The sequence below is a fragment of the Spinacia oleracea genome, chromosome 6 (assembly GCF_020520425.1).
Source record: "Spinacia oleracea cultivar Varoflay chromosome 6, BTI_SOV_V1, whole genome shotgun sequence".
Classification (NCBI taxonomy): domain Eukaryota; kingdom Viridiplantae; phylum Streptophyta; class Magnoliopsida; order Caryophyllales; family Amaranthaceae; genus Spinacia; species Spinacia oleracea.
The window spans coordinates 33,837,819-33,981,997 of record NC_079492.1 but is presented as its reverse complement, the minus strand read 5'-3'; the positions used below and the strand labels follow the sequence as shown (position 1 = coordinate 33,981,997).

General features: G+C 39.0%; 5 protein-coding genes and 1 non-coding gene across 12 annotated transcripts; 4 read left to right on the top strand and 2 right to left on the bottom strand.

Annotated features, from left to right (window-relative positions):
* Positions 1-4,192: 4,192 nt before the first annotated feature.
* LOC130463805 (histone deacetylase complex subunit SAP18-like) lies at positions 4,193-4,660 on the top strand. Its single transcript, XM_056833057.1, has 2 exons — positions 4,193-4,304; positions 4,417-4,660. The coding sequence occupies exons 1-2, from the start codon at positions 4,272-4,274 to the stop codon at positions 4,627-4,629; spliced, it is 246 nt and encodes an 81-aa protein (XP_056689035.1). The 5' UTR covers positions 4,193-4,271; the 3' UTR covers positions 4,630-4,660.
* Positions 4,661-6,983: 2,323 nt separating this feature from the next.
* Positions 6,984-8,136, top strand: LOC130463058 (glycine-rich protein 5-like). Its single transcript, XM_056832080.1, has 3 exons — positions 6,984-7,116; positions 7,803-7,955; positions 8,000-8,136. The coding sequence occupies exons 1-3, from the start codon at positions 6,984-6,986 to the stop codon at positions 8,134-8,136; spliced, it is 423 nt and encodes a 140-aa protein (XP_056688058.1).
* Positions 8,137-40,514: 32,378 nt separating this feature from the next.
* Positions 40,515-41,270, top strand: LOC110805653 (dof zinc finger protein PBF-like). The gene has a single exon (XM_022011277.2). It carries the CDS (start codon positions 40,515-40,517, stop codon positions 41,268-41,270), a length of 756 nt encoding a protein of 251 aa, XP_021866969.2.
* Positions 41,271-55,986: 14,716 nt separating this feature from the next.
* On the top strand, positions 55,987-60,897 carry LOC110802913 (uncharacterized). Of its 5 annotated transcripts, none has more exons than XM_056831809.1 (6): positions 55,987-56,452; positions 56,703-56,729; positions 57,756-57,826; positions 57,976-58,074; positions 59,745-59,954; positions 60,081-60,897. In XM_056831809.1, the coding sequence occupies exons 4-6, from the start codon at positions 58,061-58,063 to the stop codon at positions 60,361-60,363; spliced, it is 507 nt and encodes a 168-aa protein (XP_056687787.1). In that variant the 5' UTR covers positions 55,987-56,452; positions 56,703-56,729; positions 57,756-57,826; positions 57,976-58,060; the 3' UTR covers positions 60,364-60,897. The 5 variants fall into 5 exon arrangements, 3 of the variants coding, with proteins under 3 accessions (XP_056687787.1, XP_056687785.1, XP_056687784.1); XM_056831807.1 differs by having other exon boundaries at positions 56,703-56,757; XM_056831806.1 differs by lacking the exon at positions 56,703-56,729.
* Positions 60,898-74,309: 13,412 nt separating this feature from the next.
* Positions 74,310-103,169, bottom strand: LOC110805647 (uncharacterized). 3 transcript variants are annotated; one of them, XM_022011270.2, is made up of 10 exons: positions 103,013-103,169; positions 102,839-102,908; positions 101,032-101,099; positions 100,285-100,346; positions 99,906-99,987; positions 99,544-99,777; positions 89,275-89,403; positions 89,129-89,190; positions 88,139-88,253; positions 74,310-74,645 (listed from the first exon to the last, which is right to left on the bottom strand). In XM_022011270.2, the coding sequence occupies exons 1-10, from the start codon at positions 103,061-103,063 to the stop codon at positions 74,640-74,642; spliced, it is 879 nt and encodes a 292-aa protein (XP_021866962.1). In that variant the 5' UTR covers positions 103,064-103,169; the 3' UTR covers positions 74,310-74,639. The 3 variants fall into 3 exon arrangements, with proteins under 3 accessions (XP_021866962.1, XP_056686719.1, XP_021866961.1); XM_056830741.1 differs by having other exon boundaries at positions 74,310-74,642; XM_022011269.2 differs by having other exon boundaries at positions 74,310-74,639.
* Positions 103,170-111,548: 8,379 nt separating this feature from the next.
* Positions 111,549-111,655, bottom strand: LOC130464574 (small nucleolar RNA R71). Its single transcript, XR_008924966.1, has one exon. It is a non-coding gene; the product is annotated as a small nucleolar RNA R71 (small nucleolar RNA).
* Positions 111,656-144,179: the final 32,524 nt, after the last annotated feature.

The following is a 144,179-nucleotide window of genomic DNA, read 5'->3' as shown; positions in this document are numbered from 1 at the left end:
AGGTTTTCATAACTTTTTAACCACATTATACATGTAATGCATCTGAAATATGCCCATGTTCAATCGAACAAGTTGATAGGCTTGAAGGTATTTTACTTGTCCTGTTGAGATTCTGATTCATTCTCTTTAATTAATGCAGTGATATATCCTTCTAAAAAGGGATTACAGGTTCACTTCCAACGACTATAGGAAAACTGTCAAAGCTTACAACCTTGTAATAAACCTTCAGTAGTTCTCTGAGTAAATTCTCATGCATTCACACACAATTCCACTGCTGTTCTCTGCTAACTACACCCAATTTTCTGTTGGGATATTTTACGGGGGAAATGGTTTGACATAATTACAGTTTAGCTTTTGGTCTCTACCTTAAGCACCTTGTATTCATGTAACGACTAACCTTACAATGATTGTTAAATGCGGCATTTGAACATGTTGGTCACATTAATAACTCATGGAATAAATGTGTACATGTTGAATTATTAAAAAAGCTATGGGTTTGATGTTGCACAAAGTAGGAATTAAATGATACACATGAAGTACAATATACACACTTCATGAAATCTCTTCTTATCTTTTCTCCATTTTATCTGCAAGAATTCTTCTTGGTTGTGGCTTTTCCGGGAGCATTCCTAATTCAATGGGATCGCTCAAGAAGCTTGTATATTTGTAAGAATGCTATTCATGGTTATGCTTCTTTTAGTTCTATTAAAGCGTGTCTACAACTGTACTGTACTTTTCTCTACTTTCTTTCTTATCCTATCTTTGAATCTTGCAGATCTCTAAATTTGAAACCGATTCACTGGAGAAGTGCCAGCTTTTATTGGTTGCTTGAAACAGCTTTATTGGCTGGATTTGTCTGACAATCAGCTCACCGGGAGCATTCCTGTTTCTGATGGAAGCAAACCTGGAATCGATTTGCTAGTTAATACAAAGCACTTGTATGTACTATTCCTTAACCTTGATGTAGTGGTTATTTTTGTCTAACTCTTAATATCCACATTTTTTTTATTAATGTTGGACTAGTGTTAAACCTTTGCAGTCACTTTGGAAGAATTAGCTCTCTGGAGAAATCCCGCGTAATCTTTTCAGTTCTAACATGACTCTGATACATGTGTAAGTGTTGTTATAAGCCCCTTATAAGTATTTTTGTATGAGTGCATTTGTATCCCATTTTGTAGGCAACAACACAATGACGATAATGGTAAGAAGTTTCAAATAAAGTAACTTTGCCGGGAAGTGACATGATAACGCTTCACCTTCAAGTATTTGCTTTCGCTTCTGTTACCACTCATTACCACTGTCGTAGGTATGAGTGGTAATGAAAATTTCTTGAAAAAAAATACTTATTTGGGTTCAGTAAAAATACGCAAAGACCAATCCGATTGTCAAGTTCAGTCATTGAGGATTGTGTACCATGTACAGTACCAAATTCATCTTTCTATGTTCTGACATTTTTTAAGCATATACACTAAACCGGCCACTTTGTTTATGTGATGCTATTTGTACCATTAAGTTATAATTAATGCATAATGCTTAGTGGGCCATTCACAAATAGGATTTATAGTTGAAAAACTCTAATTAGCCTTAGTCTTCACACTAACTACTTTACTAGGTTATCACTTGAAAGTGTGAACCAATTTACTGTGGTCATTTTTTAATAACAGATAAGTTGACAACCTTTGATCATTGTTTTACATTTGTTCTGTTCAGACTTCAGAGTGTTCCTTAATTAGTTTTCTTGAGATAAAAAGTGAATGAGGAGGTTGCTTGAGTTTGACCTTGGTCATTTAGACTGTAATTTTGTTTAGAAAATTTCAGGTGAGTGCTGCTTTATTAAGAGTGTAATTTTGTTTAGAAAACTTAGCTAGTGGTCTTTTCTTTCAACTTACTTAGCCGTATTGTCAAGAATTTAGCTTGCATTTATGAGTCAAATGAAGATTTGGAAGCTCATCATTGATTCTGCTTGGTCTTTTTTTGGTATCAATGCTGATTTTGTTTTGCTGGAAACTAATTTCACATTTTTGGGAACTCTACAATTGAAATTGGGAAAAAACTGAACTGAAACTTACAGTGAGATTCAGCAGGCTCTTGAATTGTTTCAGTTTTGAGTTGAAAATGGATCTAACTCAGAGTTCAGCCTCCAAAAGATGATGGCCATATTTGATTCTTCATTCTTGATCTCTTTTTTTCTTTTCTGGTTGAATTCTTGATCTTTTTATTGTACCAGTGTTGTTGATATTGGTGCTTGATATTACTTCGTAGATAGCCTTAGTTATAGGCTTAAGAAATATAAATATGAAGCATTAGGTCACGTGTAATTTAGTTGAGAGTCCTAGTGGTGGATATTTTCCAGAGGATATCTCCACAAGAAAAGTTGTTTGTTTGATTCTCTTATTGAGCATTATTTAAACTTTCTAGCTCGCTTCTTTAATTGTATTTTTCTGATTTAGTGTCTTAGGAGGGTTCACTATCCCTTTTCTGTATTCAGTCTGTGAAAATTTGATTTGGATTTGAACAGATATTTGTCTGTCTAAACCTGGTTCGTTGGCTGATCACTGACCTGCTCCCTGTTCCCAAAATGCAACACTCTGTCTCACTGTTGGTCTGGATGCCTGGTATTGATTTCTTGGCTCCTTTCTTGCCTTGGCCTGCAAGAAAAAACATATTTTTGAGGAAATAGATAAAATACAGATCTAGCTGCTACTCTCGCAATTGACTAAATTTTGTTAGTTTTTGTTTCTTCGTTGATAAATGTGGTTGGTGAATTTAATTTAGTGATGGGTTTTACTTGAAATTGCAAATAAAAATCAAGGTAAAAGTCTTAGGAACTATTGTGTTTATGCAGGTCGTCATAGCAGATGAGTCGCATTATTTGAAGAATGCTCAAGCAAAGAGGACATTTGCCTCTCTTCCGGTTATAGAGGTCCTCTCTATCTCTCTGAGCTGCATCTTTTCTCCCTGGGTGTGTTCTCTTTCTACAGTTTTTGACCTATAAAACTTCTCCGTGCAATTTCAGAAAGCGCAGTATGCAATTGAGATTCGTATTAACATGAATCTGGCGCAAAGCGTATGAAGATAATTAGAGTGATGGGCCTGAAGACTTGACAGGTCATTCTCGGTTTGGAGTCAGCTTGATCACCTCTTGCTGCTTGCAGTATAGTACAACTTTGATTGGTATGCTTTCTACTGTAATCGGCTTTAAAGTACGAGTAGACTGCTTTTGAAGTTTGCTAAAGATTAACTGGAGAACTTTGTTATTAAATCATTGTATTGGCTACAAAATCTCCAAAAAGAAATACACTCTGAAGAAGCAGGTTTGTATATCCCATAGCAGTTGAATGTGATTCTATGGAATAAATATAAGAGAACCTGATTAATTGTGAGTGTCTGCCTTGTCATTCTCAGTGTGTTCATTAGAAAAATATTAAGCAACTTTGAGCATTGCATTTCTCCTCCTTTTCACAGATAAAGAAGTTGAAGTGCTCATACGTCTTGTAGTAGGAGAGTTGAGAGATCTCCAGAACTTTGGTTGACTTACTGGTGTTGAGGTATACTCATGGTCTCTTGTTTTTTTTCCTGAAAGCTCTTGTTTTTTTGGTGTCTCTCTTGCTGTAGCTCCTCTGTTGTCGATTCTGCCATGTTTTTCGATTCTTCTATCCTCTTTAGTTCTTCTAGCTTCAGTTCTCCAATTTTTCTCTCCACTAGTGCAGTTTTTATGTTGATCTCTCTCTCACTGGCTTTTAATGCTTCTACCCATGCATGAGCTGCTGACACTTTCTTGTCAGCAATCTCTCGAGCTCCGGCCGCACATCCAGTTAAATAATCATACTCCAATTTTGATTTCGCCTTTTCCTCAGAAGCATTCTGTTACTGATTCTCTTTTAGCTCAAGATGTTTTTGAGAAAGCACATTTGCTGAATAACTTATGGTTAGCCTGTGAGCATTTTAGCTTTTTAGATTGCCATGATTCTCATAAGGTTCCTATCCGTTTGCGCGCTAGCAGATCAAACTACAGTCTTTTCGCTTATTTAGTGACCATTTCTTTAATGCTTTAAAATATGTTGGTGCTGTCATTATGAGATGATAATGGCTTTGTAATGATTCTGTATCTAGTATGCATTTCCTGGTTTGTCAAACAGGTTTATTTTGCAGATTGGCTGAATTTAAATTTAATTTCCTCATCTTCTTTAGATTGGAGGTCACCATACCCAAGAAGATTTTTCAGTGAGAGGCAAGGAGAACCCAAGGACAAGGTTCAAATTTATACCTGGATGGATGCTACACTTAGAGAGATGACTGATCTCGTATGTTTGCAAACCTGAACTCCGCATTATTATTCATCATTTTTATCTCCTGTCTTCCCTCACTCGTATCCACAGGTTTCATGTGTGTGATATTGGTTGTTATTACCTTCAGGTGAAAGAAGTATCTCCAGCTGCCAGAAGACGAGATGCAAAATTGTCATTTGCAGTTGTATATCCTGATAAAAATGGGCGTATGCAAGTAAAGAAGGTATATTCTAAATACCCTAAGCCAGATCATCATAATAGTCTGTCTTTGCTTCCAGACTTCCCATTTCTCAATTTAGATCAGTCAGCACAAAGTGGGACTGTCGTTATTTTTTCATAATCACAAACAAAGCAGCATGAATCTCAATGCTGACTGTTAGATTCTCATACTCAGCAAAGATCCCCTACCATAAACATATCATTATCACACCAAAAACAAAAAAAAAGTTAAATGAGGGAGAAAACAATCAGCACTTACTGTGCATGCTATTCTAGGATAATTTTTTCATTCATTATACCTGAAGATTGAGGTCTTCATACAGAGATTTCACAACACCAACATTTGCTGGATCTGTTTTCCCGTAGTACCATCATTTGCTAAAATGACATTTTCCTTACTTTTGATTCGTATTCTAGACTGTTAGGACATTGTCATTAGTTGTTTGAATGTTAAAATGTGACATTTAATTTGCATTTAATCTAATGCTTAATTTTTATTTTTATTTTTGTAAAGGTATATACTCCGAGGAATGCCCCTTATGCTAGTGAGGAAATTGATGTGGTTCATGAGCAATGGGCTAAGTTTTTTACCAGCAAGTATTTGTTATTGGCATGAGCGCTTGATCGAGTTGGTTTAGATGTTATAGAACAATCTTTTATATTAAAATGTATGCGTTCGTTGAAATTGGAACATACATATATTTAATTGTATGTGGTACGTACACTTTGGTTTTGGGATATATACAAAACTCCAGTTGTTGTTTTTATATTTGTTATACAGGTTGCGTTATTCTATTATTGTTTTGACAGGTTTCTATATTTGGTGCAAGGCACTCTAGGTATCCCTAAACAAAATTAGAATTTTCCCGCCAAAAGTGCTTTGTTGCAGCGTACATATATATTGTACGCTGCAACAAGGGAAAAAAATTTCGCAAAATTCCAGACTTGTTACAGCGTACAAATAAATGTACGCTGCAAAAAGTTGAGTCTTTTGCAGCGTACATATATATGTACGCTGCAACAAGTCCAAATTTTTGCCAATTTTTTGGCACTTGTTGCAGCGTACATACATATGTACGCTGCAAAAAACCACTTTTAGCAGCGAACATTATACGCTGCAACAAGTTCAGACTTGTTGCAGGCCCCCCAGTCGCAGCATACGATGTACGCTGCAACAGGGGTCTAAAAGCCCGCTGCAATAAGGGTTTTTTCTACTAGTGAATTATCTTTTTTAAGCGTGATTAGAACTTGTAGATTGTTGATTTAGCATGTTGGGTGATGAAAGAAATAACAAATAAAGCAAGCATCACAATAGAAAATAAAGGTGCATAATTAGTAAAGTTTATACATCACCACCTAAAAAAAGGACTAGGTGTAAATCAAATTTCCTAGAAGGACAAGGCTTGCAAAATAGAATGAATAGTAAGTGAAGACTTGAAAGGTGCGAAATTTAAAGGTGTTGAATTGAAATGAGCAATAAATTAAGCAATGAAGTATTGAAATTGCATGATAGAAATGGCATAACTAATATTGAAAATCCGATTGAGAATCACTTGCTCAAAAGTGATTTGGCTCCTCCCGAATCCAATTGTGTAAATAATATCACTTTAAAATGAGTTGCTCATTAAAAATTATCATCTATTTTGTATATGAACAATGAAATAAAGCATGGATATATATTGGACTTGAATATTGAATATTGAACATTGAATTTGAAATTAGGAGGTCACACTCTTAAAGATTAAGACTTTTATGTGCAAAGACTTCACCTTTAATAAGCTCATTTACTTGAAATTGATTCTAGTTTAAAGGGAATGATTACCACTTAAACATCATTGAATATTGAACATGGAATTTGTTTTTGTACATGAGACTTTAGTAGTTCATGTGTTCTAGCTTGAAGAAGGGGTTTCCCTTCTTCAAGCATTGTAGAACTTGCCTAAAGTTAAAGGTTTTTTAAGATTTGTATCATGGTTGTTGGAAGGAATACTTTCAAGGGTGAAATCTTCACTTACTAACCAAGTTTTATTGAAAACAAAGCATAAAGATTGAAGATCATTTTAGGGGGGTTTCAAGTGTGAAATCCCTTCAAAGATTACTCCTTTAAATCATTTCCTTGTTCAAGTGAGCATGAAAATCACATGAACATCATATTATTAGTAAACTTGAAATAAGAAAGGTTTAAAAATAGATTTAAAGAGTCCTCGGAAATTTACCAAGATTTAGGTGTTGATTAATTTCCAGGTTTGGACTCCCAAATTGCTTAGGACATTAGAACATTGACCTTATATTTGAGTAGTGTTTGCATGAGTGTATTTTGTAGAGATTTTAGGTTGAATATTGAAGGATTTGAAGATTGAATATGGAAGAGTTTCGAAATATGCAGAGCTTCGCTGCTCGGAATCGGTTGATTCTGCCTCTGTTTGTTCATGTAAAAAGGGGGGTTTATATAGGAAAAATTTCTCAGAATAAAGCATGTCTACACCAGGTGCTGGACTTGCGCCAAACGCAGGTTCAGCTGGTACAGGACCATTGTTTATGTCCTTTTGCGCGTTTTGGCGGTTTTGCAAAGATGCTCTTTGTACCTTCTTCGTCCTTTTTCTTCGAGGTTAAGGCATGGATTTTTATGTATTTGAAAGTGAAATTATTGGGAAGTTTCTTGGGATTTATTATTTATAGGGTTTGGCTCGGTTTTATGGGTCGGCGCCAGAATGCTCGATTTTGGGGCCGGCGCCCGAAATTGACTTGCCCCTAGCTACAACTTACTCTTGATTGAACCCGTAGGATCACACAAGTAGTACGTGAACGGATCAAATATTTAGGTGAATATTTTATTCAGTAAATAATCTAATTATGAATATTCAAAAATGATGGATGTTGGTTTCAGTGGGAGCTAAACAAACTGTCAAAAGGAAAAGGAAGAATATTTGCCGGAAATGAAGATATTACCGGAAACAGAAATATGGTTCATAAGGGAAATGTAAATATTATCAAAGTCGCAGATATTGCCGGAAACGGAAATATGGTTTGTATCGGAAACATTACAAGAAAGGGCATGATTTAGGGAGTTGTGTCGATGCTCACAAAATTCCAACAAGAGATAAAGATAATTTGACGGGGTCCTGTAGGAGTGAAGCTAATTTGGAGGGTCCCTTGTATGTGATTTGGTTGCTCAGGTATGTATGTTTTCCTTGGTGTATTATTATTTGATATTAGTAATAATTTTGTCTTTGATATAATATAATGGTTGTAGTGTTGATATTGTATTCAAATGTTCAAACTCCAATTAGATAGGTACATTGACAGCGGATATCGTGTCGTCCTTGCATCGTGGTCTTGATTATGGAGGGAGAGGTTCTGGTTTTGGTGCTGGTGGACGTTTTGGTTTTGATGCTGGTGGTTCTTGTTCTTATGATGAGGGTTTTGGTTTAGGTTCAGTAGGCGTTGGTTGCTTAGGTTCACGGGTAGAATTGAAGGTGGGTTAAGGTAAGGGGTATCACAAAATATTGGTGGTGTTGGTGGTGGTAGTAGAATAGGTGGTGGTGGTGGTGCAAATGTTGTGGGTGGTGCTGGTGGAAGTGTTGTACGTAATAGTGGTGGTGGTGGTGGTGGTGGTGTAGAAGTGTAGGTGGTTCAAGAGGTAATAGTGGACAGGGTGGGGTGCGGGGATAGGGTTTTGGATATGATGGTGGGTTGGAATCAAGAGTTGGGATAGGCAAGGGTGAACAAATTTTTAAGGTGATTTTTGACAAATTTCTCTAAATAATACTATTATTCAAATATCTCAAAGGCATTGGCAACATTTTCCATGTAGTACTGATGAAAAGTAATTGATATAAATAATTGAAGATCGGAGTAGTGTATGTAAGCATAACATGTGATAATTTGATTTCGTCGTAATAAAACAAGGCACTTATAATAGTAACATGTATTCGTCGATCTATAGACTATAGCCGATGCATAATTTGGGATTTGGAATATTTATTTGGATTATGTCATGAAAAAGGATAGATTGACCAATTTCACATAATGTAGCCTCAATCAATCAAACGAATATATAAATAATATAGAGACAATTAGTTCTTTCATTCCATGATGCCGCCATTACCAAAATCATGTACTACGTTAGTAGTATTACTCACTAGTAGAAAAAACCCTTATTGCAGCGGGCTTTTAGACCCCTGTTGCAGCGTACATCGTATGCTGCAACTGGGGGGCCTGCAACAAGTCTGAACTTGTTGCAGCGTACAATGTTCGCTGCAAAAAGTGATTTGTTGCAGCGGGCTTTTAGATGTACGCTGCAACAAGTGCCAAAAAATTGGCAAAATTTTGGACTTGTTGCAGCGTACATATATATGTACGCTGCAAAAGACTCAACTTTTTGCAGCGTACATTTATTTGTACGCTGCAACAAGTCTGAATTACTCAATTTTTTGCAGCGTACATTTATTTGTACGCTGCAACAAGTCTGAATTTTTGCGAAATTTTTTTCCCTTGTTGCAGCGTACAACATATATGTACGCTGCAAAAAAGCACTTTTGGCGGGAAAATTCTAATTTTGTTTAGGGATACCTAGAGTGCCTTGCACCAAATATAGAAACCTGTCAAAACAATAATAGAATAACGCAACCTGTATAACAATTATAAAAACAACAACTGGAGTTTTGTATACTATATATCCCAAAACCAAAGTGCACATATTACATTTAAATATAAGTTCCAATTTCAACATAAACATACATTTTAATATAAAATTTATTCTATAACAACTAAACCAACTCGATCAAGCGCGCTAAAGCCAATAATAAATACTTGTTGGTAAAAAACTTAGCCCATTGCTCACGAACCACATCAAATTCCTCGCATAAGGCGCAATCCTCGGAGTGTAGACCTTTACAAAAACAGAAATTTAAATTAAACATTAGATTAAATACAAATTAAATATCACATTTTAACATTCAAGAAACTAATGACAATGTCCTAATAGTCTAAAATGAGTCCTTAGGTTCTTTAGTTCAAAGTTGGGAGCGAAAATGTCATTTTAGCCTAAATATGACCTATAACGACCCAATGAGCCTATAGGTGCATAAATAGATTGGAACGAGTCTTAGATCGTTAAAATTATGCATATTAAACATGTAATAAGTTTTAAATGAGTCCTTAGGTTCTTTATTTTAAAGTTGGGAGCGAAAATAATTATACTAGGAACCATTTAGATCAAGAAATTGCAAGAACGTTTCACAGATGGGGGTTGTCATTGTATGCAGTTGTTGTTAGCCATAATTTAGGTGGTCACATCCCTGGTTAAAATAAATCATGAATGACATTACTCTAACAAGAAAAGGCTGATGTGGAGAGGGTAACACGACAACTTATATTAACTGGAAAGAAAAAGGAGATGATAATTGTGGATGGTTGGAGTGATCATGACACTTTATTCCACATGGCTACGTCAAGGCTAGGTGACGAGTCAAAACATCATGGATCACTATAACTTCTACAAGTCTGAACTTAAGCCCATCATAGAGTAACCTCCCAAGCCCCAAAATATTTAATACTCAAATTTGAATTAGAAGAATGAAACAGCTATGATTAAATATTGCTTAAACTTCATACACCCAAGCATGAAAAACACTATCCCCAACTAGGAAGAATATTTCAAGCGAGAGTAGTTTTCCAAAAGCTTGTATAGAAGAAAAAGCGAGTCTAAAGAGGCCTAACTCCTAAGCGATTGGATATGCAACATAGATATGATGGTTTAACAGAAGAACAAAAAGAAATGATCGACCCTCTACAGCTCTTGTTACTATCATGTTTAGTGAAACATAAGTTGAACAACGTACCAATTAATGCAGCACGGGAAGAATAGTGAAGAGATTCAAGTTATGTGCATGGACCTCAAATATCTCATGGAGGCAGAGAATGAGAGAGAAAAGCAATTGAAGTGACGCAGGCTAGTGACCTATCCCATCTCATGTAAAGTTGCACACCTTTCATTCACCTTTCATCTATGGGATTTTATCCTTTTTCTTTTGTAAGTAATAAGAAATTATCTTACATTAAAATAGGTCACAACACTCCATTTAAAATACAAATTGTTATAAGTTTCTTATTTTCATTACTATTTTTATTATTCTACGGGAATTTTATTAAATAAGAAACAGTATCTAACTATATTTATCATTTGCTCTTTTATAAAAGTAGTGTTTTGAGTACGCAAAGCACTTTGCAGGCCACACTCCCTCCTAAAGCTGTATTGTTGGAAAATGAAGGAATAATAAAAGAGTTCATTTATAGGCATAAAATTTTCCATAATAGTGTCAAGTGTGTGTCCTGTCATGACTCATGAGGACGCAATTAAAAAGTTCCTCTTTAAGTGAAATTGGAAAATTGAAACACGAAGTAGAAACAGAGATGGAAACCCAGAACCAAAGGACACAAAACTTCAATACAAGCATTATCATACCTGAACTATGAAATCCCCTTCTTCGAGCTTCTGAACACCACCAATTTTAATAAGATCTGCAACATTATCCTATCACAGAAACCTAATGAGCTGATTTTGATTAAACTTATAAAAAAAAAACACAAGCGTACTAAATAGCAGATAAATTATCTACCATTTCCCAACTATACCTCATTGTCTGCAAGACCATATAAAGCAAATGCAGCATTGTGCTGTAGAGGACCATTTTTTGAATCAAGAAGTTTTAACAATGGCACGATACCGCCACATTGAACTATACCAGCTTGATTGTGTGAATCCTTCAAAACAAATAAGAGTAAGATTCTTTTTAGTCCAAAAGCATCATAGATTATGGATCACTGTGACCAAATAAGAAATATCACAAACAGCGTACAGGCCCACCACTGGAGAGAAAAGACTACTATTACAAAGAGAAACGAATGTAAAGCATAAGAACAACAGAAGCAGCATACCTGAGCCAACCTTCCAAGAGCAAAAGCTGACATTTCTCGAAGCTGTGCATCTGGCGACTGAAGCATCACAATCAAAGGTGGGACAGCACCTCGCTGGACTATGTGTACCTGCATAATTATCATTGGTGACAGCATCATGATAATTTTATCCATAAAAGCTAAGCAATCTAATGTGCAGAAAGTATCATTTCCAATTGCAACTAGAGAACAAACCTTGGAATCTGAATCAGCCGAGGCAAACTGCCCAAGGAGTAAAGCTGCTTCTCTTTGGCTCTCAGAACAGCAGGAGCTGTATCAAGTAGACAAGATGAAACAGATGATAAGATGCTCAGGAAGGGTATAGTAAACTTTGAACAGAAAACTCAATTCACATACTTGAGCAGCCCAATGACAGGTTGCAAGGCACCAGCTAGGAGAACATCTTTCTTTATGCTAGGAGATGAGTGGACCAAATTCCCAATAACACCAACCTGCAAAGCTTGACACACCGGCGCAAGTGATGAAGTGAACAACCAACGACAATCTATACATAGAATTAATCACAGCTTCACAGCTTATTCTGCAGAACAGTAAAGCACTAACCGCTTCATAGTGAATAGCTGGATCCTCGGAACGAAGCATTAATATTAGGGTAGGCAAAGCATTGCATACATCTTCTTGATGCTACTCAAGTTCCCTATTTCATGAGGTATCGACCCAGAAAACTGTTTTGCCCCAACATCCATTGCCGTAATGTTATTCAATAAGCCAATTTCTTTCAAAATAATCCCAATCAGATGATTCCCATGAAGAATTCTGAAGAAAAAAAAAATAGTTAATCCCATCAGTTTAAACTCACCAAAACCAAATTCACTAATTATACAAACATACAATTCTTGTAAATTGGTCAGTAAACCCAATTCAGGAGCAATAAATCCCTTCAGAGATGAACCAAGAATATTGAACACATTGAACCCTAATCTGAAAACGAAAACATATGCTTGAATATAATTTTACTAATAAACAGAAAGAAAATTATCTTACACAGTTGTAGCTGCAACACAATATTTAACTTAAGATCAGCATGTGTTGTCCATTTTTCATACCTTTAAAAAAAATGCATGATGATTTACTTCCATACTTTGGATCTTGAAACCAAAGATTTCATATCACAGACGATTACAAATCACTTGCAGGATATTCCTATATAAATACTTCCAGTATGCTCAAACATTGACCTAGAGTGTCATCTAGGTTCATGACAATCATGTCTATGTGCTGAAGTACCAGAATTTGATCATGCACATTCAGTCACTGATTTCAAGATAATCCTACAACTAGGATACGCATTTTTAACTAAGAGAAACCTACAACAGAATATCAATTTCCTTACTCAAGTATGCACTTCAGTATAAAGAGGAGCAGAATATAAGATTGATTGGATAATGAATTACAATTTTAACTTTTCACAACCCATTGCTTGTCTTGACCATGATTTGCAAAAAACTTTAGGTCTAATTGTTCGACTTAGCTTCAGAAAATAAGTGTACAACCATTCGACTAATCCATTATAAAGTTCAGTATATTTCTGCAGTTCTGCCTTTCAGGACTCATGCACTAACCAATTTGGACAGGTGGTTCAATGACTCACAATTTCAACAGAACTACTAAAGCCACGAGAGTATATTTCTGGTAAGGGACCTAGTAACATAGTAAAACGCATAACCAAGATCATACTCTGTATAAACAAAATTTACTGACTCACTTTTCTTGGCGGTGGAAAAAGGCATAGGTGTATATCTAACATGGTAAGCAATTTCATTACTAAAGGGTCTTTTGCAATACAGTGGGATTCTAGAGATCAGCTTATGCTCAAATAAGTAAGTAGAGTACACATCAGTGGCAGGATCAAATAGCTGAACTAAACAGTAGTTCATAGAGTGCATCCCATATGAAGAGATCTAAAGTAGCATAGCACCATTTACAGAGTGTTTTTTCAAAAAAAAAAAATCACAGAAGTAAAGCCAGCCAATTATCCGTCATCTTAATTTCATTGAAATCAGACATTAGAATCAATCACTTACTCCACTAGTTTTCAGCTCATTCAATGAAAGGAAAACTAAAAACTCCATTTAAACTCAAAGAACAAAACAAAACAAAACAAAAAAAACACTCCACTTAAACTCAATGCATTTGATTTGACAATAGCAAACCTGTCAATCTCGTAATGATCTAACATATGGAGAAGACTCATTGTGATTTGTGACTCACATTGGAGTTGGTATCAACTTTCACATCGGTGGTAATATTCTTGTTTGTCAACTTAGTGCTGACATCAGCCAAAAACAACTCGCCCTTCTTTGTCCCAGTAGAAGTGATAGCCTGCAAGAAAACAAGTTTACATTAACTTTAGAAAATTAATCATGCCATACATGTCTGATTGACTTATTCTCTACATATAAATTAAGAAGTCAACAACAACCTTTAATGCAAACATACATCTTAACTTAATTTCTTTAATCGTGACTCACAACCCTAAATCTTCAGGACACAATGCAGTTCCTAATCAAATTACATTGTTATCTCGACTAAACCCACGGAATACATTAAGCACACAGATTCTAATTCGTAACGCTGATGCTGGCAAATGAAAGAGGAGTTGTCCAGTTCACAAGACATTCCACAAACCCCATAAATGAGAATCACAACCCAGGAACACAAAACCTTCCCTTTTATAACAAGCGCAGGACAGCAAAACGAGTTTAATCTCCATAGCAACATACAAAGAAGTCAACAACTCACACAAACTATACTCAAACACAATCACCTTCTTATAATCTTGTAGAGCCCTCATTTGACCACTCAAAACTTCTCCATCATTTCACAAGCGTAAACAACAAAAACATCCAAAATTCCAATACTATTCTTAAACTAAACCCTAAATATCCAACATTTCGCACAAATCAAGATTTTGTATGAAGTAATGAATGATTAAAAACCCATAAACATCATTTGAACAAACCCTAAGAAACCCATAAATCATCGAACTCAAAACTATGTGATTTTGTCAATCATAAACCTAAAATTGAACCCTAATCTGAAAACGAAAATCAAAAACTAAAATTGAACCCTAATCTGAAAACGAAAATAAAAAACGAAAATAGAAATTGAACACACCATACCGAAACCACCGGAACCACGACGCCGAGCAACCACCGGAACCACGACGCGACGGGGAGATGCTGAACCACGGAACCAAGACAGCGACGCAGGGCTGAACCACGGAACCACGGAACCAAGACAGCGACGCAGGGCTGAACCACGACGCGACAGGGAGATGAGCAACCAACGGAACCAAGACAGCGACGCAGGGCTGAGCAACTCTTGGGTTCGACGGCGACGCAGGGCTGAGTTCGACGGCGACCTTGGATATTTGTTTAAGGGAAAAGGCTTGGAGCTATAGCAGAGAAGGAACAACGTACGTACGTTTCTCGTTTGAGCGCGGTTTGTACGTTGCAACTAGGAAAGTAAAAATTTTAATTTGAAACGCGGACTTGTTGCAGCGGGCATTAACATGTACGCTGCAATAACTTCGGGTTGTTGCTGCGGGCTTTTATTTTGTACGCTGCAACAAACGCATTTGTTGCGAACAACTAAAATGTACGCTGCGATAACCCTTTAAAGGGTTTGACCCGCGTTGACCGACTGGTTGTTGAAGCGTATTTATACTTGTACGCTGCAACAAGGGGGCTGCAACAGGGGTTTTTTCTACTAGTGACTACTGCGTATAAAGTTATATATCCAGTATACATGAACAAGTATATGTTGGATACAAATCAAAGAATGAGTTTTAATTCTACCATTTTGTGAAAACGGGTTTTGTCCCACATTGGTAGAAATGAAAAGTGGGGATTTCAAGTGTAGCATTTAACAGAAAATGGTTTCTCCCACATTGAAAGGAAAAATGATGTTTCCCTTGTTTGAATATAGGGAAGTGTTGTTTATAATTTGAAGTACTTCCCCTAGTGGTTTGGGCTAGAAGGGGACATCCTCACGCGCGTGTCGCCGTCGTCGTGTCGTATTCGTGACACGTGCTCACTCCACACTCTTAATGAAAGAATCGTAATTGTCGAAAACGCTCCCTTAATAACGTATTCGTTTTGATTATGAAATCGATTTCTGATTCTTCGGTTACAAACATTTTTATTGTGCAATTGATGTATGGCTTCGGTTACAAATGTTGTTGCCTGATGATCAGCTTTTAGGAGCTCATTTGTTTTTACACCGAAAAGATTTATACTCTCCTGTTCCTTTTCCGAACCCATTATTCTGAGAATATTGTGAGTTCCTAAGTTCGTCTTATTTGATTGCACATTAGGACAAATTGTTGTATAAAATCTTGGGGGGGCAACGCCTATACCGATGATTACACCATAGTCTGGGCGAATTTTGCTTCTAAGGCAGTGTTCTATAACACGTCGCAGCTTCACATATATACATCAAATATTCGGTCAACATTTCCTTAATCATTTAGGATTTTACAGTACTACTTCTTATAATTTAGAAGCAAAATTTTCAACTGTGAAATCTGATTATGGATTTACCTCTTATTAAAACACTTCCTGATCTCTCAAAATTGGAACCTCTCGACGGTACCAACTACAAACGATGGGCTCAAAAATTGATGATCGTTTTTTGGCATTTGGAGGTTGATTACGTCCTTGTTCAAGATTTTCCTCAACGTCCAATCACCGAGACATGAGATGTTGTCGCTGCTACACCAAATGTTGATGAACAGATCACCAAGTATGAGAAGCATAACAAGTTTTCTAGAGGTCATCTTCTTAGTCACATGGGTAACTCTCTCTTTGATCTCTTCATCAATAACAAATCTGCTAAATCGGTTTGGGAGACCTTGGAAAAGAAATATGGAACATATGATGCTGGAAAGAAGAAATATGCTACTGGAAAGCGGCTTTAGTTCAAAATCGTTGATGACAAAAGGATAAAGTCCATGAGTACGAGAATCGGGTGGCTGACATTCTGGAAAAAGGTATGAAGATGTGTGAGGTGCTGCAAGCTAATGTCTTGGTCGAGAAGCTTATTGATTCATGGTCCAATTACCGCAATCATTTGAAGCACAAGAAGAAATATACTCTCTCCGTCTCAGATTAGTTGTTACACTTTTTTTTTCGTCCGTCCCATATTATTTGTTACACTTCTAAATTGGAAATGACCCCACAATTATTATATTGTCTCTCTCTTCCCACTAAATTTCTTTTTGTCCCCACACCCTCTCTCATTCAATTAAAAAAATACCCTACTAACTCCTATCACATCTACTTTTTCAATAAAATAACAATTGATAACCAAACAACCACTTATCACCTAAAACTTTGTGCAAAGGTAAGTGTAACAACTAATCTGGGACGGAGGGAGTATGTCACTTGAAGAATTGGTCAGCCACATGAAGATCGAAGAAGCCAACAGATTAAAGGATAAGGCCGGATTCTTCTCCTTATGAAATTTCTGTTAAAGCTAACATTGTGGAATCTCCTTTTTCCAAAATCTGAAAGGTTTAATAAACAAAACAAGAATACTGGAAATTTAAAGAAGAAGAATCAGAATACCAAACAACTTGGTGTTCAAGGAAAAAAAGATGGAGACTTCAAGAAAAATGGGAATTCCGACAAAAGATCTTGTGGTTGTTATGTTTGTGGTAAGTCGGGCCATAAGGCTTGGCAATGCTACAACCGCAAAGATGTTCTAAATAATGGCCAAAAACTGGATCAAACCAAGAGTCAGGCTCATATTGCTAAAGACTAATGAAATTATTGTTGTACGTTGTAATTTCTTATATTAATTTAGTTGATAATAAAACTGAATGGATTGTTGATACAGGTGTAACTAAGCACTTCTATTCAGATAAGGAACTGTTTGCAGATTTCAAAGAAGCTATGGGAGGTGAATAGGTTTTTATGGGAAATTCAAGTAGTTCTAAGGTGCTTGGCAAAGGAAAAATTCTCCTAAAGCTGAATTCTGGAAAATCTTTATCTTTGCAAAATGTATTGTATGTCCCTTCTCTTCGTAGGAACTTAATTTCTAGTGCTCTCCTTAACAAAGTTGGTGTGAAACTTGTTTTTGAGGGGGATAAGCTTGTTTTATCTCGTAATGGGGAATTTGTGGGGAAGGGATATTTGTCTGGTGGCTTATTTATTTTAGAGACTATATATGTTGCTGAGTTTATGAATAAGATTTCTTCTTCTGCTAATTACTTGCTTGAGTCTGTTGATCTTTGGCATGGTAGATTAGAACATGTCAATTATTGCTCTTTGAAACGTTTCCAAACAATATCTTTAATTCCTAATTTGAATAGTAACGGTCAAAGTAAGTGTGAAATTTGTGTTGAGGCTAAGCACTCTAGAACTCACTTTAAACAAGTTACTTCTAGACAAAATGAATTGCTTAAATTAATTCACTCGGACTTAGCTGACTTTAAGAATACCGAAAGCAGAGGCGGCAAACAGTATTATATCACTTTTGTAGATGACCATTCTAGATATACCAAAGTGTATCTTTTAAGAACCAAAGATGAGATAGAACAAAATTTCTTAATTTATAAGGCAGAAGTTGAAAATCAATTCGACTGTAAGATTAAAAGGGTTAGGTCTAATAGAGGTGGTGAGTATGGTCTAACCTTTTTAAAGGAACTTTGTGAGCAAAATAGAATTAGTCATGAATTTAGTGCTCCTATAATACCCAACAAAATGGCATTGATGGTAGGAAAAATAGAACCCTTAAGGAAATGATGAATGCAATGTTAATTAGTTCTGGCTTACCTGATAATATGGGGGGGGGGGGAGAGAGGCCGTACTTTCTGCTAATTATGCGTTGAACAAAGTACCCCATAAGAAGTTAGACAAAACCCTTTATGAGTTGTGGAAAGGGCATGGACTCAACCTAAAATACTTGAAAGTGTGGGGTGTTTAGCTAAAGGTTTACCTTCTGTTAAGCGGGAAAACAATGGCCAAAAGACCTTTGATGTTCTGTTTGTTGGCTATGCTAAAAAAAGTACATGCAGGTTATAGGTTTATGTGCTTGAATGATAGATCAACGTGTGAATCTAGAGATGTTGATTTTTTTGAGCATATTTTCCCTTTAAAGAATAATGTTGTTCCACATGATAAGTCCCTTTATACTTCACGTTATGCATGTACTTATATTCCCTCTTCTGAAGAAAATAATGTCCTTGGTCCAAGTATGCATTTAATATTAAGTCTAATAAATGCGGTTCAGTATTAATTAACAAGTTAATAATTCAGTGAGATCAAGTGAGCTGAATGCCTAGCTAGAGGCCGCTTCAGTTCAAGTGGAATTAATGATATTAATCCACAGCTTACTCTTGACTAAACCTGTAGGGTCACACAAATAGTACGTAAACGGATCAAGTATTTAATGGCATTAAATACTCTATCTATGGATATTCGGAATCGACGGATCTTGGTTTCAATGGGAGCTGAGATCGTCAAAGGCAAGTAAATGAATACTCTGGAAATGATGATATTGCCGGAAACGGAAATATGGATCGTATCGGAAATATAAATATTATCCAAGTCGTAGATGTTGCCGGAAACGGATACATGGTACGTATCGGAAAATATTATTGGAAATGGAAATATTACCGGAATCCGAAAAATTGCCGAAAACGGAAATATTGTCAGAATCGGAAATATTATCGGAATCGGAAAATAATTCCGGAAACGGAAATATTAAATATTTGTTCGAAACGGAAATTTATTCCGGAATCGGAAATGTTAAATATTGTTCGTATCGGAAATGAATTCCGAAATCGGGAATTTAATCGGAAGCGCATCGTACGAATTAGCATCGGACGAGACTTGCTAGACGAAGGCCCAGCACGAAGCCAGGCCCGCGTCCAGCAAGCTATGCGCATCAACATAACGCAGCAAAGCCTCGCCAAGCCCAGCGCAAGGCCAGGCCTAGCAAGGCCATGGTGCGCGCGCGAGCTCGTGGGCTGCGGGTTGTGCTGCTCGCGTGGGCCGCAAGGCTTGCGCGGGCTGTGCGGCTCGTGCTCGTACTCGTGCAACGCTTGTGTTCAATACAAATCCTAAAGCTAATGGAATTTGTTCTATGATTAAATCCCAATCCTAATAAAGATAGAATTTGTTTAGTAGAGTTTTAATAAGATTCAAATTAAACAAATTGGTATCCTAATAGGATTCTAAATCCTTTTCCATGACTCTAAAAATATGTGCCTAGGTTCACAAATTTATATACAAGTTTTTCAAGTAATCAAAGCTAGGATTTTTAAGCAGAAAAATCAGCCATAACTCTTGCCTATTTTAGCCGAAAATAAGTAGTACCTTAAGGGCGATTCTAGTTGGTCAATCTTAAGGCGGATCCGGATGTGCTGTGGACTTTCTACGGAGGGACGACACTTGGAGTCCTAAAGACTTGTTCTTGTTCGGTTCCGGCGCAGCTAGGGAGGCACGCTACAAAGTGTATGCATCCTAGACTAATTATATGATTATGTGCAATTAATATGATTCCTGGCATTAAGGTTTTTCCACATGATTTATGTTGTTCATATGTATCATAACCTAACAGTGGTATCACGAGCCTCTTATTATTTACATAATCTATAAATTGCTTAAACATGGTTAAATTTTACAAATTTGCAAAGACTTAAAAAGGGGTGATTAATTTTCGTAATTGTTAATTAATTTGCAAATTGCGTTTATTTAATTATATGTACGCAGTTTTTCGGCAGTTTCTTCGTTACTCAACCAAATCGAGTGATTTTTGTGTCAATTCCGCATGTAAAAGACATTCGAAAATTCGAAGCCTAACTATGACTTTTCGGAGGTTTTAGTTTTTCGAACGCAAAAGTTTGTAAATTTAAGATGTTAAATTGAATATTTGCGATTCTTGTTGATAAATCTTGAATTTTTTATTGACCTACTGTATATGTTTAACAAATTTGAATGCCTAGACTTGTTAATTATACAACCTAATTTGTAATTATGATTAATTGGTTGAAATTCGAATAATTTAGAGTTGATTTGATTTTCATAATTAATTAATGATTTAATTAGGTATCAATGATTAAAAACCACAATAAAAATTGTTAATTTATGATAAATTTTAAATTTTTATGACCTAGATTTGAATCCAAGTTAATCGGAAATTGATTGATTAATAAATTTTCGATTTTTCGCCCTAAAATTATGAAATTAATATGATTTATTAATTTGTCATTAATTTTGAATTAAAAATTTTAAATTTTTATGAAATACGCTCATAAATGTTGCACGCACAAAGCAATGGAAGCTACGTGTTACCCTTAAGGGGTGTTGTATAGTGCGGGCACGCGACGACGAGCAAGGGAGCTCGTCGCCCGTGCGGTACGAATGCAGCGAGCAACAAGCTAGGTGGCACGCAAGGCTCGAAGCCTAGGCATGCATGCTGGGCGATGGGCGAGGGCAATGGGCAAGCACATGCGACGAGCAAGATGCGTGTGGGCAGCGATGTGCTGCGCCACGACGCACCAGGCCCGTCGAGAGGTAGGCAGCCACGACATAGCACAAGGCTGCGCGCAGCGTAGCCAGCATGGCTGCGTGTGTGCGTGGCATATGGCTGTGTGTGCGGTGTGGCTGTGAAAGCCGTGTGCAACGATCAATGGCACGGGGCATGAGGGCCTCGTAGCTCGATGGGGCTTGGGCGCAAGCCCAACTGCCTCGTCTTGCGCCAATTGATACGTTTTGTTTTTTAATTTTAGATTTTCAGTTCGGAAATAATTTAAATTAATTTTAAAATTAATAATTTAAATTGTTTTCTCGGATTTTAATTTTGAATATTATAATTATTATAAATTTTAATTTATACTAATTATTTTACTAAAATTAAAAACCTTGAATTAATTTAAGTTTATTTAATTCAATTGAAAATAAATTAAATAAATGGATTCGATTATAATTTTATATGAGCTTTAAATTTTAATTAAACTTGTATGTTTCCGGTTATACTAGAAATACATTTTTATGTTTGAAATTAGTAAAGCATATAAAGTTATTGGTTTAAGTGGGAGCATTTTTAGTCATAAACTCTTGATTAGGTCTACAAATCCTTTAAGGTTAAAACAACTTGATTAGAATTAATAAGGACTGAATAATTGGTAGATTATTGGTGCCCTTGATTAATTGCTGCAAATATTTATGTGATGCATAACATGTTTTACTAACCAGCTATGTGGCCCATTCATGATAATGAATGGGTGAATGGTATATATTGTATATGTACTGTTTTGTAGGTTATGAAGTGACTAGTATGGCCCAAATAGGATAGAAAATATGGTCTGCGTACCATTAATTTGAATGTAATTGGTCTAATGCACCCAAGTTTGTTTTTCAGTTCAAATATGGTCTGCGTACCATCAAATAGTTATAATTAGTTTAATATAGCTTATCCTATTTGAAGAAAATGGCGCCTCCCATGGTGAAATTCAAGACGGAGTTTCCAATCCATTTTCAAGACGGACTTTGAAGTTGGAGCTTCAAGATGAAGTCGGGCCATACTAGATCACATTTATCTTATGCAATCTTTAAGTTATTTATTGCTTTAAATATGTCTTAATTATGCATGAGATTATTGCTTGATTATGTTGCATGATTAAGGATTTTAGTTCACTTAACATCTAACCAACATAGTAAGAGCCTTAAGTTCCAAAGTTTAAAAATTGAGTTAAAAGGTGCCATGCCAAAATAACACTTACTTGGATAACCTTTACATCAATCTAGTAATAGTTTTACACTCAGCGAGGTGTTACTTATTGATCCAAAAGGGGTAAGGTACACAAATAATTGTGAGTACATGTTAGTTTTAGTGAAACTCGACGATATAAGTAAGGAGTCCTTTTATGTCATGGCAAAATTGATAGGTTTACTTAATAAGTCCTTAGACGTACCTATCAACCAAGAGTAGTTTCTAGACTATTAGCAAAAGGCTTTTGCTTACCTAAAATATTTTAGAATTAAGTCAAAATACATAATGTGCTTAATTCTTCAATGATTTTAGGGTCTTGGAATCATTTTATTCACACCTGCCAGAACAATAAATTTGAATAAAATGCCAATGACTTGTTTAAATTGCATGATTGCTTAAATTTTCATGTTATTACTTATGATAATGTTTAGAATTTGCATGCTTCAATGTATGTTTTAATTATTGTTTATAATTAAATATCTTGCACTGCAGTAAATCCTTTTAGAAAGGTAACAGTAAATTTCCTCGATTGGTAGGGAATCCAAGAACGATTCACGGAAATGAGAGAAAATAAGCAATTTAAAATGTACGTTTCTTTTAGCGACTTTTATGGTTGTTTTCGAGTATCAAAGTCGAATGGCGAACCGATTGGTGCTTGTGAATTCAAAATACAATGTAGTTTTTAGATCATAAAGCATTGAGTTTAAACGCTCAGCTTTACCAATGGTTAACAACCTAAAATCTTTTTTCCATTTAATTCTCGAATGAGTCTAGTCCCTAGACATTCGAATAGATCGATGCTTAGAGAACTTTAGAAGCTTTTGGTAAGATCATCTAGTTGAACAGGATATTTAACATAAATGGTAAGAACTTTTATGGATTGAAATTGAACATGTCTAAACAAAGTATAAAAGTCAACACTAAAGAATTCAATTCTTAAGACTATAAGAAAGGGTACAAGAAATAGGAAAACAAGGAACAAATGAAAGGAATTTACGATTCCGTTTCTACCTATAAGTTTATGTTTAAAGTGAAGTGACCTAGCAATCAAACTTTCTTGGTATCATATACCGCTTTAGGTTCTTACTTCGGTAATAACTCAAACAATGGAAGCTAGGGTACACTAATGGCCTACAAGTTGGAAATGAAGCATGGCAATGCTACATTAGTTGTAGGGTCATCTAGTTTGTTTTAAGTCCTTTCAAAGGCTAGAACTTAATGGCTAGTTTGTTCCACAATCAGCATACCTAAATTTCTGTTTTCAAACACAGAAAGACTCACATTCAGAAGAACAAAAACAATGTTTGTTTGTTTATTTGAATGAAATGGTTATTTACGGATTGAGTCAATATGCTTGATTAAAACAAACAACTCTTTAACAAAAGAACTTTACTAGGTTCAAATCAATCTCTTGATTTGAGTTCCACAAATCTTTGGCATTGTTGCTTAGACCATATCAACAAGTTAACATTCATAAGCTCTATTTTGATGGACTTTTGAAAGTTGATTGATTTCTAGATCATTTCAAGACAAGCTAGTCTTACTTGTTGAAAGTAATAAAAGATATGAACTATTGTTAGAACGCCTAGACGATAGAGTTCAAAGCTAAAGAAAGATTTTATGACTTTATTATTTCACCTAGATTTGAGTTAATATGGATTTATTTACTCAAAGTGATATAAGTTTGAATCCGTTTGGCTAGTTCAAAGATTCAGAAGTATAAAATCCACATGGCAAGAAATCATAAAGATCTAGGTTAGATCATGACGATGATTACTTTAAAGACCAAATATGATCATCTATGATTGTGTGTTGTAATTTCACAATCTAGCTCCATAAGATATGGCATATCTACGTTGGAATGATCGAAGTCAATTAGTACTTGATTCGATCAATGATGAATCATATAGACTTTTCCTATAATTTCTAAAATAAAATGCTCAAGTACCACCCAAATTAAACCAAATTCGTCAAAGCTATTAAAAAGTAATTTCGGAATATCTTTTCATAATATATCTAGAGAGTTCCTAAACTTAGTGGGAGCTTAGTGTTTGTTATTCAACAAACTAAGGCCCAAGTATAGATATATGTTTCATTGTGATTTATTCAAATGAGACACAAGGGTATTGTTTCTACCACGAATTTTTGAGAACATAATGTTTGTTTGCTCGAAATAATGTCCTTTTGGAGATTCGTTTCCAAAATGACAAGTGGGAGAAAATAGACCTCGAAAGTCTTCGAGGCGAACAACAAACATAAACGGAGATTCCGGAGGCTTTTCGAAGTTCTTCAGAAAATCCGAACACATATTCTTAAGGACTTTAGAAGTGGCTTTAAAGAATAGACATCTCTTAGAAGACTTTACAAGTGCTTCAAGGAGAACAGAATATTCAAAGGAGTTTCAAAGTGTCTGTTGATATTCTATTGTTTAATGTTCTATACCCAAGTAGGCATAGAGTTCAAGTCACTGAAACTATGAGATTCTTCTATTAGATAGTGAAGAAACATGGAGTTCAGGTCACTGAAGCTATGCGATTCTTCTATTAGATAGTGAAGAAACCTACAACTTGCAGTCAAACTATTATCATGTAGATTAATGAGTTTGTGACTTGTAAGAAAGCTATGACGAAACCTAGATTCCCTAAATGGTTAAAGGCCATATATAGACTCAAATTTTTTAGATGGTTAAAGGCCATAAAACATAACCAACGTTTTGATGACAAAATTGAAAATTTGTTGATTTGCAAGAATAGGTTAGAACCTATTGGTTGCAAATTGGTTTTAAGGATAAAAACCATCAAACATGGAATTGTGTTCACACAGAAAGCTAGATTAGTTGCCAAAGGTTACAAGCAAATTCACGGCGTGGATTATGTTGAAACCTCATGCATAATCATAATGCTCAAGTCTGTAAATCAAGCATGATTGCATATATGGCAATTGGATGAAAAAACGTATTCCTCAATCAAATGATGGAATAAACTATGTACATGTTATGTCATAGGATTTGTGGATCCAAATAAATGCTCGAAAAGGAAAGCTAGCTTATGAAATCTAAGTACAGATTTAAGCAAGCAATTAGGAATTGGAAATGTATTTTAGTGAACCTAATAAGTATTTTAGTTTCATAAAATGTACATGATTCTTATGGATATATATAAGAATTTTAGTGGGAGTACGTAAAACTTAATTGGTCCTATGTGTATCGCACACACATCTCTCTATTGTGAAATAACATTCAAATGCTAATGACTTAGATTTGAAATTATTCATCAACGATGGACCATGGCGAAACTTAGTACATACTGGGTATTAAGATCTATTTACAAAGATCTTATAATATTGTTTTGGATTAAGTAATGGAATTTACGAAATCAAACACGAAAGAATCCATTGGAGACATTCGACCCATATGAATAAATCTAAGTAAAGAATGTTTGAACTATGTATAAGCATTTACTAAGTTAAACATCAAAGGATCCAAGTGAGATTCTTAAACCTATATTATATGTCAAAGAATTTAGCTGGATTCAGTATCTACTGAAATTGAATGAGCTAAACTTACATGAATAGAATTCAATTGAGAATAATTCTGCAAAAGAATTTATCATGTATGATATAATATGAGGATCGCCAAAAATGTATCGTATGGCTTTAGGCATAACGAACATATACCAATCTCTATTGATCTAAGTGAAGATCAACTAGATTGAGATTAAGAAAAACTTATGTTACTTGAAAAGGTACATAGGAATAGTTCTTGATTCAAGGAAATAAAGATATGCTAAATATTGATGCTACACGCATAAACACTGGCAAAGGATCAAGCAAGACCCTTTGGAGTTAACCATTGGCAAGGACGAGCTATAGAGCATCGTGTTTTGAAATATATGGCAACATGGATTAGAGACCATGAGTTGTTGCGTGGGAAATTAAATATTAATTTCTATGTTCTAAGATATAGTTGGAAAGTCTTCCGCATATCTGTAACTGCCTGGATAAGTAAAATCCAACCAAAGCATCACTAGCAACCTATACATTTGAAGTAAAGGTACTTATTGTCTAAGAAGCAATAAAACAGGGTTGTTTACGTTAAAGAGTTCTTCACTGAACTTGGGTGGATCACATGTCTGCTGACTTGATGGTTCTTCATGCAAAATGCGTAGAACCACTATCGAAGTAAGAAAGACTAGATCACATAATAAACAAACTCAAAAGATCTTATCATCTATCTCGAAGAACATTCGATGAAAAGGATATTAAGATTGGCAAAGCATGATAACTAAACCTATGCAACAAGTGAGAAACAACACTCACATTGTGGCACTGGAAATCAAGCATAGCTTTGAATTCCATTAATTGTTTTAAAGATGGGTTTGAGGCCCATGGTTGTAAAACATTGGGGTTGAACATTTATCATATATGAAATTTATTTTCATATTCCATTTAATCTTGGTTTAGTATTAAATGATAAGTCCCTTCTGTGAGGGGGTCGAAAAAAAGCGCGAGGCTAATGCGTGACCTGTCCCTCGTGGGTGTGACGATTATTTTTATTCAATCAAGTGTAATTGGATTTCCTATGAGTATACACCCAATTGACTAGTAATATAGGAGTCGCCATTCAGTTTTTAACGACAATGAGAAAAACTGACAAAACCCGGTTATCGTGACATAAAGGGAGTGCAATTATGTTTGACCACGACGGCCGTAGGTTCCCTTGTGATCCCTGGTGTGGGGATCTCTCAATATACACCCGCAAGGTAGAGATTGAGGGTTCGGGGGACTGTAACTACCGAGAGGAGTAATTCGCTCGTCGATAACTCCAGAGGCAGGATATCCTTACTAGCTTAGCATAAATAATTGAAGGGACATGCGTTAACTATTAAACTAATCCGAATTGATTTTAGCAACATGCAGCATATAATACTAATTCGATCGTGATTATCTGATTTAAATAGCATTAAGGGACCTAGCATGATAATCCGATTTCCCAAAAATATTATATTTATTAGGCGTGATAGAACAATCATATTAGGTTAGTTTAACAGTTCATAAAAAGGGGCGAGGAAAGCGGTTTAATCATCGAAGAGGGACACATTACGACGCACCCTTGAGAGGTGCGTCAGGGTTCTCAGAAAACTAACCACTTTGACTTTGCTATTTCTCCTTTTTATTTAACGAATCTCGATTATGGGACAGGATACGTTCTGTTCGATTTATGGATCGATTGCGACAGAACGCGTGAACAGTTTCGCAACGAGAGGCTTAGGCTAAGGGGTTTAGAGTCAATACTCAGAATATATTATGTGTTGTTGTGTGTTGTTTCACGTCGAAACTAGGGGTCTATTTATAGGGAAGAGTTCGTGGAAAGATAGAATTGCAGAGTTCTAATCCACAAAGAATTAGGAAAAGAAACGTACCCAGGTATTTTCAGCGCCCAGGCCTGGGCGCCGAAGATTTCGGCGCCCAGAGCCAGGCGTTGAAAATAGGGTCTGGGCAGTTTTTGTTTAGTCAGAATCGGATTCTAAAATCCGTAGAGTTTGAGATTAATTTGAGTCTTTTAGCGCGTATCAATTTGTGACGGAATGCGTCTGGGCCCGTTACGAAATCTAGGCTCGTTAGGATTTAATTTAATACGTAACTCTTATTTCCGAATCCTATTAGGAATAGGATTCTCGCAGTTTTCTATCTCATTTAGGATTTATGTTGGAATGCAACACCTAATTCTGACAGGTTTCTATCTTTTATGATTTGCCACTTTTAGAAGCTACCTTTTACGGCAGTTACTATTTTTAGCAGGTTTCCATAAATAGCAGGTTTCGGGTGAAATGAAATGGGGAATCAAGATTCGTTTATTTTATAGGAGATACGTTGTCAAGTGGAGTTTTTATGCTTTCATCATCGAACCTTTCCCTTGCGGGAATGGGGACAGAAGTAGGTGTCTACACCTTCAATTAGACGATATATTGAAGATAGACTGTCAGGACCAGTCCTGTGACTAAGAAATGTCTATCAAGTGAACTTGAATGTCAAAAGTTGAAAATGGTCCCTGGTCGGAGTATTCTATAAATATGGACACATAGAAAACGTTAGACAACTGTTGCAAGATGACTAGTAGTTCTGTTTCTTGAACTATGTGGCCATGGCAATGTCGTAATCATTTGCATAGATACTTACTTTGGGAAGACTAGTATCGGACAGACCTATGAAACTTTACTGTAAGAGATGAAAATCTGTCATAAGTAAATTTCATTAAAATTATTAGACACTAATCCTCAATACCTGAGTGATTTGAGATTACTTGTTTGAGAACTGCTTACTTTGACGTTGTCAACCGTCGCACCGTCAAAGGAGGCTATGAAGGCAACGCTCAGTTAATCACCTATCAAACAAAGTCTAATCTCAAGATCGCAAGATTGGGATTGTCCTCCCATAAATCAGGATGAGATGCTGAAAGTTGTACAAGTCCACTCGGAGAGCTAGAAACTGTAAAATGCATGGCCGTGCTCAGATGAATCATAGGCTATGATTATCTGTTTATTTGACCAGTTGAACTCTGAAACTGAGAAATACCTCTGGACATAATAAGGATGACAACTCTTACCTTATGTTCAAGAGCAAGCATCGAGCGACAAAGGAATTAGGAAATGCACACTTGTCCCTAAAGACAAGTGGGAGACTGAAGGAAATAATGCCCTTAGTCCAAGTATGCATTTAATATTAAGTCTAATAAATGCGGTTCAGTATTAATTAACAATTTAATAATTCAGTGAGATCAAGTGAGCTGAATGCCTAGCTAGAGGCCGCTTCAGTTCAAGTGGAATTAATGATATTAATCCGCAGCTTACTCTTGCCTGAACTCGTAGGGTCACAAAAATAGTACGTAAACGGATCAAGTATTTAATGGCATTAAATACTCTATCTATGGATATTCGGAATCGACGGATCTTGGTTTCAGTGGATGCTGAGATCGTCAAAGGCAAGTAAATGAATACTCCGGAAACGATGATATTGCCGGAAACGGAAATATGGATCGTATCGGAAATATAAATATTATCCAAGTCGTAGATGTTGCCGGAAACGGAAACATGGTACGTATCGGAAAATATTATCGGAAATGGAAATATTACCGGAATCGGAAATATTGCCGGAAACGGAAATATTGTCAGAATCGGAAATATTATCGGAATCGGAAAATAATTCCGGAAACGGAAATATTAAATATTTGTTCGAACTGGAAATTAATTCCGGAATCGGAAATGTTAAATATTGTTCGTATTGGAAATGAATTCCGGAATCGGGAATTTAATCGGAAGCGCATCGTACGAATTAGCATCGGACGAGACTTGCTAGACGAAGGCCCAGCACGAAGCCAGGCCCGCGTCCAGCAAGCCATGAACATCAACACAACGCAGAAAATCCTCGCCAGGCCCAGCAAGGCCATGGTGCGCGCGCGAGCTCGTGGGCTGCGGGCTGTGCTGCTCGCGTTGGCCGCAAAGCTTGCGCGGGCTGTGCGGCTCGTGCTCGTGCTCGTGATTGTGCAACGCCTGTGTTCAATACAAATCCTAAAGCTAATGGAATTTGTTCTATGATTAAATCCCAATCCTAATAAAGATAGAATTTGTTTAATAAAGTTTTAATAAGATTCAAATTAAACAAATTGGTATCCTAATAGGATTCTAAATCCTTTTCCATGACTCTATAAATATGTGCCTAGGTTCACAAATTTATATACAAGTTTTTCAAGTATTCAAAGCTAGGATTTTTAAGCAGAAAAATCAGCCATAACTCTTGCCCATTTTAGCCGAAAATAAGTAGTACCTTAAGGGCGATTCTAGTTGGTCAATCTTAAGGCAGATCCGGACGTGCTGTGGACTTTCTACGGAGGGACGACACTTGGAGTCCTAAAGACTTGTTCTTGTTCGGTTTGGGTGCAGCTATGGAGGGCACGCTACAAAGTGTATGCATCCTAGACTAATTATATGATTATGTGCAATTAATATGATTCCTGGCATTAAGGTTTTTCCGCATGATTTATGTTGTTCATATGTATCATAACCTAACATCTTCATCCTCTATGCCTTCATCTTCTCCTGTTGTTTAAAGTGATGTGGTAGAACCTAGGAAAAGTAAGAGGCGCCAAACTGAAACTAGCTATGGTCCTAATTAGAAAAACTTGATGAATTCACCGAATATGTGTTGAGAGGTTGAGCAATATATCTTAATGATTTTATATCCCAGGATATGGGTAGTCTATGTGATAGACTTGATGAAATCACCTACTTGAGTGTGAAGGTTTGACCACCTTCTATGGAAAACTTGGGCAAGTTTTTCTAGATCACTCATGAGCATCCCAAGTATAATGGTCGTTGTTGATTGGCTATCGCGGAACTCACAATGATCTAAGGTATGGTATGTGTTATTGGGTATTATTTCTAGGTTGGGATAGTTACAGATTTGTTCTCTCTCTCAATAAAGAAATTGTCTAATCTTCACTATGTGTTGGTTCAATTGCAAGACACCAATATTTAAGTATCAAACCTTCTAAAAATGCTCATAATTCATTTTCTTATTTTTCAAATTGGTCTTTGCATTTACGGGGGATTTTTAGATACAATTCAAAGAATGAGTTTTAATTCTACCATTTTGTGAAAATGGATTTTGTCCCACATTGGTAGAAATGAAAAGTAGGGATTTCAAGTGTAGTATTTAATGGAAAATGGTTTCTCCCCCATTGAAAGGAAAAAGGATGTCTCCCTTATTTTAAATATAGTGGTTTAGGCTAGAAGGGCGCATTTCCATGCGCGCGCCGCCGTCCGGCCAGTTCGGGTCGTGATCGTGACAAGTGTGCGGTGTGGTGGGGCCTCCTTTTTGGGTGAAGTCGTAACTGACGGTCCAATTATTATGAGACCGCTCAGTCACGTAGCTCATTTCACACTCTTAAGAAAGAATCGTAATTGTCGAAAACACTCCCTTAATTTACGTCTTTGTTTTGAGTGCACATTAGGACGAATTGTTGTGTGAAATCTTTGGAGGCAACGCCTATACCCATTGCACCATAATCAGGGAGAATTTTACTTCTAAGGCAGTGTTCTATAACACGTGGAAGCTTCACATATATACATCAAATATTTGTTCCATATTTCCTTAATCATTTTGGATAGTCCTACAATAGTACACAAATTTAAAAATAGTACACAAATTTAATTGGCCACCGACCTAAACAGAGATATGCTACAGAAGCACAAAATGATTATTTGTCAATCATATGAATGTAAGTATTGAATGGTGGCAGTACGTACCCCCATGACAACATTAAAATTTGTTACATATATTGTAAATAATAATGCATGATATCATATGCTATATAATGCTTGTTACATGTAAGTAGTATGTGCAGAGTACTTACGTTAGTCAACCTGAGTAAATATATGGTACAACTATGCAAGTGGTACAATCATGCAGTAACCTAAATCATGACGACTCATGAATCTCTCAGTTCGATCATGGACCAAATGTAAAAGGATCGAACCATTTCTTCTCATTCCTTTTCGAATTCGCTCCACAAATGTTATTTCTTGGTGCAAATGAGTCGCGAGATAATACTAACCTAGACCAATATCTCGTTAGTCTTAAATGGTCATATTATATGTACGCCATGATTTATATTAATATAAATTGCTTCATTTTTTTCTTATGCAAGTTTCCAATTAATTGGCATAAACTATGAATTATAATTATAACAAGTCATAACTCAATACGTACAAGCTAAGTGACCCTAGTCGCAACGAAACGAAATATTATGGTCATATAAGTATTTTGCATAAGCATGTACTGTATTTATATGAAAATGTTAGAGGCATTGATAAAAGGATTATTGTTTTATCAACCTAGTCCATGATAATATTAGTGTGGACCCAAAATCAATAATTTTTTTAGCATTCTTTTTACTTACATAGTGACCTTTATTGTTCATCTAGTAACTATACACCAAATATTTTAGATATAATAACCAGTTTTGAATCATAGTAACTCTATGTTTTTAAAGTGAATTGTGACTTAAAATCACATTATTCAATTGATGACACCAATTTGATATATTTTTTTCATAATAACATGTCAAAATAAATTAGGAACAAATTGTTTACATTTTTTAGGGCATAGTCCACAGTAAATTTAATATGGACCAGGTCCATGAAAGAATTGGTATCACTAAAAAGATCATTACAAAAGTGTAGAAAATGCGGTCCGTTTAATTTGTTGTTTATCTTGATTAACCTTAGCCTGGGACTTGAATAACCACGTCTGACATGCACATTTACGTGGTCAAGTGTCTGACTAGCTTGTATGAAGTATGTAGCTTCAGTTCACCAGTAGTTTACGTCAAGGATGAACAAATAAACAGGGAGAGTTTGTTGAGATAATTAATACTCGAACTCTTCTTTTTACCTCAAGTACCTGTATCAGATCTTCGACACGTACTACGACATTGATGTACGGACATCCCGATACTTTATTTAAACTAAAAGGAAATTTTGGTATTTACTACCTTTAAAATACACCACTTTTGTATTTACTACCTTATGAAATTTTTATTTTAAATTACTACCTTAAACTTCCAATTTTTATTTATTTACTACTCCCTCCATTCCCTTTTGTTCTTCCCCTAAAGAATGTTGGGTGTGGTTTAAGAAAACTGAATCTTGGTTTGTATTGGGATATGAGTAATGATTGGGTGTAAGAATAATGATTGGGTGTAAGAAATTGAATAAAGTAAAGAGAGAGAAAGTATTTAATTAATAGGGAGAAAAGTAGATATTTTATTAAAGTAATGAAAGAAATCAGCAAAAAATTTCAGTCACATGGGGTATGGGACCCATCAGCTGTTACATGGACCAATCAGATTTAATCATACAATGACTCACGTTTTTTTTGGCTGGAAATTAAGCCCAAACAATTGATTTCAGTTTTCCCTCCAAATTTTCCCCCCAAATAAAAAAACAGGGGATTTTTAATTTCCCTCCAAATTTTTGAGGGGTTGACATAGTGAATTCCCTTTATAAATAGGGTCACTTTCCCCCCACAAAAGACCAAAATCTGACTTTTACCAAGTTCAATAAATACAAGCAAAACACCAAAATTTATTCCTCGATTCAGCATTAAATAGCAAAAAAACAGGGGACTTAATGGCTTCAGATCAAGAGGATGACGATTTCCTCGGATTTTCTGATGATGAAGGCGATGGCATTAACTCCGATTCTGACTCAGAGGTAGGTGATGATGCTGCTGACTTGGTACAAGCTTCTCAAAATACTGCTGCTGATTTTGGGGACATTGGGTTTAATGAAGATGTACCAAACAGCACTGAATATGTACAGCAAGTACCAGAAGTAGAAGGGGAAGGGCAGCAACAAACTACCAACTTTCAAGAGGTACCATTTCTTTTTGATTTGAACTTTCCACCACCATCAGAAAATGCATCACCAATTCATCATCAAACAGCAACACCCAGAACAGATCATCATAAGCCTAGGACTCCTAGAATAAATAATGAATTGAGGCTTGAAATTTTGGTGTACCTGCTGAATAGAAAAATTCCAGATTCAGAAACTCTTTTGTTTGGGACAATAAGGGATGCAGCCATAGAATTTGATTACAACAGAAAAACCATAGGGTCAATATGGGACAAAGCAAAGAAGCAGAAGGCAGCAATGAATTCATATGTGGTGGAAAGTAAGTATCACAAGTGTGGCAGGAAAAAGGTTCAAGTCACATATGACTCTATTGCACAAATAGCCATGGGGGACAGAACATGCATTGTAGATCTTGCAAGAATGCTCAATTTGGGACCAACAACAGTATGGAGGCTCATCAAGAGGAAAATTATTAAGCCACACTCAAGTCCCTTGCATCCAGGCATTTCAGATGCATGCAAAATGGCAAGGATGAGGTGGGTACTCAGACTAATAATGGATTACACTATACCACAAGAACCAACATATTACAGCATGTATGACTTCATTCATATTGATGAGAAGTGGTTTTATTTGACTCAAAAAAACCAGAGAGTTTATCTTGCAAACAATGAACCCTATCCACATAGAAGTGCAAGTTCAAGAACCAAGATACCAAAATTCATGTTCATGGCAGCAGTAGCCAGACCAAGGTGGGGTGAAAATGGGAATTGTGAATTTGATGGTAAAATAGGCATATTTCCATTCACAAATGCAGTTGCAGCCAAGAGGACATCAAAAAACAGAGTAAAGGGGACCATTGAAACAAAGCCAGTGAAGTCTGTGAATCAAATTGAAACAAGGGCAATGATGATCAACATGCTAATTCCAGCAATCAAGGCAAAGTGGCCACCACATGAAGGGGAAAAGGTCATCTATATCATTCAAGATAATGCAAAGGCACATATATTGCAAAATGATCCTGAATGGCAACTACACTACAAACAAGATGGGTTCACTTTTGTGTTGACTCAACAGCCAGCAAACAGTCCAGATTGCAACATCTTGGACTTGGGATTTTTCAGGTCAATACAATCACTTATGCACAAGAAAATGCCTAAAACTGTGGAGGACTTAAGTGGAGCAGTGTATGATTCTTTTAATGAGTTGCATCCTAAGACATTGTCTAATGTGTGGATGACATTACAGTTTGTTTCTAATGAGATTCTAAAACACAAAGGCAACAATGATTACCAACTTCCACACAACAAGAAGAAGATTTTAGAAGATGAAGGCAGACTGCCAGAGCAAGTCAAGGCACCTATATGGGCAGTTAATGAATGCATGCAACTCTATGATGAATGGAAAGCAAACCAGTGAAGCAAGGTGAAAACAATTAGATAACTTTTTGTGTTTTGGGGACATGTTTTTAAATTGACAAGTAAAACCAATGTGTCACTTTTGTAAGCTTAAATGCAAGCATAACATGTAGGCAAAACATTTTGTAAGCATATCTTTTGGAAGCATCAATGAATGAATCTCATGTTTAAGTTTAGTAAAGTTTTTTTCCATCATTCTTATTCACATCAATGTAGAGTAATCAAGGCAAGGCAATAAACATCAAATGAGTACATAACAAGAACAAGGCAGCATTGGCAGAAAAAGTACAAGGCACAAGAGGTAAGGCAGCATTGGCAACACTATAAACAAGGCAGCATTGGGTTCTTAAGAACAAGGCAGCATTTGCAATATCACAACTCTAAACACATCGGCTTCAAAATGGAAATAAATAATAATATCACATCATTTTCAGATGGAAATTATTCCCATTTTGAAACCGATGCGTCAAAAGATGTAATTTTGACAAAAACAATCAATTCATCATTGATAACACATGGAATATGCCTCACATAAACAAAGATTCATAAATATCTCAGAATGTCCCCAAAAATCATTGAATCAAACCCTTTCCAATTAAACTTAGCTCCTGAAAAACATCATGGATGCTAATGGTGCATGAGTTTGATTGAAAAACAAAGGGTTTGACACTCATAAAATGAAGACTCATCACAGATCACAAGGCATAAGTACAAAAACTTTTTCACATCACATCTCTAAGCACATCGGCATCCAAATGGAAAGAATGCATATCACATCATTTTCAGATGGAAATTCTTCCCCATTGGATGCCGATGTGCCAAAAGATGTAATGGTAAGGAAACAAGAACAAAGCAGCAAAAACAAGGAAGCAATGAACAAGGCAACATCATTAACTCTCAGTTAAGTTGTTTTACATCATTGACAGATTTGTTTCTAAATGATTTACAACCTCACCACCAATTCACCAAAGGGGATACTAGATCAATCAATGATGTGACATGATCTGTATTCCCTTTGGTGATTGGTGGTGAGGGACATGTTTAGAATCAAATATCTCAGGTTATCAACACATACATCACAGATCAGAAACACTAACATCATTGAATATCAGAAACACATTATACATGTTTTGCAATACATGAATTGCCTCTCCTGTCTAACCTGACATAAGATCTCAGAATGTCCCCAAGCATCATTGACACAAACCCTATCCCCTAACACTTAGCTCCGGAAGAGCATCAATGATGCTAATGGTACACAAGTGTTATTGGAACATTGGGTTTGAGTCTCAGCAAATGAAAGACTCATCACAGATCAAGCATAACAATAACAATCAACAATGCATCAGATCACCATGAACTGATCAAAGCATAGGGTTTGAACCTCATCAAATGAAAGACTCATCACAGACCTCCACTGATTCATGGGACATGAAGCATTAAACAGATCATTAACATGTAGGGTTTCATTTCTCAGACATATTGACACACATCATTGATCAAGTAGTTTCAATACTATCATATCTTTAACATTCTTCTGCCGAATGGAATGATTGATATTCACATTCCATTGTGTGAAATGACATTCACTCCGTTCGACAAAAGAAGTTAAAGGACAATTATCAAAACAAAGATCTCAGAATATCAACAATCACATCATTGAAGATCACAAACCTCCTAATATTGATCTCAGAATGTCCCCAAGCATCATTGAAACAACTCCAAACCACAAACACTTAGCGCCCGAGAAATATCATTACTGATACTAATGGCAGCACGAGCATTTGTGGTTAGTTGGACTTGTTCCTCAGCAAAAAAAAGACTCATCATCGATCACAACAAATAAAGGGACATTATTGTATCCTTAAGGGACATGCTTGGACATTAAGCATTCAACACCAGGCCACACTGAGAGGACTGAAATAACTCAAACCCTATCCCCAAATTATATTCATTTCATGCCTTTACTAATCCAAAACATAGTTATACTGATCAAATCTCATACTCACCAAAGCATCATATTTATCATACACAAAACATACCATAAAACAGGGGACATTAAGCCATCAAATCATGTTCATCACACAGACAACATTCCACAAAATTTCATAACCATATGGAAACACCATCATCCAATCATCATTATCAATATCAATATCATAACATCATTATCTAACATCAACATCCATACAACTAATCACAACATCATCATCCAAACAACAACACCCCTGGCCAACAACAGATCACAGTTGTTGGCATCCACCTTATGACTCCACAGCTAGCCAGCATTCAATAAAATGAAAAAAGGGAGAAAGGAGACAGACTTATCTAAGCATCATCAGACGCTGAAGCCGATTTTTTTCCCTTTTCTCCTTTCTTTGAGGAGGGATAACCAGATGAAAGTTGTCCTGGAGACCCAACAGCATCAGCATTCTCATTTTCACACTCTCCAACATACACCAGATCAAATGAATCAGACCCACTTGGTTCCTTGCAATCAATAGGGGACAAACAACATGATTAGTGCCATCATAAAATAACAGGGGACCATGAATTAAAATCAGATATCATCAAACAACTCAAAATAAAGTGCGAAATAATTTCAGATCACCTAGGTTACCACATGCAATGAGATAAATGAGAGCAAATCACACAATAATTCCATTAAAATCCAACTAATTTTCCGAATACATCCAGATCCCATTTTTACCCAAAAATTGTGAAATAAAATCTCAAATACATCCAGATCCCATTTTTAACCACATGCAATGGGAAAACAGATCAACAAAACACATGAATATTCCGATTTTAAAAACAGAGCACAAAATACAATCAGAACTCAATTTTAACAACATGCAATGAGAAAACAGAGCAAAGAATAACATAAAAAGCCCGAATGAATCCAACAGATCTCCAAAAAATTCCCAAAAAATTCGAAATAATACCAGATCTGCATTTTTAACACATGCAATGGGAAATCAGACCAACTTATCCAAAAAATAATCCGAGTTTAATGAACAATACTCCAAATAAATCCAACATTTATCAAATCCCACTTTTTTAGACATGCAAACAATCATCAAACCATTTTAATAACACCGACATCAATAACCCTTAAAAAATCGCAAAAAATCAAAAGTAATACCTCATCGGAATCTCCTTCACCGAAAAAACGCAGATCTGAGGGAGTGGGTTTCCGATCGTCATATTTTGACTCAACCTCCTCTCCTGGCTCCACTTCCCTCTTCCGAAACCATTCTTCCAAATAGTTTCGAGTACTTGTATTTTCTTTTTGGGCCAAATACAGATTGTTTTTATATTCGGCGGAGTAGGAATGCTCGTTATTGGGACAGTTGCACTTGGATCCCCAATCACAGTTGGAATCGGGGATTCTTTGACCAGAAGTTCCCACCCCAGAATCACCTCGAGTTCTAGACAAAGAAGAACCCATAAAGTACCAGAAAAACAGAGATCAGCGACGATTAGGGACCAAAAAGGGGACAAAAATAGAGGGGATCTGATCGGAAAATGAATCCAAGTAATTTTTATGAACGTTTTTCGGCGAAAACGTTTCAGATTTGCGAGATTTGGAGAGGAAAACCCAGATCAGAGGCGGAAAACCTAGGGTTTTCTCAAGAACGGGGGAGGGATTTTAAGAGAGAGAGAGAGTGAAATAAGAGAGAGAGAGAGATCCGAAGAGGTGAGAGAGAGAAATCAGAATGAGAGGTGAGAGAGGGATTGTGAGATAGGGACGGGTTATAAAGGGAGGGGGGTGGGGTTAGGTTAATTAATTAAATAAGGTGGGTGGGGTAAAAGTGGGTGGGAAAGGGTAGAATCTTAGGGTATTTTTTGTAAATAGTGGGGAATCTTAGGGTAAATTGGTAAAAAAACTATGGCCAAAAATAGTAAAGATTCAGTAGGGGAAGAACAAAAAGAAATGCTAAAAAAGGAAATGGGAAGAACAAAAAGGAATGGAGGGAGTACCACTTTATAGTTTTCTCATTTTAAAATTAAGATATCTCTTTCATTTCTTAATCGTTTAAAGTGATTCAAAGTTCATTATTTTCCTTTTTCTATAGAGAATTCATTGAGAACGTCATTTCAAAAAAAAATTATTTCATAATTCATAAGTAGTTTAATATTTTACAAATAATATTAATTTATTTTACCTTTTACAAAATGTTAAATGAAAGATCCCTATGGAATCCTTACACATAAATAAGAAGAATGGGTTTTGAATCACTTAAAATGATTAAGAAACGAAAGAGATATCTCAATTTTAAAATGAGAAAACTGTAAAATGGTAGTGAATACAAAAAAAATAAAACTTTAAGGTAGTAATTTAAAATAAAATTTTCATAAGGTAGTAAATACAAAAGTGGTGTATTTTGAAGGTAGTAAATACCAAAAAATCCAAACTAAAACCATGGAAAATTTTCATAATTTAGCAGAGTTAGACTCATGTTATATATATATAGTAATACCCGAGTTTCAATAACATAGGTAACTACATTGAATGGAAAAAGTCTAGGACGTCGTAATCTATCATGTAGTTGTGGAATTGTTGTATCATTCATGTGTATGGACGTCAAAGAGAAAGAATTGGCATTTCAAAGTGAGTGGAATGATGTCACATAACTAAAACATAACCATTAAAAAATAATACAAGTATGTTAGTGGGAAGAAAAGCAAAGCAAATAGTATTTTCAAAAAGAATGTGACCGAAAGAAACAAAAAAAAGAGTGAGAAAAGCCATCATCACCACTATCACCACCACCTCATCACATCTCCACAACCGTCAACACCCCCGGGCCTCGTTCACCTTATAGCCACTAGCAACCACCACCTACCATCCCTCTATTATCTTCTTCATATCATCTAAATCCGATATGATTTTCTTCCTTTTTTGTGCTACCTTGAATTTTTTATTTTGTAAAACTTTTAAATTGTTAACAGTAACAAATTTTGGATAACATTTAAATTAGATTAATTCTATCCTTGAAAACCCTTACACACTAAGAAAAAACTTATTTCTTGCTATTTTTTGGGGTCTTTTCTTCTTCTTGTTAATTTCATATATAAAAAAAAGGAAAGAAATCACAAATACTTTTTGATTTTTGTTTCAAAATATTTGATATTACTAACTAAATAGCAGATATCTTACCTAAAATGGATAAAAACTTACAAATTCCAATGTGAACAAAATCATGGAAGATTTAAGAACCTCCAGAGCTAGTTGTATATATATATATATATGTGACCTCATCTCAATCAAGGCAACACAGACACTGTCGATCAATCATATATATGTGAGCTCAGTTTGATCAAATCAACATTATTAGGTGACACTACGTTACCTCAAGCTCTTTCTCTCTCCTTTCTCTTGCTTACCTGCTTGCAAATTGCATGTAATACTTACTAGTACCGGTCATTTGTTGTGATCACAATTCACAAACGTACAATTTACCCAAAAAATGGAACAACGGATTGATCTTGTTAGTGTCGGTGGCGGTGGAGAGGATCAACCAAATGAGTGTCAGGGTGGTGGCGGAGCAGGTGGTGGGCAGAACAACAACAACAACAACACCAACCAGCCGCCGCTGCAATCATGCCCCCGTTGTAACTCAGCTGACACCAAGTTTTGCTACTATAACAATTATAGCTTATCTCAACGAAGATACTTTTGTAAGGGATGTAGGAGGTACTGGACCCAAGGTGGTACCCTCCGTAACATCCCTGTAGGTGGAGGATTCCGTAAGAACAAACGCGCCAAGGTAGACATAGCGTCCCCTAGTCAGCAGCCTCAACAGATGCAGCAGGCCATAGAGCCTCCTCATCTGTTTGCTGTGCCGCCTGTTATTTCTGCAGGAAATGGTAATAACTTTCTGTTAGGAAATCAGAATCATAGGGCGGGGTTATTCACATCAGCAACCTTGGTTGCATTACATCAAATGAGGCAGCAGCAACAGCAGATGTTTGCCTTGGGAACTAACAGAGGTTTGCTACAAGATTTTAACGTACCGAATACACGGTCCAACCCGGTAGACGGACTACTGTTTCAGACTGCTGCTCCGTCGTCAATAACCGGAGAATGGAACATTGGCACCGAAACAGAAGGCGTGCCTGCGCTGCCTTCTCTGTCGGAACCAATCTACAACGACGATGTTAACAACAGAGTCAACAACATAAACGACGATGTTAACAACAACATTAACAATAGCAATACTTAGTGGTCTCATTTCATGGGGAGTAGTGGACTTGACCAGCCATAAAATAATCAGGTTGTAGTATAAGTTAGTTTTTATAATTTTTATTTTCCTAGAATATTCGGAAATTTTAAGATCACGTACGGTATAGCAGATCGAGTATATAGTTTCTCATATGTGTTAGAAATTAATATTTTAGTTTATTCATTATGTTAAACGTGCATTCAAATGTACAATCCAAATTACGGTTTAAATATTAGTCATGTTTTAATTTTGATTTTCTATAGTTCTATGTCTCTTTAATCACATGAATGATGAATCCAACAAGTATTATATATACGCGTACCTTTAGGAGTTTAGAGAACAAAATGACGATTTGTTTACCCTTAACTGGTTTGAGATAAGTTTCATTACTATAGACATTGTGATGTTATTTTTCGTGTCAAATACGGAGTAATATTTAGTTTTATTCTTATTCCCACCATTTCTCACCGTCTACCAAATAAACCGTTAATTCAGCAGTTAGTCAAGTACTCTGTATCTCGTACCCTCAAGATAACTATGAAGGAAATAATGCCCTTGGTCCAAGTATGCATTCTATGTTAAGTCTAATAAATGCGGTTCAGTATTAATTAACAAGTTAATAATTCAGTGAGATCAAGTGAGCTGAATGCCTAGCTAGAGGCCGCTTCAGTTCAAGTGGAATTAATGATATTAATCCACAGCTTACTCTTGACTGAACCCGTAGGGTCACACAAATAGTACGTAAACGGATCAAGTATTTAATGGCATTAAATACTCCATCTATGAATATTCGGAACCGACGGATCTTGGTTTCAGTGGGAGCTAAGATCGTCACAGGCAAGAAATGAATACTCCGGAAACGATGATATTGCCGGAAACGGAAATATGGATCGTATCGGAAATATGAATATTATCCAAGTCGTAGATGTTGCCGGAAACGGAAACATGGTACGTATCGGAAAATATTATTGGAAATGGAAATATTACCAGAATCGGAAATATTACCGGAAACGGAAATATTGTCAGAATCGGAAATATTGCCGGAATCGGAAATATTGCCGGAATCGGAAAATAATTCCGGAAACGGAAATATTAAATATTTGTTCGAAACGGAAATTAATTCCGGAATCGGAAATGTTAAATATTGTTCGTATCGGAAATAGATTCCGGAAATGGAAATTTAATCGGAAGCGTATCGTACGAATTAGCATCGGACGAGGCTTGCCGGACGAAGGCCCAGCACGAAGCCGGGGCCATCGCCCAGCAAGCATGCGCGCCACAAAGCCCAGCCAAGGCAGCGGCCAGGCCTACCGCAAGGCAGGCCCAGCGCGCGCCAAGGGGCCACGGCTGCGTGGGCCGTGCTGCGCGGGCTGCTGCTCGCACGCGCATGGGCAGCCCTTGTGGCTGCCGTGTGTGTGTGAGTTTGTGCTCATGCGTGATTCCTGAATCTGCAAGAGTCAGTGTATGATTAAATGTCTATTCCTAATTGGATAAATTAATTAAATAGAATTCATGTAGGATTCTAATTTCAATTAATTCGCATCCTACTAGGATTACGATTCCTTTTCCATAACTCTATAAATAAAGGCCTAGGGGTCATAATTTATACACAAGTTTCAAAGTATTCAAAAGTGAGTTTTTTGAGAGAAAATCAAACACACATCTTGCTCAAAAGTGCCGAAATTTTCTAGTACCTTAAGGGCGATTCTAGTTGGTCAATCTTAAGGCGGATCCGGACGTGCTGTGGACTATCTACGGAGGGACGACACTTGGAGTCATAAAAGACTTGTTCTTGTTCGGTTCGGGCGCAGCTAGGGAGGGCACGCAACAAAGAGTATGCATCTAAATTATGCTATATGATTATGTGTAAATAATATGTTGTCCTGGGTTAATGGTTGTTTCCGCATGATCTATGTAATGTCATATGTATCATAACCTAACAGTGGTATCACGAGCCCCTTATTATTTTCATAATCTAAATTGCATGAACATGGTTAAATATTACAAATTTGCAAGAATTAAAAGGGGTGATTAATTTTCGTAATTGTTAATTAATTGCAAATTGCGTTTATTTAATTATATGTACGCAGTTTTTCGGCAGTTTCTTCATTACTCATCCGAATTGAGTGATTTTTGTGTCAATTCCGCATGTAAAAGGCATTCTAAAATTTTGACAAAAATAGTATTTTTCTGCCGAACCCAGAATTCTCAAATTCGAAGCCTAACTATGACTTTTCGAAGGTTTTAGTTTTTCGAATGCAAAATTTCGTAAATTTAAGATGTTAAATTAAATATTTGCTATTCCTGTTGATAAATCTTGAATTTTTGATTGACCTACTGCATATGTTTAACAAGTTTGAATGCCTAGTCTTGTTAATTATGCAATCTAATTTGTAATTATGATTAATTTGTTGAAAATTAGAATAATTTAGAATTAATTTGATTTTCATAATTAATTGTAATTTAATTAGAAACATATGATTAAAAACCACCATAAAAATTGTAAATTTACGATAAATTTTAAATTTTTATGACCTAGACTTGAATCCATATCAATCGGAAATCAATTGGATAATAAATTTTCGATTTTTCGCCCTAAAATTATGAAATTAATAATATTTATTAATTTGTCATTAATTTTAAATATAAATTTTAAATTTTTATGCGATTCGTTCAAATAACTTGCACGCACGAAGCAATGGACGCTTCGTGTTACCCTTAAGGGGTGTTGTATAATGCGGGCATGCGACGACGAGCAAGGGAGCTCGTCGCCCGTGCGGCACGAATGCAATGAGCAAGGGCGTAGTGCACGAGCACAAGGCAGCAGCCCTGCCTTGTGTCGTGTGCCACGAGCAATGAACGAATGGGCATGGGCGAAGGGCGAGCCAAGGCAGTCGCGTGTGGGCAGCAAGCGAGCTGCGCCACAACGCGCGCTGCCTCGCACAAGTGCGCGCAGCGAGCGCAAGCTCGCGTGCCACGAGCGCTGCGCCCAGCACTGCTCGCGCGCGCAGCGCACGATGTCGCTCGCCCAGCGAGCGATGTCGCGCACCAGCGAGCGATGGCTCGCGCGCGCAGCGCGCGATGTCGCTCGCCCAGCGAGCGATGTCGCGCACCAGCGAGCGATGGCTCGCGCGCGCAGCGCGCGATGTCGCTCGCCCAGCGAGCGATGTCGCGCCCCAGCGAGCGATGGCTCGCGCGCACAGCGAGCGAGCCAGCGCGCCCAGCGAGCGATCTCGCGCGCGCACTGCGAGCGATAGCTCGCGTGCGATGGGGCGCTGTGCGGAGGCTTGCGATAGGACAGCAGCAGCTATGCGACGAGCGCATGGGCTGCGCGCACATGGCCAGCAATGGCTGTGTGCGTACGGCCCATGGGCGTGCAACGCGTAGGGTGTTTGCGTTACGATTAGATCGTTTTGAATGTTTAATTTGAAAATTTCAGTTCACGTAATTTTAATTAATTTTAAAATTAATAATTTGAATTAATTTCTTGGATTTTAATTTTGAATATTATAATTATAATAAATGGAATTTATTCTAATTATTTTACTAAAATTAAAATCATGAATTAATTTAAATGCGACTGAAATTAAATTAAATTTTTGGATTCAATTATAAATTTATATGAGCTTTAAATTTTAATTAAATTTGTATGTTTCCGGTTAGACTAGAAATACAATTTTATGTTTAAAATTAGTAAAGCATATGAATTTATTGGTTTGAGTGGGAGCGCTTTTTAGTCATAAACTCTTGATTGGGTCTACAAATCCTTAAGGTTAAAACAACTCGATTAGAATTAATAAGGACTGAATAATTGGTAGATTATTGGTGCCCTTGATTAATTGCTGCAAATGTTTACGTGATGCATAATGTGTTTTACTAACCAGCTATATGGGCCATTCATGATAATGAATGGGTGAATGGTATATATTGTATATGTACTGTTTTGCAGGTTATGAAGTGACTAGTATGGCCCAAATAGGATAGAAAATATGGTCTGCGTACCATTAATTTGAATGTAATTGGTCTAAAGTACCAAAGTTATTTTTCAATTCAAATATGGTCTGCGAACCATCAAATAGTTGTAATTAGTTATAGCTTATCCTATTTGAAGAAAATGGTGCCTCCCACGGAGATTTTCAAGACGGACTTTGAAGTCAAAGCTTCAAGATGAAGTCGGGCCATACTAGATCACAAATATCTTATGCATGTTTTAAGTTATTTATTGTTTTAAATATGTCTTAAAATGCATGAGATCAAAAGCTTGATTATGTTGCATGATTAAGGATTTTAGTTCACTTAAAATCTAACCAACATAGTAAGAGCCTTAAGTTCCAAACTTAAAAATTGAGTTAAAAGGTGCCATGCCAAAATATACACTTGCTTGGATATCCTTTACATCAATCTAGTAATAGTTTTCGCTCAGCGAGGTGTTACTTATTGGTCCTAAAGGGGCAAGGTACACAAATAATTGTGAGTACATGTTAGTTTTGGTGAAACTCAACGATATAAGTAAGGAGTCCTTTTATGTCGTGGCAAATTCGATAGGTTTACCTAATAAGTTCTTAGACGTACCTATCAACCAAGAATAGTTTCTAGACTATTAGCAAAAGGCTTTTGCTTACCTAAGATGTTCTAGGATTAAGTCGACAAACTGTGCTTAGTTCTTCAATGATTTTAGGATCTTGGAATCATTTTATTCACACCTGCCGGAACACATAACTTGAATAAAATGCTTAATAAACATTGAATTATGCATGTATGCTAGAATTTAAGTTTATTAAGAGAAACTGTGAATGGTTATTTATTTGTTTATTCTTTTCAATTGTAGTTTTAATATGGCAAACAACAATTCATTCAACATTCGATCAATTCTCGAAAAGGAGAAGTTGAACGGGAAAAACTTCCTTGACTGGCAAAGGAACTTGCAAATAGTTCTTATGCAGGAAGAAAAGGAGTATGTCCTAGATGAGGCGATGCCCGAAGCTGCAGGCGACGGGGTCACTCAGGCAGCCCTCAATCGTTGGATTGATGCCAACAAGGATGTGAAATGTCTAATGCTCGCCACCATGAGTGCGGATCTGCAGAAAACGTTCATCAACTCAGATGCTTTCACAATCATCAGTGAGTTGAAGAACATGTTCCAAGATCTGGCTCGAGTCGAAAGATTCGAGACTCATAGGCAAATTCTTGAGACCAAGCTTAAGAAAGGCGAGCCCGTAAGTCCACATGTTCTCAAAATGATTGGACTCATTGAGAATATGAGTCGGCTGGATCAGCAATTTTCTCAGGAAATGGCTATAGACACCATCCTCCATTCTCTTCATAGCGGGTATGATCAGTTCAAACTGAACTACAGTATGAATAGTCTGGACAAAACGCTCACTGAGCTTCACGGTATGCTGAAGACCGCTGAAAAGACGCTCAAAAGTGATAAGCAGGATGTGCTTATGGTGCGTGGGGGCAAGTTCAAGAAATCTGGAAAGAAGAGGAATGCTAAGAAAGGTGGCAACAAGGCCAGCCCAACTAAGCAAACTGGCGCCAAATCTGCAAAGAGGAAGGTCAGTCAACCCACTTCTGAATCCGAATGCTTCTACTGCAAGAAGAAGGGGCATTGGAAGAGAGATTGCTTGAAGCTAAAGGAAGATCAGAAGAACGGAACAGTCGTTCCATCTTCAGGTATTTTCGTTATAGACTGTATACTTGCTAATTCAACTTCTTGGGTATTAGATACAGGTTGTGGCTCACACTTATGTTCCAATCCACAGGGACTAAGAAGAAGTAGAAAGTTAAGCAAGGGAGAAGTCGACCTACGAGTGGGAAATGGAGCACGGATTGCTGCATTAGCCGTAGGAACTTACTATTTGTCGTTGCCCTCCGGGCTAGTTTTGGAACTGGAAGAATGTTTCCATGTTCCAAGTCTTACTAAAAACATCATTTCAGTTTCTTGCTTAGATGCTAAGGGATTTTCCTTTATAATAAAAGACAATAGTTGTTCGTTTTATTTTAAAGAGATGTTTTATGGATCTGCTAGATTAGTCAATGGACTTTATTTATTAGATCACGACAAACAAGTATATAACATAAATACCAAAAAGGCCAAAAAGGATGATTCAGATCTCACCTATCTGTGGCATTGTCGATTAGGCCATATAAACTTGAAACGCTTAGAAAGACTTCAAAGGGAAGGAATTCTAGAACCATTTGACTTAGAGGATTATGGTAAATGCGAATCATGTTTACTTGGCAAAATGACAAAGCAACCTTTCTCTAAAGTTGGAGAAAGAGCAAATGAACTATTGGGTTTAATCCATACAGATGTATGTGGACCAATGAGTACAAATGCTAGAGGTGGTTTCAGCTACTTTATCACTTTCACTGATGACTTCAGTAGGTATGGTTATGTCTACCTAATGAAGCATAAGTCTGAATCCTTTGACAAATTCAAGGAATTTCAGAGTGAAGTAGAGAATCAATTAGGCAAGAAGATTAAGGCACTGCGGTCTGATAGAGGCGGTGAATATCTGAGCTATGAATTTGATGACCATCTGAAAGAATGTGGAATTCTATCAGAATTGACTCCTCCTGGAACACCACAATGGAACGGTGTGTCAGAACGGAGGAACAGAACCTTGCTAGACATGGTCAGGTCAATGATGGGTCAGGCCGAACTTCCATTAGAATTTTGGGGACACGCACTAAATACAGCTGCACTCACTATAAATAGAGCTCCGTCTAAAGCTGTCGAAAAGACTCCATACGAATTATGGTTTGGAAAACCTCCAAATGTGTCTTTTCTTAAGATTTGGGGATGTGAAGTATACGTCAAACGATTAATTTCAGACAAACTTCATCCAAAATCTGACAAATGTATCCTTGTGGGCTATCCAAAGGAAACAAAGGGGTATTACTTCTACAATACATCTGAGAACAAAGTGTTTGTTGCTCGAGATGGTGTCTTTTTGGAGAAGGATCACATTTCCAAAATGACAAGTGGGAGAAAAGTAGACCTCGAAGAAATTCGAGTCGAACAACAAACTCTAGAGAATGCTCAAGATGACATTCAGGATGAAACTCAGAGATCTTTAGAAGAATCTGGTGAGAATCATGGTCAATCTAGAAATGTTACCCCGCGTAGATCGCAAAGATATAGATCTCAACCGGAAAGGTACTTAGGTATTTTGACGAACGAGAGCTATGACGTTCTATTACTTGAAAGTGATGAACCTGCGACTTACAAGCAAGCTATGACGAGCCCTAGCTCCAAGCAGTGGCAAGAAGCCATGCAATCTGAATTAGACTCCATGTCTGAAAACCAAGTATGGGATTTGGTCGATTTGCCAGATGGCTACCAAGCCATTGGAAGCAAATGGGTTTTCAAACTGAAAAAGGACAAGGATGGGAAACTTGAAGTTTTCAAAGCTAGATTGGTTGCAAAAGGTTACAGGCAAGTCCACGGTGTGGATTACGATGAAACCTTTTCACCAGTTGCAATGCTAAAGTCTATTCGAATAATGTTAGCAATCGCTGCATATTACGATTACGAAATATGGCAGATGGATGTCAAAACTGCTTTCTTAAACGGCGTTTTAACAGAAACTGTGTTTATGACACAGCCTGAAGGTTTTGAGGATCCAAAGAATGCTAAAAAAGGTATGCAAGCTAAAGAAATCAATCTACGGATTGAAGCAGGCATCCAGGAGCTGGAATATACGTTTTGATGAAGCAGTCAGTGACTTTGGTTTCATCAAGAACGCAGACGAATCTTGTGTATACAAGAAGGTCAGTGGGAGCAAAATTGCTTTCCTAGTATTATATGTCGACGACATATTGCTTATCGGAAATGACATTCCTATGTTGAACTCTGTCAAGATTTGGCTTGGGAAATGTTTTTCGATGAAGGATCTAGGAGAAGCACAGTACATATTGGGCATCAAGATTTACAGAGATAGATCTAAAAAGATGATTGGACTTAGTCAAAGCACTTATATCAATAAGGTGCTTGATAGGTTCAAGATGGCGGACTCCAAGCGAGGCTACCTACCCATGTCTCATGGAATGACTCTAAGCAAGACTCAGTGCCCAAAAACACTTGATGAGCGTAGACGAATGAGTGGGATTCCATATGCATCATTGATTGGTTCAATAATGTATGCTATGATATGTACACGCCCGGATGTTGCGTACGCACTCAGTGCTACGAGCAGATACCAGTCAGACCCAGGAGAGGCGCATTGGACTGCTGCCAAGAATATTCTGAAGTACCTGAAAAGGCACAAAGATGACTTCCTGGTCTATGGTGGAGATGATGAATTAATTGTTAAAGGCTATACGGACGCAAGTTTCCAAACCGACAAAGATGATTTCAGATCACAGTCTGGGTTTGTCTTCTGCCTCAACGGAGGAGCAGTAAGCTGGAAAAGTGCTAAGCAAAGCACCATTGCGGATTCTACAACTGAAGCGGAGTACATTGCTGCACATGAAGCAGCAAAGGAAGCTATATGGCTAAGGAAGTTCATAGGAGAACTTGGTGTAGTCCCCTCCATTAAAGGACCAATAGCCCTGTATTGTGATAATAACGGAGCTATTGCACAGGCAAAAGAGCCTAGACACCACCAGAGAGTCAAGCATGTACTTCGTAGATTTCACCTTCTACGAGAGTTCGTTGAAAGAAAAGAAGTCGAGATAAGCAAAATTGGAACTGATGACAACATATCAGATCCATTAACTAAACCTCTGCCGCAAGCGAAGCACAACTCGCACACTGCAGCTATGGGAATCAAGCATATTGGAGAATGGCTTTGATGTCTCTGTTTAATGTTTTAAAGTTTTAGAGTTTAAATCTTTGTAAAACATTATTGGTTAATCATTCACAATAAATGAAAGAAATTCATTTTTCCATTTAATTTGTGGTTTATTAAATGATGAGTCCCTTCAATTTGACGATATATTCAAGATAGACTGTCAGGACCAGTCCTGTGACTAAGAAATGTCTATCAAGTGAACTTGAATGTCAAAGGTTGAAAATGGTCCCTAATCGGAGTTTTCTATAAAATTGGACGCATAGAAAACGTTAGACGATTAGAATGCAAGATGACTAGTAGTTCTGTTTCTTGAACTATGTGGACATGGCAATGTCATAATCATTTGCATAGATACTTACTTTGGGAAGACTAGTATCGGACAAGACCTATGAAACTTTACTGTAAGAGATGAAAGTCTGTCATAAGTAAATTTCATTAAATTATTAGACACTAAATCCTCAATACCTGAGTGATTTGAGATTACTTGTTTGAGAACTGGTTGCTTTGACGTTGACCAACCGTCGCACCGTAAAAGGAGGCTATAAAGGCAACGCTCAGGTAATCACCTATCAAACGAAGTCTAATCTCAAGATCGCAAGATTGGGATTGTCCTCCCATAAATCGGGATGAGATGCTTAAAAGTTGTACAAGGCCACTCGGAGAGCTAGAAACTGTGAAATGCATGGCCGTGCTCGGATGAATCATAGGCTATGATTATCTGTTTATTTGATCAGTTGAACTCTGAAACCGAGGAACACCTCTGGACATAATAAGGATGACAACTCTTACCTTATGTTCAAGAGCAAGCATCGAGCGACAAAGGAATTAGGAAATGCACACTTGTCCCTAAGGACAAGTGGGAGACTGAAGGAAATAATGCCCTTGGTCCAAGTATGCATTCTATGTTAAGTCTAATAAATGCGGTTCAGTATTAATTAACAAGTTAATAATTCAGTGAGATCAAGTGAGCTGAATGCCTAGCTAGAGGCCGCTTCAGTTCAAGTGGAATTAATGATATTAATCCACAGCTTACTCTTGACTGAACCCGTAGGGTCACACAAATAGTACGTAAACGGATCAAGTATTTAATGGCATTAAATACTCCATCTATGAATATTCGGAACCGACGGATCTTGGTTTCAGTGGGAGCTAAGATCGTCACAGGCAAGAAATGAATACTCCGGAAACGATGATATTGCCGGAAACGGAAATATGGATCGTATCGGAAATATGAATATTATCCAAGTCGTAGATGTTGCCGGAAACGGAAACATGGTACGTATCGGAAAATATTATTGGAAATGGAAATATTACCAGAATCGGAAATATTACCGGAAACGGAAATATTGTCAGAATCGGAAATATTGCCGGAATCGGAAAATAATTCCGGAAACGGAAATATTAAATATTTGTTCGAAACGGAAATTAATTCCGGAATCGGAAATGTTAAATATTGTTCGTATCGGAAATAGATTCCGGAAATGGAAATTTAATCGGAAGCGTATCGTACGAATTAGCATCGGACGAGGCTTGCCGGACGAAGGCCCAGCACGAAGCCGGGGCCATCGCCCAGCAAGCATGCGCGCCACAAAGCCCAGCCAAGGCAGCGGCCAGGCCTACCGCAAGGCAGGCCCAGCGCGCGCCAAGGGGCCACGGCTGCGTGGGCCGTGCTGCGCGGGCTGCTGCTCGCACGCGCATGGGCAGCCCTTGTGGCTGCCGTGTGTGTGTGAGTTTGTGCTCATGCGTGATTCCTGAATCTGCAAGAGTCAGTGTATGATTAAATGTCTATTCCTAATTGGATAAATTAATTAAATAGAATTCATGTAGGATTCTAATTTCAATTAATTCGCATCCTACTAGGATTACGATTCCTTTTCCATAACTCTATAAATAAAGGCCTAGGGGTCATAATTTATACACAAGTTTCAAAGTATTCAAAAGTGAGTTTTTTGAGAGAAAATCAAACACACATCTTGCTCAAAAGTGCCGAAATTTTCTAGTACCTTAAGGGCGATTCTAGTTGGTCAATCTTAAGGCGGATCCGGACGTGCTGTGGACTATCTACGGAGGGACGACACTTGGAGTCCTAAAAGACTTGTTCTTGTTCGGTTCGGGCGCAGCTAGGGAGGGCACGCAACAAAGAGTATGCATCTAAATTATGCTATATGATTATGTGTAAATAATATGTTGTCCTGGGTTAATGGTTGTTTCCGCATGATCTATGTAATGTCATATGTATCATAACCTAACAAACTATGTTGTCAATAGGATTCAATACCGACAGTTTGGGCCTAGTTAGTTTAGCGGTGACTTATTTTGACGAGATTTGGTGGGTGGTGGGGTTTAGGAGTTGAAAAGGTAAGCTTGAATGTTTGAATGAATGAATGAATGAAAGAGTACGAATATTTTTGAAGTCGGAAATTATGAAGGAAAGAAATGCATGGATAGGAGGAGAGAAAAGTAAGAAAAGGAATTGGTTCTTGGGAAGTTGATGCCTTGATGAACAAGATGGGTTTGTTTTGGTTGTATATACTCCTTTTATCTCTAATTGTTTGCACTCAATTATTTTTTTCTTTAGTTTGTATTAAGTTTTGGTTGCGTACTCTATAATTAACAAGAGAAACAAATAGAGAGACCAAATACATTTTATACGAACTATAAAAGTAAAGTTATGGTCTCTATGATTTTAGCAATAGAATAATTTTTATGGACGGGCCAAAAAGACAAACGGAGCAAAAAAAAGAGACAAAGATAGTACTTCGTAGTAGCTTTGAAATCTGTGTAATGACAATGGAAGTATCCTTTTTTTTGGACTTGTCTTTGAGTTAATTTTTCTGAAAAAACGTGATGTGCATCTAAGGGTAACATATACGGAGTAGGGATGTAAATAAGTTGAGATTCTCAATAAATTATTCGGACTCAAATTCGGATAAAGCTCGTTTAATTATGTTCGTTTATTTAATGAATGAGTCGAGCTTGCACATGAGCATATGTATACTCATTCATTTAAGTTCATGAAAACTCGTTTATTTGTTCATGAAATGTTAAAGTTAATGAACTTAAATATATTTTAGAGCTTGGAACTAATAAACGTGTTTTTGTTGGAAAACGTGTCCAGCCATATTAATTATGGGAAAATTAACTAAATATTTTACTACCTTAAAAATACATCACTTTGTATTAACTATCTTATTAAAATTTGATTGTAATTATTTTTGTTTGTGCTTTGGAATCACTATCACTTTAAGGTTTTTCATTTTAAATCAAAATATCTCTTTCGTTTCTTAATCGTTTGAAATAATTCAAAGCTCATTATTTTTCTGTTTAGGTAAGGATATAGAGAAAGACATTTCAAAACAATTTGTTTGATAATTCACAAATATTTAAAAAGTTTATAAATAAAATTTTAATTCGTTTTATCTTTTAAAAAATTTTAAAAGCATGATCTATACGGAACCTTTACACATAAAGGAGGTGAATGATTTTTGAATCACTTAAAACAAATAAGATTCGAAAAGATATCTTAATTTTAAAATGAGAAAATCGTAAAGTGATAGTGATTTCAAAATAAAAATATACTTAAAGGTATTAATTAAATAACAATAAAATTTTATCAGGTAGTAAATACAAAAATATTATATTCCTAATTAAGCAAGTAAATATCAAAAAAAAAAAATTATCATTTAATTAACCAATTACTCCCTCCGTCCTATTTTAAGTGCCACATTTCTAGATCTTTTATAATTGTCCCAAATTAAGTGCAACATATCCATGTTATAAGTGGGTCCTATACAAATTTATATATTTATTCTAATTAATTAAATAAAAAATGTATCAATAACCATGTAGTAAATTTTTAGAGGTGACACATGTAGTAATATTGTAATCAGGTTTAAGTTACATCGGTTCGGGTTAGATACCTTGTGGTTATTTTTGGTGTTGAGGACACGATCTTCATGTGCACACACCACCTGTCTCTATTTGTTTCATGCTAGAATTTTTTAAATGTTTTTATTTTGAATGGAAGATCGAGCGTCAATTTTATTAAATCAGAAGAATTTTTAAATATAACATTGCTAATAATTGAACGTAATAAGTAATAAATCAACGTGTTTAATTTATTTTCTAAAAAGTATCCCTACCATCTTTATTTAATTAAGGAAGTAGATCAAGAATTGCGAATTTTTTATTATAAAAATTCTACTATATATAACTCTTTATTAATGAAGTAATTTTCCTTTTTCAAAAAGAATTCTACTCCATTTACATTTTTTAATCTTAAAATATTATGAAGTTCCTTTTCCACCCCTTTGGACCGGATCGAGCCAAAACCAGGTATGAAATTTGATTCTCAAAATAGCATCGAGGCTAAAGATGAATTTTAGATGCTAATAAATTATTTTTAGGGTGACTATTCTAGGTGGAAGATTCACATTATCAACTTATATGTTATTTAAAACAACTAAATTAAGCTATAACTAAAAACTATCAATTAACTACAAAAGAAAATCAAAATAAACAAATTAAAGTTTCATAAACATGGTTTAATTAAAGAAGACAATTATAATTTTGACAACAAACTAAAGAAGACAATTTTAATTTCATTTAATTGAAATGAAGAGTTCATAGCTTGTTGTTGGTTAGCACTATCACTTAAATACATCACACGATCAAGGAATTTTCTCTCTCAATTCTTCATCTAAGACTAAGAGGTCTAAAAATCATCACAAAACAAGGATTTTTCATAGATGGTTAAAGAAAATGCTATAAAACAAGCATAAATCATCAAGTCATTAATCAATTATAGATCCCAATAACAAAAAATTCTAAACCTTTACATGCTCATAATTGTGATATATGGTTAAAGAAAAGGCTATAAAATTAGGAAAATAAAGAAGTTATTTATTAACCATAAGAAATCAGTCACTAATTTAGCCCTCCTTCTGCATCATAATGATGTTCCAATTAAGAATTTAAATACTATTAATAATTGAGAAGAGTACTTAGGCTATAAAATTAGACATTATCAATTCAGAAAGAGTACCTTAAGCAATAGCAACATTTTATAATTTTTACTAATGCATAACTAGAGATAAAAATGATATGAATGTGCATTGACAAACGTAAAAAATAGAAACTGGCATATCATTGTGAAACAGAGGAGAAGTATCAAGATAAGAAAATCAAATAGAAGAGACTAAACAAAAAATAAATACAAAATAAAACAATAAAAGAAGAGAGAGTAAAGAAGCTTATCGGGAATAGTATAAAAGTTTCCAAATCTTCTTTTCCTTGATCGCCAGAATATCCAAAATTCAAGCTTCACATATTTTCATTGCACTTTTCTCTCTAAACCTTGGAGTTTTGCATCGTAAATATAAACATGGCAGCTATTCATGCCTAGTAGAGAGCTCTTAGTTTTCCTAAAATGAAACTTTAGGGTTTATATACATTAAAATGTGTATACTCTCAAAACATAAAAAGGAAAACATCACAGCGAGAAACCTAAATGAAATATCCGTAAAATAATTTTTCCACGTGAGAGGCTTGTCCACACAAGTTAATAAGAGACTAAGAAAAGACAAGACATGGCATAGTCAATTAGAAATATTCTGTAAAAATAAGTTTTAATCGATCTTAAGAACACTAAAATTACATCCAATTAGTAAAAACCAGTATTACTAAAGTAATAAGTATAAATGAGTTTTATCAGTTTAGTCAGTAAAACACTAGTACATGAATTAGTAAAGTAAGTTGTAATAAAATAAAGGTCGGTTTGTACAACTAAAAATATTTTTTAATCAATAAAAATCAGTATTCGACCGCTTCCTATAATAAAATAATATATTTTTATTTTCTTTTGGGTAAAATATGAGCATTGTATCCCAAACCTTTAAAATGTATGAACTTGAAACACTATGCTTAAGCATAGTGTTTTGAGTCACATATAGGTGATTTTCACTATTTATAAGAAAAAATTTCCAAATTGCTTCCCTTTGATGGCTCTATCCTACTTGCTCAATCAACCAAGGTTCAAACCTTGGTTCTTGCATATTTCAAAAAAAAAAATTCCCTTCTTTATTTCCTGATTCATTGCCCCATGTGCTTCCTTCTCCTCCACGTGACCCCCCTTATTTACCTTATTCTTTCCATTTCCTCCAATTTTCACTTTCTCTTTCAACCTATCCCTCATATGCGGATCTGCCCCTTCTCCTCTCTCCTCCATCCTCCGTCGTCCGCCCCTTTCTCCACTAGGACCACCATATCTTTTCTTCTCATCACTCTCCATCAGAACTTCAGTTTCTCAATCGCGAAATCTCTTTATGTATCTCTCATTGCTGGGACATGCGAAACATCTGGTCATCTGATCGATTTCTTTGGGTAATTTGTTCTTGTTCATCTTTTATAATCATCTGATTGTATTTGATTTAATTTTTCGCAGATTTGTTGATTTATTAAATGTTTAATTTTTTTTTCAATTGTTAATATGTTTACCGTTCTTCTTTTTTTATTTTATTGGATTTTCGTTTTTTGTTGATACTTTTCCCAATACTACGCACTAACACCATCAATTATTTGCTTAAATGGGTACTGTGGAGGATTTAACGGAGAGTTGTCGATGGCCGAACAGGGTGGCCATTATTGCTCCCAAAAAACGGTAGATTGTTCAAATATTGTTGGTGCCAGTAATTACTTTATCTCTCTTATTTTTACCGATTTTGGGGATTATTTTTGTGATCTGGGTTTTCTATGCATTGTCGGCATTTTTTTATTGTTTATTTTAATGAAACACCTCTATTTGTTTGTTTGAAATTGTCTAATTTTGTTGATTTTGATTATTATTTTTATATGGGTATTTGTGAATATTTGAATATTCTTCAAATTTCTTTGAATTTTTAGCTTAGGATTACTAGAATTAACCACATTATGTTCCCCTGATTATAGACTTCACTTTGGATATATTTGGGTCTGATTCAGATTTGGGTTTCTTTTAGATTTTCCAATGTTTTCCTTCGAAAAATTATTGTTGTGTTTAACTTTCTGACAAAGAAGTAAAATTTGAATAATAAGAAAATTAGGGTCGAATTAGCTTTAAGAAATTAATGTGTGCTTATGTTTGATATGTGAGTAACAAATTACGACCAGGTTATGGCTGACTCAACGTTAATGTCGAATAGCACACCATTGTGGTAGAAAAGAGCGAAATTTGATAGGATTTTGTGAAGTTTAAGGGAATCTATGATTCTATGAACTAGATAATTGACAATTTGACTTGTGAGAGGGTGGCAGATAAGGATTAGGAACAAAATGGGAGGTTATAGAAGGGATGTTGAGGATTTGATGACAAGAGAGATGAAGATGTGAAAAGGAGAAAATATGTGGTGGTTCTGGTGGAGGGGAGGGGATAGGAGAGCTAGGATTAGTAAGAAAGACAAGGGTGAAAATTTAGGGGAAATGGTCTACAATACTTATTTTGGAGCTTAAAAAAGCATAGTAGTGTTTCTAACAATTTCTAGATATACTGTTTTTAAGAACAAACAACGCAACTCTTGGGACAACTTCACATGCTTTGAACGGATGTTTGAGACTGTAGGTTTTCAAAGAGGATACTTTGAAGTGTACAATTGCTTTTCTGGAGTTTTGATTTAAGCTTGTTAATCTTATTTATATTTTGACAATGCAGGCACTTGTTGAATGTGGCTAAAGTTCACTTTTGCTGACACACATTACTAGGACAACAGTACCTGTAACTCTGTACGTCATTTGATCATTCCCGTACTTTTGTTAGCTTCATTGCATCTTAGTTTTTGTTCTGCGTGGATTTTTCTGGTGCACAGATTCCTGTATGGTTTACCGTTTCACGGTGCAATAATGATTGTGTAGTTACTGTTTTATTTTCTTAGGTTATCATTGTCGTCCTCTGATGGCGTACCTTTTTACTCAACTTCTTAGATTAAGTTCAAGAGGCTAGACGCTTCAAAATTCTCCATGTGCCTAACAAGGTTAGCGTTCTAGATATTTTCTGTATATTATAAATTTGATAGCTTTCTGCCTTTTTTGTATGTTCTACATATGTTTGTTATACTCCATATATCAACTATAAATATCTATTTTTAATGGGCATAAAATCATCCTTGGTTGTCATTATATCTCCATTTAAAGTTGAAACAATGCAACAATATTATGGGTAAATTACAAAATCATGGTTCGGCGCTTTTGTGCATGCCATTATGCTATGTGCCTTTATTCCTTTATCACTTAAAACCAATGTAATTGCTTCAATTTCATATCATCAGCCCCGTATCTCACACTCTCTCTACTATCTCCAAGTCTTTGGATTCATTTACTCTTATTCATTACCCCCCATTTACTAATGTTCAACCTTCTATACTAAATATGACTGCAGTAATTATAAAACGCAAAAAATTGAAAAAGGAAAGGATGTGGGAGAGAGAGAGAGAGAGAGAGAGAGAGAGAGAGAGAGAGAGAGGGAAATGCAGAGACACAAATAGCACTTTTAAAATCGTTATTCTTTTAAAAAGAGCAATAACACAAGCAAGTAAGCATATTCGTCCTCTAAAATGTGAAACCATAGAAACGTGAGTGAAGGAGCAAGAGAAAGCAAAGAGAGAGAAATAAGGGTGAGAGAAGGAAGGAAAAAGAAAGTAAAGACGGGGGGGAATGTCAGACTGAGGGGTAAAGAGTAAGAGTATTGCTTACCGGCTAAAGGTCTAATCTCTAAGCCCTAATGTCTATCTCTTTTTAACTCTTGCTATCTGTGGTGCATGACCTTTGTTTTGTTAGTAAAAAAATATTTGTCTTTGCGGTTATCCACCGTAATCTTGATTTGATACATAGTTTTATTTTGCATCAGATGCTGTCATGTGGATGATCGTGGGACCACTCTTATACCCTTGGAAAACTATTTGAGACCTACGTTGGTCACTTCATTAGATGAAAGAAGAAAGTCAGTGTTAGTTGAATATTCAGATAGAATGAAACACATGTTTGATAACTTGCAAAGGAATTTGATGAGGTTTATATTCATATACGTCTATGGTCTTGCTGGAAAAAGCTTTTAAGTTTCTTTATCTTCAATTAATTCACCGTTTGTCAATTAACCTGGTGGCTGGGGGGGATAAGTTTATAAGCGAGATCTTGGTTCACTTATATCCAGATATGTTTAGTTTACAAATACATATATAAATTGATCAATGTTTATTTTGTTTGACAGTTTCTGCCTATTTATGTCTTAATCAGGGGCTCTGGTGTCTTACGCCCTAGATACAAATACATCTATACTTGGGTCATAGTGTCTGGTGATTTTTTATAGTTTTTGCCCTGATTTCAAATGTGTTATTGCATGAGAATATAAGTTCCCTAATGGTTGAAAATAAAAATAGCGCAAGTAGATTACTAGATTTGTGTCATCTTAGGGGAAACTTATGTGGTTCAGGATAGGATAAGTTACTTAAGATTTGGCTCGTTGTGTCGTTTGGTTGCGGTGGTGGGTTGCCTGTTCTGCTGAGCTAGGTTCCTGAATTTTTTTGAGTCTGATTGGCCTGTTTTTATTATGGTTCTTGTCAGGCTAGCTCTACTATGTTTTCAGGTGCGACATTATGGGTGATATAGGTATTTTACAGATTATTGTTGGTTTCTGGTGGCTGCACAGTTTCTGCATGAGGATGTTTGTTTTGCAGCTGGAAGGATTGTTGCAGTCAGTCAAAGGTGGTATGCTTCCAGTGATTGACTGTTGCGCAGCTGTTCTGCTCTGTTTGGCTGTTGTTGGTAGTGTTTCAGGTGTGGTGTTGCTGCATGGGGGTAGTGGTTGTCACTGCTTGTTTGTTGTCAACCATAAAGTATATTGGGAATTGTACATCAGGTATTGTTGGATCTGTTCTGCATTCTTTATTGTTTTAAACAATTTCGTAAGTTTGTGACTTTTACTCTTTGCATTCATTTGTTTAGTTTTCTTCTGGCTTGTCTAACACTGCTCATGTCTTTGTAGTCCATATGTTAGGTTAACCAGCACTAGGACGAAGATCAATGGCGAGTCTTCTTTCATGGAGATCTCAACCAACAGCCATAAAGACGAGAGATTATCGCCTTTTAACTCGACTTATGCAGTGAGGTTTAAAGAGGATATAAAGAGGTGGGCGAGAGGCGGTGTGAGATATGCAACCATTGTAGTAGCTCTTGTGATCTACATAAGGGTGGTGGTTTTGGGGAATTTTTGTGTAATTGATTTTTTTTTTCCGCTCAACTCCTTTTCTCGGGGTTTTCTCCCCTAATCGCTCTGCTTGTTTGCTAATTTTGTTATGATATTTGATTTTCATATCTTGGGGGACCGCGCGCGCTAGCGCGTGGTCCAACAACTAGTTAATACCAAAGGGAGAGCAGTACAAAGAAAATGGGACAACACCCAACAAACCAACAACTACAAACAACAACCTAAGCAAGACCAACTAAAAGAAAAAAGAAAGAATAAACTGTTGGAAATTCTCATTGGGAAACACAAAGGAAAAAAAGGGTGAGTGAAAATTCAAGAGTCCCACATTGGAAAAACTCTTCATATTCCTCTTGTTTATTAATTGGGGAATGAGTGTAACTCTTGTTTAAGAAAGTGTGAGAATGGTATGGGTGGACACATCACACACACGCGCGCGCGCGCCGGGCCGGGCGTGGGCCGTGGGCCTTGGGCCGTGGGCCGTGGGCCTTGGGCCTTGGGCCTTGGTACTTGGTACTTGGTACTTGGTACTTGGCTCTTGGCTCTTGGTACTGCGGTTCGCGGGCGTGGGGTGGGTTTTGTGGGTCAACCCTGTTCCCTTCAGAGTTTCAGTTCCCTTCTCACAGAAAAATCATACACACAAAATACGAAAACACATTCTTACTCTCACACAAAAATTGCTCTCGGTTTTGGGCATACGTTCTGACTCCATCCGGCTTTGTGAGTGCACACAACGTCGGAGTTGCGCTAATCCTGGAGGGCGACCGCATTCTGTTCTACTGCACCGGGAGGTAGCGTCTTTTAGGACAGTGGGTGTCCACGACGCAACAATTGTTCTTCGTTCAGTTCATCGAATCAGATAAGTTTGTTCTAATTTTCGCTTTAATCACAACAATCTAAAAGACGATTATTATGGCTTTGACTTCCAAATTCATGATTCCTGATATGTCTAAGTTAGAACCTCTTGATGGCAAGAATTATAAACGTTGGGCTGTTAGGATGCGATTCTATTTAGAACAAATTGAGATTGCTTATGTGCTTGATGATGTTGTCGAACCTGATGATGAAACTGAATTGCATGCTTTTGAGTTGAAATTTGCTAAAGATGATAGGACATGTAAGGGCATGTTGCTGCATCATATGTCGAATACTTTGCTTGATATCTATACGGGGTTTAATCATGCTAGGGATATTTGGGATGCATTAGAAAAGAAATATGGAACTGATGATGCTGGTACTAAGCGTTATTGTGTCAGTAAGTGGTTAGCTTTTCAAGTCCAAGATGATAAACCAATTATTGATCAGATTCATGCTTATGAAAATATTTGCATTGCTATGGCTGCCGAGGGTTTGAGTATTTGTGATATTACCCTTGCTATAGTTTTAATTGAGAAACTCCCACCCTCTTGGAAAGATTTTCGTAATCAGTTAATGCATAAGAAAAAGGACCTTACCTTAGAGGAGCTTGTAGGTCACCTGAAAATTGAGGAGGAAAATCGTATTAAGGATAAGGGTCAATCTGTGTTTTCCGGGTCTGCTAAGGCTAACCTTGTAGAACCTAAGCCTCATGCATATTCTGAAAAGTTTAAGGGAAGTCCTTTCAAGCCTCAAGGGAAACCAATGAAGTATAAGTTCAAGGGCAAGTGTTTTGAATGTGGGAAAACTGGTCACAAGTCTGTAGATTGCAGATCCAAGAAGAAGTCGGATCAGAACCAAGCCAACCTTGCTGAAGCTAATGAAGTTTCTAATCCTAACCATTTTGTTGCTGTTGTTTCAGAAGCTAACTTGACAGGTAATGTTGCTGAATGGATCGTTGATACTGGAGCAACGAGACATATCTGCACCAACAAAGACATGTTCACTACCTACGAAAAAACTGATGGTGAAAATGTCTTCATGGGTAATTCAGCTTCTGCAACTGTTCAAGGCAAAGGGAAGATCGTTCTCACTCTTACCTCTGGAAAACTTATTACTCTTACCAATGTGTTGCATGTTCCAGAAATGCGTAGGAACCTGATTTCTGGTAGCTTGCTAATTAAGGCTGGATTGAAGCTTTCATTTGATTCTGATAGGCTTGTTATTACTCATAATGGGGAGTTTGTGGGAAAGGGTTTCTGTAATGGGGGTTTATTTACTCTTGATGTCAAACTTGAAATTATGAATAAGAATGCTAGTACTTCTTCTGTTTATATTGCCGAGTCTATTGATTTATGGCATGCAAGGTTGGGTCATCTTAACATTGCTTCAATTAAAAGGCTTAAACAACTTAACTTGATCCCCAGTTTTTCTAAAACTGATTTTGCAAAATGTGAAGTATGTGTTGAGGCCAAGTTTGCAAAGAAGCCATTTAAATCAATAGATAGACAAACTAAAGTACTAGAGCTTGTTCATAGTGACTTGGGGGATTTTAAAAATTATGAGAGCAGGGGTGGTAAAAGGTATTATATTACTTTTGTTGATGACTGCTCAAGATTCACCATGGTTTATCTTCTCAGGTCAAAAGATGAGGCTGAGGAAATGTTCCTCAAATACAAGGCCGAAGTGGAGAACCAACTTGATAGGAAGATCAAGAGACTTAGGAGTGATAGGGGTGGTGAATATGACCCTAACACTCTTAAGGCATTTTGTGAGCAGAATGGGATCATTCATGAGACAACGGCTCCCTACACACCCGAGCAGAACGGGATTGCTGAAAGGAAGAACAGAACATTGAAGAACATGATGAATTCTATGCTTATTAGTTCTGGGTTTTCTGATAACATGTGGGGGGAAGCTATATTATCTGCTTGTCATGTTTTAAACAGGGTACCTCACAAGAAGCTAGACAAGACTCCATACGAAATATGGAAGGGTCGTGCACCTAACCTAAGTTATTTGAAAGTGTGGGGGTGTCTAGCAAAGGTGGCTATACCCAGCTTCAAAAGGGACAAGATTGGTCCTAAAACGGTTGATTGTATTTTTATTGGTTATGCTTACCAAAGTGCTGCATATCGTTTTCTTGTTAAAGGTGCTAACAATTCTTATGCAGGTGGTAACATCATTGAGGCAAGAGATGCCGAGTTTTTTGAAACAGTATTTCCTTTGAAAATATCTTGTATCAATGATGTGCCTTCTTCTAGAACTTCTTCTAGTATGCCTGTTGTTGCTCCTCCCACCTCTGATGTGAATTCTGAATTGGAGCCAAGGAGGAGCAAGAGGGCAAGAAAGGAAACCAGTTATGGTGATGATTTTATTACTGCTTTCTTAACTGAACCTTACTTGATTGATGATGACTTTGTTTATGTCTTTATTTTGGAAGATGATCCTAGGACCTATGAAGAGGCTATGAAATCTGTTGATGCAGTGTTTTGGAAAGAGGCAATAGATAGTGAACTTCAGTCAATCCTAAGTAACAATACTTGGGAGTTGGTTGATCTGCCTAGGGGTTGCAAGCCCATTACTTGTAAATGGATCTTTAGGAAAAAATTGAAATCCACTGGATCCATTGACAAGTATAAGGCTAGAATTGTGGTAAGGGGATTCACCCAAAGGCATGGTATTGATTATTTTGATACTTATTCTCCTGTCACTAAAATTGCTACTAGTAGAACTTTGATTGCTCTTGCTTGCATTCATGATCTTGTTGTGCATCAAATGGATGTTAAAACTGCATTTTTAAATGGTGATTTGGATGAGGAAATTTACATGGTTCAACCGGAAGGGTTTGTTGTTCCTGGTCAAGAGAATAAGGTTTGTAAATTAGTCAAGTCCTTGTATGGGCTTAAGCAAGCTCCAAAGCAATGGCATGACAAATTTGACAAGACTATGACAGGTAATGGGTTCCATGTAAATGAAGGTGATTCTTGTGTTTACTCTAAGCATGATTCTGATGGTTGTGTGATTATTTGTCTTTATGTGGATGATATGTTAATTTATGGGACTAATTTGGATCGAGTAAATGAGACAAAAAGTTTTCTAAGTTCTAAGTTTGAAATGAAAGATATGGGTGAGGCAGATGTGATTTTAGGAGTGAAAATCAAGAGAACTCCAAATGGCATTTGTCTTAGCCAAGCTCACTATGTTGAAAAGTTACTTAAAAAATTTAACTCTTTTGACGTCGATCCAGTTAGGACTCCCTATGATCCAAGCATCCACTTAAGGAAAAATAATGGTGATCCTGTTAGCCAATCTGAATATGCTAAGATTATTGGTAGTGTTATGTTTCTGATGAACTACACTAGACCTGACATTGCTTATTCTGTGAGTAGATTAAGCAGGTATACTCATAACCCAAGTCATGAACATTGGGTTGCTTTGAAGAGATTGCTCAGGTACCTTAAGGGTACCATGGATTGGAGTTTGCACTACTCCAAGTTTCCAGGAGTTTTGGAAGGCTATTGTGATGCTAACTGGGTTTCTGGCAATGATGAAATTAACTCTACCAGTGGTTATGTTTTCACCCTAGGGGGTGGAGCTGTGTCTTGGAAATCTTGTAAACAATCTTGTACTGCTATGTCTACTATGGAATCTGAGTTTATTGCTCTTGAATTGGCAGGTCATGAGGCAGAATGGTTGAGAAATGTGCTTGCAGATATTCCGCTGTGGGGGAAGCCAGCTCCTTCAGTTGCACTTCATTGTGATTCGCAAGCGGCTATTGCTGTGGCAAACAACCATGCCTACAATGGGAAGAAAAGGCACATTCGTTTGAGGCACAAGGCCATCAAAGAATTGTTGTCAAGTGGGGTGATATCACTAGACTATGTAAAGTCTGAAATGAACATTGCGGATCCGTTAACGAAAGGCCTATGTAGAAAACTAGTTTTGGAAACATCGGAAGGGATGGGCCTGAAGCCCGTTGAATGAATTGTAAAATAATGAACTCCTACTCACAGAGTTCAAAGGACGACATTATTGTTATAATTCGGAAGCACAAAACTTTATTTTTTGTCCATCCCCTAGATGTTATAATGTGCTTGCTACAATAGGAAAGAGGTTGAGCATACGGCTCTTAATGAACCCATTCTCCAACAAACATCAAATTTCACTAGCCTGACAATCTGATCAGGTATAAGGACCACCTGATTCCAGTAAGTATGAACAAAAGAATAATTTTAGTTTTGTAAAAATCATGCGAACTATGGATAATTCTTCCCCTTAAAAAAAACATGGCTAATTCTTTGTATAAAAATCTTCCAGATATACGATTGGGTTTCCCCAATATGGAAGTGTTGGTGGTTGAATTGATAACCTTGTTAGTCTTTTGTAGACACCTAAAAAATGTCTCCCCAAAAGTGTCATATGATTGAATTTGATTGGTATGTTTAGAAGGTTTGAACCCGAATATGTGGGCCCGCATTAGCTAATTGGACATACAATTATCTTTCATTTTTCATAAAACATCCATTGGGCCTAGTTCAACTACTAAGCTATAAAGTTGTCTCAATCAAACTTCGGATAAGCCCGGTATATCCAAAATCGAGCTCATTCCATCCATAACCTCTTAATTAGTCAATGAATCTTTCATGGTTGGATAGCGCCTTCAAACAAAATTTCCATCCATAAGCTCAATTCCGATTTGTAAAAGAGTTGTGAGTCGTTTTCTAAAACCAAAGCGTTTTCTACAACCGTATATGGTTCACTATTTGAGTCATATCTTGAATTCTACAAATGATAATCCAGTGATTTCAATTGGATTAGAAAGAAGGAATCTGTAGCTTTCCAACACCAAAGTCAAGAAAATGAGTGTGGACGCATGCGATATGACCTAATTAATCCGTCGTTGTTAATTATTCTCAAAATCTTTCTTGCGCACTGCACAAGGACCGGTGCAACGCGCTGGATTCCATCGCACCAAGCTGGACCTGATGCGATGCATTGGACCTTGCGCAATGCGCAAGTTTTGGCAGCTGGTCACATTTCTAACCCTAATTATACAGTTTTCCTTTACATAAAGTTATAATTAATTCCATTAAATACGACATTTTCTCATTTATTCGTGACATAAAACTTATCATTTTTCTCTCTAACAATCATTTCACTTTCATGCGTTTATCATGATAAATGTTTCGATAATCTTCATTCATTAAGTTAATCAAAACTCGTACCTTGCGTGATTTGCGACCTATAAATTAAGGCTTGTACTTCCCAATACCCTAAATAAACTCAGTAAAAAAATCTAAGGAGCCTAATAAATAAATTCATTTCGTTTATTTTCATTTCATACATTTCAATTTTGTATAATATTATGCTTGAAATCGCTTAATTTGTGTGTTAATGATGTAGGTAAAAAATACGTACCTTATTTATTACTAACATTATTTCTTATTGGAATTTGATGCACCGTGTGTTAATATTTATTTATTGCAATTAACTTTTTTTTTTTTTAAAGTTAATTAGTACACGAAATGTGCGTTTATCTGTATTATTTACCTACTTTTGTTGTGAATTATTCAAGACTGGGTTCGTATTAGATAATTAAGTGTTTCACGCAGGAAGCATGTGCATCCCCCTGGAACCAGGGGGCCGGGTTGCGCCAACTTCCAGCGCGGAGCCCCTGGTACAGGTGCACACCGATGGTTTGGCGCCATGTGTTGGGTGTTTGCGCTTTCGTCTGTCTCGTGGATAAATGCTTCTGTTTCTCTGTAATAAACGCTAATTATTTTCTTTATCTTTTGTAGGTACGATTAAATAATGTAATTATGCAATTTGTACAATTAATTGCGTGTTTAATCTTGTTTTTTTCTCGACTAACATTTGTTTTGCAGGCGAGCAATAGGAGCAAGCACTGCCCGCAAGGATCATAGTGTGCACGCCTGGACTGCTTGATCGCATCGGGGACCGTTGGATCCAGGCACGGCGTGCCAACATCTGGCGTTGTGCGCTAGGTTCTGGCACACTACTCCTGACTTGGCGTGAGAGTTCTACTTAATACGTTTCTCTTGCGCTTCTCTTATTCCATATTGTTTTTCCGCTTTGTAATTAATTATTCGTGTATATGTATAATTAATATTTTGTTTATGTTTCATTTAATTTTATAGGAAAATGTAATTAATTATCCATGATTTGCATATAATTAATTAAATGTTCATTTCTAACTTGTTTGTTTTGTAGCATAGTTACAATTAAATATGCAAGTCATGTATATTATTCTTAACACCTGTTTTGTTCCTTGTAATTATTGGGTACTAACCATTTATTTTGTAGGAAGTAAATAATTAGTTATATACTTGTCATCATTTTATCATGTTTGCATCATCCTTGTTGTGCATAATCACCCTCATTATTGCTAAACAAGACTTGTTAAATGCAAATCGCGACTAAATAAGATAAGTTTTAATTTGTATTTTAGGTTTTTTAATTTAATTCTACATTAAAGTGATCACCATTAATTAGTCTTTTGTGTTAAATAAACCAACATATTTCTTTAATGTCTAAGACCTGATAATTGTTTGGTAGGTTAAGTTGTTGCATTACCCACTTATTACACGAATGAAGTAGAGACCGAAAGTGGGAGGATTGATACAATATCGATCTGTAACCTTGACCTTGTATTCATCTTTGGTTCATAACCATTTTGTAGTCATGTTCTCTTGAAATTTGGTAGGAGTCTTGATGTAGATATATCTCTAATGGATTTGTCCCTAAACGTCAAATTCGAATTCCATATAAAGGTTTATGATTTTCCCATAAACTTCATCGGCAACTCCCTACTTTAACCCATTTGAACAAGTGAAAATCCTAAATTCCCTTAGCAAATCTATACTATATATTAAAAGGCGTTTCTACAAACATTTACATGCCACATGTCGCTCTCCCCTCAATTCATAAGTCTATGCCGTCAATACACTTTAATTTAAAACTAAGAAATATGGTTTGCATAAGATTCGAACCTACAACCTCCAGTTTCAAACACAAGAGCTTTATCCAATTGAGCTATAACTTTTTGCATGTTATCTTTGCAAAATTATTATTAATATAATATTAAATAATTATCTTCTGAAAAAAAAAATCAAACATAATTTTACTAAAGAATATACTACCTCCGTTTTAGAAAGTTCTTTACGCTTTGGAAAATGTGCCCAAATTATAAAAACTTTGACCGTAAATTCTCACCATTATATACATCAAAACGTTATATGTAAGATCTTGTTAGATTGGTCTTGGTATGTATTTTCAGAATATCAAATTTTTATAATTTTTTCACATACGAAGTTGGATATATTAATAGTTAAATATTGCATTGGAGTCCGTGCAAATAGTAACTGTAAAGATCTTTTTGAAACGGAGGTAGTAATAATTAATTGTTATACACATAATAATCTGAGGGATCACCCGGGACCGAATACTAGTTCACCCTCAAAAGGCGTCCAACTAGGATTAGTCTTCGTGGGATAGGGGCGTGAGAATGAACCCCAACACTAACCAATCTGATAGAGATAGAAATCTAATAGGATTTAATCTCTTAGGATATTTGATGTATATCAGACTTCTAGTCATATTAGTGTTCCTAATTGTATTATGACTTATATTGTAATCCCTATATATTCGATCAATGGAATACACTCCAACTCAAGGAGTTTCTCATAATCTAACATGGTATCACAGCTTAGGTTATAGTTTTAGCTTCCACAAACTTTTTTTCCTTTCTTTTTCGATCTTGGATAACCTGTTCATATATGCTCATACACCTTCCGCCTAAATTTGGTATCTACCAATCAAACACAAATTCTTTTCATACACGTTTCCACCATCACAAATAAATTCCCATTACTTGATCGAAATAATAAGTGTTACTGCAGCAATAATAATAGTGGTGCTACCATACTCCTTTCTCTTAGTGTGAGCTTTACGTCGTTACAAGCACTACCGTAGCACCCCATCGTCCCAGTGACTAAGGATGGTGAAGTTCCTCCACCTGCAACCTCCTCGGACTTTCACCCTGCGTTGGGAGTCAACAACATCAAAAACGCGATCCCTCTGATCCTTGATCGCGAAAAGGTACAATATTCCAATTGGGTTGAACTTTTTGAATGTCATGCTCACGCGTTTAATGTTCTAGATCACATAGATCCAAATACTCCTAAACCTACAGACATATCTGACGTTTTGTGGAAGAGCTTAGATTCGATCGTGAAACAATGGATTTATGGAACAATCTCTATTGATTTGTTGCAAACAATATTATGTCACGGTGATTCGGCCCAACAACTATGGAATAAACTCAAGGATATTTTTCAGGATAATAAAAATACGCGAGCTGTGTATCTTGAAAATCAATTTACTACCTTGCATCTAAATAATTTTTCCGACGTTAACTTTTATTCTACTCACCTGAAAGTTTTGGCAGATCAGTTGGCTAATGTTGATCAACCGGTGACGGAACAAAAATTAGTCTTACGTCTTGTTGCAGGTCTTGTTAACACTGATTTTGACACTGTAGCCACCATGATCTAGCAAACAGATCCACTCCCTTCCTTTGAGAACGCTCGAAATCGCCTACTTGCGGAAGAAGAAAGACGTTCCAATGACAATAGCGGCCAAAACGCCGCTTTCATGGTTCAACCACCACTACCGGTGGTCGCCCAACCCAACCACCAGCCGGCCCCACCAACAGCAGGTCGTGGCGGCAGGGGCGGGGGTGGCCGTGGTCGCGGTCGTGGGCGAGGCAAGGGGAGGGGTCATGGGCGGGGTGCTGGCAACAGTAATAATCAGCCCGCCCAACCTCACAACCAGGCTGCCCAGCCTCAACCTCAACAACAATGGGCCCGCCCATCTCATCAAACTTGGCCAATGCAGCAGCAATGGGCCACAACCCCTTTTCCTTACCCACAACAAACAGCCCACTACAATCAAACTCCTTATAATGCTTCCCAACAATACATCAGACCTCCACCTTCACTCTTGGGCCTAGCCCAGTATGGAAGCAGGTTCATTATGTCCAACAAGGCCTCCCATCTCACCAGGCTTATCTGTCCGACCCAATGACGCCAATGGGGCTGGCAAATTCGTTTGCAACAATGACTCTTCCACAAGGTCAATCATGGTACATGGATTCGGGTGCAACATCTCATATGACCAATAACAGAGGTACGCTCATGCCCCTATTTAATCTAAGCACTAATAATCACATTCTTGTTGGTAATGGTCATCGCATTCCAATTATAGGTTATGGTCATACTATGTTTCCCCACCCTAAGCCACCTTTAAATTTTCGTGATGTACTATTTGCCCCCCAAATAATTAAATTTTAATTTCCGTACGTAAATTCACCACTGATAACAAAGTTTCAATTGACTTTGACTCTTTTGGTTTCTCTGTGAAGGATCTTCGTACGGGGAATATAATCACGAGATGTAATAACACGGGGGACCTTTATCCTATCACCACAACCACACCATCCACGTGTCTTGCAACTACTCTTATGGCCTTGTCTCCAACCACTTGGCATAGTCTCCTTGGGCACCCGGGATCTCAGATTTTAAGTTTTCTTAGATCTAAGCAATTTATTTCTTGTAATAAGGAACATGATTTAAATTTTTGCAACTCTTGTCAATTAGGAAAATATTGTCGTTTGCCGTTTCATAATTCAATTAGTACTACATCTGCTTTTGATATAATTCATGCTGATTTATGGACCTCTCCTGTTCGTAGCACTAAAGGTCATAAATATTATTTAGTACTTTTGGATGATTTTAGTCACTTTGTTTGGACCATTCCCTTACAATACAAATCTTAATCCTTTCAATCATTCTTGAATTTCCGACAATATGTTTTAACTCAATTTGAGCGTCCTATTAAATCTTTTCAATGTGACCATGGGAGAGAATTTGATAACGACCAATTTAAATGGTTGTGTGTTAAGAATGGTATAATTTTAGATTTTCTTGTCCTCACACATCATCCCAAAACGGTAAGGCCGAACGCATGATTAAAACCTTAAATAATATGTCTCGCACTCTCCTTTTTGATGCTTCCGTACCTCCTTCCTATTGGGTAGATTCATTAGAAACGGCAACCTACTTAGTTAATATCTTACCTACTAAGTCACTCGCCAATAAAACTCCCACAGAGGTTTTATTCCGCAAAAACCCCTCTTATGACCATATTAGGACTTTTGGGTGTCTTTGTTTTCCTAATCTCTCGGCCACGGCCCTACACAAGCTTGCCCCCCCGTTCCACCCCATGTGTTTTTTTTGGGATATCCTTCAAACCATAGGGGGTACAAATGCTTAGATATCTCCTCTATGAAAATTATTCTCTCTCGTCACGTCACATTTGATGAGAATACCTTCCCATTCCGAAATTGAGCAAATTTAAGGATTCCGATTACTCTTTCCTTGACTCGACTGAGCCCAGCCCAATTTTAACACACATGTGGCACCAAAATGTGAAAGTTGGCCCAACTCGGGGTGGACCTAGACTACGTCTTATGGATGTCGTTGGCCTGCGTCATCCGCGGTTGGGCCGTGGGCCTGAGAAATCCGCCACGCCCAACTCGCGTGAATCAGCGAGCCAGTTTCCAATTTGTGCGCCTACTCATCCAGCTGACTTATCTCCTTTGTCAACCCAAACTCAAATCTAGGCCCAACAGCTGTCTTCCCATCCTCCTTCTAATGTGGCCCACTCAACACACTTTCCTCCTTATACCTTGGCCCAATCTCCTCCATTTAATAAAGACCAGCGCACCCCCCCTCCTTCTAATGCTTTGCAGCGTGGCCCATTAACTCCCCTCCCATGTTCATTGGACCAGCCAACTCCCACATCGCCTCAGCTACGTTACACCCCACCGCCTCTCAAGGGTGTCCGTCCACTCCTGCCCACCAGACCAGCCCCGTCTTTCCCTCGCATCACCCGAAGCCAACATGGAATATTTAAACCCAACCCTAGGTATGGTCTCCCTATGCAGCCCACTGGCCCAGTCCTAACTCGCTCCCCACTTCCAAAAATCACAAGCTTGCCTTAAATGATCATAATTGGAATGCGGTGATGCAAGATGAATATGGTGCTTTAATTAAAACTTGGACTTGGGATTTGGTGCCTAAGCCTACGGGGGTGAATGTTGTGAATTGTATGTGGATTTTTTCTCACAAAGAAAATGACAAAGGTGACCCTTTAAGGCACAAAGCTAGACTTGTTTGTGATGGCAGGTCGCAGGAAAAAGGTGTAGATTGTGATGAGACTTTCAGCCCAGTTGTCAAGCCAGCTACAATCCGCATTGTTCTGGGTCTAGCTATGGCTAGAAAATGGTCTATTCATCAGCTTGATGTGAAAAATGCATTTTTACATGGTGATCTACAGAAGAGGGTTTATATGCATCAACCACCAGGTTTTGTTGACAGACGGGCTCCTAATTATGTGTGCTTACTTAGGAAAGCACTTTACGGCCTGAAGCAGGCCCCTCGGGCGTGGTATCAATGATTTGCTACTTTCTTATTGCAGATGGGTTTCTCTATTGCAAAGAGTGACACCTCCCTATTCACTTTTCGCAATGGTGATGATATGGCTTACCTATTGCTTTATGTTGATGATATTATTCTCTGCACTTCCTCTAATGCTTTGCGTGATCGCTTAATTACTCATTTGCAAACGGAATTTCCCATGTCCGATTTGGGGCCATTGAACTATTTTCTAGGTATTTCCGTCACACGTACTCCTTCCTACATGTTACTCTCCCAGCAAAAGTATGCACAGGAAATTCTGGAACGCGCAGGCATGGGAACATGCAAGCCTGCTACCACTCCTGTCAATACTAATGCAAAGCTAAGTGCAGATTCCGGTCCTTCTGTGCAGGATCCTACTCATTACCGCAGTTTGGCAGGTGCCCTTCAGTACCTTACTTTTACTCGCCCTGACATTGCCTATGTGGTTCAGCAAGTATGCCTTTTATGCATGATCCCAGGGAGCCTCATTTTAATGCATTGAAGCGCATTCTTCGCTACATTCAGGGCACCATTGATCACGGATTACATTTATATCCTACATCTACTTTGCGCTTGATTACATATACTGATGCAGATTGGGGTGGGTGTCCTGACACTCGTCGTTCGACTTCGGGATATTGTTTTTTCTTAGGTGACAATCTAATTTCTTGGTCTTCTAAGCGTCAACCAACTCTTTCTAGATCAATCGCGGAGGCAGAATATAGAGGCGTCACGAACGTCGTTGCAGAGGCGTGTTGGCTGCGTAACCTTCTTCTTGAGTTACATTGCCCTCTACGTCAGGCCACCATTGTTTATTGTGATAATGTCAGTGCTATTTATTTATCCAGCAACCCCGTCCAACATCAGCGCACCAAACATGTGGAAATGGACATCCATTTTGTTCGCGAGAAAGTAGCGTTGGGTCATGTACGGGTGTTGCACGTTCCTTCGCGGTATCAGTTTGCGACATTTTCACTAAGGGCCTTCCTCCACACTTGTTTTTGGATTTCAGATCCAGTCTTAGCGTACGCCCTCCTCCCGCTACGACCGCGGGGGTGTGATAGAAATAGAAATCTACTAGGATTTAATCTCTTAGGATATTTGATGTATATTAGACTTCTAGTCATATTAATGTTCCTAATTGTATTAGGACATATATTGTAATCCCTATATATTCGATCAATGGAATACACTCCAACTCAAGGAGTTTCTCATAATCTAACACAATCAGCTTATGTGTATCTTTGCACGGAAGGATGTACAAGAGCTTTCCATCTAATGAATTCTTCCTGCCTTCTATCTCTTCTTATTTCAACTATTATAAGGACCTCGAATCTTTCTTCAAATCGAGCTTAACGTACATATTTACAACACTTCCTTTCCAATTAACAAAACTAGAATTTTAATTTTTTACCAGAAAATCTTTTAACAAACCTGCAAGAACTACACTATCTTGTTCAGGCGAAGTGATTTTGGCAATTGTGCTCGACCCACATGGAGGCGTGCCTATTTCAACAAAGTGGTGAGGCAAAACCAGTTTCTCTTGTTCAGGTATACATACATACATACATCACATTGACAGCATGAAAATCCCAGATAAACACATACAAGGCAGGCTAATTCAGTCCATTTTGTTTCCGAAATTATGTCATCATCCATTGAGAAAATCCTCACCTCTCAAATTAATGTACAAAAGTCCCTTCAACGGGTTAACATAATACGAATTCTAACAAATCATAACTCAATAAATACAAGAGAAATATCGTGGTAAAACTAGTCTCATAGCGTAAGCAAGTATTTACATGAAATGAATAATAGTCAACATGAGATTAATTCAAACAATGGATCTGTACAAGAAGAAGATAGCTGGATCCATTGTGGAAGTCTTCACATATCAACAGTAAACTTCATATTCTTTTCATTCTTTTTTGATGGGTTTGACCTACTCCTTGCAAACATATCAGAATATTTACAGAGGCATCAGTATAACTGTACGGAGATCATTGCAAAAGAGCAGAAAACGGGGTCTGTTATGACAACAGACCTTAATTATGATTTAAACAAGATGAACTATCTGCAGAAAATGAGTTTAACACCAATGCTATCAACCATAAAACTGTTGTATGGTTGTATCTGTCTGACTGTCTGGACTAACCTATGTTATCGGGACTTGGGTAAACATGTCTGACACAGTTACGTGCCCAAGCGTCTAACTTGTATGTAGCTTTACTTTGAGCCTTTGTTCTCTTAGAGATAAGGTAGCAAAGTAACAACACTAAGCTAAGGGGAAAATACTGGAAGGTGGTGTGTGCTCCAACTAAACAACACCACTTCGTCAAACCAATAGGGAGATTACCAAGAAACAAAACAAAACCTATATAAATCACCCTTTGTTTCTCACTAAGAACCAGAAGATTAGATTTCAGTCTTACTGATAAAGAATGTCCTATGCTAACTGGTAAGCCAGGAGGGTTAGCTACAGATTGATAAGCTATTCTGCTCTCTACAATGAATTTTCTTATCACCACATCCATCAAAAGTAAGGCTTGTTTTGGATGGTGCATAAACTGCGTACACTTCTTGGTCATTGACGTTTAAAAGTAAGGCGTTTACTACAGAATACAAACAGCCAGAAAAAAAAAAGTAAAAGAGTTAACAAAATGGACGATACAAAATGAGGATTTGTTGCTTGAAAGAAGTCAACAAGAACTAATTAACTACAGCAATATGATTCTCGCTATGGCAAAGTGTGGGGAGATCCAAAACTATGTAACCTCAAACCAAATATGTCAAAGGACGCTTAGAGATGCCGTCTCCAAAGCCTACAAGTATGGGCAATATAGACTTCACTATATAACGCTGGTTTGGTTGACATCCAAAAAACGGGATGTGAAAATTCCTAGGTAGTGGAACAAGGTGGAGTTGTTTGGTTGAGAAAAATATGGGAACTTGGACCTTCCCACGAAATGGAACAAGTTATTTACCTAAGTCCACCTAGGTAAGTTGAACTACTCCTGGAAAGTAAAACTTTTCATGCTCAACCAAACAACATTTTGCATTTCCTAAGAGATCCAATACATAGGAAATGCAAATACATCGAAGAACCAACTTCCTACACAACATCACTTTCCATGTTCAACAGAACAAGTACTACATTTAAAATGGCGTTGGCTTTTTTATACTACAGAATATTTCTTAGAAGGCATTGCCGTTCGTGGAACTCCGCCACATGGAACCTCCATATTGGTAATGACATATCACTCACAAGAATGAGTTACCAATCCTTGAACAAAAGACCACTCTGTTATTATAGTGTTTAACAACTAATCCATTTAGGGAAGTGATAATGCAAATCAATTTTCAGAAGTACACCAGAAGTCTAGATTCTAGAATATACAATAGAAAAAGAGTGAAGGCATATCATAGTGTTTCCCCTACAACTAATTTAACCCACCAACTTCTTTCTAATCCCCCTCTCTTTCCATTACTATTACTGCTTTTATGATATCGCCCATCCTCCCCTACTTCATCTACCGTAAGCTTCGGTTTACTTAAAATCTGTTTTCTTCATCTTGCATCTATTTATCTCTTCTTAACATAGTTAACATCCTGTCCATAGCACATGATCAAAAACTTTTTTATAACTAGTGTTCCGGTGTTGTAAAGATGGAAACAATGGGCTTCGAATGAAGGCCCCTTTGTATGTGTTGAAGATCTTGCTTGTTTGAATGAGTAGAGTCCGAATTCACCTGCACAAGAGCAAAGTCACTAGCCTCGGGGGTGTTTCCGAGGAAAGCCCCTCCGATGCCTAAGTAAGAACGGTGCTCGGATTCTAGAGAGAAGTTCTCTAGAAGAGTAGTCTTAAGGCGATAAATTGGACGTACCTTGAGGTGTGAGCCTTGGCGGCCTATTTATAATGTTTGCATAATAAATGCCCATAGGTCATTTATTGCTATTGGGCCTTGGGCCTTAATGGATGGCTGAATAGCCATTGGTAGGTTTGATGCTGTTGTTTAGAGCCATTGGGCTTTGGACTTAGTGGCCCAATTGAGAGTCAATTGGGAGCCCAAACAACATGCCCCCCAGACCCGGTCCATTTAGAATTAAATGGGTGGGTTTCCAGCTGTCAGAAGTCCGAAAGTTCCCTCTCTTTTTTGAAAAGGGATGATTTGCATTGATGACAAGTGTTGGGAGTTGTATTGTGTTATGGAGATCGTGGGTTGAGGAAGTTGATGCGCCCCTTTTCTTTTCTATAAATACGGGGTGCTTTGCTCTTTTCGAACTTTTTACTCCTTCTTTCAAACCCATTCTCTCTCTAAATTCCGGCGATCGCAGTGCAATTTGTTTCTTCAGATCTACGAAATTCGGCCAACTTTAGACTTCGGGAACTTGTGTTGTTCGTTTTATCGGCGAATTCCGCTTCGGAAAAAGGTAATTTGTTTCTGAATTCTCCTTTTTTCTTCGTTTTTCCTTCTACCCCTCAATCTCAACCCTAGACCGAGAATTCGCGGCCATGGCCAAGAATAGGGGCAAGAGCAAGTTCGTCGTTGGCTCCTCTAGTGAGAGGGAGAACGTGCCTTCGGGAAGGTTACCGAAAACTTCGAGGGGTCGGCCTTCGGAGAGGCCGGTGGAGAGGCGTTCGACTGGTTGGGATGCTTCAAAAGATGATGTTGTCGGCGGGTCTAGCGTGTCTGAACGCGCAACTTCTGGTAAGAAAGCTGGTTCTTCGGGTGTGCGCCGCTCTTACCCTGAGTTTCCAGTTCATTGGACTGAAGCTGATCCGCAGGGCAAGTATGCCCCGATTCTGCATGAGACTACTAAGATCGATGGTCCCTTGGAAAAATCGGTCAGTGGTGACTGGTTGGTGGAGGCGAAGCTGGGGAACTACCATCGGAGAGCCGAAGAGTTATACGGAATCCAGCACGCCTTGGGGTACTGGTGCGAGCTTCCCGACCAGGAGCGTCCTCGGGTGACTCATCCGCCGAGGGGGTTCATCTCTGTGTATACTCATCATTTGGAGAACGGTCTCCGCTTTCCTTTGGATCCCTTCGTTTCCGAGCTCCTGGTGTCGTACAACATCAGTTTGGCCCAGCTTACCCCCAAATCTATGAGGCACATCATCGGATTTAGATGGGTGTGCGATTTTATTAACTTTCCATGTTCTGTTGCCGTGTTTCGGGATCTGCACGATCTGTCTTTCAACCACGCTTCCAAGGGGGATGGGTATGGTTGGTGGACCATCATCAACAAAAGATCCCGAAGGAAGGGGGAGCCGAACTACATTACGGCCTACCCTTACCTCAGCTCTGATCATAATTGGAAGACGGAGTGGTTGTTCGTTCGTGTGCCGACAGATCCGAAGCATCCACATTTTTACCGCCCTCCGAAGTGGTTTGTGACTCCTGATCCTGATATGCGAAGCGTGGCTGCTCCGGATCGGAACCATCACCACTACGTGGATCTCCTCCAGTGGTTTTTGGCTCGGGAGGACAACTACAAACTGCCGTCCAACTGGCTCCCGAACCTCAACTATATCTTGCGGGAGGACATTCTTGCTGTTGCCGGTCTCAGCAGGATTTTTGACAGGGGTAGGTGTCTTTCGGCTGGGACCGTGCTTTAGTAAGTTTGTCCTCCTCCTTTTTGTCTCGTTTTATTGACTTTGTTTTGTGCTTTGTTTCTGCAGAGTACGGCTTTAGCTGCGTTGATCCTGTGGTCTTGGGCATTTCTTTGGATCTGAAGACCATTTACGACTCGGCCCCTGATTACAAGTTCGGGAAGGAGAATCCTCGTAATCCTCGCTTGAAGGATTACGTGCTGTCTCCGTCGGGTGTCGCTCGGATATCTGAAGTTCGAGCTGATCCGTGGGATTCTGCCTCTTCTCCCGAAGCTGTTCCAGTGAAAGTCGTGCTCCCTGATTTGAGGACAACCTCGGATCCGGTGAGTGTTTCTATATCTCGAAGTCTTTTGTTTGTCTTTCTTTCTGGTTGGCCGTCGGCTAACGTCTTGGTCCTGGACCATCTTTTTAGGGTCCTGGGACTGACGCTGTGCCGCGTGCCGTTCCTTCGGTTTCATCTCCGGCTCGGATAGATATCTCTTTATCTAGGAACCGGGTACTTCGCGATTTTTCTTTATTCCTTCCTTTTGTCTTCTTTTACATTTATTGACCCTTGGTCTCCTCTGTTTAGGATCAGCGCAAAAGGAAGGGCAGCACTCTTTTGAGGCCTTCTGCGCATCCGAAGAAAGCGAAAGCTTCTCAGTCTTCGGAGAAGGTATTTGTTCTGACTTGGAGTTTTTTGTGGTCCGTTCTCTCTTTTTCTGAAACTGACCTTTGAGCGTTTGCCCTGTAGGAAGCGGTTTCGGAAGTCATGCCTCCTCCCAAAAATCTCCTTCACTTCATGCCCTTGCCAGGGCAGAAGTTGAAGAGTGTGGTGGTTGCGGAACCGCCGCCCGTGGACCAACCGTTGGCTGAGGAAGATACCATCCCCTCTCCGCTGAAGCCGTCTGCTGCTTTAGGGATCGAGATCCAGGATATAACCAAGGTGATGGAGGCAATTGAAGCCGACCTTGTTCCTGGCTCGGATGTCCCTATTGTGGCCGAGCAGAAGGAAGAATCTGCTGACGTTTCTCTCGAAAGGGAGAAAAGTCCAGATAAGGAGATGGTGGATCTCACCGAAGCTCACATACAGGTTCCCGAAGCTGAGAAGGAGGTCCCTTCTGCTGAGGAGGAGCAACCCGAGCAGGGTCTGACGAGGAAGAGGCGCCACTCGACCTTGGGCTCTACTTCGACCTCGGCCCTGGATAGACTGATCCACGCTGACCCTTGCTCGGATGTTCCGCTGAAACGGATCCCCGAGGAGGTAAGGGAGGCGATGGCTCGCTATGCTAGAGCTCCGGTTTTGGGGGAGAACCCCATGGCTCACGTGGGATCTTTGGTGGGTCCCGAAGCTGCACGGGAGAATCTTCTTCGGGCCAACCCGCAGTGGAGGGTTCCTGGAGCTGAGGAGAGGAACCCAGCTATGATGGCCCAATATTATCTGAATGAGGTAAGTGTTGGAAATTTTGTTTTGAGTTCCGTTTTTGGTTTGTTGTTTTCTCCTTTCCTCATCTTTTCTCGTCTTTTCTTCTTTCCCAGGCTGTTTTCTGGTCCTCGTTCGCTTCCGAGTGCAGCTCGGTTGAGGAGAGGCAACTGAGGAGGTATCAGGAGGCTTATGCTCGTGATATCCCTGTCTTGGACCAGAAGGCTGGGGAGCTCTTCGCCGAGATGGTGGACCTCAAGCAACTGTACCTTCAGTACAGTCGTGAGGCTAGGGAATCGGCTGAGCAGATCGGGGCCGAAGTTGGGAAGCTTATTTTCCGAGTCGAGGAGGATGCTGAAAAGATAGCTTCCTTCGACAAGGAGAGGAAAGAAATGGCCGCCAAGTTTGCGAGCGAACTTGAAGAAAAGGACAGTCTTCTCACGGAGATGACTTCTAAATTTGAGGCGGCCATTAAGCAGAGCCAGGAAGCGGAGGCGAGGCTTCAGCAGTTTGTCAAGCTTCGGGAGATTGTTCAGAACCAAGCTGACAAGGTGCCCGTTCTTCAGCTGAAGATCCGAGAGAAGGATGCTGCCATTCGGAAATTGGAGCAAGAGAGAGTTGACCTCTACACTGCTGATCAGTGTAGGGAGCAATACTGGAATGGCATCCTAGGTGCTCGGCGGATGTTCGCGAAGCATATGCCTCATTTCCCTTGGAATGAGAAGGTTCCGCTCTGGATGAGGGCCCAGGATCACTTGGTGGAGTGCCAGGCTGATCGAGACGAAGCTGAAGCTGAGCGCCAAGCTGCTCTTGCAGAGGCTCGGGCCCAGAAGGCGACTTCCGAAGGTGATACTACTGCTGGGGGTTCTTCGAAGGATGCTCCCCTGGGGGATGCTCCTGAGACTCCCAAGAGTTAGGGATTCGGGCAGTCGTCTTCTTCAGAGTCGGTCGGTTCCAGTTGAGGACTTCCGAACATGTGCTTGCCTTTCCCCCTTTTGCCTCGGCGCTGCGTTGTACTCATTTCTTTTTGTTTTCTTTAGTACTTCGGTAGGCCGGTATTGTCTGTTGATGGCTGCCGATTTTAACTGTTTCATTTTGTTTTCAATTTTTGAGGCTTTCAATGTATTTGTACTCCCCCCAAATATTGAATAAAAAATGAATGTTTGTTACTTGGCTGCTTCTTTTCAACTTGTACTTTCGCAATTTTAGGTCTTTAAATCCGTAGATTTCTCGAGCTCCTCTTTCTGTAAACTTGCTAAAAACCTTTTGATCTTGCGAGCTCTTTAAATCCGTAGATCTGTTAAGAGACTTTTTAACTTTGCGAGTTCTTCAAATCCGTAGATCTGCTAAGAGACTCTTTGATTTTGTGAGTTCTTCAAATCCGTAGATCTGCTAAGAGACTCTTTAGTTTTGCGAGTTCTTCAAATCCGTAGATCTGCTAAGAGACTCTTTAGTTTTGCGAGTTCTTCAAATCCGTAGATCTGCTAAGAGACTCTTTAGTTTTGCGAGTTCTTCAAATCCGTAGATCTGCTAAGAGACTCTTTAGTTTCCAGACTCTTCAAATCCGTCGATCTGCTCAGAGGTTTGGATTGTTCTTCCGATCTCTTGTGGTTCGGAAACCTGGGCAAGAGATCGCTAGTCTGCCTCTTAGTTATGCCTTCGGCGATCCGTGGATCTGAGCCGGAGTTTTATAACTTGATTCGAGCGACTGTTTGTTGCGAACAAATTTTATTAGGGTACCGCGAATCCGAGGATTCTGGACGCTTCCCTGAAGTGTATGATTTGGTCATTTCTTGCATTTTATCAAGGAATGGGCAAAGTCAATCCTGTTTTTAGTCTCGGATTGATCAGATCCGAGGCTGCATGTATATATAAAGGGACAATAAATATAGAGATAAGTTTAATGAAACTCATGGTGCCAATGGCTTTCCTCTTCTCATTAAACAACTTACTTGGTTTACAGACAGAGATCATACAAAATATTTCTTGAGAACATCGGTATTCCAATGGTTCTTCAAAATTGTTCCATCTAACTGTTTCAGCATAAACGTGCCTGGCCTTTTTTCGGAATGGATGATGTATGGTCCTTCCCAAGTGGCTGAGAGTTTGCCATGGATCCGTCCTTTCTGAACCGAGGCGGCGTTTCTGAGTACTAGATCACCGACTTTTAGGGGTCTGGCGTTGACTCTTCGGTTGTAATGCTTGTTGACCCTCTGCAAATAGGCTGCGTTGAGTGTCCTTGCATCGTTCCGAGCTTCGTCCAGTAGATCGAGAGCTTCGGATAGAAGTTGGTTGTTGCTCTCTCCTTGGAGCCCATCATACCTGTTGTATGCCTGGATCCTCAGGCTTTCTGTTCCGATTTCCACAGGGATTACAGCTTCGGATCCGTATACAAGGTGGAACGGTGTTTGCCCGGTAGCTTCTTTCTCAGTGGTCCGAAGGGACCATAGCAATCCGGGTAGCTCTTCTAATCATTTGTTTTTGTCATCCTCGACTCTTTTCTTGAGTGCATTGAGGATGAGTTTGTTAGCAGCTTCGGCTTGCCCGTTGCTTTGTGGGTGACAGACTGCCGAGTACGCTAGGTGTATGCCGAACTGTTTGCACCATTTTTGCAACGGGGTGTTGTCGAACTGTTTCCCGTGGTCGAAGACCATCAGTCTTGGTATGCCGAACCTTGTGATGATGTTCTGCCATATGAACTTGCGGACCTGAGGTTCGGTGATGGAGGAGACAGCTTCGGCTTCGATCCATTTGGTAAAATAGTCGACTCCTACAATCAACCACTTTTTCTGGTTCGTCGCTGAGGGGAAGGGACCAATGATGTCTAACCCCCACTGTGCGAATGGTAAGGGATACAGTGTTGATTGTAGGGTTTGAGCTGGTTGATGGATGGCTGGTGCGAACTTTTGGCATTTCTCGCATTTCCTTGCCATCTGCTTTGCCTCGGAAACCATAGTGGGCCACCAGTACCCAGCCCGAAGAGCTTTATGTGCCAATGTCCTGCCTCCGATGTGGTTTCCGCATATCCCGAGGTGGATTTCCCTTAGGATGTAGTCAGCGTCTGTTGGACCCACACATTTTAGCAGCGGAGCAGAGAATGATTTCCTCATGAGCTCTCCTTCGGCGCTGATGATGAACCACTTGTTGAATCTTTTCAGTTTTCTTGCCTGCAGCTTATCCTCGGGAAGTTCTCCCCTTTCTTTGTATGCAACTACTGCGTCCATCCAGCTGGGTTCGGTACGTAAGCTGCATACTGTGGTGGGTGGCAAGTCAATGCTTCTCTCTTGGTGAACCTCCACGTGGACCGACCTGTTTAGGTCGATGAGTGTTGAGCTTGCGAGTTTTGACAGTGCGTCTGCTTGCGTGTTTTGTCCTCGGGGGATGAGAATGACTTCAAAGGATCTTAACTTTGACGTTAAGGATTTAATTTTTGCTAAGTAAGCTGTCATGCTGGGCCATTTGGCCTCATACTCCCCTCGGATCTGGTTGGCTACAAGCTGGGAATCAGTTTTGAGGCAAACATGCTCGGCTTCCAGGGATAAACAAAGCTCTATCCCTGCGATTGCGGCCTCATATTCGGCCTCGTTGTTAGTTGCTTTGAAGCCGAACTTCAATGCATACTCTATGCTTTTCCCCGTCGGGGGGATTAGTACAACTCCTGCTCCTGAGCCGTTTATTGTGGAAGATCCGTCAGTGAAGACCTCCCAAGTGCTTTTCGTATCATCCAGCATTTCCTGGTATGAGCACTCGGCCAAGAAGTCTGCCAATGCTTGTGCTTTGATTGCTGTCCTCGGCTGATATTTGATGCCGAACTCTGATAGTTCGAAGGCCCAGGCAGCCAATCTTCCTGACCTCTCTATTTTGTCGAGTACTTTTTCGAGCGGTTGGTCAGTTAGCACTGTGATCTGGTGGGAGTCGAAGTATGGCCTCAGTTTTCGTGCAGCTACCACTACTGCATATGCGACTTTCTCGATGAGTGGGTACCGGGTTTCGGCCCCTGTGAGTGTTCGGCTGGTGAAGTAGATTGGTTGTTGCTTCTTTTCTTCTTCCCGAAGAAGCACTGCGCTGACGGTTCCAGGGCTAACTGCGACATATAGGTACAGGGTTTCCCCCTCCTTTGGTCTGGCCAGTGTCGGCAATTGAGCTAGGTGGGCTCTGAGTTGCTGAAAAGCTTCTTTTTGCTCCTGTTCCCATATCAGTTCGGGATCCACTTTCCTCGGGACCCCCTTTTTCTTGACTGGTTCTGCTTCTCCTCCGGGGAGGTTCTTTGGTTTCAGTGCTTTGAAGAAGGGGGCTCCCTTGTCCGAGGCTTTTGATATGAACCTTGTTAGTGCGGCTAACCTGCCGGTTAGCCTCTGCACATCTCTCTTGGTCTTCGGCTCGGGTAAATCCAATGCCGCTTGGACTTTGTCTGGGTTTGCATCAATTCCTCTTTCGCTCACCATGAATCCGAGGAATTCCCCTGACTTCACCCCGAAGACGCATTTTTTTGGGTTCAGCTTCATGCTGTATTTCCTCAGATTTCCGAAGGTCTCTGCCAAGTCTTTGACGTGGTCTTCCTCCTTGATGCTTTTTACGATGGAGTCATCCACATAGACCTCCACATTCCTCCCTTTCTGGTCGGCGAAGACGTGATCAACTAGCCTCTGGTAGGTGGCTCCGGCATTTTTCAAGCCGAAAGGCATCATTTTGTAGTTGAACACTCCTGCGCTTGTGATGAACGCTGTCTTTGCTCTGTCATCGGGGTGCATGAATACTTGGTGGTAGCCTGAAAAGGCATCCATGAAGCTGAGCAGTGCATGGCCGCTGGTGGAGTCAACCAATTGATCTATCCTTGGCAGGGGATAGCAGTCTTTGGGGCAGGCTCGGTTCAGGTCTGTGAAATCCACGCACATTCGCCAGGAGCCGTTCGCTTTTTTGACCATCACCACGTTGGCCAGCCATTTCGGATACATGCATGGTTCAATGAATCCGGCCTCCTGCAACTTTTTCACCTCCTCGGCGATGGCTTTGTTTTTCTCCGAGGAGTAGTTCCTCTTTTTTTGCTTGACTGGCCGAGCTTCAGCGTTGACGTCCAGCTTGTGACAAATCAGCTTCGGATTTATCCCTGGCATATCTGCTGCTGACCATGCAAAGATGTCTTTATGATCCCTGAGTAATCGGATCAAATCGATTCGGAGCCCCGAGCTTAGGCCCTTGCCTATTCGGACGCTCCTGTCTGAATCCTCTTCGAGGAAGATATCCTCCATTTCTTGATCTGGTTCGGGAGATAGGGTTTCGGGGCGGGCATCAACTTCTGCGGGAGACAAGCTGCTCGTGCTTGCTCTTCTCCTTTTTGCCTCGCTTTCCTCTCCCGTAGCTCCTTTTTCTTCCTCGGGGCCGTCCCCTAGTTTGGGCTTTCGGACAGCAGTGTGGCAGGTTCTTCTCGCCACTTCTTGATCACCTCTGATTCGTTCGGCGAATCCTGCATCCGAGACGTATATCATCAGCTGGTGGTATGTGGAGGGGACTGCTTGCATCTTGTGAATCATGGTTCTCCCCATGATTACGTTGTATACGGAGTCGCAGTCCATCACCAAAAATTCGTCCCGAAGGGTTTTTGCTGCCTGGCCTTCACCCACTGTGACTGGCAGGGTGATCTTTCCTCGAGGGATAGCTGCGGATCCGTTGAATCCGATCAGAGGATAACTGACTTTCGTCAGTGCTTCCTCTGGCTCTTCGAGGATCAGCTGCTCGAAGCAGTTTCTGAAGATGATATTGACGGCACTTCCTCCGTCGACTAACACTCGATGTACGTTGTGGTTGTTGAGGTCCATGGAAATGACCAGAGGATCGTCATGTTTGTACTAGACTCCGAAGCAATCATCAGCAGTGAAGGTCATGTTCGGGGGGTGTGGCTGGTTGTCTCCCACCGCGCTGAAGTTGACCCGATGGGAGAGGGCTCTTAGGTGTTTTTTGCTGGCCTGGCCAGACTTCTGTCCCCCGAACACCACTAGGATGTCATTCTTCTTGTGCCCTGTTGCTTCGTAGACCCTTTTCTGGGGTTGCTCGTGTTGTTTGCCGCTTGCGGCCTTTTCTTTTTCCTCCCTTCGGTCTAACAAGTACTGTTTCAGGTAGCCTCGGCGAACGAGGTCCTCTATGTTGTCTTTCAGCGAGTTGCATTCTTCGGTGTGGTGACCGAAGTCATCATGAAACTCGCACCATTTGTTCTTGTTTCTCCGAGCTGGGTTGGACTTGAGCTTCCCAGGTAGTTTCCACTTTTCGTCATTTCTGTTGAGGCTAAATATCTCTTTTCGGGGCAGAGCTAGTGGAGTGTAGTTGGTGTACTTGGGTTGAAGTTCACCCCTTCTCCCGTCTTTCTTCGGGCTCATCTCTCTAGCTCCTACTTTCTCTTTCCCCTTCCTTGAGCTGCCCTCGGGCTTGCTCTGGGTATTCTTTGTGTCTCTCGGGTCCGACGATCCTTTCAACCTTGCAGCGGCCTTGTTGAACTCTTCGGTTCTGATGAACGCATCAGCCATTTGGAGCACGTCAGCTATTCTGGAGGGGTTCTTCATTGAGAGTTCGTCACGGAACTTCCCTTCCTGGAGCGCGTGCTTCAAGACGAAGATGGCCACGTCTGGCTGCAAGTTTGGTATGTTTGTTGATTCCTTCATGAATCTGGCCATGAATTCTCTCAGACTTTCGTCTCTTTCTTGTTGGATTGAGGTCAGTTCTGCTGTGGTTCGCTCGGGGCGATTGTTGCTCACGAACTGTGTGCAGAATCTCTTTTTCAGCTTTTTCCAGCTCTTGATCGATCCCTTCGGCAGCGATCTAAACCACTCTCCCGCCACTCCGGTTAGCGTGGTTGGGAAATATTTACACCAACATGCTTCGGAGTAGGGACTCAAGAACATTTGCTGCTCGTAGGAGATGACATGATCCCTCGGATCTGTGATTCCGCTGTAGGTCAGGTGCGCTGGCAGTCTTACCTTCGGTATTTCTTCCATGATCAGCTCGTCCGAGAAAGGGGATGACGTGGGAGTCATGATTCTTTTCCCGAGTCTAGCCCTGATGCCTTCGTTTGCCGAGGTTCTGTGATTAGAACGTTCGGGCGTACGATGGGGGCTAGGGGTTCGATCATGCCTCCTGTCTCTTCTTCTCTCTCGGCTACTGACCTCGGGTCGTTCGCCAGATCTGCTTGGCTCGCCCACCCCGAGTCTCGTATGGATCGAGGGTCTTAACCTTGAGTGGACCGAGGGCCTCAACCTGCTGAGCACCGAGCTTCGGACCCGAGTGTTACGAGTAGTCGATTCGCTTTGGAGAGCTGTTGGAGTAGGCGATGGTCTCGCAAACCAATCTGGTTGCTGTTGTGCCCTTTTTTGGGTGTCCCACGTGCTTTCCATCCACCTCGACGTCAAGTGTGTACCTGTCAAGGGAAGGAGTTCTCGTTCGGGTCTGGACACTTCCGCACTGGGTGGCTCGTTCAGCCTTCGCCTGGTCCTCCTCTCTTCTCTGCGGTCATTTGCCAGTCCTTGCTGCTTCTCATTGAAGAGGAAGTTTTGCATGATGGTCATGGCCGCAGTGAGCTCTTCCCTGGTTGGAATCGGAGGTCCTGCATTTGTGGCGGTCGTAGCTCTGCTTGGCTGTGACCTCGCCATCGGTTGAGGGTGCTCCTCTTGGTCAGATTCTGAATCTGACCGCACCATCATATCGTCGTCATTGTTGTTAACAACATCATTCACCATTTTCCCGGAAAGAGGTGATTGATGTCTTTCAAAGGCTTTGAAGTGTTCTTCCCCACAGACGGCGCCAAATTGTTCCGGTGTTGTAAAGATGGAAACAATGGGCTTCGAATGAAGGCCCCTTTGTATGTGTTGAAGATCTTGCTTGTTTGAATGAGTAGAGTCCGAATTCACCTGCACAAGAGCAAAGTCACTAGCCTCGGGGGTGTTTCCGAGGAAAGCCCCTCCGATGCCTAAGTAAGAACGATGCTCGGATTCTAGAGAGAAGTTCTCTAGAAGAGTAGTCTTAAGGCGATAAATTGGACGTACCTTGAGGTGTGAGCCTTGGCGGCCTATTTATAATGTTTGCATAATAAATGCCCATAGGTCATTTATTGCTATTGGGCCTTGGGCCTTAATGGATGGCTGAATAGCCATTGGTAGGTTTGATGCTGTTGTTTAGAGCCATTGGGCTTTGGACTTAGTGGCCCAATTGAGAGTCAATTGGGAGCCCAAACAACTAGTAAACTAATTCTTTCATCTTCAATCAATTTAGAGTAGTTGTTTAGTGAAAGGAATAACGCAGCCAAAATATAAAGAACAAGACCAAGGAATCCAACTTAACAAACCTCACATCAAAATGAAGGGAAAAGGCTAGTGTAGTAGTATATATATATATATATACATCCAAGTCATATAAATTTTTATGCCAAGTAAGACCTTACCATAAGACTTTCTTGAGAAAGATTCTTGCTGTAAATAGGAAATTCAAAGAGGAAAATCTTCTTGAACCACAAAGGAAGTTTCCCATATACTGCTGGTGGCAATGGGATGAGAGGGCTGGAAAAACAGTTATCACAATTAGTCACAAATCTTTTGTATTCAACTTATATTCAGTCAAAAGTCCAATAAAGATCGCTCCACAATGTTTTCAGTTTGATTTCTACGTAAGAAAAAGTCTCATTTGCTACTAATTTCTGAAGAAAATCTTGTTTATCTACAAAAAATGGAAAATAATTTGTTACGAATGGTCAGGGATGGAATTCTAACATCTACGAGGCCTCCGGGTCAGAGTCCTAACGGTTATTATTCATAAAAGGTAATAAAAAAAAGTTAATGGCATCTATATTAACATGTAATTTGATATGGGTTATCAAGTCAATTCCAATGTAATTTTGCAAGGACATTCAACATTGTTTTTCTTTCAAAATTTCATTATCATTAATACCTACATCTTCTGGTGTTAGCTTATGAAAAGCAGTATACTGGGATATTCAAACGAGTCATTTCAATTAAAACTACACAAACTTCGTCATCATGGCCTAGCCAGTTTGCCTTAACTCGTGACCTTACTCCAAATGATTTGTTAAGTTATCAGTGCTCTGGAAGGAGGGAGATGTATTAAAACACACCGCGGAGAAAACATTATCCAGCATCCAACTGTCTTGTTTATTCTACTAGCTGAAGTGGAGAGTCTGGAGACCAAGTTTTGAACCTTGGCCATGAGGGTTAATGGTTATGGCCTTATCAACTCCACTAAATCGGTCTGTTTAAATTATCTTTCAAAAGCCATTTTGAAAGTTTTAAGAAGTCAGAATCATTGAAGCAATCTCAGTGGTACCATTTGATATAATTGCAATATAACAGGGAATTTCCCAAGCATATACATCAGTGCATGGAGAAGAAGCTGAAGATTAAAAAATAACAATAATAACCTGGTAACTTTTTTGTACAGTCTGTAATCATCCACACTGCCAAATTTCTTATCTGCTGAAGCCTGTTGCACATAGTGGGAACATTTGGTAAATGGTCTTCCAAAACAATACTACGAGTAGAAGTAACAACAACGCTGAAAGCTAACCTCAAGCAGTGGTATTCCGCTGACAAATAGGAGCAGCAGTGTGAGGAATACTGGTCCAAGGACAACAAGCCATTCAGCACCAACTAGAACTGGTATCGAACTGATAAAAATTCCCCACCAAAGAAATATCTGCCAGAATTCAAGTACATTTGTAAGAAAGGACATAAGCAGAGCAACATAATTTCCAGAAGCAATAGTTTATACCCCTTCCGCCCCCCATTCAAATTCCCATTTCTCACAAAATGTCCACCCCAATCTCTCATTTTGAGTGGGTCAACAAAATAAATTATTTTCTTACTTCCCCACTTTCCCTCACCTCTGCTAAAGACATTACACTATCCCCACTACTTTATTTTTTATTTAACTTCGATCATTCAATACAACCCACTACAATTTTATCCTAAAAACATGTGCTCATGAGAAATAGGAAGTTTAATGGGGGACAGAGGGAGTAAATATTCTTTTAGGAGAACCGTAGAAGAGAAAGTAAATGAATTTGGCAAATCTAGGCAAAGGGTACTGTTTGCAAACATATCATCCGCAACAGGCGAATATGAGATGCATACATAAAGCTGCAGCCAAGGTGAAAATTGAGTCTTAAGTTTTTTAGTATGATTTTGTTTCAGTGGCTTCAAACTATAAAACCATATAAACCTTATATGGTATTGCTATGTCTCTTACTATCAGCTTCATGGTTAAAATTGAGTTAAGGCTCTGTTTGTTTTAAGGAAAACATTTTCAATGGAAATGAGTTTCCAAAGAAAATAACTTTCAATACATAACACAATTGTAAAATAGTTATTTTGTTTATTTCCTTACAAGAAAAGTTATAGAGAAAAAAGAAATGGAAGTGGGAAGGCGATGATGGATCGGAGGAGAAGAAAAGGGATATAAGGGAATGGAGAGGAAACTGTGGCATTTCTTCCTTACAAAAGGAAAATGTTTTCCACCTTGGGAGAACTATTTTCAACTTTTAGGAAAATTGTTTTCCACCCCTTACCAAAACAAACAAAGGAAACAAACGGAGCCTAAAGCCGTAAAGGGAGTGAGAATGGAGTGGGTGAGATGAAAACATAACGGTTGAACTTATATACTCCCGCTGTTCTCGAATATTAGTCCCATTTGGAATCTTGACACTATTCACAATTGAAGAGAATATTCTAATTTCTTTCCAATATGTACTTCAAAACATATTCATGTGAGATCTTATTTTGTTCGTCTTAATGTGTAGTTTAACAATATCAAATTTTTATATTTTTTTAATTTACGTATTTGGAGATATTTACTTTAAATATTGAGTTGAAACGAGTTGAAAAGTCAAAACATGACTAATATATAAGAACGGAGGGAGTTTTTTCTTTTTCTGTTTTGTAAAAGATCATAACATTGCAAAATTAATCTCTCACAAATTCCCCTGTTAATTTGCAATGTTTACCATAGTCTTGAACTATTCGAATTTTTCCATGATTATTGGTTTGGTAAGCATATTTGTTGGCTGATCATTTGTATTAATAAACTCAAGTCTTATTTCTTCGTCAGCCACTAAGTCACGTATAAAGTGATGTCGAATCTCAATATGTTTACTTCTAGCATGAAACACTGGATTCTTCTTCATAGCAATTGCCGACATATTGTCGCAAAATATTGTTGTTGGGTTATCTTGCTTAGTACCAAATCTTTTAAAATTCTTCTTAACCAAACCGCTTCACATGTTGCTATATTTAGCTTCTACTGATACAAGTGCTACATTTTGTTGTTTCTTCTGATGCCATGATATTATCTTAGTGCCTAAATTAAAAATGTAAGATGATGTGCTCTTACGATCATCTATTGATCCAGCCAAGTCACTATTGTATAATCAATTAATTCATCATTTTCTTCAATTCGGTACCGTATGCCTATTTTCTTAGTTCCTTGAAGATAACGTAAAACCCTCTTCCAAAATAAAATTTTAGGATTATTCATAAATCTTGATGCCATATTCACTGCTTGAGCTATGTCATGCCTCATATGAGTTAAGTGTAGTAGAGAACATACTAAACTTCTGTATATGTTACCATCGACTTTCTTAGCTCCATCATCTTGACTTAATTTTTCATTCAATGCCGTAGGAAAATCACATGTTTGCAATTCTCCATATGAAATTCCTTGAGAATATCCCTTGTATATTTTTCTTGATTAAAGAAAATTTCTCCCTTAGTCTGCTTTACTTGGATTTCAAGAAAGTACTTCACAAGTCTCAAGTCAATCATTTCGAAGTCTTGCATCATGGACTCTTTGAACTCATTATTGAGTTTCATATCATTTCCAGTGTAGATAAGATCATCAATATAAAGACAAACAATGAGAAATTGTCCATCATTGTTTTCTTTAATATAGAATGATGGTTCACTTGGACATTCTTTTAATCCATTTTTCATAAAACACCTGTCAATTCTACTATTCCATGCTCTTGGAGCTTGCTTTAGTCGATAGAGAGCTTTTTGCAAACGATAAACTTTTTTTTCTTGCCATGAAATTTCATAACCTTGTGGTTGTTCCACATACACTTCTTCTTCTCGCACTCCATTAAGATATGTTGATTTCACATCAAGCTATACAAAAAAAATTCTTTTTGTGCAGCTATGGCTAACACCGTTCTAATTGTTTCAATACGAGCTACTGGAGCAAATGTCTCATTGAAATCAACTCCGGGATTTTGAGCATAGCCTTTAACAACAAGCCTTGCTTTGTGCTTTTGAATATTCCCATCTTGGAATCCCACTTTTGGTGTCCCCAATCAAAAATACAAATATACTCTCATATTTCACACTTACATATTGCTGTAAATCTGATTATTTATTATTTTAAAAAACTGATTAATTATTGATTTTAAAAACTGAAAATCAATCACGGAAAATAATTAGCTATATTAGCTATAATCTTTGATTTTATCATGTAAATCAATCACGGTAAATAATTACCTATATTAGCTAGCTAATTATACTCATGTATATTAGTTGTCAAAGATTCTTTATTACATAAGGGAGGAGGGGAGAGGCATTTCGGTAATCCCACTTTTGGTGTCCCCAATCAAAAAGACTAATATACCCTCATATTTCAAACTTACATATTACTGTAAATCTGATTATTGATTATTTTAAAAAACTGATTAATTTTCGATTTTAAAAACTGAAAATCAATCACAGCAAATAATTACCTACATTAGCTATATAATCTTTGATTTTATTATGTAAATCATTCACAGTAAATACTTACCTATATTAGCTAGCTAATTATACTCTTGTATATTAGTTGTCAAAGATACTCCTAGAAATCAGGCTTCCATCAAGCAATGTACGTTGTACATATTCTGTGATTAACATCAATGCAAGACACACAATTCCATTCATTTCTGAAATATGGGCTTCATCTTTAAGTCATTTCTTAGGTCAAATTAGAGGGTATCATACACACATTTTACCTGGGCATTTCTTAATTTGATTCTTTAATCAACATTTACCATTTGGGTTTGCCCTGAAACCGAGAGGAAGCGAAACGAGCGGGTATATTTCCGATGACCCGCGAAAGAAACTTCCGAGATCGGCGGAGGTAGAAGTGTGAGCACCAATCGTAGCGGCAGCCGCCGCTACTAACACTAAACCATGAACGACCCATGATTTTATCGAGCTTGATGATGAAGAGGAGGAGGATGTACAAATCGACATGGGGTTCATTGGATTGAATTGAGTTCTTATATTCTCTCTCTTCGGTGATGTTAAAGGTGGAGGGGGTGCTTAAGCTTGGATTAGAATTGTTACCAAACTGTTGATAATTTTATGTTTCATAAGAATGTGAATTGTAATTTGTTTATGCTTGGTTGTTTTCTAACACATGATTTGGCTGATTATGAGCTACTCCCTTTGATCTAAAAATACTATTCTTATATGTAAATTGACCCGAATCCGGTCATAATGTTGTTTTCTTTGGTTAATTTATTTTTTGAGATGTTGAATTCAACATATAGAAGTTAACAACTCATAAGAGGGAGGTCGTTGGATAATCTGGAGTTTATGAAATGGGTTAAAAAAAATTGATTCTGTTAATGGTGGTCTCCACGGGTAATTAATCACAAATTTTCTTTATTTTCGGGAAATAGGTTTATTTTTTAGAAATTAATCATTACTATTCAATTTGTGTTTTTTATTTTTGTATTTGATGTTCAAGACGTCCTAATTAAAAATGGTAGGTTATTTTCGTACTCCCTCCATTCCTTTTTGATGTTCCTATTTGGAGTTTGGGGTGGAAAATAAGAAAATGGAATCTTGTAATGATTGGGTGTAAGAGAAAGTAATAAAGAAATGAAGAAGATAGAAGATAATTTTATTAAAGTAATACTATTTTTATTAAGATCAAATAGGAACGCTATTTATGGAAACAAGAACATCAAAAAGGAATGGAGGGAGTACTATTTTTCATTTTTTATTTTGAGATATATTATTGCCATTTTGAGATAAATTTGATAGTTTGTTGTTGGTAAAATAATATGTGAAGTTCTAGAGATTTATAGGTTATTGATTCGACTTATCATGTTTGATAAAAGTGGTAATACTACATGACCTTGCACACATATTTTAGGTTGATTGGGTACTAATATAATTAAAATTAGTACTTTAATAGGTTCCAGCCCTATTGTATGTATTTAAATTAAAGGAAATTTCTACTTTATATGCAGCTTAGGACGCAATCAGGTCAAAGAAAAGTACTCTCAAATCTTCGAAAACATAGCTTTTTTTATAGGTCTCCACCGATTGAAGATTTAAATTCAGAATAATCCTATAATGTTAGTTATGTGTTGCAAATTAATTGAGCAGAAAACATGTGATTAGCTAAGTACATTGCGAGAAAAAAAGAAAAGTGAAACACATTATTTATATGTTAATTTTCTTTACTTTAGTACTACAATTTAGATTTTTCGTCATATAATACGTGTGTTACATTGTTTCACTATGTAAATACTTTTCTTATCTAGAGATTATTATATCTAATTTTTATTCATATGAACTTTTTGAACAATTTTCTAACATATTATTATTGTGATTAGTTTTCATAACGCAATTTTTATTTTTTATATAATCTCGTGCGCATAGCGTATATATAAGACTAGTAATCATCTAAATAAGGTATCTTTCGTACTCTTCCTGGTTGATTCGAGATCGGAGACGATGATGTTTCTCTTCTTGTGTAGGGATATTTACTTTGTTTGAACTGTTTCATCATCCCATTTCCATTTTGCATATTCATCAAATATAAGATATCTAGAGACTATTAGTTTCTTAGCTTCGAGATCTAAGAGACGATAGCCTTTTGATTCATAATTGTATCCCACAAAAAGATATTTTCTTCCTTTGGGATCAACCTTATTTTTACCTTGATCTTTATTCAAGGCATATGCAATGCTTCCAAAGATTCTCAAATTGCTAATAACACATTTTCTACTGTTCCAAGCTTCATAAGGAGTCTTGTTACGAACTTCTTTAGTTGGAGAACATTTGAGTATGTAAATAGTTGTATTTAGTGTTTCGGCCCATAAATTTTTAGGGAATCCTTTTTCTTCCATCATGCTTCTAGCCATTTCAGCAATTGTGCAATTCTTTCTTTTGGCTACACCATTTTGTTGAGGTGTTCTTGAGACAGTCAATTGTCATTTTTTATACCTTCATCTCTACAGTGCTCCGAGAAAGGCTTATATATAAATTTACCCCCTCTATCAGTTCTCAATGTTTTGGTCATATATCCACTTTGCCTTTCAACTAGATTAAATTGAACAAAAAACATTGAAAGCATCTGACTTTTGATCGACAAAATATATCCACATCATACGAGTGTAAACATCAACAAATAACAAAAATACCTCTTGTTATGCAGGGAAGGATTTCTTGTGGGGCCTAATATATCTGCATGAACTAATTCAAGAGGAGCTTTGGCTCTCCATGAATTCTTTGGAAATGGCAGACATGCATTTTGCCATATATACATCCTTCACAAACTTGAAGATTTCTATCAATAAGTGGAAATCTCACCACCATGACTTTTTGTTATAATAGGTGTCATCCTTTTTGGTTCAAATGCCCGTACCGTAAATTCCATAGATAAGACTCATCCATAGCATTTGCTTGCAACACCACTTTCTTATTTATGGCAAGTGAATTGGAAATACTTTATTTTCCAACCATTTGTACTTTTGCCAACGTTGTACCAGATTTCTTGTCGAAGATCATGCATTCTCCCGTATTGAAATTTTCTGAGTATCCTCTTTGGACTAGTTGCCCGACACTAAGAAGATTATGTGCCAAATTTGGTACATAAAGAACATCAAATATGTATTGTGTATCATTTGATTTTCCATTCACATCAATATCCCATTTTCCTTCCACATTTTCCTTTTTACCATCACCTAAAGTGACTTGATTAGTAGCATTCGTGTCCAATTTGACAAACAAATTTTTATTTTCTGTCATGTGGTTACTGCATCCACTATCCAAAAACCACATATTATCATAATTATTCGTGCATCCATACACATAAGAAATGGTTGTTCATCACCTTCTCCATTTGTGGTAATATTTGCTTCGCTTTCGCTTGTATTGTTACCATTTTGATGCCACCAATCTTTTTGGGAATGATTTGGATTGCGACATCTCTTACTTTTATGATAGCATTCACATGATTGATCGCCAGACTTACCACAAATACAACATTATTTGACCTTTGTTGATAATTTTGGTATTGCCCGCGACTTCTTCCTCGACCACAACCAAAATTTTAGGTACCACGACCTCTTCCATGCCGATACCCTCTTTGGTTTCCTCGTTTCTCTGAATTTCCTTGGCATTGTTGAGAATACGAGAAAGATGGGGTTGAATTGCTTAATGAATTAATAGAGAATGATATATATTATTTTGTTATATATTATATTATTTTGTTATATTGCTATTATATAAGTTGATACATTCATTACAATATATATAATAAATTTCAATACTAAAATAAGAGAGGTCGGAAATTCAATTTATCCTACTCCTTAAACTTTATGTTGTTTTTACTATTTCTATTATTAGTGTTTACTTATCTTTCTCTCAGCCTAAAATCATAAAATTGCAACATTGAACTCTTACAGGCGCACAGTAAGTTTGCAAAAAGCATGACTATATAACCTCTAAATGGTTACACTAAGAAACGTCTTCAAAAAGTAGAATAAAAATTTACTAGGATCCTTAAAAGCCGCTTCTATTTCCAACCCATAGTTATTCACGCGCATCAAGGCCATTACAAATGGCATAACCCATCATTGTTCTTGCGGTGCATCTAACAAGATGATGGTCCAGAACACTCCTCGTGATTTCTAGCCTATCCATGATGGGCTATGCACAAGATTAAATACTTGTGCTTTGACTTCTCCCATATGGGTATGCTTCATTTTCGGCTATGTCTTTTGTGATGAAGATTATACTCCAGGATCTCCGGAGTACACCCCTTCCTCTCCTACTCCTTCAGAAAAGAGGAGGTGTCGCTTCCACCCGTTTGAGCTGTATGATTGTAAGCATATGGATTGCTTAACATTTTACTTCTTATTTTAGTTGTTGTCTTGTTTAATTTGATTTGGTTTTCAAGATTTTCTTGCTGGTTGTAATACGTTATGTACTCAAATTAATAGTTTACTTAATGTTGGAATTCGCAGTTATATATTGGCTTATGTTGTCGTTTTTAATTCGCTTAAATCAGGACATAGTGTTTGGTCGACTTCAAAGGCAAAAAGCTTGTGAATTTAACACTAAGGACCCAGGACGCATCTAAACCTATGTTAAAGTTGGGATGGTCCAGGGTTTTTCCCTCAGACATAAGCAAAACAAGCCAAGAGAGTAAAGGGCGTGTAGTCTGGTCTCGTTAACTTGAAGGTGTACTTCATGCGCTTCCATGGCTGGGCAGTCCCGTTAATTATTGAATAAAACCTACCATCTCGACAGCATAGTTGTGGGTTACTCCAAACTGCTTGGTCGAGGTATGTTCGATGCATGAAGGATAGATTCAAGCAAACAACAAACAGGCTCCTACCATTTCGTGAGTAAGGACTCACTCAAAGGAACAACAGCGTTTTATCTCTAGTCAGACCGAGTGTCAATGGCTGCTAAGACTATAATGTCGAGGAGTACGATTTGTACTCTGGAAGAAGTGACGAACCAAGCCTTGGAAAAAGGTCATACATCGATAAACGACGGAGGAAGTTGCAAAGAGCACATTGGGTGCTACCTTCGCAACCCTTAGTGGATGAACCTGACGAGGACGTCAATTTTCTTTAAGTTGGGGAGGTTTGTAACGGTTATTTTAGTCGACACCGATTTAAGGGGTCGACTATACCTAGGTGCGACGCTAGTCGTCGAATAGCCTAGTAGACCAGACCGCACATGAAATGAGCAACTCGCACCAAGCAAAGTGCTAGTGAGCACTTAAGCTTTGATTTTTCCAAGAGCGAAGACAACCAATATCCGCAATAAGCCTTATCTTCCAAAGCAGCCACCTTCGGAGTAAGTATGCGGAGAGATTCGCCTAAGACGCTCGTAGCCAGTGACAAGTACGGGCGAGGTACTTGTCATGATCTTGAAAGGATTAACTCCTTAAACACTACTTAACGAAGGAAAGGTGTGTTATGGTGGAGGTTAATTCATAAATAGATCAATGTATAAATGTGTATTTGTTAACCTATAGTTACAAATTTGTTTCAGTGGCTTTGCACCTGCTTGCTCTCCAATGTCTTCAGCTAAATTGGAAGGCAACTATTGGTACAAGTAATTCCAGTAAAGCCACTCATATATAGAAACTGCAACATATTTCTTTGCCTCATAATATGTACTTCCTCCATTTCTATATAGTTGCAACATCTCCCTAAAATGGAAATGTCCCTAATAGTTGCAACACACCTAAAATAGAAACATTTTTTACCAAAGTTACAATTTTACACCTAAAATGAAGTAAGTAATGTGACTAAAGTGGTTGTGGCCCCACTCAAGTACCACTTTCTTAAATATCGTGTAGAGGGGTATATTGCAACAATAAAGAATCGGAGGAAGTATTTACTTTTGTTGGTCTCAAAAAAATTCATGCATTCCACTTGGGCACTCACCAAAATGGTATCCATCTAGTCAATCTAGTCATTACTGATGCATACAAGACCCATCAGTCGCCACAATAAGATACAACTTTGCTTTTCTATCGTAGTTGGCTATAATTGAAGTACACATCAAAAACCACTCACAATAATTTCTCAGACAAAAGGCCAAGATCTTCAAGAAGTCCATTTGAGTAGCCTCATGATGCAACCAGGAAAAACGTTTCTCCCAACAACAACATATTGGTGCAAATTATGAATGTTCTTTAAGAAATAATACGATTTATTAATAGGTAATAGAGCTTTAAGTAAAATTCTCTACTTATTCTCCTTTATCATTCTCTTCTAGATGTTTGGGCTTAGTTATTGGATCATGTCCTGGAACATTGTACAGCACCTGGTGTATTTCTATCATTGATATGTAACAGTTCCACAGCCACAAGGGCCACCTCTGGTTATGTGATCTAACTAAAAGCATTGTAGATAATAATAAGTGACGTTTGTACTATGCAGCACATGATGATGCCTCATAATGGTGAGTGTAGACACTCTCTATGTCATAGTAGGTGCAACTAGATCTTATTGAAGTAAATAAAGTCATAAATTGTGGAGACCTCATTAGGTCGTTCTCACTTATGGCTTTATGATATATATTACAGCATGACATTGCATACAGCTTACCACTCTCTCCAGCCAATCCTTCTAGTGCTAACCTTTGAATTTGATAATAGGTTGTGATTGTTCTATAAATTCACACATTTAAGATAGTTCAACTGAATGAATTGAGCACAAAGAAAAATTCAGGGGGCAAAGGAACTGCTAAGGTATTGCAACTGATGTAGCTCACAGACCTTGCAGTTTCCTAGACGCAACTCTGCTTATACTCACTAGAAAACTGTGTGGCGATAAATCCTGTTTTAACTGTAGTGGTGCATCAAGAGTTTGCAGCCACCAAAAACTCGGATACGTTATTTACACAGATCAGGAAACAGGTCAAGCATTTAGGCATGCAAAAGAAGGGGAGTGTCAAGTGAAAGGCTAGTTATGTTTCACAAGTAAAATAATAAAATTGCATATGCTAAGATTAGTCATCTGTAGTTCTATACAATAAAAGCAACACTAACCTCTCCAAAGTAGTTTGGATGACGGGTATACTTCCAAACTCCAACATCACACCATTTTCCTCTACTTCCTGGTGAGCTTTTGAATGCCAGTTTCTGCTGGTCAGCTGTAGCTTCAAGAGAAAAACCTATGGACCACATAATCCACCCAATTATATCGGCTGCTTGAAATGATGGATTCCTGTCACTAGCATTGACAACTGTCACTGGTAAGCTCACAGTCCATACCCACACAGCCTGATACCATTCGTTTGAAGATTTTTGACAATTAGATTGCAGGAATTCTCAAATGGAAAAGAAAACTATGATAAAATCAGGAATGGCTCACAGGTAACAATCACAAACATAAAAAAAGTCGCAGAAACCTGGAAGATCCAGAATACTGCTAGTTTCCCCAGATTTGCACGCATCTCATCGAATCGACGGTCCTCTCCCCACTGCATAATCCTGATACGAAGCTCGACCAAGTCAAAATTAAGAACCGTATCTATTGTTGTATAATCAAATGAACAAATTAATTTCTTCAAGAAGAGAAGACCGGACATAGATTCGATAATTGAGAAATGCAAGTACTTCTTGCTTGACATCTGGTCATATTTGTCATAGGAAAAGCAACACTAAATACTAATTTTACTGTACACTTGGACAGAGAAAGCCAGGCCTGCTTCAAGAACACAAACTCACCTATACAATAAAATACATACAGTACAGAATATGGCCTAGGATCAATACTTTAGTTCATACCTCATCAAAAGGAATAACCCAAGACGTAGACCCCATATTACCACAAGCAAAGTCAAAACTACCTGGAGAACAGATGAAGCTACACATCAGAAAAATCACACACACAAAAATGCATTTTTGACAGGCTTCAACCGAATGTAAAACACCAAACTCCCAACAGAGGAAAATAAACGCATTCTTCCTAGCTTCAATTGCTAGTTTATTGGCTTTTCCAATCTCCTCTCTTAGGACTGGAAATTAAACAAGAAGTGAATAGTTGTCTTACACCTAATAAGTCATAGATTATTGCAGATGAATCTCCTGGTGTGGTCTTTGGTGTCTTTATTATTTGGATTAGCCTATTGCAGACTAAGGGGGTTCATTCTACCCCATGTTAGATGTGGTAGTATGGTGTATGTTACAATATCTTAGGTAAGGCATCAGTGAGTTGAATGTCTAAATTTTTGAAAGTTGGAAGTAGATGGTGCAAGAGCTATGACTTGCTTCTGATAAGCTACAGAGAGGAATAATAACTAAATACCTCTGTCGCTGTGAAGGAAAAACAAATTAAGCTGATAACATTGAAGACTTGTAAACGGTATCACAAAAGGCTGTTTTATGACATTCTAGAGGATCAAAGTCAAAAGACAAGGAAAACAAGAGACAGAAAATGCTATAAAGACAGAACTATACAAGGAAGATAGCCATATGGACTGGAAGGACTGCATATGCAATGTAACAAAGAATTTCAGGAAGAGTAACAATTACCTGTCTAAAATTCCATGATGCTTTGACGACAAAGGTCAATACAGCAAGTATGATAAAGTTTGTGCTCCCTGAGACAAGCATTACATAGAGTTACATGAACAGGTGAACAGCGGCAAAGAACTTATGCTATAGCGCCTTCTAAGTAAGTTTTCTAGAAAGAAAATAAATAGATATACTAATAAAGAACTCCTCCAAATTCATTGAAGGATTAACAGAACTTCAGACAGGATACTGATGACGTATCTGCTCAGTCAGTCATCACAAGCAACTGCCCAGACATAATTTTCAGTCAAATGCAACCATTATTAGAAAAATCAAATCAAAGGCTGCCTTAACTAACTTCTACACACCAGCAATGCTAAAATTTGTAGTTCTACAAAATACATATGGTGGAAAAGAACATTACATAGGCAAAGTAGCTAATTGTATCAATCTGACAAGTACCCCTCCTTCAAGACAGACAAAAGGGGAAGGTCGGGAAACCGTACTTCTAACATTTCACAAAGCCAATCAAAAGAAACGAAAGTAATCCCATCGCCCTTAAAAAAAGGGCCACAAATTTATTTAAAACCATCCTACATAATAAGCCCCTTTCTAACTTTAGTTAGTTAAATGTTGTATTCACCCTATTACCCTTACACTTTGTTCGGAGGGGAGGAAAAGAGGGTAGATAAATGGAGGTGATAGGAGGCAAGGAGTGAGTTTCCATTATGGAGGGATTTGATTTATTAAAGGGGGAGCAAAAATGGATCCACCCAATTCCCTTCCCTACCCTTCCCCTGTGACTTATCTAAATAAGGGAAAATGTATACCTCACTTTCCCGTCCCCCCTCCCTCCAAATCTTTATAACCAACATAATGCAAGTGATATGCATAACTAGAATTCCAAAGAAAGACAACATTGGTACGGTGCAGAAGTAAAAAATTTGAAAAGACATACTACTCAAACCCAATTCCTTTAGTGACCTTTAATCAAATGTGACCTATTATTTAGATTTGGAGAGAGTAACTTTTACTGCAACATATCGAGTCTCGACTATGATAGGGAAAAGAAGAAGAATTATGAGTGTACTCAATACCACATATGGACATCAATGGAGGTCGTAAAAAATACTTCTATATTAATGTTCCGTTAGTAATCACATTTCATTACATAGACTTGCAGAGTAAAAGGTTCTATATAACCAATGCACGATTAATATAAAACTTGAATGCAGACAATGATGAGAACAGCATTATAATACACTAGTGGAGTAGTAAACAAGAACACAATTTCCTTCCCTTTCCGCAACACTTCATCTCCCCTAGCCATTACTCGTATGGAACAACAATTTAATCATCACAAAGCATAATTCTCAATGGGTATACATGTCTTGTTGTCTACATATGAACAATCCTAACCAAGTGTCATAGCCAATTATGTATTACAATTGCAAGACACTCCTACCCGAAACACGACCATGAGTACGTCTAGAAGAGATAATTCATTGGCAGTAAAATGCACATCAGCATTCTCAAGGGTACAACTTAATATAGTTTCCTTAACCATATTTTGTAGTACAAAATTAATTCACTTTGAATTCAATGAATCAATAGTCAGTTTCATAATCTTCAATTTTCAAATTCGCACATTCTAAGCAAAACCTTAACCAAATTTCACAACTTTATCTTGATAAACAAAATAAACACTCCATACATTTATTCTATGAATGGAAACCGAATAACACAACCAACAATTGACATTTAACAATTGATTCCTTAAAAATTCATAAATTTATAGAATTATGCAACAAGAAGAAAAAAATACCAGCAAAATCGGTGACTTTATCGAACTTGAGAAGAGCTGTAACAACAAAGAAAATGAACTGATAAAACACCTGCAGAAAATAAAAGAAAACCCAGAAAAAAGTGTTAGTGTTTAGAGGAAATTCAGAGCAATGTAACAAATTGTTACGAGAGAGAAAGGGGGGTGGAAGAATACAGTGACAATGGCTGTCAGAGCTAAGAAATGGGAGTCCAGAACTTTAGCCATGGCTAATAACTGTAAACAAGTTGGTTGCCCAGTTTGCAGGAAGATGACTATATTCAATATTTTTATGTGGATGGAATTTGAACACCATTCTATTTGACAATTAGATCGAATTGTTCTTTTCTTTGTTCTGGCAATGTGCCGGGCCTAGGCACGATACTAAACACGGCCCACAGATGTTGTGACCAGTTGGGCGATCTAAAAATAAGGTCAAATTTTTGGCTGTACTAGAGCTGGTTGTACCCCATTCAAAACGGGCGTCGTTTTGTGTTGTTTAAGATGAACAATAATATACTGGTATGGAAATGAACCTTTACTATTTCGGAAATGAATATTTATTTATTTATTTGGAAATGAACATTTATTTATTTATTTAGAAATGAACATTTATCTACTCATTCGAATATGAACGTTTATCTAATTATTTGGCAATCTTCATTTATTCAACCAATTTAGAAATGAATTTTATCTACTGATTATGAAATGAGTATTTACTAATTTTAAAATGAATATAGTTATTGCATTACTATGTTATTACTTTGAACATATATTTACACGTATTGAACAATTAAAACATGTCAAATGACATATTTTACCCAAAAAAAAATGAACATTTCAAGCATTACATATGTAATTGTACTTGAATTACAATATATTGGTAGAAATCATCCACTTATTTTTCTATATCTTCAATCTTGAATCTTGTTTTTGATGTAGTTCCGAGTTCTTATACTTTTGAATGTGTGTATGAAGTGTGATTTGAACACAATATTTGACTTTCACGTTTTCAATTCCCTCATTGTTGTAGGCTGAAAATAAAAATAGTAAGTAATTTGATATGATGATCACAACTAATTTAAAAATGAACATTTACTAATTTGAAAATGATGAGCATGCAAAGAAAACAAATAGGTTAAAAAAATAAGAACAAGGGTTTAAAATATGCTTAGTAATAGAACAAGAAAGAACAAAGAATATAAAAGGTACTCCCTCCGTCCCGGAATACTCGACCCGGTTTGACCGGCACAGAGTTTAAGGAATTTGAATTGACTTATTTAATTTAATAGGTATAGTAGTTGATAGTGGGGTATTATTTTAATGTAGTTAGTGGGAGGTGGGTTAAGAGGTGGGGTTGGGGGAGAGTAGGGGTTGAATTTTTAATTATTTTTTGTATGGAGTAGGGGGTAGGTGGGTTAATATGGGTGGAGTGAGAAATAATATAATATTGTTAAAATATTTCCATTTTTAGAAACAGGTCAAGTATTAAGGGACGGCCCGATAATGAAAACAGGTCAAGTATTCCGGGACGGATGGAGTATGAACAAATAAAACAAAAAGTATGAACAATTTCATTATGAACATTAACCAGATGAATATTATGAACAAACAAATAAACGAGAAAGAATAAACAATTCAACAAAAAAGAACAAACGATATAAAAAAGAAAATAAAATTCCAGAAGAAAGAAAAAACAGTAAAACAATTATGAACAATTTTATGATGAATTTAAAAAAACAGCATGAAAAAACAAACATTACAACAAGAAAGAACAACAATACAAAAAGAAAGAACAAACAATATAGGCGCTTGTAAAAACATAAAAGATCAATGAAGAGCTTCATTTCATTATGAACATTAACCAGATGATTATTATGAACAAACAAATAAATAAGAAAGAACAAACAATTCAACAAAAAAGTACATACAATATAAAAAAGCATATAAAATTCCAGATGAAAGAACAAACAATACAACGATTATGAACAATTTTATGATGAATTTAAAAAACAACATGAAAGAACAAACAGTACAACAAGAAAGAACAAACAATACCAAAAGAAAGAACAAACAATAAAGATGCTCTAAATCACATAAAAATTGATGTGCAAGAAAATGGAGAGAGAAATGGAGATTTAACCAGAAAATTTCTAAACCACATAAAAATTGATGTTTGCACAAACATAGAACATAAAAGGAAAAATCTACTGAATTATCAAAGACATTTTTCTAATCAACATATAAATACAATAAAAAAAACCACAAAAATAAGAAAATTAAAAGCAGAAAAAGGAAAAAAGAGAGAAGAGAGATGAAGTTTACATTTAGGGCGGCTCAAACGCAAGCGGGTTCTCCGATTGACATTGTTATTCGAGATTAGAAGAAAAAAACACATACAAATGAGGAGAGATAAACTTTTGGGGAGAGAGAAAACAAAAATGAGGAGAGAGAAACTTTTGGGGAAAGAGAAAACAAAAATGAGAGCTTTATGATATTTGAAAAATTTATATGCAATTTTTTTGTTAAAAAGAAAGCACGTGATGTAGCTTTTTTTAAAAATAAATAAATTCCAGCCGCGCTTCGGTTTTTTTGGGGGGGGGGGGGGGGGGGGTTGTACATCTACTAATGGTTGTACCCGAGTATAGCAGTTAGGGACTTAAAAATAACAACCATTTACCAAGTTGATCGGGTTCGTATCCTTACACTTACTATTTTTCCCCTATTTTGTGCCTTATTTTTTGTCTTATTCTTATCAATAGTGTAGGGACAATTATACCCTTTGTCATATAACTTCCATGTGTCTCCTTTTTCACTTTTCTATTTCGCCTTTTCTTTCTTCCTTTTGTTGGGAACCCAATAACTCATTCCACCGAATTTCTCATGTCACTCTTTCTAACCTAGCTTTCCTCCGCCCACTTCTCGTTTCTCCTATCAATGGTGCTTATGAAATTGCTACAATATCAATGACACAAGTATTGTAAACGTATATATGATTTCATAGTAGTTACATGCAAATCGGAATTTAGTATTGCTTTTCTAGCATTTAACATAAATTTGTAAATGTTAGCTTTTTACGTAATATTTTCTGCAAACTAAATTTTTGTATCTTGGGGGATCGTGCGCACGGTCCAACAACTAGTTACTAAAAAAATTGGATCAAAAAATTAAGGATTGCTCTAATTCGGAAATTTTAAGATATGGTGGTGTGAGGGGGTCGAAAAACACGACGGGGCGCCTCTAAAAGAGTATACGGCCCGCATGACTTTTCCCCTCTAGACGTGGCAAGCATATTAAGTAAATAGGAACTCACTCTGGGCATTAGCCTCTTTTACTAGTCTATAGGAGTCGCCATTCAATTTAAGAAAAATTGACAAAACCCGGTTATCGTGATATGCCAGGAGTGCAAACATTTTTGACTCACAACGGCCATAGGTTCCCTTGTGATCCCTGATGTAGAGATCCCTCAACGTACATCCAGTGGAGCAGAGATGGAGAATTCGGGGGATGTTTATTAATACTGGGAGTGCCCAACATTAGCCCAAGCGGCGGTCCTTACTAGTTCAATGCGACGACGACGGTACATGCGTTATGTTACATTACTACTCTGGATTGATTTTAATGCACAAATATTCACTAAACAGATGTCAAAATAATGATTTAGGTTAATTCAAGGTGCTTAGCAATAAACCGGTTTGTCAAAGAGTTATCTGATTTAGGCGTGAGTAATATAGCAGATTAAAGTGAACATATTTATACGGTGGTGAAAGTTGTAAAATATAGATTTAAGTTACAGTATAGTGTAGGCTATACTGCGGTTCTCAGGAACACCTACCACTTGACTTTACTAGCTTTCCTTGGCCTTCAAACTTTCTGATGATTGACTGACTGCGGGACGGGATTCTTCCAGAGTTTTTGTATGTTTAGGCTTAAGGATTGGGTTAAGACTTCGGCAACACTTCGACAATATTCAGACTAATTCAGGTGGTCGTGCGGGCAGGGTCTGCGTAACAGAGGGTTAAGACGGCAGACAGTACGAATACGAGACAGAGAGAAGCTTCGGTCAATACTCAAGTTTAGGGTTTTAGGCTAGGAATGTGTGTTATTTTCCGGAATTTAGAGGCCCTATTTATAGTAAAATAGGCCAGAATAAGATAGAATTGAGAACTGTGAGTTTTCTGGTGAGATGTGTGCAGCGCTAGAAATTTCCAACACTTGGATCAGAAGCGTTGTTATTTTCTAGCGCTTCACATGTCGGCGCCAGATGTGTTTATTTTACAGCTGGATTAAAACTCTATCTTGCGTGAGTGGGTGAGAACCAAATTATAACGCCAGAAAATAATGGCGCTTTGATTTGTGCGCTGGAATTATTGTGGCGCGTGCGTGCCAACGCTAGAATTTTCTAGCCCTAGTGTTTTACTTCACTTTTCCAGCTTTATCCGGTTTTACCCGAATCTCACTCAAGGTTTTTATCTTTTAGAATACTGGTTGGGATGCAACACTTATCCTTTTCCAATGGTAAACCGTAATGCGACTTAAACACTCAGATATTTATCTTATACGGTTACCACTCTGGGTGGCATTCAGTCATAGTAGTTACTGTAAATAGTAGTTTCTAAAAATAGAAGTATGGTTTATGGGATTATCAGTCAGACATGGATCGTTTGTTGCATATTTAGGAAAGCTTAGTCAAGCGGTGTTTGGTTTCTTCATCGAACACACCGTATCGGGCTTAGGGACAAATATCGGCGTCTACAGTTAGCCCCACTTTGATTGAGTCTGGCAAGACGATAATTAAATTATTGGTAGACTAAGTGCGTCTGGAACATAGTCTGGTTAAGACCAAGTCCGAACGAGGGTTTCATGAGCCCTCGAGTGATAACATTTGACTGAAGGGTCATCACTGGGAATGTCAATAGTTCCCTCACGAGTCATCGAGAATCCATTGACTTGAATCGACTTCTCACTGAGTCATTGAAGACGTTCAAATTGTGGAACATAGTTTTTTGAAAACAGATGCGTGACTTAATTTTTTTGAGAACGGAATACAGGAAATGGAATGATGAAAAAATACGGGATGATAACAGGATACAAAATACGGAATACAGAATACAAAATACGGAATACAAAATACAGAATATTGACATTTTTATTAACGAGGAATGAATAAACCTCAAAACGGGATACAGAATAACGGATTATTGAATGACGGAATACAAATTTTCAGAATACGAAATACGGAATTTTCAAAATACGGAATACGGAATTTTCAGAATATGAAATACGGTATTTTCAGAATACGGAACTTTCGGAATACAGAGTTTTCTTTGTTTTTTTTTTGAAAAATGAATTTTTAAAGAACCGTTACCTAAATGGGTTACGGTGGTTTTTCGGAATGCAGTTGCCTGTTAGTGGGCCATCGGAATAACTTACTACTATAATAATTATAGTATTTGAAGTACCGTTACTTTTCCGCGGGAAGGAAAAAGGAACAAAGTTAAGTGGTTACTTGGCAAGAAATGGGGCGAAGTTGCCCGTCCTTTTGTTTGAAATGGAATAATGGTGCACTGGAAAATTCTAGTTGTAGACGCCTACATTTGTCCCTAGGCCCGACACGATGTGTTCGACAACGAAACCAAACACTGCTTGACTAAGCTTTCCTAAACATGCAACGAACGATCCATGACTGACTGATGATCTCGTAAGCCACATTTCCATTTTTAGAAACTTCTATTTATAGTAACTTCCATACCTGAACGTTACCTAGAATAACAAACATGTAAGATAAAATATCTAAGTGTTTGAATCACCTTACGATTCATCATTAGGTAAGGACTAAGAGTTGCAGTCCAACTGGTACTCCTGAAGGTTAGAAAACGTGATAAGATTTGATAAAAAACCGATAAGACTAGTACAAGTGAAGTGAAACACCAGCGCTGGAAAATTCCAGCGCTCACGGAGTAAGAGTCACAAATTTCCAGCGCTCAAACCACCAGTACTGATTAATTCCACAGCTACAGTTTGATTTTTATACAATCACGCAAAAGATAGAATTATCCAGCTATCACCAGAATAGATCCGACGCTCAAGATGCATGCGCTAGAATAATCCAACGCTCTTGATCCAAGCGCTGGAAAATTCTAGGGCTCAGCAGATCTCAGTTGGAAAATTCTCTTTCCAAAATTTATCTTATTCTGGCCTATTTTGCTATAAATAGGGCCTCTGTAAAACGGAAAATAACAACAATTCCAACCCTAAACGCTTAAACTTGAGTATTGACCGAAGCTTTCTAAGTCCCGATTCGTGTGTCTGCTGTATTAAACACATTGTTAAGCAGATCCTGCCCACACGACCGCCTGATCGCTGAATCCTGTCGAAGTGGTGCAGAAACCTAAACACAATCCTAAGCCCAAAATACTCAAAACTCTGGAAGAATCCTATCTCATAGTTAGTCAGTCGGAAAGTTTGAAGGCCAAACGGAAAGCAAGTAAAGTCAAGTGGTAGGTGTTCCCGAGAACCGCAGTAAAGCCTACGCTTTTCTGTAACGTGAATTATATTTTTATTGCTTTCCCCACTCTATAAATCTGCTAACTGATATGTGTGTTTTATATGGAATTTTACCCCCGTCCCTTAGTACTTTTGTGCATCAAATGAGATCTTAGGAGCCGTTTTTAGTACTAATCTGTGTTATTGAGTGTGCCTTGAGTTTCAGGATTGCTTAGTGAGAAATTGGTCTTTTTAGACCCGTGATTTAGGCCACTACACGAGCCCGAGGAAGTTCGGGACATCTAGCGTCGACTTTCGGGAGCCTTAGATGCTTACGGTTGAGCCCCGTGAGTTAGACTCGGTGATATGGGCGAAGGATGATGACATTTGCAAATCGCCCTTTGAGCTGAGGGCAAAAGTGAGAAGATCGGGCGAAATAAAAGAGCCTTGAATTCGTCAACGCGCGCCGATCTGGCGGGCTTCTCCCGGTCCGGATCGGGCCGTCATTCTGGGACATGCCATGGGCTTTTCGAAACCGCCCGATCGGGAGGAATTCGGCCCGATCGGGCCGACTATCGAGCTGTTCGCCCGATCGGGCGAAGCGCCGCCCGATCGGGTGACGCCGACCCCTGATGCTTTTTCGCGTTTTTATTTCCGGTTTTTGGCTTGTATTTTGGGAAAACTATAAATACTAGCCCTTTTATATTTAGGAGACATCTTATTATTCTAGTATTAGCACTTAGTTTTATCTTAGTTTTCTCTCAAATTTTCTACACTTAGTTTTATTATAAATTTAAAGCTCCAACTTTTGAGTTCTTCTTTTGTTCTTCATTTAGGTACTATTTCAATCTAAAGTTTGTTTATTCAATTTAATTTCTTTTACTTGCTTTATCAATTATTCTAATTATGTCTCCATTGATTAATATTGTTTTAGCTACCTTTATTATGTGCGAGTAGTTACTTTTCTAGGGTTTTGGGGGATCCATGAATAATTATGAAGGGATGATTGAATAATTGTGATTGTTGGCATTGTGATTGATTCCTATTGATAGGTTTATTTCACTATGCAATTAGATTTGTGCAGGTTTAATTGTGATAGTCATGCAATATCAAGTTAAGATTCAAGGGATGCAATTTGATATTTAGGCTTGTGTCAATAGGTGGAATTAGGATTAATACGTAGCGAGAGCCCGTTGATTCTAAGTCTATGATTAGTATCGATTCGAGAGCGCATGCTAGTCTAATTAATTGCGTTATTGATTATTGCTAATCGTTTATCATCCTGGATTGTTATTTGTTGGTGAACCTATGCCCTAGATTCTTTAATGTCTGATTTCTTAATTGTTTAATTATTGTCGTAGTTTTAGTATACAAACCAACCAACTCTTATTTCCCAATAGTCTAGATTAGTTGATTAATAGTAGAAAGAACGCCTGTTTCCCTGTGGATTCGATCCTGACTTCCCTTGCTACCTAGCCATTGATTTTAGGTTTATCTTTGATTAGGTGATACGACTTAAGCCTGTCAAATTTTGGCGCCGTTGCCGGTGAAACAGTTTTATTTTCTATTATTGATTGTTTAATCTAGATTATTGTTTGTTACTTCTCAAGGAACCCCCGTTCCTTGAGACCGGATCTCACACTTTTTTGTAGTTTCTTTGTCTATGCCCATGATCGTAGGTACTAGTAATCTTACTTCATTCGATCCTGAGCCCGAAAGAACCTTTCGTGGACGAAGAACTTTCATTGCACAATGTGGGAATTACTCTGATTCTGATCATAATATTGGCGATCTTTTTCCTTGAGATACAGATTCAGTTTCAGAGATAGAGATGGGTGACGAAACACTACCACCACCCGAGCCAAGGCTTACATACTATTCTAAGCCAAGTCTGTCTGTGCTACCCATGGCAATCATGCCTTCTATTGCAGCCAAGACCTTCAAGATCGAGCCTGCATTGATTAACATGATTGAGAGATGCCAGTGAGGTGGGGAAGTAGGTGAAGATCCAAATCTTCACATTCAGTCCTTCATCCAATATTGCTCCACCATTAAGCAAAAGGGTTTGATTCCGGAGCAGACTATGGAGATGCTTTTCCCGTTCTCTCTGAGTGGGAGAGCAAAGTTATGGATCAATGGGTTGAATCGGGCAACCATGAAAATCACTAATTGGGAGTCTTTGGCCCTTGCATTCTATGTGAAGTATTTCCCACCTGAGAAGACAACTCGTCTGAGGGGTCAGATAATTTCTATTACTCAACAAGCAGATGAGAGTTTGTTCGAGGTCTGGGAGAGATTCAAGGATTTGCAGAGAGAGTGCCCGCACCATGGTTTGAGTGACCGGTTTTTGATTCAGCAGTTTTATAATGGTCTGGGTAATAAGTCTAGACTTATTTTGGATTCAGCCGCCAGTGGGAGATTCATGCAACTCGAGGTGACTAGAGCTATGGAGGTGATTGAGGAGATGGCCATTCAAAATGCCCAGTATGGGAATTCTAGAGGCCTATCTAACAAGGGTGGTAAGCATGATTTGAATTCCATAGAACAATTAACTTCCCAATTGACTGCTTTACATTATAAGTTTGATAATATGCAAGCAACAAATACTCAATCTGCCCAACCTGTTAGTGTAGCTGCAATGAATGCTCAAACTGCTAATGTCTGTGATAGTTGTGGGATGTCTGGTCACTATGCGCAGGAATGTAGGAGCTCTATTGAACAATGTAATGCATTCCAGGCCTACAAATAAGATAACCCATTATCCAACTCATACAATAAGGGGTATAAAAACAATCCCCTACTATCTTACAGGAGCAACAATTGACTCGAAATCGGCCCGAGGCGCTGACTCGGACTGCTTGAAATTGCGCGGTTTGCGACTTTGGAATCTTGAATAATTGAGGTTGTACTCTGATGTCCGAAGCACTAAAGAGTGTGTACTTGGAGTCATAAAGGGGACGGTGGCCTCGTTCTCTGTTGCAGGCACCTGCGCTTGGCGCAGGTCTCGGCGCCTGGCGCCGGTCTACTGTCACAAGTGCCGGTTTTTTGTATAAATAGGGAGCTTGTCGGACCATATTTTGCATCAATCCATCCCTGCTTTTCTTTGTATACTGCTTCCTCAAGAAAAGAAAGAAAATGGCCATGTCTTTTGAAAATGCCTTGAACTCTTGGCTTGGTTCGTTAGGCAAATTAGAGAAAAGGGAGCTCGATGGCATGCATCTTGGGGTGCTCGCCACCTTCCGGTTTGTAAAGCTTGATGTGCACTTCATTCTTGCTACTTTGGAGGCTTGAGATCCGAATCATCATGTCTTCCGCTTTGGAAATAATGAGGTATGTCCCCTCCCCGAAGAGTTTAGTGCCATATTGGGGTGGCCCATTATGTCGGAGCCATGCATGCCTAGTGTTGAAGAACACTTTTTCTTGGGCTTTGAAAGATATTTGGGCTTGAAGCCCCCACTTTTGAGTGTTGTTGTATATGGCAGAGGGGTGGATTTGTCCCTCCTTGTCACCTATTTTGCTGGGCTTGATGTCCCCAAGGCTTTCCGCTTGAGGGCCTTGAGTTTTTGAATCTTTGCTCGCTTCCTCTTTTCGAAACAGGGGTTTGGCAATCATGATGCCTCCCTAATAGAGATTGTAGAGAAGTTTGCTAGTGGCCGGGACCCAATGCCGCTCGTGATTGGCGAAACATTGTTGGGCCTTGATATGTTGAAGTCGGACCCCTCTTCTTTGCCGTTCGGGAAGTCCGGTATTACTCCAAGTAAGGATCTGGAGCTTTCTTGTATATTGAATTTGTACTTGTATTTTGAATATTGAAGTTTGAAATGCTTTTTTTTTTTAATACTCCCCAAGGTCTGGCTTATGGAGAGACTCATGCTGGTGGCACCACCGGAGAACATGGAAAGGTATAATAGAAAGGGGTTTACTGTGCGACGCATGGTGTATGGTCGGCTTTCATTGGATGAGTGGCGTTGCGCACTCTCTGGTGTTGAATCTTGTATAAGGTGGGTAGTTCCTTGGAGGGGAATTGATGCTATGAGACATGCCCCAGGTGTAGGGGAATACAGTTAAACATAATAACATGTGCGGAACAATCCCCAAAGCCAGGAAACATGTATAAAGCACAGATTAAGAAAACTTACATTCGAAGCGTGTTTTCCACAATAATCTGTCAACGAACACGAACAAAGAACTCCACTTGTCGTTCCTCTACTTGGTTCACCGACACGACCAGATCCGTCTTGATAATCGTAGCTTAGACAATTGATCAAGATACTTTTCTTTTGGGAGGAACTCACTTTGGAGGCACAGAGAGAATTAGGGTTCTCTGTGTCTCTAGGGTTTGAGCAATATGAATTGTGTGTGTGTTGGAAACTAGGTTGTAAGGTTATATCATTAACCTTACTAACCGACCAAGCAAGAAGCAAGGCCGGCTAGCAAGCCGTGCGAGCCAAGCAACACGGACACACGTCCGCGCCCAGCGACACACCGCAGGCCGAAGCCCACAGCGCGCGCGCCGAGCAGCTGGGCCGTGGGCTTTGCTCGCTCGTCGCTGCTGTTGCGTTATTGCTTGCTGCTGCGTGCTCGCGCCCAATGGGCTTGCCTTGCTTGCTCGCGAGCTTGCTGGCTCGTTGGGCCTTGCACGCTTACGTGCTTGGCTCAACGGGCCGGCAACTCCGATGCCCTTCGTATTCGCGATTTAATATATTTCCGATATATTATTTATCGTTTCGTATACGACGAATCACCGTCGTACGATACGATTTATTCGTGTCGCCCAGCTTACGAATATTCGCGATACGATATACGATTCCGACAAAGGTCGTATCGTATAATACGTTTCCAACTAATTCCCGAAAAGCTATTAAATGAATTTCCGATTCATTTAATCCGGTGATCTGTTATGTGTCATTGGTGTGACCTTGTAGGTTCAGTCAAGAGTAAGTTGTGAGTTCAATATCCATTAGAACTCACTGATCGGAAGCATTGCTCCAGCTAGCTGTTCCGATCACTTGATCTCACTGAATTAATTGTTCGCAATTAATCTGAACCTTGGTATTAGACTTAATGCACCTTGGGTGAAGGACATATTTCCTTCAATCTCCCACTTGTCATTCAGACAAGTGTGCATCCACATTCCTTTGTCGCTTAGTGTTACTTACTGAACATAAGGTAAGATCCAAGCCATCCTTATTAGGTCCAGAAGTGTTTCTCGGATTACAGAGTTCAACTGTCAAACTTTTGCAGAAGGTTAAACCTAACCATTCTGAGCACGGCCATGCATTTTACAGTATCTAACTCTCCGAGAGGCCTTGTTACACATCAACACCATATCCTATCAAAGATAGGAGGACAATCCATTCTTGCAATCTATGAACACTCACTTTGATTCATAGTACGCCCAATAACTGCTTTTATAGCCTCCTTTTACGGTGCGACGTTTAGCTAGTATCAAAGCAAACTAATTCTCAAACGAGCAAACATAATCGCTCATGTTCTGAGGAACGGTTTCTAATCACCATTAATGAGAACTACCTATGACATGACTTTAATCTCTTAAAGCGTTCTCATGGTCAATCCGATACAAGATCCAATAAGTATCTATGCAAAAGATTCTGACATACAGTCACTCCAGTTCAAGAAACAGAACTAAGTAATCTACTTGCAATCTAATCTTCATTAGTCATTGGTCGTCCACCTTTCAATGACCTAGATTAGGGATCCTTTATGACTTCAATATTCAAGTTCACTTATGGGTGTTTCTTTGTCAAAGAATCCATCTTGACATCCCATTTGAATGATTTGAATCACATGGATTTATCATTTAATTCTAAACCACAATTAAATGAATATGAAATAAATAAATTTCATAAATATGAAATGGTTAAACCAATTGTTTTAAACATAGATCTAACAAATGTTCTAAAACAATACTTAGAAAACCAAAGCCATTCTCCAACATGCTTGATTCCCATGGTTGCTACATGTGTGTTGTGTTTCACTTGTGGCAACGGTTTAGTCAATGGATCTGCGACGTTGTCGTCAGTTCCAACCTTGCAAATCTCGATTTCCTTTCTTTCAACGATCTCTCGAAGTATGTGAAATCGCCGCAGTACGTGCTTGGACTTCTGGTGGCTCCTAGGCTCCTTTGCCTGGGCAATGGCTCCGCTATTGTCGCAATACAAAGCCACTGGTCCTTTAATGGAGGGGACAACACGAAGTTCTTCGATGAACTTCCGAATCCAAATAGCTTCCTTTGCTGCTTCTGAGGCAGCAATGTACTCGGCTTCAGTTGTAGAATCCGCAATAGTGCTTTGCTTAGCACTTTTCCAGCTTACTGCTCCGCCGTTGAGGCAGAACACAAACCCAGACTGTGATCTGAAATCATCTCTGTCGGTTTGAAAGCTTGCGTCCGTATAGCCCTTAACAATCAACTCATCTGTACCACCATAAACCAGAAACTGATCCTTAGTCCTTTTCAGGTACTTTAGGATGTTCTTGGCAGCAGTCCAATGCGCCTCACCTGGTTCTGACTGGTACCTGCTCGTTGCACTGAGTGCGAACGAAACATCCGACCTTGTACAAATCATAGCATACATGATGGATCCAATAGCCGAAGCGTATGGAATTCCACTCATCTTTCTACGATCATCAGATGTTTTGGGACACTGATTCTTGCTTAGATATACGCCATGTGACATGGGTAGATGGCCTCTCTTGGCTTCCATAATATTTAACCTAGCTAGCACTTTGTCAATGTAAGTGCTTTGGCTTAGTCCAATCATCCTCTTAGATCTATCCCTATAGATCTTGATGCCCAATATGTACTGTGCCTCTCCTAAGTCCTTCATTGAGAAACACTTCCCGAGCCAAGTCTTTACAGACTCCAACATAGGAATGTCGTTTCCAATAAGCAGTTGTAGACACCTACTTTTGTCCCCATTCCCGAAAGGGAAGGTTCGATGATGAGAACATAAATCTCCACTTGGCAACACATCTCCTATAAAATAACGAATCTCAATCACCCTTTTCATTTCAACCAAAAACTACTATTTATAGAAACCTGCTAAAAATAGTAACTGTCATAATAGGTAGTTGTTAAAAGTGGCAAGACATAAAAGATAGAAACCTGTCAGAATTAGGTGTTGCACTCCAACATAAATCCTAAAAGAGATAGAACTTGCAAGAGGAATCCTATTCCTAGTATAACTCGAAAATAAGAGTTACGTATTAATTAAAATCCTAACGAACCTAGAGTTCGTAACGGGCCCAGACGCATTCCGTCATAAAGTTAATACGCACTAAAAGACTCGGATAAGTCTCAAAGACTCCGTATTCCACGAGTCCAAATCTGACAAGGAAATACGGCCCAGACCCTATTTTCAACGCCTGGCTCTGGGCGCCGAAATCTTCGGCGCCCAGCCCTGGGCGCTGAAATTACATGGGTACGTATTCCCTCCTAATTCTTCTTGAATTAGAGCTCTAAAATTCTATCTTTCCACGAAATCTTCCCTATAAATACAGCCCCAAATTCGACGTGAAAAGAACACAACACACAATTCATTTCTGAGTATTGACTCTAACCACTAAGCTTAAGCCTCACGCTGCGAAATTGATCACGCGTTCTGTCGCAATCGATCCAAAAATCGAACAGAACGTATCCTGTCCCGTAACTTGAGATTAGTTAAATAAAAGGAGAAATAGCAAAGTCAAAGTGGTTAGTTTTCTGAGAACCGTGACGCACCTCTCAAGGGTGCGTCGTAATGTGCCCCTTCGCATGATTTAATTGCTTTCCTCGCCCTTTTATGAACTGTTAAACTAATCAAATCTGATTGTTCTATCACGCCTAATAAAGATAATATGTTGGGAAATTGGATTATCATGCTAGGTCCCTTAAAACAATCTAAATCAGATAATCGCGATCGATCTAGTATTATATGTTGCATATTGTTAAAATCAACTCAGATTAGTTTAATAGTTAACGCATGTCCCTTCAATTATTTATGCTGAGATAGTAAGGATATCCTGCCTCTGGAGTTATCGAAGAGCGAGTACTCCTCTCAGTAGTTACAGTCCCCCGAACCCTCAATCTCTACCTTGCGGGTGTATGTTGAGAGATCCCCACACCAGGGATCACAAGGGAACCTATGGCCGTCGTGGTCAAACATAATTGCACTCCCTTTATGTCACGATAACCGGGTTTTGTCAGTTTTTCTCATTGTCGTTAAAAACTGAATGGCGACTCCTATATTACTAGTCAATTGGGTGTACACTCACAGGAAATCCAATTACACTTGATTTGACAAAAAGAAACGTCACACCCACGAGGGACAAGGTCACGCATTAGCCTCGTGCTTTTTCGACCCCCTCACAGTGGCGACTCCACTGGGGATAGTGAAGGAAATACTCGTGCTTGTAGGTAATCAAAATAGCCGAAGGGTGAAACGATCCTACCCCGCGTTTATTTCCCCATCAAGTTGGGACGACCTGAAAATCAGCATATTAATGTGAACGGGCAGAACCGCATAACGAATCTTGGCTCCCTCAGGGAGTTTGGACTAAGGATACCCATCGCCAACCGGGGGGTGCATACGCTTCGAATGTTGTCCACTCGGCACTTTCGCTAGTAGTACACCCGTCCCAAACCCAATCGCTCGCCCATTAGGTCCCTCTCATTGGTGCATGCCCCCTTGGCTTACATCGTGATTGGCCTCTTGGGCGAAATTCGTCTGTTGAAGGCACTACCTCGACCGGGGCATGTGTTGGATCTGCGATAGAAGCGGTACCAAGCCAGGCGCAAATACTACCCATAGAAGCCTATCATAAAACTACATGACATATTATTATTGCCTCATGATGTAATGTTAATTATGTGTAGCGAAATATATGATTGTGTGTGACAAACAATCCTAGAAAACCAAAGACCCTAAAAAATTGCCCAAACATTCATAAACCAATTGGCCAAAGAGTTATACCAAAATACGTGTTCCGCAAACCCGAACGATCGCCACAAAAATAAGCGACGCTCGGGATGGCCTGTAACGAATCCCACAAACACCGCACAACGCGTGAAGGACGTTATAAGGCAAGCACGCAAAATTAAAGTCGCAAAAACAAAAGCATACGCAAACAGAAAACGAGAACCAGCCAGGGACGTATTTTCAACGCCCCTGGCTGGGCGCCAACATTTCTCACGCCCTACGCTGGGCGCTGAAGCTGCTGCCTGCCCTTTTGGTCAGGCGCAACAGCCTCGGTGCCCGCGCAAAAATATGTAGCAAAAAAACACCATTCGTAAAAATTGCTGCAAGGGCGTATGAAAAGCACTCGATTCTTAAAGCGACTAAAAAAAATATATAAATAACTCTTTGTGTCGTTGTTAGGCCTCCTACGACGACAATGCTCGGCACCAAAACCGAACATGCCAATAACTATGAATGTCACAATGGGCAAGTGTTTCGAAGATCCAAAGAATGACCAAAAGAAAGAACCAAAAAGTGTACCAACAAAAGAAAGAGCGAAAAAACCAATAGAGAGAGTCAAAGTCTAGACTAAGTAATGCTTGAAAATTTGGGGCCTAAACTTTAGCTTATCTTATGCATAGGACTGGTCCTGCCACTTGGTGCCGATCGGGAAATTAAAGGTTAGTGCGTCTCGAAGATACATCGCCAACACCAGGTTTAGTGACTCCAAGCTCCGTCCGTCATCCCTCATTTCAAGGATCTCCGCTTCCCCAACCTCGATTCGCACCCTCAAACATGTCCATCGAAGAATTGCGAGACCAGATGGCCCAAATGACCCAACTCATGGGCCAACTGAAAATGGAAAACGAAGCCTTAGCGGCTGCACAAGCCAAAAATGACCTCGATAACGAGAAGAGGATTGAAAAAATGGTCCTACAGCAAACCATGGGGAGCAAGTACTTCTCCCTCGATCCTGAACCTTTTCCTGGCAAACTACCAGAAAAGTTTAGTTCATCTGACTTACCAAAGTTTAAAGCCACGGACAATCCCCGTGATCATCTATTGAGCTTTGTGAATGCCATGAACTTGAAAGGCGTGGACAAGTCCATGTATTTACCTGCCTTTCCTTTGTCCTTGGAACCTGTGCCGCTCAAATGGTACTACCACCAGGACCCTAAGCTCTTCCCCACTTGGGAAGACTTTGTCAATGTCTTCATCAAGCAATACTCGTCGAACATGGATTTTCAAGTCACCATGCGCGAGCTGGAAGTTCTCTTCCAAAATAAAAATGAAGGTTTCACAACCTACTTTGCTAGATGGAGGGACCAGGCGGCCTAACTAATCAATAGGCCTCCCGAAACAGAATTGGTCCAAAAATACATTGACAACCTGGACCCGGCTTACAGACAACACCTTAGGTACCTGGGACTTGACACTTTCAAAAGAGTTTATGATGTGGGAATAAAGATCGAGGATGACCTCGCAAAAACAATACAAAGTAAACCCGCATACAAAAGCAACACCTACAACAGGGGCAACACATCCCAAGCCCAAGAAGTCCATGCCGTAGAGGAGACTCCCGCCCGAAGAAGCCCTGGAAGATGGGTCCGAGACCGAAAGTTTGCCCCACTCGGGTCGACTTTGGTACAAGCCTTTGAAAGACTAACCAATCAAGGAAAGTTGAGACCTATAGGCCCCACCCGTGACCCTCCTGTCAAGGGCAAATATTGGGTCGAAGGTACCTACTGCAAATTCCATCAAGGAAATGGGCATGACACTGAAAACTGCTGGAATCTAAAACATACGATCAAGGACATGATAGAGGATGAAGTGATACCTCTCCCTAACGTTGGCAAACCCAACAACAACAAAAGCCCACTCGGCTCTTGTCACGTCTCTCTCGACCAACCAGAAAATGAAAACTTCGACCCTACGGTGTATATTACACCTCAAGGTGCACTACTCGCTGTGGTCCCTATGGATCGAATCGAGAGAGAAGTATGCGGTGTGTGGGATGATGATGCTGAAGATATCTACCAATCTCAAGTACCGGGCCAGAACCTCTTTACTGAAACTTGGCCCGGGTATGCTCTCATTGACACCACCCCTCAGGAACCCGAAGTCGACAATCTCACCCGATCCGGAAGGATATATTAATCGGATATTCGCCCACCTCCTATGGACGATATCCCAGTCAGACAAACTCCTGAGAATGGACGGCACACCACCGTCGCGGAAGTCATTGAAAATCCTCTCTTGAAGCAACTAAAAAGAACCAAGGCCGAGATTACCATCTGGGATCTCATGTGTACTTCAAAGGAACATCGCGAAAAGCTTATTCGCTCACTTGACCTCATCTTGGTGCCTACAGATATCACACCCGACTCATTGGTTAACCACGTCACGAGAGATGCTGGAGAAAAGGCCATAGTTTTCACTGACAAAGACTTGCCCAAAGAGGGGGGGTGCTCACAATAAAGCCCTCTATCTAGTGGTTGGATGCAAAGGACAAAACATCCCCCTAGCGCTCGTAGATAACGGTTCAGCGGTTAACGTTTTCCCATTGCGAACCGCCCATTGCTTGGGGCTAGGAAACGATGACTTCCAAACTTCCACGCAAGGGGTACGAGCCTATGATAACTCTCGAAGGCCTGTGTTGGGAAAAATCAACCTTACCATACAAACCGGGCCTGTGGCACGCACCACGGAGTTTCAAATAATCGACATCAAGCCCACTTTCAACCTCCTCTTGGGGCGACCTTGGCTCCATGACTTAGGAGGTGTGGCTTCTACCTTGCACCAAATGGTTAAACTTAACCATAATAGGGTAATACTGGAAATCCGCGCCCCTCCTCTCGACGTCAGTTGTACTATGGTTGGAACGGCCGAAACTGCAGACGACCTTTATGAGTTTCAAATGGATGAAGCAATCCAGTTCATCGAAGATTATGATCCAGCATTCCTAGACCCGCGCGCATCCCGAGTCGTCCCTAGAATACTGTTAGCTCAAGGTTATTTCCCAGGAACCCCATTGGGCATAAGGAAGAAGGAATGCACATTCCATCCTTTACCCAACAAATCTACTCCCTTTGGCTTAGGCTATGAACCAACGGAGGAAGATATTGCTGACCGCCTGTCTGGGTACGCCTTAACAAGGCCAAACAAACCACCCTCCTGCCCCCGTATCAAAGAACCCTTAACGGGATGTTCGTTCGGGAAGGAGAAGAACACCCATGCTGTGATTTCCCTGAACCCTTCGTTCAGGATGGCTTGCTAAAACCCGGATTTGAAATTTTCCATGACTGCCACACCTTGGATGAGGCACCCCACCTCACCAAGACCAAAACAACTGAAATATTGGACAACCAGGCTCTATGGACATTGTTTAAAGAATCGAGGCCTATGGAGGACGAGACTGTGATGACTACCCTAGCTTTACAGGATGAAGGTTTCGATCCAACCCGGTTAATCTCTCCTGCATCAACACTAGAAGAGATCGAGAACGGATGGGTGAAGACATTTCAGTGGGTCAACGCAAAAGGAATAGAATTCAAGATGAGTACCGGTGAAGGACCAAAGTTTTACGAGACTAAACCCAAGGCTTGAGCCATATAGAGCACCTTAGTAAAAAAGCGCCTAGTAGTTCTTTAGATTGGTAGAAAAAAATAATAAAGGCTTTAGATGATCCTAAGACCCCTTAGAATATTGGTTAATTTTATTGCAGTGTGTTTTCCTTACTTTCCAAATTAATAAAGGCGTAATGTTTCTCCTAAAAACTTTTATTCTAACACTAAATGAGCACCAAACGTACTTGCAAAGAGGCAGCCCACTCTAGGCCCAATAAACAAGGCCCACTCGGTCTTGAATCGTGACATCGAAATTCATCAAACCACCCCCCCCCCCCCCCAAAAAAAAGAAAAAAAAGAACCACAGTATCATATTACCAAAACATAAGGGTCTAACCCATGCAACCCAAAGAAAGCAAAAGAAACCATGCAAATGTTGCTCAAGAAAAAACAAACTCATAAAAATAAACGCCGCCCCCGGCATCAACACGCACCTCAGCCCACTCAAAAGCCTACACAAAGATCTTCATATCTTCCGCACACTAACCCAATTCCCAAAACCGTTTCAAGTCACGAATAGAAAAAATTAATCCGGACAAAAATGCGTCTCACGTTGACAGTCAAAAAAGCCTCCGAAATAGCCTCAAAATTGATTTTAATATGAGTAAAAAGCAAAGCACAAAACGAAGAAAAAAGAAATAAATGCAAGAACATGTGAAGCAAAGCGTCAAAAACGACCGCCCAGAAATCATTTTCAGCGCCCAGGGCTGGGCGCCGAAATCTCTGACGCCCCAGCCTGGGCGTTGAAACTCTCTACTTGCTTAACTTATTTTCAGAAGTGCTCGTCATTTTATCCACACATAACGGAAAAATAACGAACACTTGGGGGGTACAACACGTATCCAGATATGCGTACCAAAAAATAGCCGTACAAAAAACACATGGAATTTCATTTTTATACGCGGCTTACGGCGAAAACAGCAGACGAAAATAATGATGATACTTCACTCATTTGACCGATTAAATAATATGTTTCCACCTCAGGGCATATCTATTAAAATCCGGCATCCTAGAATTTATTCTAGCAAGAACTACACGCGACCTGATTCTAACAAAGATACGTAGGCAATCCTATTTATGGATTCGGTCCAATTAAATAGCAAAGATATATACATTGTGCAAAAGTGTTAGACATATATAAAATATAAAAAAAGGGAGAAGCAAAAACGAAAGTAAAAAATAAAATACGCCTTTATTAAAAAAATAATAAGAAGGAAAACAAAAGTGCTAAGAAGGAAAAACAAAAACAACTGGAATAAACAAAGGGCACCTACACCCTAGCAGGAACTACACTACTCTAGTTCTTCCGGATCATCAAATAAAGTCTTGTAGAGGGAAATGTTCGCAGGATCCACCCCCACAGTTTTCTGCGCTGCCCCTATATCAATCTCCATAAGAACCGGCTCCTGGACACTAACTTCCAAAGATGCCAAGACTTCAGAAACATTCTCAGTTATAGCCCGCTCAGCCTCAAGGACACAGACAATGGTGGGAGAAGGATTATCAACATCAACTAGATTAGTCACTGTTTCTATAGGCAGCTGAGCCTTCCTAACCCATACATTGTTCCGGCGACGATATCTGCGAGAGCTTGCATTTCTTTTAGCAATGGAAGGCCCCTTCATGTTAGGCATCTTCTTAGGCCTAGAACTGGAACGGGGAGGAACTTCCTTTCGCTTTCGATCAGGACGAGCTTTCACAGTCTTAATACCATGGGTGCGAGGATTGGCAGAATCACGGCCCTCATATCTAACCCGAATACGAGGTATCAATAGCTCAGCCGACTCCCCATTTCGAGCCTCGGTCCTCACAACTTTTTCATCGGAGCTCATCCACAACTTGTAGTTTTCAGAAAGACCCACAAAGCCATTTGTAGCTACGGCCTAACGCGGGAGACCATCATAGTACTTAGCCCATGCTTGAACCCGTGCTTGTGAAAAGGCCGCTACTTTAGGTGGTACCGTATCAGAAAAGGGGATAGTCTGCCTTAAGCCGTATTGACGCATGACTCGGTAAGGAAAGATATAAATGGGCCGGGATAGCCCCAACAAAGAAACATAAACCGATACATCGGACCCCCCTGTTATAGTAGTCAAACCCCAACACGGTACCACCCACTTAATAGAACAGATACCATGAGTAAAAAAGGAGGCCCACTCGGCCTCGTCCTAGCCTCGGTGCAAATACTTCCGGTTACCCAAGGCTATAGGGCGATAATGTTTAGGATCGTCAGGAATTTCCAAGAGCCTAAGTCGTTCCATGAGCCAAATCTGCAAAAAACGGGTACGATCAGATCAAAAAAAATAATAAATAAACAAACGAAGCCTGGGGCGCAGTTTCAACGCCCAGGACCAGGCGCCGAAAATTCTAACGCCCAGCCCTGAGCGCTGAAACTCAGCTCCAGGCAGGACGAATAAAAAGTATGCAAAAAACATGCGCAAGGAAAAGATCGATTACCTGCAGCAATAGGGGGCTCCCCTTAAAATATTCAGATTTGGCATCCTTCTTCAACTCATCCGCACTCAACAAAGTCTCAGCAACAACCAACGGTATAATAGAAGAGCAACTTTCCATCTGGCTAATCAAGGGGATCAACCTTATGTCACCGGATTCACCATTGTTATTCGACAGCAAATAATGATTCAACAAGCAAAATACAAGGGCTCGAATGTTCAATTTCTGTTCGGTCATATTTTTACTAGGCCTAAAGTGATGTTTTACAAGCTTTGCCAAATTAACCTCATCACCTACAACAATCTCAGCAAGCGTGTTAGCATCTAGTCCTAGGAAAGCCCCTATGGTTGTTTTACCCTCTTCAATGGTGCCAGGGGTGGCAGGAGTAGCATTAGTAGGATAACCAAGGATCGCGGCAAATTCATCTGGCAAAGGACATATTTCGTTGTCCCGAAAGACAAAAACATGATGATCAGAATCCCAAAAGCTTAGGGCTGCATGCAGAAAGTTATAATCAATATTAATTTGTTGTAAGCCTAAAAGTGCCTCTAAGTGGTATTCTTTCAACAAAGCCTTTTCTGTAGGAGTAAGGGCTCGTAGCCAAAGCCTAACAGCTCATTGGAGTGAGAAGGGAGGAATCGACATGACAAAAGCAAGGAGGAATTAAGGCTAAGCAACTACAAGAGAAGAAAATTAAGAGTGATGGAAAATAGGGACGTATCTAGCCCCTATATATAGATGAAGACATCAAGTGACATCCTGATCCCATTCGAAAACGCGTTAAGAAATCCGAAAACCAAAAATCGCCAGGAAAAGACTTTCAGCGCCCACGGCTGGGCGCCGAAATAATTAACGCCTAGCCTTGGGCGGTGAAAATGCAGCCCAAGGCCCGGATCTCACAAAACGCGGAACAGGAAAGGACTTAAAACCGTGTTGCTAGACACGAGGCCCTATTGCAATCAAGATCAAGCCCAAAAGCACCTTTAGCACCCAAATAGCAAAAATGAATGTTAAAACTTGGTCAAAACTTAGACTCGTCTCAAGGAATATATGTGTACACTTTTTAAAAACAAATATGAGCAAAATAAATATCAAAGTCATTCTTCGAAACACCAAAAAATATTGTTAAGTCGTTGGTTTCTCGAAATGAAAAATGTTTGTTTGTCAAAAGATTAATCTGGGCCAAGGTAAACCGGATATTATTGGAAAATAAACTTTGTCGCCCGAAAACTGAAGTGGCACTCCACGACTTCTCCAAAATAGCACATCACTATAAAGGTCGCTCGCACATACGAGAACAACCCCAAACATGATTAAAAGACGTTATAAAATACGTACCTCTCTTGGTGGAAAATGACCGACAAGCCCAAGTGCTTGGGGGCTCGCGCAAAAATATATACCCCAACAAAGAGCGTGCGGAGTCAAAATCATATTCCCGCACTACGTTGCACGCAGTCCCATGTTTGGATAATCTCAAAAGAACGGATTTCGACCTCAAAGAAAAGTCGCCGTTGACACTTGTACATGGTCCTCTGATCAAAGACCAAGTGGTGGCAAAAATCGAGCTGTAAAGACTAGCTCAAAACCACAAAAGAAGACGATCACAAAACAAAGGTCCGTCTAAACCCGTTGTCAACCCACATTCAGGTTACAACTAAGTCCGAGCATCCCTCGAAAGAATTCGCTCTTGCAAGAATGAATAAAAGAAATTCTCAAAAGAAATCACGATGAAAAAAAAAGGAACTTGCCCATCTTCAGTTGGCAAGATCGCGTCACGAACCACGCGAGTTCCCAAATTGAAAGAAACGAATTCAGGGACGTCGACCCTCAGCGGACAGGACTCGCCCACCCTCAGCGGGCGGGGTCTGCATCACTAGCCGCACATGTCCTCAGTTTTCGAAAAATAGAATCTTCAAAAACAAAATGAAACAGGCTCGCCATCTTCAGCCGGCGGGGTCTACGTCACAAACCACGTAGGTCCTTATTTTCAAAAAGCACAAACAAATTTCAAAATAGATTCGTCCACTTCTATCGGACGGGGTGTCCACCCTTAGCGGACAGGTTCACCATCTTTAGCCGGCGGGGTCTACGTCACAAACCGCGTAGGTCCTTATTTTTAAATTTCAAAAACAGATTCGTCCACTTATATCGGACGGGGTGTCCACCCTTAGCGGACAGGCTCGCCATCTTTAGCCGGCTGGGTCTGCGTCACTAACCGCGCAGGTCCTTAGTCGCTGCAGCGATAACTTTTTCTAGTTTTCCGTTTTGCCAAAAAAGAACGATGTGAGTAGTTTTCCTTTTTTCCAAAAATTAAAAGGATTGGTTTTCCGTTTTTCCAAAAAAGAACGATGTGCTGGATTTTCCTTCGTTTTACGTCCCATAAAAACAAGGGGTTTTCTCGTTTAGCTAGCCCTGAAAATGAGAATCTTTAAAAACATTTTTACCTCGTGGTTGGGCTTGGCCAGGCCCAATTACACTTTATAGATTTGATTTAGAAAACATCTGTAGCTACTCCCAATGACAAAGTGAGGGAGTTTCTACGCTTCTTTAGATACTTCCAATGACAAAGTAAGGGAGTTTCTATACTATCCGTTGACAAATCCCAATGACACGTGAGGGATATGTCGACACTTTAAGTGATGACCCTTAAGTCAAATGTTATCACTCGGGGGCTCGTGAGACCCTCGCAAAAAAACAGGTCACCATGACTTGTGTGACGCACTCCGTCTAATACTTTGACCATCGTCTTACCCCAAGACTCAGTCAAAGTGGGGGCTAACTGTAGACACCTACTTTTGTCCCCATTCCCGAAAGGGAAGGTTCGATGATGAGAACATAAATCTCCACTTGGCAACGCATCTCCTATAAAATAACGAATCTCAATCACCCTTTTCATTTCAACCAAAAACTGCTATTTATAGAAACCTGCTAAAAATAGTAACTGCCATAATAGGTAGTTGTTAAAAGTGGCAAGACATAAAAGATAGAAACCTGTCAGAATTAGGTGTTGCACTCCAACATAAATCCTAAAAGAGATAGAACTTGCAAGAGGAATCCTATTCCTAGTATAACTCGAAAATAAGAGTTACGTATTAATTAAAAACCTAACGAACCTAGAGTTTGTAACGGGTCTAGACGCATTCCGTCATAAAGTTAATACGCACTAAAAGACTCGGATAAGTCTCAAAGACTCCGTATTCCACGAGTCCAAATCTGACAAGGAAATACGGCCCAGACCCTATTTTCAACGCCTGGCTCTGGGCGCTGAAATTACATGGGTACGTATTCCCTCCTAATTCTTCTTGGATTAGAGCTCTAAAATTCTCTCTTTCCACGAACTCTTCCCTATAAATACAGCCCCAAATTCGACGTGAAAAGAACACAACACACAATTCATATTCTGAGTATTGACTCTAACCCCTAAGCCTAAGCCTCACGCTGCGAAATTGATCACGCGTTCTGTCGTAATCGATCCAAAAATCGAACAGAACGTATCCTGTCCCGTAACTTGAGATTCGTTAAATAAAAGGAGAAATAGCAAAGTCAAAGTGGTTAGTTTTTTGAGAACCGTGACGCACCTCTCAAAGGTGCGTCATAATGTGCCCCTTCCCATGATTTAATTGCTTTCCTCGCCCTTTTATGAACTGTTAAACTAATCAAATCTGATTGTTCTATCACGCCTAATAAAGATAATATGTTGGGAAATTGGATTATCATGCTAGGTCCCTTAAAACAATCTAAATCAGATAATCGCGATCGATCTAGTATTATATGTTGCATATTGTTAAAATCAACTCAGATTAGTTTAATAGTTAACGCATGTCCCTTCAATTATTTATGATGAGCTAGTAAGGATATCCTGCCTCTGGAGTTATCGAAGAGCGAGTACTCCTCTCGGTAGTTACATTCCCCCGAACCCTCAATCTCTACCTTGCGGGTGTATGTTGAGAGATCCCCACACCAGGGATCACAAGGGAACCTATGGCCGTCGTGGTCAAACATAATTGCACTCCCTTTATGTCACGATAACCGGGTTTTTTCAGTTTTCTCATTGTCGTTAAAAACTGAATGACGACTCCTATATTACTAGTCAATTGGGTGTAAACTCACAGGAAATCCAATTACACTTGATTTGACAAAAAGAAACGTCACACCCACAAGGGACAAGGTCACGCATTAGCCTCGTGCTTTTTCGACCCCCTCACAGCAGTATGTCGTCAACATACAAGAATAGGAATGCAATTTTACTCCCACTGACCTTCTTGTATACACAAGATTCGTCCTGATTCTTGATGAAGCCAAACTTATTGACTGCTTCATCAAATCGTTTATTCCAACTCCTTGATGCCTGCTTTAGTCCGTAGATGGACTTCTTAAGCTTGCATACCTTTCCTTGGTTCTTTTGATCGACAAAACCCTCCGGTTGTGTCATGAACACAGTATCTTCAAGAACACCATTCAAGAAGGCAGTTTTGACATCCATTTGCCATATTTCATAGTCATGAAAAGCGGCAATCGCAAGGATTATCCGAATAGACTTAAGCATCGCGACTGGAGAAAAGGTTTCATCGTAGTAAACGCCGTGAACTTGCCTGTAACCTTTTGCTACCAATCTAGCCTTGTATATGTATACAATTCCATCTTTGTCTTTCTTCAACTTGAAGACCCATTTGCATCCGATAGGTGTGAACCCATCCGGCAAATCAACCAAATCCCAGACTTGATTTTCAGACATGGAGTCTATTTCAGATTGCATGGCCTCTAACCATTTAATGGAACTTGGGCTCGTCATAGCTTGCTTGTAAGTCAAAGGTTCATCACTATCCAATATGAGAACGTCTAAGTTTTCAGTCAAGAGGACGCCTGTCCATCTGTCCGGCTGAAAAATAGTTTTATTTGACCTACGAGGGGCAACAACGTTTTGAGGAACTACTCCCACTGGCTCTTCTAAAGACCTTGGAGGTTCATCAACTTGAACTGCTTCTAAAGAGTTCTGAGTTCGTTGTTCGTCTCGAATCTCTTCGAGGTCTATTATTCTCCCACTTGTCAATTTGGAAATATGATTTCTTTCCAAAAAGACACCGTCACGAGCAACGAATACCTTGTTGTCTGACTTGTTGTAGAAATAATACCCCATAGTTTCTGTTGGATACCCAACGAAGAAACATTTGTTAGATTTAGGTTGTAGCTTGTCCGAAATTAATCGCTTGACATATGCTTCGCAACCCCAAATCTTCAGAAAAGACAACTTTGGAAGTTTCCCAGTCCATAATTCGTAAGGAGTCTTTGCAACAGCTTTTGACGGAGCACGATTCAGTGTGAGTGCTGCAGTTTGCAACGCATGTCCCCAGAACTGTAAAGAAAGTTCGGCCTGACCCATCATTGACCTGACTATATTGAGTAAAGTCCTATTTCTCCGTTCCGACACTCCATTCCATTGAGGTGTCCCTGGTGCAGTCAATTCAGAAAGAATACCACATTCTTTTAGATGTTCATCAAACTCGTGGCTAAGATATTCACCTCCTCGATCCGATCTTAGAGCTTTGATTTTCTTGCCATGTTGATTCTCTACTTCATTTTGAAATTCACGGAATTTCTCAAACGACTCAGACTTGTGCTTCATTAAGTAAATATAGCCATATCTACTGAAGTCGTCCGTAAACGTTATGAAATAGCTGAACTCACCTCTATCTTTCGTACTCATAGGCCCACATATGTCCGTATGTATTAGCCCTAGTAGTTCGCTTGCTCTTTCTCCCACCTTTGAGAAATTTTGCTTTGTCATTTTGCCAAGTAAACAAGATTCGCATTGATCAATCTTCTCTAAGTCGAATGATTCTAGAATTCCTTTCCGTTGAAGTAATTCCATGCGCTTTATGTTTATATGGCCTAATCGACAATGCCACAGAAATGTGAGATCCGAATCACCAGTTTTAGCCTTTTTGGTATTTATGTTATAAATGTGTTTGCTCGCATCTAGCACATAAAGACCGTTTTCTTGTTGTGCTGAACCATAAAACATTCTATTCAAAGAAAAAGAACAACTATTGTCTTTAAATTGAAAAATAAAACCTTTAGAATCCAAACTTGAAACGGAAATGATGTTCTGGTGATACTAGGAACATAGTAACAGTTTTCTAGTTCCAAAACAAACCCACTAGGCAAAGAAATAAAATAAGATCCTACGGCTAATGCAGCAATCCGTGCTCCATTTCCCACGCGTAGATCCATCTCGCCTTTATCAAGCTTTCTACTTCTCCTTAGTCCATGTGAATTGGAACATAAGTGTGAGCCACAACCAGTATCTAATACCCAAGAAGTAGAATTAGCAAGATAACAATGTATAACATACATACCTGAAGGAGAAGCAACGTTTCCGTCCTTCTTCTCTTCCTTTAGTTTGGGGCAATCTCGCTTGTAATGACCAATCTTATTACAATTGAAGCATTGCGATGTAGAAGGAGAAGCATTCCTCTTCATCTTGCTCTTGGAAGGCGTCAGATGCCCTCCGGGAGTGGACGAAGATGCAGCCTTGCTTTTCTTCCCCTTGCCTACTTTCTTGAATTTAGTGCACCTAACATTCAAAGGGTCTTGATTGAACTTAAGGATTTTCTCGCATTTCATGAGTAATTCCACAAGTTCACAGAATGTGCTCTCTTTCTGATGAAAGATATAGTGCATCTTAAAACCCTCATAATCCTTATGAAGAGAATTCAGCACTAGTGCAATAGCTACCGACTCTTTGATGGAACCACCAAGTCTCTCAATTGTGAAAATAATCCAGACATCATATCCACATGAGACCGAATTGATGTGTTTTTGTCCATCTTGACAGAGTAGATGCGCCTTTGTGCCTCCAGAAGTTCGATTTCTAGGCACGACTTGCGTGGGGTTATGAGCTTGAGATTTCTCATCGAATTAGCCAATTCGTCAACCCCATTGCCACCAGTTTGGCACAAGGGTTGAAAACCCGCACATTTATCCTCGAGGCTTCTTAGGAGAGCTTGAGGTTCAAAAGTAATGAACCTCCCTCTCCAACTCTCAGGGATAGACTTAAGGATGAACTCCGTGACAAGGTACTTGTGAAGTGCTCAACTTCTGTACCTTTCAGGAGTCATGCCATTAACTTTCAATGACATAGTGTATGCCATCAACTTTCAAAACTTCGACAAGTTTCTCTTTCCATTCAAGAAAATTAGTCAAGTCTAACTCGACATCCAGAATTTCAGCTGATGTGATTGTCGTTATGTTTGCGACCATTTGTAAAACTACAATCGAAAAGAATTTGCAATAAATAACCATTCATACAATTCAATAACTTTGAAATAAAAGCAAAAACATGCAATTATTAAAGCTATTAAAACATTTCATTCATGCAAAAAGCAAAAACATGGTCCAAAAAATGAATGAAATGATTCCAAGACCCCAAAAGTCCTAAATCCTTAAGCAGCTTTAGCATGTCTTAAGTAGTTTGAGATTTTAGGTAAGCAAAACCTATTGCTAGCAATCTCCAAATTACTCTTGGTTAATAAATTAATGCCATAATTTATCCCATTGCCACAACTTAATGCCATTGTTGTTTGAGTTGCAACCACAATCAACGTGCTCCTTTAGGACGCCTTACCACCTAAGTCAACTAAAATAGCACCTCGCTTTAGCGTAAACCTACTATCTTAGATCCCTAGATTTTTGTAAGTGTTGATTTAGAAGGCAATTTTTAAAACTCAATATTACTTGGACCTAGTTGTTTCTATGTTGGTTCGATTATTTAGTGAACTCAAAACTTATTGATTCATAGGAAACAACCTGTTCATGCAAAGCATACATACATTCATACATTCACGCATAATATATATATATATATATATATATATATATATATATATATATATATATATATATATATATATATATATATATATATATATATATATATATATATATATATATATATATATATAGTTAACACATGTCCCTTCAATTATTTATGATGAGCTAGTAAGGATATCCTGCCTCTGGAGTTATCGAATAGCGAGTACTCCTCTCGGTAGTTACATTCCCCCGAACCCTCAATCTCTACCTTGCGGGTGTATGTTGAGAGATCCCCACACCAGGGATCACAAGGGAACCTATGGCCGTCGTGGTCAAACATAATTGCACTCCCTTTATGTCACGATAACCGGGTTTTGTCAGTTTTCTCATTGTCGTTAAAAACTGAATGACGACTCCTATATTACTAGTCAATTGGGTGTAAACTCACAGGAAATCCAATTACACTTGATTTGACAAAAAGAAACGTCACACCCACAAGGGACAAGGTCACGCATTAGCCTCGTGCTTTTTCGACCCCCTCACAGCAGTATGTCGTCAACATACAAGAATAGGAATGCAATTTTACTCCCACTGACCTTCTTGTATACACAAGATTCGTCCTGATTCTTGATGAAGCCAAACTTATTGACTGCTTCATCAAATCGTTTATTCCAACTCCTTGATGCCTGCTTTAGTCCGTAGATGGGTTTCTTAAGCTTGCATACCTTTCCTTGGTTCTTTTGATCGACAAAACCCTCCGGTTGTGTCATGAACACAGTATCTTCAAGAACACCATTCAAGAAGGCAGTTTTGACATCCATTTGCCATATTTCATAGTCATGAAAAGCGGCAATCGCAAGGATTATCCGAATAGACTTAAGCATCGCGACTGGAGAAAAGGTTTCATCGTAGTAAACGCCGTGAACTTGCCTGTAACCTTTTGCTACCAATCTAGCCTTGTATATGTATACAATTCCATCTTTGTCTTTCTTCAACTTGAAGACCCATTTGCATCCGATAGGTGTGAACCCATCCGGCAAATCAACCAAATCCCAGACTTGATTTTCAGACATGGAGTCTATTTCAGATTGCATGGCCTCTAACCATTTAATGGAGCTTGGGCTCGTCATAGCTTGCTTGTAAGTCAAAGGTTCATCACTATCCAATATGAGAACGTCTAAGTTTTCAGTCAAGAGGACGCCTGTCCATCTGTCCGGCTGAAAAATAGTTTTATTTGACCTACGAGGGGCAACAACGTTTTGAGGAACTACTCCCACTGGCTCTTCTAAAGACCTTGGAGGTTCATCAACTTGAACTGCTTCTAAAGAGTTCTGAGTTCGTTGTTCGTCTCGAATCTCTTCGAGGTCTATTATTCTCCCACTTGTCAATTTGGAAATATGATTTCTTTCCAAAAAGACACCGTCACGAGCAACGAATACCTTGTTGTCTGACTTGTTGTAGAAATAATGCCCCATAGTTTCTGTTGGATACCCAACGAAGAAACATTTGTTAGATTTAGGTTGTAGCTTGTCCGAAATTAATCGCTTGACATATGCTTCGCAACCTCAAATCTTCAGAAAAGACAACTTTGGAAGTTTCCCAGTCCATAATTCGTAAGGAGTTTTTGCAACAGCTTTTGACGGAGCACGATTCAGTGTGAGTGCTGCAGTTTGCAACGCATGTCCCCAGAACTGTAAAGAAAGTTCGGCCTGACCCATCATTGACCTGACTATATCGAGTAAAGTCCTATTTCTCCGTTCCGACACTCCATTCCATTGAGGTGTCCCTGGTGCAGTCAATTCAGAAAGAATACCACATTCTTTTAGATGGTCATCAAACTCGTGGCTAAGATATTCACCTCCTCGATCCGATCTTAGAGCTTTGATTTTCTTGCCATGTTGATTCTCTACTTCATTTTGAAATTCACGGAATTTCTCAAACGACTCAGACTTGTGCTTCATTAAGTAAATATAGCCATATCTACTGAAGTCGTCCGTAAACATTATGAAATAGCTGAACTCACCTCTAGCTTTCGTACTCATAGGCCCACATATGTCCGTATGTATTAGCCCTAGTAGTTCGCTTGCTCTTTCTCCCACCTTTGAGAAATGTTGCTTTGTCATTTTGCCAAGTAAACAAGATTCGCATTGATCAATCTTCTCTAAGTCGAATGATTCTAGAATTCCTTTCCGTTGAAGTAATTCCATGCGCTTTATGTTTATATGGCCTAATCGACAATGCCACAGAAATGTGAGATCCGAATCACCAGTTTTAGCCTTTTTGGTATTTATGTTATAAATGTGTTTGCTCGCATCTAGCACATAAAGACCGTTTTCTTGTTGTGCTGAACCATAAAACATTTTATTCAAAGAAAAAGAACAACTATTGTCTTTAAATTGAAAACTAAAACCTTTAGAATCCAAACTTGAAACGGAAATGATGTTCTGGTGATACTAGGAACAAAGTAACAGTTTTCTAGTTCCAAAACAAACCCACTAGGCAAAGAAATAAAATAAGATCCTACGGCTAATGCAGCAATCCGTGCTCCATTTCCCACGCGTAGATCCATCTCGCCTTTATCAAGCTTTCTACTTCTCCTTAGTCCCTGTGAATTGGAACATAAGTGTGAGCCACAACCAGTATCTAATACCCAAGAAGTAGAATTAGCAAGATAACAATGTATAACATACATACCTGAAGGAGAAGCAACGTTTCCGTCCTTCTTCTCTTCCTTTAGTTTGGGGCAATCTCGCTTGTAATGACCAATCTTATTACAATTGAAGCATTGCGATGTAGAAGGAGAAGCAGTCCTCTTCATCTTGCTCTTGGAAGGCGTCAGATGCCCTCCGGGAGTGGACGAAGATGCAGCCTTGCTTTTCTTCCCCTTGCCTACTTTCTTGAATTTAGTGCACCTCACATTCAAAGGGTCTTGATTGAACTTAAGGATTTTCTCGCATTTCATGAGTAATTCCACAAGTTCACAGAATGTGCTCTCTTTCTGATGAAAGAGATAGTGCATCTTAAAACCCTCATAATCCTTATGAAGAGAATTCAGCACTAGTGCAATAGCTACCGACTCTTTGATGGAACCACCAAGTCTCTCAATTGTGAAAATAATCCAGACATCATATCCACATGAGACCGAATTGATGTGTTTTTGTCCATCTTGACAGAGTAGATGCGCCTTTGTGCCTCCAGAAGTTCGATTTCTAGGCACGACTTGCGTGGGGTTATGAGCTTGAGATTTCTCATCGAATTAGCCAATTCGTCAAACCCATTGCCACCAGTTTGGCACAAGGGTTGAAAACCCGCACATTTATCCTCGAGGCTACTTAGGAGAGCTTGAGGTTCAAAAGTAATGAACCTCCCTCTCTAACTCTCAGGGATAGACTTAAGGATGAACTCCGTGACAAGGTACTTGTGAAGTGCTCAACTTCTGTACCTTTCAGGAGTCATGCCATTAACTTTCAATGACATAGTGTATGCCATCAACTTTCAAAACTTCGACAAGTTTCTCTTTCCATTCAAGAAAATTAGTCAAGTCTAACTCGACATCCAGAATTTCAGCTGATGTGATTGTCGTTATGTTTGCGACCATTTGTAAAACTACAATCGAAAAGAATTTGCAATAAATAACCATTCATACAATTCAATAACTTTGAAATAAAAGCAAAAACATGCAATTATTAAAGCTATTAAAACATTTCATTCATGCAAAAAGCAAAAACATGGTCCAAAAAATGAATGAAATGATTCCAAGACCCCAAAAGTCCTAAATCCTTAAGCAGCTTTAGCATGTCTTAAGTAGTTTGAGATTTTAGGTAAGCAAAACCTATTGCTAGCAATCTCCAAATTACTCTTGGTTAATAAATTAATGCCATAATTTATCCCATTGCCACAACTTAATGCCATTGTTGTTTGAGTTGCAACCACAATCAACGTGCTCCTTTAGGACGCCTTACCACCTAAGTCAACTAAAATAGCACCTCGCTTTAGCGTAAACCTACTATCTTAGATCCCTAGATTTTTGTAAGTGTTGATTTAGAAGGCAATTTTTAAAACTCAATATTACTTGGACCTAGTAGTTTCTATGTTGGTTCGATTATTTAGTGAACTCAAAACTAATTGATTCATAGGAAACAACCTGTTCATGCAAAGCATACATACATTCATACATTCACGCATAATATATATATATATATTAAATGGCATAAATAATTGGTGATCTAGTATGGCCCAAAACTTCTTGTCTTGAAGCATCCAATCTTCATCACCTCCTTGTTAGCTTGGCATCGTCTTGAATCTTCGTTCAAATGCTAACTTAAAGTTCTAAACTTAGAAATACTTTAAAATAATAAAATTACATCAAAATTTCCATGGTACGCAGACCATATTTAAAACTTTACATTCAAAGATAGAACGGTACGCAGACCGTATTTAACTATCCTAAATTGGCCATACTAGTCACTTGGAGTACCTGCATTGCATAAAATATATATTCTACGCATTCACCCGTTCGTATGCTAAAACGAATGGCCCATGTTAATATGCAAGTATTTACGTGAATTAATTAAAATTCACGTTCACATAAACGCGTCCTAAAAGATTAATCAATTTCCAAATTATTAATCCTTAGACTTTATTCTAATTAAAATTGAATTTAATTAAAATAATGCTACCTACGAAATAATTAAAATAATTATTTCATTTTAATTTCATTTAGTGGCTCCCACTCAAACCAATAATTATTCCGGATAATTAATTATGAAATATTAAATTAAAACTCGCGGCCCGGCCCAAGCAAATAAAATATTAAATTAAATATCTCGTTAGCCCAAATTAATGCAAATATACGAAGCCCAACGAATTAAACGATTTAAAAAAAAGTCCAATTGCTTGATTGGGCTAGGCTTGCGCCCAGCCCCGCCTCGCGTGAGGCCCAAGAGCACACGAGCAAGGGCTCGCGCACCCCGCCCCATCGCTCGCGCGCGCGCGTCCCCGCAGCGATGCTGCCCTGCGTTGCGTGTTGTGCATCGTGAGTGCTCGACGTTGCAAGGCTTGCGCCTCGCTTCGTCGCAGCCCCGCAAGCTACTCGCCTGCCCTTCCTCGCCCAGCGCGCACGAGGCATGCAGCATCACTGCTGCTGCCCGTGTCGCATGGCTCGGTCGAGCACAATGGCCTCGTATGGCTCGACGAGCCATACTTTCACCATGCTCATGTTCGTGTTTTTGGTTGGTAAAACGGACCAACTTAATTAAAATTAAATTTAATTCACGAACTTGCATTAATTTTATTTTTCAAAAAAAGTTACGATTTTTATTTTCGAAAAACAACGATTTTTAACGATTTAATAAACTTTAACGACAATCCAATTTAGTAAAATTAATAAATCAAGGGATAACAATATTCAAACTTCCAAGAACGATCGAATCAACTTTAAATTTTGAACTTTTAATTAAAGAAATCCGAAACTTTATATCGTTCATAAACAATTAAATTTCAGATTATTAATAATTTGTTTTAAGTGCGATTAAAATTAACGAAACCAATCAAAATTTTAATCCAATAATTTTTAAAATTAGCCACTGACCCATGAAATTATACCCCCTTCCCCAATTAACCGAATTATTAAACCAAAATTAATTAAAATTCAATTAGGGTTGCAAATTTTACGAATTGCGAAAGGCAAAATTAGGGTTTATACTTATCGGAAACATCTGAAATTTTTACCATAGATCAAGCATGTAACCAGCAACATTGTGTCAAAAGTTCAAGCAATTCCGAGTAGTTTAGGTCGACCTTTTAATTGAATTACTTTCTGACACTTTTAATTTTTAATGAAAAATTAACAAAAATGCCCAAAAAACGATACGTCGAGGCCTGTTTTCGCAATTCTATTCTCATGAATTGATTTTAGAAAATCGTTTTCCATCAGATTAGGGTTTTAAAAATCGAAAAAGCGATGATTTTTGATTTCGGACCTGATTATACGCAATTCATCCAATAATTCGTAAAAAATCCCGAGAAATCAACAAAAAATCCAAAATTTCGACAGATGCAAAAACAATAATAATCATGCTAATTCATGCTTTGGATACATAAGGCTCATGATACCACTGTAGGGGAATACAGTTAAACATAATAACATGTGCTGAACAATCCCCAAAGCCAGAAAACATGTATAAAGCACAAATTAAGCAAACTTACATTCGAAGCGTGTTTTCCACAATAATCTGTCAACGAACACGAACAAAGAACTCCACTTGTCGTTCCTCTACTTGGTTCACCGACACGACCAGATCCGTCTTGATAATCGTAGCTTAGACAATTGATCAAGATACTTTGCTTTTGGGAAGAACTCACTTTGGAGGCACAGAGAGAATTAGGGTTCTCTGTGTCTCTAGGGTTTGAGAAATATGAATTGTGTGTGTGTTGGAAACTAGGTTGTAAGGTTATATCATTAACCTTACTAACCGACCAAGTAAGAATCAAGGCCGGCTAGCAAGCCGTGCGAGCCAAGCAACACGGACACACGCCCGCGCCCAGCGACACACTGCAGGCCGAAGCCCACAGCGCGCGCGCCGAGCAGCTGGGCTGTGGACCTTGCTCGCTCGTCGCTGCTGTTGCGCTATTGCTTGCTGCTGCGTGCTCGCGCCCAATGGGCTTGCCTTGCTTGCTCGCGAGCTTGCTGGCTCGTTGGGCCTTGCACGCTTACGTGCTTGGCTCGACGGGCCGGCAACTCCGATGCCCTTCGTATTCGCGATTTAATATATTTCCGATATATTATTTATCGTTTTGTATACGACGAATCACCGTCGTACGATACGATTTATTCGTGTCGCCCAGCTTACGAATATTCGCGATACGATATACGATTCCGACAAAGGTCGTATCGTATAATACGTTTCCAACTAATTCCCGAAAAACTATTAAATGAATTTCCGATTCATTTAATCCGGTGATCTGTTACGTGTCATTGGTGTGACCTTGTAGGTTCAGTCAAGAGTAAGTTGTGAGTTCAATATCCATTAGAACTCACTGATCGGAAGCATTGCTCCAGCTAGCTGTTCCGATCACTTGATCTCACTGAATTAATTGTTCGCAATTAATCTGAACCTTGGTATTAGACTTAATGCACCTTGGGTGAAGGACATATTTCCTTCACCAGGTTCTACTGCTTTGAGGGTGCTAAGCCTCACAATGTTGGTCTTCTACTCGCCTGCTAGAGTGATGAGACAGTATGGCTTGAAACCGGAAATCCCGGACTGTGCTGAAGAGAATCTGAAACCTGCTGCGCTAAATGCAAATCGACTTGAAGTTTGGAGGCAGTACTGGTTCGCCAAACCATTCTTGAGTATTCAATACCCACCTGAGCCAGTTACTTTGTCTGTGGGTTATGTTGTATGGATGAACGGCCCAAGCCAGAGGGACATTTCTTTCTCCGGACCAGCTAGAGTCCGAGGTACTAGAGCTAGACGCCCTGCATCAATTGACTATGAGGAATGTGACGGGAGTGTGGCCCATCCGGGGCTTGACCGATCTGAGTCCAAAGGAGGTTCGTCATCCTCCCGTCTTTGGAAGACTAGCAAGTTCCTTCTCTCGCCGCTTGGGCAAAGGCAAGATTGATGATTTATTGCACGAGGAGCCAGGGGATAGTACTCAAGGTGCCAAGACTCAAAAGCATAGTCGCCCGACCCTAGATCTTTGTAGGCTGATGTGTTGGAAGTTGTACTAGAAGGAATTGTGTTGAAGAATGTGTTTGGAAAATGTGTTTATGAAGTGTGTTTAGTGGAAGTGAAAAGGCTTTGAACTTTGCTTCACTTGATTCCAACCTTGCTTTTGAATGAGCTTTGAAGGACTTAGAACCTAATAAATAGTTATTGTGTTAAATTCCGCTTGAACATGCTTTGCTTCGAATTGGCACATTTGGAATAAAGACAACAACCATTGAGTTTTGAATTTGATTTTTAGGATGCCTTTAATTGAGGAAATTTTGAATTTTTTTTTGTATTAAAGTGGCCGGGCCTCGGAATGAGGTTGCCTACGTGTCCCGTTAAGGAATCAAACCGGACGTAGTTCTAACCCTTACAAGACTTTTTGAATTGGATTTTGAATTTGAACATTGAACTTAGACATAGAACTTCTTGAGTTGATCGAGGTTTTTCAGAGATCGGAATTCTGTTCCATCGACATCTGTTAATTCGACTGCTCCCCCGGAGAGGATTTTCTTGACAATGTATGGTCCCGCCCAGTTGGGTTTGAATTTTCCCCTTGTGTCCATGACGCTTTTGCGAAGGGCTTTCAGGACAAGCTCGCCTTCCTTGATGTTTCGGGTTCTAACCCTCTTGTTGAAATGTCTGGTCACTCGGCGCTGATAGATTTGCACGTGGTGAGCGGCCTGAAGCCGATGCTCATCAAGCAGGATTAGCTCATCATACCTTGCTTGTACCCATGCAGCTTCTGGGATTTTTCTTTCGAGGACTATTCTTAGAGAAGGTATCTCCAGCTCAATAGGTTGTACTGCTTCCATTCCATAGACTAATGAGAATGGGGTTGCACCAGTTGAAGTGCGAATTGAAGTTCGATACCCCCATAATGCGAAGTGCAGCTTCTGGGGCCAGTCTTTGTAATTGGTTGTCATTTTCATGATGATGGTTTTGACATTCTTGTTGGCTGCTTCGACTGCCCCATTAGTTTGCGGGCGATAAGGCGAAGAACGATGACGTTGGATTTTGTACTCGGTGAATAGGTCTTCACACTCTCCTTGGAAATGGGTTCCCTGGTCACTAATGAACTCGTGAGGAACGCCGTATCTGCATATGATGTTTTCTTGTATGAACTGGGCCACTTGCTTGGAACCCAACACTTTGAATAACCTGGCTTCGACTCATTTGGTGAAGTAGTCGATGGCAACCAGTATGAACTCATGACTCCCGGTGCCAGTTGGAGTGACTTTGCCGATGACGTCGATACCCCAAGCTGAGAATGGCCATGGTGATGACTGAAAAAATAGCAATAATGATCGAAACTGATTCGCACACTTTTGGCAGGTAGGACATTTCTTGACAAAGAAGTAGCAATCCCGTTCTAGGGTAGTCCAGTAATATCGAGCCCTGATGATCTTGAGTGCCAACATCTTCCCATTCATGTGGGTGCCACAGACTCCGGCATGTACGGTGTCCATGACTCTTTGAGCTTCGTGCTTATCAACACATCGAAGATTGGGGCCGTTAGGGGTCCTCTTGTATAGAACGCCGCCTTCTATGACGAAATTGGCTGATTGTAGTCGGAAAGCCCTCTGGCTCTGCTTGAAAAGTGTGGGGGATATTCAGGATGTTGTAGATACCTTTGAATGTCTGTGAACCAAGGCTCGTCTCTGTCTGGCTCGATGCCGTCAATAGCATGGGCATATGCTGCTTCTTGACGTGTTTCAATTGTAAGTGGCATTTCAGCCTTGCCATTTGGAATGTTGATCATTGAGGCCAACTTTGCCAGTGCATCGGCAAATTGATTGTCCTCTCTCGGGAGGTATGTAGAGCGAAGCTCTTCTACCTGCTCAGACAGCTTCTCAAGATAGGACTGGTATGGGGCCAAGCTCTCGCTCCTTACTTTCCATTTGCCAGAAATTTGATTGATGATCAGGGAGGAATCCCTGTAGACTCGAAGTTTCTGGACACCCAATGCTAAGGCGGCTTCCAGGCCCATAATGCATGCTTCATATTATGCCGCATTGTTTGTGACGTTGAATTGCAGTTTTGCTGATATAGGAATGTGGGTGCCGTCCGGGAATACTAGAATTACTCCAACACCACATCCGTTCTGATTTGAAGCACCGTCAAAATGCATCGACCAACTGTCGTCACTTGTCATTAAGATTTGCTCGTCGGGCAAGTCGTAATCCTCCTCTTCTGTCTCGATGGGATAGTCGGCTAGGAAGTCTGAGACTGCTGAACCCTTGATAGACTTTGGAGGCATGTATTTGAGATCGAATTCTGCTAGCATGACCAACCATCTGGACAACCATCCGTTGAGAGCTGGTTTTTCAAATAAGTACTTGAGAGGATCCGCTTTGCTGATTACGTGCAGTGTATGGGAGAGCATGTAGTGCCGTAGTTTCTTTCTGGCCCAAACCAAGGCGATGCTGAGTTTCTCGAGCTGAGTGTATCTGGTCTCGTACTCGATTAACTTTTTGCTTATGTAGTATACGATATTCTCCTTGCCTTCAATCTCCTGGGCGAGCATGGCCCCTACTGCTGAATCTGTTGTTGCAAGGTAGAGCCTGAGGGGAATCCCTGGCATGGCTGGCTTTAGAACTGGCGGGTTAGAGAGATAACTTTTGATAATGTCGAACGCATGTTGACAGTCCTCATCACAGACTTTGGGCTCACTTTTGCGGAGCTTTCGAAATACCGGTTTACAGATCATAGTGAGCTTCGAAATGAACCTACTGATGTATTGCAGTTTGCCGAGAATCCCCAGAATTTCCTTTTCATTCGTTGGTGGCTTCATCTCTAGAATTGCTTTGATTTTCGAAGGATCAGCCTCGATGCCCCGAGAGATGATAACATATCCGAGTAACTTGCCTGAGGTTACCCCGAACGCACATTTTTGAGGATTGAGCCTCATATTGTACTTCCTGAGCCTGTCGAAGAATTTTCGGAGTACCGAGGTATGCTCATGTCGCTCTTTGAATTTGACAATCATGTCGTCAACATATACCTCAATTACCCTATGAATCATATCGCCCATGATGGCTGTGGCTGTTCTTTGATACGTAGCCCACGCGTTCTTCAGTCCAAACAACATAACTGTATAGCAATACGTACCCCACTGAGTGATGAAGGTTGTCTTCTCCATGTCCTCCTCTGCCATCGGAATCTGATTGTAGCCTGCATACCCGTCCATAAAAGAGAGTAAGGCATGATTTGCGGTGTTGTCGACCAAGATGTCGATGTGAGGCAATGGAAAACCGTCTTTAGGGCTGGCCCTGTTAAGATCACTGTAGTCCACACACATTCGTACTTTGCAGTCTTTCTTTGGAACTGGGACGACATTTGCAATCCATTATGTATATTTGGCTTCTCGAATAAACCCGGCCTCTAGCTGCTTGGAGACCTCTTCTTGAATTTTGAGGGAAACGTCCGGTTTCATGCGACGGAGTTTCTGCTTGATGGGTTTTGAACCTAGAATGAGGGGAATTGTATGCTGACCGATGCTTGGATTAACCCCTGATATATCATGATAGGACCATGCGAAGACGTCAATGTACTCTGAAAGTAGCTTGATAAGATCGTCCCGCTCTGCTTGAGATAGAGTCAGACCAATCTGAACTAGTTTTGAATCACTGCTGTTAGAAAGGTTAACCTTTTCTGTTTCCTCAATTATGGGAATCCTGTTTTCATGATTTTCAATAGCTTTTAGTATTTCAAGCTCGGTTTCTTATGAAGCAAAGTTGTTTGGATTAGAAGTGTGTTTTGAATTTGGACTCGAAGAGTAAGAGGAAATTGAAGTGTTATTGAAATTGGCAATCATTACATCGACAGTTTTGACTTGAAGCTCGGCCTTTAGAGGCTCTTGATTGATGCATGACTTTAGCCTACACTCTTAGACTCATTACTAGACTCACATCCAGACTCATCCTCTGACTCGGACTCGCTCATCATAGATCCTTCGCCCACAGTAATCTTGAACATTTTCCCATTTGGAGCAGATATCTTGAGGGACTTTCTCCAGCCATTAACCATCTTCTCACTTGGAGTAATCAGCTTAGATGGGTCGAAATCTTCGATTTGAGTGATCATTTGAACCATAGTATCTTCGGAAATGGTTGGTGTTACTTCTTGGCCAAACCAGAGACCAAAAGCTGATGAATCAAGGCATTCAAGGGTGGCCTTGTTTTCGAACTTAGTCGGCTTGTATCCCATACCACAACAGTCAGTCTGTCCATGAGTCTTGAAAGGAGACTCGGTAGGCGGTGGCAGAGTAGTGCCCAAGAAGCGCCCACGCTTG

What these genes read in the sequence shown, in the direction of transcription:
- LOC130463805 (XM_056833057.1), top strand. Translation starts at nt 4,272, where the DNA reads ATGGATGCTACACTTAGAGAGATGACTGATCTC. An exon ending in TTAGAGAGATGACTGATCTC is followed by an intron (nt 4,305 to 4,416) that starts GTATGTTTGCAA and finishes TATTACCTTCAG; the next exon opens with GTGAAAGAAGTATCTCCAGC.
- LOC130463058 (XM_056832080.1), top strand. Translation starts at nt 6,984, where the DNA reads ATGTCTACACCAGGTGCTGGACTTGCGCCAAACGCAGGTTCAGCTGGT. An exon ending in CTTCGTCCTTTTTCTTCGAG is followed by an intron (nt 7,117 to 7,802) that starts GTTAAGGCATGG and finishes CCAATTAGATAG; the next exon opens with GTACATTGACAGCGGATATC. An exon ending in TTTAGGTTCAGTAGGCGTTG is followed by an intron (nt 7,956 to 7,999) that starts GTTGCTTAGGTT and finishes GGTTAAGGTAAG; the next exon opens with GGGTATCACAAAATATTGGT.
- LOC110805653 (XM_022011277.2), top strand. Translation starts at nt 40,515, where the DNA reads ATGGAACAACGGATTGATCTTGTTAGTGTCGGTGGCGGTGGAGAGGAT.
- LOC110802913 (XM_056831806.1), top strand. An exon ending in TATTGGGAATTGTACATCAG is followed by an intron (nt 59,955 to 60,080) that starts GTATTGTTGGAT and finishes ATGTCTTTGTAG; the next exon opens with TCCATATGTTAGGTTAACCA.
- LOC110805647 (XM_022011269.2), bottom strand. Translation starts at nt 103,063, where the DNA reads ATGGCTAAAGTTCTGGACTCCCATTTCTTAGCTCTGACAGCCATTGTC. An exon ending in CAGTATTCTGGATCTTCCAG is followed by an intron (nt 99,778 to 99,905) that starts GTTTCTGCGACT and finishes GAATGGTATCAG; the next exon opens with GCTGTGTGGGTATGGACTGT. An exon ending in CTGTACAAAAAAGTTACCAG is followed by an intron (nt 88,254 to 89,128) that starts GTTATTATTGTT and finishes CTGTTTTTCCAG; the next exon opens with CCCTCTCATCCCATTGCCAC.